This window comes from Suillus bovinus (genome assembly GCF_016758785.1).
Source record: "Suillus bovinus strain UH-Sbo-P2 chromosome Unknown EDB93scaffold_73, whole genome shotgun sequence".
Lineage (NCBI taxonomy): Eukaryota > Fungi > Basidiomycota > Agaricomycetes > Boletales > Suillaceae > Suillus > Suillus bovinus.
In genome coordinates, this window is record NW_024542129.1 from 1 (window position 1) to 127,468 (window position 127,468).

At 47.9% G+C, this 127,468-nt stretch overlaps 45 protein-coding genes and 1 non-coding gene across 46 annotated transcripts in view; 25 read left to right on the top strand and 21 right to left on the bottom strand.

Moving 5' to 3' along the window:
• The first annotated feature begins 485 nt into the window (after positions 1 to 485).
• On the top strand, positions 486 to 2,593 carry EDB93DRAFT_1171628 (uncharacterized protein). Its single transcript, XM_041450365.1, has 5 exons — positions 486 to 1,154; positions 1,202 to 1,847; positions 1,902 to 2,017; positions 2,065 to 2,159; positions 2,214 to 2,593. Exons 1-5 carry the CDS (start codon positions 544 to 546, stop codon positions 2,384 to 2,386), a joined length of 1,641 nt encoding a protein of 546 aa, XP_041303558.1. The 5' UTR covers positions 486 to 543; the 3' UTR covers positions 2,387 to 2,593.
• On the bottom strand, positions 2,594 to 5,973 carry EDB93DRAFT_1171630 (glycoside hydrolase family 92 protein). Its single transcript, XM_041450366.1, has 16 exons — positions 5,818 to 5,973; positions 5,404 to 5,759; positions 4,778 to 5,349; positions 4,632 to 4,724; positions 4,491 to 4,583; positions 4,404 to 4,437; positions 4,334 to 4,347; positions 4,147 to 4,277; positions 4,079 to 4,097; positions 3,917 to 4,025; positions 3,559 to 3,846; positions 3,477 to 3,499; positions 3,313 to 3,429; positions 3,166 to 3,260; positions 2,888 to 3,116; positions 2,594 to 2,830 (listed from the first exon to the last, which is right to left on the bottom strand). The coding sequence occupies exons 1-16, from the start codon at positions 5,943 to 5,945 to the stop codon at positions 2,768 to 2,770; spliced, it is 2,364 nt and encodes a 787-aa protein (XP_041303559.1). The 5' UTR covers positions 5,946 to 5,973; the 3' UTR covers positions 2,594 to 2,767.
• A 1,614-nt stretch (positions 5,974 to 7,587) lies between these two features.
• On the bottom strand, positions 7,588 to 8,414 carry EDB93DRAFT_1092507 (Chloroperoxidase; the record flags this gene model as incomplete). Its single annotated transcript, XM_041446437.1, has 2 exons — positions 7,588 to 8,182; positions 8,239 to 8,414. 2 exons carry the CDS (start codon positions 8,412 to 8,414, stop codon positions 7,588 to 7,590), a joined length of 771 nt encoding a protein of 256 aa, XP_041303560.1.
• Positions 8,415 to 9,840: 1,426 nt separating this feature from the next.
• On the bottom strand, positions 9,841 to 11,311 carry EDB93DRAFT_1107206 (uncharacterized protein; the record flags this gene model as incomplete). Its single annotated transcript, XM_041447695.1, has 4 exons — positions 9,841 to 10,222; positions 10,509 to 10,569; positions 10,628 to 10,692; positions 10,746 to 11,311. The coding sequence occupies 4 exons, from the start codon at positions 11,309 to 11,311 to the stop codon at positions 9,841 to 9,843; spliced, it is 1,074 nt and encodes a 357-aa protein (XP_041303561.1).
• A 61-nt stretch (positions 11,312 to 11,372) lies between these two features.
• EDB93DRAFT_1171653 (uncharacterized protein) lies at positions 11,373 to 12,979 on the top strand. Its single transcript, XM_041450367.1, has 7 exons — positions 11,373 to 11,564; positions 11,624 to 11,706; positions 11,764 to 11,897; positions 11,949 to 12,023; positions 12,074 to 12,264; positions 12,319 to 12,520; positions 12,570 to 12,979. The coding sequence occupies exons 1-7, from the start codon at positions 11,503 to 11,505 to the stop codon at positions 12,747 to 12,749; spliced, it is 927 nt and encodes a 308-aa protein (XP_041303562.1). The 5' UTR covers positions 11,373 to 11,502; the 3' UTR covers positions 12,750 to 12,979.
• Positions 12,980 to 14,159, top strand: EDB93DRAFT_1171655 (HAD-like domain-containing protein). Its single transcript, XM_041450368.1, has 3 exons — positions 12,980 to 13,307; positions 13,357 to 13,820; positions 13,870 to 14,159. Exons 1-3 carry the CDS (start codon positions 13,024 to 13,026, stop codon positions 14,010 to 14,012), a joined length of 891 nt encoding a protein of 296 aa, XP_041303563.1. The 5' UTR covers positions 12,980 to 13,023; the 3' UTR covers positions 14,013 to 14,159.
• A 453-nt stretch (positions 14,160 to 14,612) lies between these two features.
• On the top strand, positions 14,613 to 16,506 carry EDB93DRAFT_834794 (uncharacterized protein). Its single transcript, XM_041457642.1, has 4 exons — positions 14,613 to 14,862; positions 14,910 to 14,947; positions 15,000 to 15,711; positions 15,828 to 16,506. The coding sequence occupies exons 1-4, from the start codon at positions 14,814 to 14,816 to the stop codon at positions 16,388 to 16,390; spliced, it is 1,362 nt and encodes a 453-aa protein (XP_041303564.1). The 5' UTR covers positions 14,613 to 14,813; the 3' UTR covers positions 16,391 to 16,506.
• Positions 16,507 to 16,622: 116 nt separating this feature from the next.
• EDB93DRAFT_1092528 (uncharacterized protein) lies at positions 16,623 to 20,128 on the bottom strand (the record flags this gene model as incomplete). The annotated part of the gene is made up of 6 exons (XM_041446441.1): positions 16,623 to 17,436; positions 17,474 to 18,081; positions 18,137 to 19,231; positions 19,284 to 19,404; positions 19,463 to 19,664; positions 19,723 to 20,128. 6 exons carry the CDS (start codon positions 20,126 to 20,128, stop codon positions 16,623 to 16,625), a joined length of 3,246 nt encoding a protein of 1,081 aa, XP_041303565.1.
• A 950-nt stretch (positions 20,129 to 21,078) lies between these two features.
• EDB93DRAFT_1254382 (uncharacterized protein) lies at positions 21,079 to 22,902 on the top strand (the record flags this gene model as incomplete). Its single annotated transcript, XM_041453602.1, has 4 exons — positions 21,079 to 22,066; positions 22,119 to 22,250; positions 22,306 to 22,682; positions 22,741 to 22,902. The coding sequence occupies 4 exons, from the start codon at positions 21,079 to 21,081 to the stop codon at positions 22,900 to 22,902; spliced, it is 1,659 nt and encodes a 552-aa protein (XP_041303566.1).
• Positions 22,903 to 28,490: 5,588 nt separating this feature from the next.
• EDB93DRAFT_835200 (uncharacterized protein) lies at positions 28,491 to 30,653 on the top strand. The gene is made up of 3 exons (XM_041457643.1): positions 28,491 to 29,387; positions 29,488 to 29,824; positions 29,874 to 30,653. The coding sequence occupies exons 1-3, from the start codon at positions 28,668 to 28,670 to the stop codon at positions 30,434 to 30,436; spliced, it is 1,620 nt and encodes a 539-aa protein (XP_041303567.1). The 5' UTR covers positions 28,491 to 28,667; the 3' UTR covers positions 30,437 to 30,653.
• An 819-nt stretch (positions 30,654 to 31,472) lies between these two features.
• EDB93DRAFT_1107214 (uncharacterized protein) lies at positions 31,473 to 32,458 on the top strand (the record flags this gene model as incomplete). The annotated part of the gene is made up of 5 exons (XM_041447696.1): positions 31,473 to 31,665; positions 31,840 to 31,904; positions 31,938 to 32,025; positions 32,060 to 32,089; positions 32,250 to 32,458. The coding sequence occupies 5 exons, from the start codon at positions 31,473 to 31,475 to the stop codon at positions 32,456 to 32,458; spliced, it is 585 nt and encodes a 194-aa protein (XP_041303568.1).
• Positions 32,459 to 34,208: 1,750 nt separating this feature from the next.
• Positions 34,209 to 34,949, bottom strand: EDB93DRAFT_1254384 (uncharacterized protein; the record flags this gene model as incomplete). Its single annotated transcript, XM_041453603.1, has 5 exons — positions 34,209 to 34,261; positions 34,318 to 34,501; positions 34,549 to 34,592; positions 34,625 to 34,754; positions 34,806 to 34,949. 5 exons carry the CDS (start codon positions 34,947 to 34,949, stop codon positions 34,209 to 34,211), a joined length of 555 nt encoding a protein of 184 aa, XP_041303569.1.
• Positions 34,950 to 35,295: 346 nt separating this feature from the next.
• EDB93DRAFT_835296 (uncharacterized protein) lies at positions 35,296 to 38,302 on the bottom strand. The gene is made up of 6 exons (XM_041457644.1): positions 37,965 to 38,302; positions 37,691 to 37,915; positions 37,054 to 37,640; positions 36,794 to 37,000; positions 36,121 to 36,741; positions 35,296 to 36,070 (listed from the first exon to the last, which is right to left on the bottom strand). Exons 1-6 carry the CDS (start codon positions 38,105 to 38,107, stop codon positions 35,439 to 35,441), a joined length of 2,415 nt encoding a protein of 804 aa, XP_041303570.1. The 5' UTR covers positions 38,108 to 38,302; the 3' UTR covers positions 35,296 to 35,438.
• A 1,115-nt stretch (positions 38,303 to 39,417) lies between these two features.
• Positions 39,418 to 40,669, bottom strand: EDB93DRAFT_1254386 (uncharacterized protein; the record flags this gene model as incomplete). Its single annotated transcript, XM_041453604.1, has 3 exons — positions 39,418 to 39,792; positions 39,867 to 40,088; positions 40,130 to 40,669. 3 exons carry the CDS (start codon positions 40,667 to 40,669, stop codon positions 39,418 to 39,420), a joined length of 1,137 nt encoding a protein of 378 aa, XP_041303571.1.
• A 548-nt stretch (positions 40,670 to 41,217) lies between these two features.
• On the bottom strand, positions 41,218 to 43,099 carry EDB93DRAFT_1242610 (IMP dehydrogenase/GMP reductase; the record flags this gene model as incomplete). Its single annotated transcript, XM_041452038.1, has 4 exons — positions 41,218 to 41,242; positions 41,293 to 42,047; positions 42,085 to 42,416; positions 42,628 to 43,099. The coding sequence occupies 4 exons, from the start codon at positions 43,097 to 43,099 to the stop codon at positions 41,218 to 41,220; spliced, it is 1,584 nt and encodes a 527-aa protein (XP_041303572.1).
• Positions 43,100 to 43,173: 74 nt separating this feature from the next.
• EDB93DRAFT_1331178 (uncharacterized protein) lies at positions 43,174 to 47,767 on the top strand. Its single transcript, XM_041455193.1, has 9 exons — positions 43,174 to 44,248; positions 44,738 to 44,893; positions 44,942 to 45,046; positions 45,102 to 45,245; positions 45,306 to 45,468; positions 45,524 to 45,720; positions 45,775 to 45,919; positions 45,973 to 46,087; positions 46,126 to 47,767. The coding sequence occupies exons 1-9, from the start codon at positions 43,355 to 43,357 to the stop codon at positions 47,630 to 47,632; spliced, it is 3,426 nt and encodes a 1,141-aa protein (XP_041303573.1). The 5' UTR covers positions 43,174 to 43,354; the 3' UTR covers positions 47,633 to 47,767.
• A 790-nt stretch (positions 47,768 to 48,557) lies between these two features.
• EDB93DRAFT_835713 (uncharacterized protein) lies at positions 48,558 to 49,702 on the top strand. Its single transcript, XM_041457646.1, has one exon. It carries the CDS (start codon positions 48,697 to 48,699, stop codon positions 49,558 to 49,560), a length of 864 nt encoding a protein of 287 aa, XP_041303574.1. The 5' UTR covers positions 48,558 to 48,696; the 3' UTR covers positions 49,561 to 49,702.
• Positions 49,703 to 49,730: 28 nt separating this feature from the next.
• EDB93DRAFT_835445 (uncharacterized protein) lies at positions 49,731 to 51,271 on the top strand. The gene is made up of 2 exons (XM_041457645.1): positions 49,731 to 49,833; positions 49,888 to 51,271. Exons 1-2 carry the CDS (start codon positions 49,812 to 49,814, stop codon positions 51,174 to 51,176), a joined length of 1,311 nt encoding a protein of 436 aa, XP_041303575.1. The 5' UTR covers positions 49,731 to 49,811; the 3' UTR covers positions 51,177 to 51,271.
• Positions 51,272 to 51,365: 94 nt separating this feature from the next.
• EDB93DRAFT_1092595 (UbiE family methyltransferase) lies at positions 51,366 to 52,202 on the bottom strand (the record flags this gene model as incomplete). Its single annotated transcript, XM_041446444.1, has 1 exon — positions 51,366 to 52,202. One exon carries the CDS (start codon positions 52,200 to 52,202, stop codon positions 51,366 to 51,368), a length of 837 nt encoding a protein of 278 aa, XP_041303576.1.
• A 779-nt stretch (positions 52,203 to 52,981) lies between these two features.
• Positions 52,982 to 55,303, bottom strand: EDB93DRAFT_1254391 (uncharacterized protein; the record flags this gene model as incomplete). The annotated part of the gene is made up of 9 exons (XM_041453605.1): positions 52,982 to 53,117; positions 53,168 to 53,345; positions 53,419 to 53,719; positions 53,770 to 53,877; positions 53,927 to 54,058; positions 54,107 to 54,190; positions 54,243 to 54,362; positions 54,414 to 54,735; positions 55,260 to 55,303. 9 exons carry the CDS (start codon positions 55,301 to 55,303, stop codon positions 52,982 to 52,984), a joined length of 1,425 nt encoding a protein of 474 aa, XP_041303577.1.
• Positions 55,304 to 61,996: 6,693 nt separating this feature from the next.
• Positions 61,997 to 62,786, bottom strand: EDB93DRAFT_1254395 (uncharacterized protein; the record flags this gene model as incomplete). The annotated part of the gene is made up of 3 exons (XM_041453606.1): positions 61,997 to 62,304; positions 62,360 to 62,406; positions 62,467 to 62,786. 3 exons carry the CDS (start codon positions 62,784 to 62,786, stop codon positions 61,997 to 61,999), a joined length of 675 nt encoding a protein of 224 aa, XP_041303578.1.
• Positions 62,787 to 63,530: 744 nt separating this feature from the next.
• EDB93DRAFT_1092576 (uncharacterized protein) lies at positions 63,531 to 66,834 on the bottom strand (the record flags this gene model as incomplete). The annotated part of the gene is made up of 11 exons (XM_041446442.1): positions 63,531 to 63,806; positions 63,855 to 64,016; positions 64,069 to 64,266; positions 64,336 to 64,734; positions 64,790 to 65,290; positions 65,339 to 65,555; positions 65,607 to 65,874; positions 65,930 to 66,038; positions 66,093 to 66,401; positions 66,452 to 66,685; positions 66,733 to 66,834. Coding segments are annotated over 11 exons (2,775 nt in total), but the record flags the coding sequence as incomplete, so codon positions are not given.
• Positions 66,835 to 69,277: 2,443 nt separating this feature from the next.
• Positions 69,278 to 70,991, top strand: EDB93DRAFT_1107224 (uncharacterized protein; the record flags this gene model as incomplete). Its single annotated transcript, XM_041447697.1, has 7 exons — positions 69,278 to 69,375; positions 69,437 to 69,526; positions 69,588 to 69,649; positions 69,692 to 69,757; positions 69,800 to 70,125; positions 70,317 to 70,392; positions 70,672 to 70,991. 7 exons carry the CDS (start codon positions 69,278 to 69,280, stop codon positions 70,989 to 70,991), a joined length of 1,038 nt encoding a protein of 345 aa, XP_041303580.1.
• Positions 70,992 to 71,837: 846 nt separating this feature from the next.
• EDB93DRAFT_1107225 (uncharacterized protein) lies at positions 71,838 to 72,567 on the top strand (the record flags this gene model as incomplete). The annotated part of the gene is made up of 4 exons (XM_041447698.1): positions 71,838 to 71,860; positions 71,928 to 71,971; positions 72,018 to 72,190; positions 72,226 to 72,567. 4 exons carry the CDS (start codon positions 71,838 to 71,840, stop codon positions 72,565 to 72,567), a joined length of 582 nt encoding a protein of 193 aa, XP_041303581.1.
• A 6,132-nt stretch (positions 72,568 to 78,699) lies between these two features.
• EDB93DRAFT_1254401 (uncharacterized protein) lies at positions 78,700 to 79,161 on the top strand (the record flags this gene model as incomplete). Its single annotated transcript, XM_041453607.1, has 1 exon — positions 78,700 to 79,161. One exon carries the CDS (start codon positions 78,700 to 78,702, stop codon positions 79,159 to 79,161), a length of 462 nt encoding a protein of 153 aa, XP_041303582.1.
• A 486-nt stretch (positions 79,162 to 79,647) lies between these two features.
• Positions 79,648 to 82,538, top strand: EDB93DRAFT_1171754 (kinase-like domain-containing protein; the record flags this gene model as incomplete). Its single annotated transcript, XM_041450369.1, has 14 exons — positions 79,648 to 79,773; positions 79,833 to 80,054; positions 80,109 to 80,171; positions 80,232 to 80,411; positions 80,463 to 80,493; positions 80,549 to 80,586; positions 80,635 to 80,832; positions 80,880 to 81,227; positions 81,274 to 81,339; positions 81,405 to 81,590; positions 81,639 to 81,669; positions 81,719 to 81,756; positions 81,803 to 82,021; positions 82,071 to 82,538. The coding sequence occupies 14 exons, from the start codon at positions 79,651 to 79,653 to the stop codon at positions 82,239 to 82,241; spliced, it is 1,914 nt and encodes a 637-aa protein (XP_041303583.1). The 3' UTR covers positions 82,242 to 82,538.
• Positions 82,224 to 83,701, top strand: EDB93DRAFT_835967 (kinase-like domain-containing protein). The gene is made up of 7 exons (XM_041457647.1): positions 82,224 to 82,329; positions 82,455 to 82,640; positions 82,691 to 82,876; positions 82,928 to 82,958; positions 83,012 to 83,049; positions 83,099 to 83,317; positions 83,400 to 83,701. Exons 2-7 carry the CDS (start codon positions 82,608 to 82,610, stop codon positions 83,616 to 83,618), a joined length of 726 nt encoding a protein of 241 aa, XP_041303584.1. The 5' UTR covers positions 82,224 to 82,329; positions 82,455 to 82,607; the 3' UTR covers positions 83,619 to 83,701.
• Positions 83,702 to 84,738: 1,037 nt separating this feature from the next.
• On the top strand, positions 84,739 to 86,107 carry EDB93DRAFT_1171768 (nucleoside phosphorylase domain-containing protein). Its single transcript, XM_041450370.1, has 5 exons — positions 84,739 to 84,852; positions 84,906 to 84,963; positions 85,015 to 85,036; positions 85,099 to 85,634; positions 85,683 to 86,107. Exons 1-5 carry the CDS (start codon positions 84,837 to 84,839, stop codon positions 85,978 to 85,980), a joined length of 930 nt encoding a protein of 309 aa, XP_041303585.1. The 5' UTR covers positions 84,739 to 84,836; the 3' UTR covers positions 85,981 to 86,107.
• Positions 86,108 to 86,122: 15 nt separating this feature from the next.
• On the bottom strand, positions 86,123 to 87,254 carry EDB93DRAFT_836192 (uncharacterized protein). Its single transcript, XM_041457648.1, has 4 exons — positions 86,821 to 87,254; positions 86,692 to 86,773; positions 86,518 to 86,638; positions 86,123 to 86,469 (listed from the first exon to the last, which is right to left on the bottom strand). The coding sequence occupies exons 1-4, from the start codon at positions 87,156 to 87,158 to the stop codon at positions 86,417 to 86,419; spliced, it is 594 nt and encodes a 197-aa protein (XP_041303586.1). The 5' UTR covers positions 87,159 to 87,254; the 3' UTR covers positions 86,123 to 86,416.
• A 1,063-nt stretch (positions 87,255 to 88,317) lies between these two features.
• Positions 88,318 to 90,398, bottom strand: EDB93DRAFT_1171776 (TIP49 C-terminus-domain-containing protein). Its single transcript, XM_041450371.1, has 7 exons — positions 90,166 to 90,398; positions 89,896 to 90,115; positions 89,520 to 89,761; positions 89,162 to 89,467; positions 88,950 to 89,110; positions 88,759 to 88,899; positions 88,318 to 88,709 (listed from the first exon to the last, which is right to left on the bottom strand). Exons 1-7 carry the CDS (start codon positions 90,358 to 90,360, stop codon positions 88,541 to 88,543), a joined length of 1,434 nt encoding a protein of 477 aa, XP_041303587.1. The 5' UTR covers positions 90,361 to 90,398; the 3' UTR covers positions 88,318 to 88,540.
• Positions 90,399 to 90,674: 276 nt separating this feature from the next.
• EDB93DRAFT_1092518 (uncharacterized protein) lies at positions 90,675 to 91,931 on the bottom strand (the record flags this gene model as incomplete). The annotated part of the gene is made up of 4 exons (XM_041446439.1): positions 90,675 to 90,985; positions 91,042 to 91,672; positions 91,720 to 91,756; positions 91,804 to 91,931. The coding sequence occupies 4 exons, from the start codon at positions 91,929 to 91,931 to the stop codon at positions 90,675 to 90,677; spliced, it is 1,107 nt and encodes a 368-aa protein (XP_041303588.1).
• Positions 91,932 to 92,162: 231 nt separating this feature from the next.
• EDB93DRAFT_t97 lies at positions 92,163 to 92,267 on the top strand. The gene has a single exon. It is a non-coding gene; the product is annotated as a tRNA-Met (tRNA).
• A 118-nt stretch (positions 92,268 to 92,385) lies between these two features.
• EDB93DRAFT_1107231 (uncharacterized protein) lies at positions 92,386 to 94,160 on the top strand (the record flags this gene model as incomplete). The annotated part of the gene is made up of 6 exons (XM_041447699.1): positions 92,386 to 92,476; positions 92,669 to 92,754; positions 92,817 to 92,939; positions 92,989 to 93,055; positions 93,821 to 93,903; positions 94,002 to 94,160. 6 exons carry the CDS (start codon positions 92,386 to 92,388, stop codon positions 94,158 to 94,160), a joined length of 609 nt encoding a protein of 202 aa, XP_041303589.1.
• A 1,847-nt stretch (positions 94,161 to 96,007) lies between these two features.
• On the bottom strand, positions 96,008 to 96,928 carry EDB93DRAFT_1107232 (uncharacterized protein; the record flags this gene model as incomplete). Its single annotated transcript, XM_041447700.1, has 4 exons — positions 96,008 to 96,145; positions 96,168 to 96,314; positions 96,457 to 96,599; positions 96,865 to 96,928. The coding sequence occupies 4 exons, from the start codon at positions 96,926 to 96,928 to the stop codon at positions 96,008 to 96,010; spliced, it is 492 nt and encodes a 163-aa protein (XP_041303590.1).
• Positions 96,929 to 101,863: 4,935 nt separating this feature from the next.
• Positions 101,864 to 104,559, top strand: EDB93DRAFT_836606 (cytochrome P450). The gene is made up of 13 exons (XM_041457650.1): positions 101,864 to 102,424; positions 102,474 to 102,603; positions 102,652 to 102,840; positions 102,889 to 103,040; positions 103,102 to 103,217; positions 103,268 to 103,397; positions 103,455 to 103,468; positions 103,517 to 103,706; positions 103,757 to 103,813; positions 103,868 to 103,892; positions 103,939 to 104,075; positions 104,131 to 104,263; positions 104,323 to 104,559. The coding sequence occupies exons 1-13, from the start codon at positions 102,214 to 102,216 to the stop codon at positions 104,420 to 104,422; spliced, it is 1,584 nt and encodes a 527-aa protein (XP_041303591.1). The 5' UTR covers positions 101,864 to 102,213; the 3' UTR covers positions 104,423 to 104,559.
• Positions 104,560 to 105,440: 881 nt separating this feature from the next.
• Positions 105,441 to 106,219, top strand: EDB93DRAFT_837306 (uncharacterized protein). The gene is made up of 3 exons (XM_041457652.1): positions 105,441 to 105,586; positions 105,637 to 105,766; positions 105,816 to 106,219. Exons 2-3 carry the CDS (start codon positions 105,672 to 105,674, stop codon positions 106,108 to 106,110), a joined length of 390 nt encoding a protein of 129 aa, XP_041303592.1. The 5' UTR covers positions 105,441 to 105,586; positions 105,637 to 105,671; the 3' UTR covers positions 106,111 to 106,219.
• A 266-nt stretch (positions 106,220 to 106,485) lies between these two features.
• EDB93DRAFT_1171851 (cytochrome P450) lies at positions 106,486 to 107,782 on the top strand (the record flags this gene model as incomplete). Its single annotated transcript, XM_041450372.1, is given in 9 exon segments — positions 106,486 to 106,554; positions 106,682 to 106,871; positions 106,922 to 106,978; positions 107,033 to 107,057; positions 107,107 to 107,243; positions 107,301 to 107,433; positions 107,493 to 107,606; positions 107,617 to 107,673; positions 107,687 to 107,782. 7 exon segments carry the CDS (start codon positions 106,486 to 106,488, stop codon positions 107,578 to 107,580), a joined length of 699 nt encoding a protein of 232 aa, XP_041303593.1. The 3' UTR covers positions 107,581 to 107,606; positions 107,617 to 107,673; positions 107,687 to 107,782.
• Positions 107,783 to 108,367: 585 nt separating this feature from the next.
• On the top strand, positions 108,368 to 109,483 carry EDB93DRAFT_836923 (cytochrome P450). The gene is made up of 5 exons (XM_041457651.1): positions 108,368 to 108,498; positions 108,549 to 108,678; positions 108,731 to 108,919; positions 108,969 to 109,297; positions 109,349 to 109,483. Exons 2-4 carry the CDS (start codon positions 108,584 to 108,586, stop codon positions 109,195 to 109,197), a joined length of 513 nt encoding a protein of 170 aa, XP_041303594.1. The 5' UTR covers positions 108,368 to 108,498; positions 108,549 to 108,583; the 3' UTR covers positions 109,198 to 109,297; positions 109,349 to 109,483.
• Positions 109,197 to 110,697, top strand: EDB93DRAFT_1171861 (cytochrome P450). The gene is made up of 9 exons (XM_041450373.1): positions 109,197 to 109,297; positions 109,349 to 109,478; positions 109,648 to 109,788; positions 109,839 to 109,895; positions 109,953 to 109,977; positions 110,027 to 110,163; positions 110,221 to 110,353; positions 110,408 to 110,492; positions 110,602 to 110,697. Exons 1-8 carry the CDS (start codon positions 109,259 to 109,261, stop codon positions 110,490 to 110,492), a joined length of 747 nt encoding a protein of 248 aa, XP_041303595.1. The 5' UTR covers positions 109,197 to 109,258; the 3' UTR covers positions 110,602 to 110,697.
• Positions 110,698 to 110,705: 8 nt separating this feature from the next.
• EDB93DRAFT_836599 (uncharacterized protein) lies at positions 110,706 to 111,893 on the top strand. The gene is made up of 3 exons (XM_041457649.1): positions 110,706 to 111,254; positions 111,310 to 111,542; positions 111,593 to 111,893. The coding sequence occupies exons 1-3, from the start codon at positions 111,139 to 111,141 to the stop codon at positions 111,754 to 111,756; spliced, it is 513 nt and encodes a 170-aa protein (XP_041303596.1). The 5' UTR covers positions 110,706 to 111,138; the 3' UTR covers positions 111,757 to 111,893.
• A 2,324-nt stretch (positions 111,894 to 114,217) lies between these two features.
• Positions 114,218 to 115,090, top strand: EDB93DRAFT_1107237 (uncharacterized protein; the record flags this gene model as incomplete). Its single annotated transcript, XM_041447701.1, has 5 exons — positions 114,218 to 114,343; positions 114,396 to 114,614; positions 114,664 to 114,696; positions 114,745 to 114,827; positions 114,877 to 115,090. 5 exons carry the CDS (start codon positions 114,218 to 114,220, stop codon positions 115,088 to 115,090), a joined length of 675 nt encoding a protein of 224 aa, XP_041303597.1.
• A 600-nt stretch (positions 115,091 to 115,690) lies between these two features.
• EDB93DRAFT_1092510 (Endonuclease/exonuclease/phosphatase) lies at positions 115,691 to 118,286 on the bottom strand (the record flags this gene model as incomplete). Its single annotated transcript, XM_041446438.1, has 4 exons — positions 115,691 to 116,173; positions 116,230 to 116,448; positions 116,502 to 116,983; positions 117,032 to 118,286. The coding sequence occupies 4 exons, from the start codon at positions 118,284 to 118,286 to the stop codon at positions 115,691 to 115,693; spliced, it is 2,439 nt and encodes an 812-aa protein (XP_041303598.1).
• A 234-nt stretch (positions 118,287 to 118,520) lies between these two features.
• On the bottom strand, positions 118,521 to 119,804 carry EDB93DRAFT_837719 (uncharacterized protein). The gene is made up of 3 exons (XM_041457653.1): positions 119,188 to 119,804; positions 118,888 to 119,121; positions 118,521 to 118,762 (listed from the first exon to the last, which is right to left on the bottom strand). The coding sequence occupies exons 1-3, from the start codon at positions 119,628 to 119,630 to the stop codon at positions 118,756 to 118,758; spliced, it is 684 nt and encodes a 227-aa protein (XP_041303599.1). The 5' UTR covers positions 119,631 to 119,804; the 3' UTR covers positions 118,521 to 118,755.
• Positions 119,805 to 122,085: 2,281 nt separating this feature from the next.
• EDB93DRAFT_1305774 (amino acid transporter) lies at positions 122,086 to 124,721 on the bottom strand (the record flags this gene model as incomplete). The annotated part of the gene is made up of 18 exons (XM_041454749.1): positions 122,086 to 122,191; positions 122,271 to 122,409; positions 122,474 to 122,540; positions 122,598 to 122,642; positions 122,695 to 122,746; positions 122,798 to 122,896; positions 122,946 to 123,055; positions 123,107 to 123,134; positions 123,186 to 123,200; positions 123,252 to 123,261; positions 123,317 to 123,417; positions 123,472 to 123,651; positions 123,704 to 123,844; positions 123,898 to 123,959; positions 124,009 to 124,070; positions 124,118 to 124,131; positions 124,188 to 124,516; positions 124,565 to 124,721. The coding sequence occupies 18 exons, from the start codon at positions 124,719 to 124,721 to the stop codon at positions 122,168 to 122,170; spliced, it is 1,635 nt and encodes a 544-aa protein (XP_041303600.1). The 3' UTR covers positions 122,086 to 122,167.
• Positions 124,722 to 124,909: 188 nt separating this feature from the next.
• On the bottom strand, positions 124,910 to 126,209 carry EDB93DRAFT_1254416 (uncharacterized protein; the record flags this gene model as incomplete). Its single annotated transcript, XM_041453608.1, has 4 exons — positions 124,910 to 125,435; positions 125,488 to 125,750; positions 125,790 to 125,893; positions 125,954 to 126,209. 4 exons carry the CDS (start codon positions 126,207 to 126,209, stop codon positions 124,910 to 124,912), a joined length of 1,149 nt encoding a protein of 382 aa, XP_041303601.1.
• Positions 126,210 to 127,068: 859 nt separating this feature from the next.
• The window catches only part of EDB93DRAFT_1107241 (WD40-repeat-containing domain protein), a gene marked incomplete at both ends in the record, with an annotated part of 1,452 nt that continues 1,052 nt past the window's right edge, over positions 127,069 to 127,468 (bottom strand). The window contains 3 exons of the mRNA XM_041447702.1: positions 127,069 to 127,210; positions 127,312 to 127,362; positions 127,418 to 127,468. The exon at positions 127,418 to 127,468 is cut by the window's right edge and continues 1,052 nt beyond it. Coding sequence (XP_041303602.1) covers positions 127,069 to 127,210; positions 127,312 to 127,362; positions 127,418 to 127,468 — 244 coding nt within the window. The remainder of the gene's footprint in view (positions 127,211 to 127,311; positions 127,363 to 127,417) is intronic.

Consider the following 127,468-nt stretch of genomic DNA (forward strand, 5'->3'; position numbering starts at 1 on the left):
AGGGGTCAATTTTGCGCAAATCTGACATGTGCATATTTGCGCAATGTGGCTGTTTTAGATATACCATAACCCAGCCTTAACTCTAATGGACTTGCAAAATCATGGGTAGAATAGATAGTAATAAGTGGGGAGACGTACTAGCATAGTTGCGAACATTTTATCCCGCCATGAACTACTGACATCGCCATCATTGGTCCATCAAGGCAGCAACATATAAGACTAACACTAAAGTGAGTATCATCGAGCCTTATAAGCATAACATAGTGCGACTCACGCACTGTATCCTATGCCTAAACTACTTACAGAATACCTGCATGATGTAGTGGTGGTACTCAATAGAACTTTCAAGCTGTTTCAAGGAATTGTGAGTCATTGCCATTAATATTGTTCATGTGTGAGTGGATAAATATCAAATAATCATTAAATTTTACAATGCGTGACGTTCACGTGATAGCTGTACGTGGGATAGTGGGACGTGGAGGGAGGTTGAACCATGATTCAATCCAGACTTCATTGACTCGAATAAGTGTCCATCGTCTCGTTATGCGACTGCACTGTTTTGCTGGGCTACTATTATTGCTCGCTAAACCTGTTTTATCAGACACCTCGTCATCCGGGCTCGCTCCACCAGGGCTTCATCCTCTCATAGTCCGTGGTGATACCCTGCTTTCTGCTGGACAGTTTAACGATGCAGCGAAAGCATACACAGACGCCATCTCGCTCTCTCCTGCAGATTACTTATTATTCTATAAGCGAGCTACAGCTTACTTCTCGTTAAGCCGTCATGCGAGCGCGCTCGATGATTTCACCAAGGTTCTGGAATTGACAGGCGGAGAATTCGACCGTGCCATTATGATGATGGCGAAGATCCATACCAAGGAGGGAGAGTGGACTCGTGCCAAGGAGTTACTTGCAACGTATAATATGAATGTTGCTGGCGATCAATCTGCGAACGACATGCTAAGTGACATCAAGGAGGCTGAGGTAGCGGCCTCCAAGGCTGTTAAAGCCAGACGTGCCCAGCTATGGACCGTTTGCTCAGAAGCTGCAACTCAGGCTCTTCGAGTCGCCAGTCATAGTTCTGAGCTCAGGCAGACAAGAGCAGATTGTAATTTAGCTAGCGGTGACGTGCAAGGAGCTGTGCTCGACCTGACGTGAGTTCTTGTTATCCATACCTTTACACATACTTACAAGAACTCAGTCGATTGTCCTATTTATCCCACCCCACCACTATCTCTCTTATGCGTATTTTCCGCCTCTCGTACTTCCTGCTTCCACCTTCCCATTCGTCCTCGCATCTTTCGCCTCTCAAACAATGTCTTCATCTGGACCCCGACTCGTCTTTGTGTTTACCAGCCCATAGGCTCACGAAATCTCTCGACAAGGGTTTTGCCAAATTGACGAAGCTTTTAGAGGCCAGTGACTGGAAAGGTGTTTTAAAGCATGTCGTTGGCACTGCGAAAGACTTTCCTGGCAACGGCTTTGCCCGTACTTTCGAAGACGCGCTGCTTGCGAATGGAGATCCAGACATGTTGTCGCCACCTTCATCCAAGCTCCCACTACCTACTGTTCTTTCTTCAAGCCCGCGTCGCGCTCTTATCCTTCGTGGGGCATGTCGTGCTTACTTGAGGCTCAACAATGCAAAGAAGGGCGAACCTTGGTGCGACGCTCTCCTTGCGATGTCTGAAGATACCTTCCGGGCCCTGAATGATATGGGCGGCGATACCAATGTGGAAGTCGACGCGTGGGTGGTGAAGGGCGAGGCAATGCTGATTCGTGAAGAGTGGGAAGACGCAGTACGCTCTTTTGAACGGGCGTTTGAGAGTAGTGGTCGCAGCGACAGAGACGTAAGCTACCCCTCTAGATTTAAGCGTTCAGAACCCTGAATTGGCATTCAACAGGTGCTAGCGCGCTTACAGAAAGCCCAACGACTATTAAAGCAATCCAAGCAGAAAGACTACTACAAAGTTCTCGGCGTCTCTAGGGATGCAGACGCCAAAACTATCAAGAAGGCCTTGTAAGACTTGCGTTTCCTCTCGTGTTTCTTGTCAATGACTTTCCCAGCCGTAAAGCAGCCATGACAGCGCATCCTGACAAGGGAGGCACAGAGACGAAAATGGCAGAAGTGAATGAGGCATACGAGGTCCTGAGTAATCCAGGCAAGAACATGTATAATCAACATATTTGCGCATGTTACTCATCTCATCATGTAGAACTACGTCAACGCTTTGACAACGGGGATGACCCAAATGATTCTAGCTCTCATGGGGGCACCCCATTCACTGGATTCGCGAGTCCGTTCGGTGGTGGCGGTGGAGAGCATCCATTTTCGCACTTTTTCCAGCAAGCTGGACAGCGCGGTTTCTCGTTTGGGAGAGGGCATTGATATTGACTCTGATTCCCTACTATTGCAGAGTAAAGTAGCTCCTCTTGGGATTGTAGTAATATTATATCCATCAACGATTTTCATCTCTTTCATATTTGAGATACTCCACGGCGTACATTTGCTGATGCCGTGCTTATGAATGTTCCGCATGTTACGTACCCCCACCCCTCGAATGAATTCCATAGGTGCACTACAACACTTTGGATCTTCTGAAGCTATGATGAGTGGACATAATCGATTCCTCCATAATTGTCTGCTTAATTGTAACGACATCATACATGGGGCTCTGGTGCGGCTCGCCAGCGGAACAATTTCCCTTTGTCATTAATGACTATCAGACGACTCAACTCGTTGAAGTGCAATAAAGATGTATATATACCCTCAACGCAGCTCAAGGTGTGCCATGTAATATTGTGCGGTATTGTCTTGCTCCTTAGTAAAATCCTATTGCTAACTGCGTTAATAAACAAGAAAGATCGCGCACGGACTTTGGTCACCCACCGTATCGTTCAAAGTGCTACTCCCCCAGGCCTGTGGCCGGCTGGACATTATGAACTCAAACCTGCCCCCGTCGAGTAATTGGTTGTGCGAAATAATAGGGCTGAGTATATCCGCGCCATTGATGGTGAGCGAATTTACGAATGGATGTGATGGTGCGCCGTTTGAGATGATTCTCAGGCTGGTGGCGTTGGATGATGGGAATTGAATCTCCACTTCATCAAAAAATGGACTGAAGGTCCCAAATTAGCGGTGGAGTCTGAACGACACTACACACTTACGACCCGACCACGTACAACCCCGACACTGGGTTTACAGGGTAAAATCCCAATGCACTGAACAAATACCACGCGCTCATCTGGCCACAATCCTCATTCTGCAGTATATCAGTGAAATGGTCTGTCTGAACGTTCTACAGCTTGACATACCCCGGAGAGGCCATTAACGGAAGCGTTGTAGTTTGACACTGCAATCTGGCGGATACGTGATTGAGATTTTGACGCAGCTCCAGCTAGGGAATACAGGTAAGGAATATGATGGGATGGCTGCAAGAATGTGTTAGCAGCTTCAATACCGCATGCCAGGAACGAACCTCGTTGGTATGATCATTGTGACCTGAAGCAGACCGAAGGAATCAGTAAGAAATACCAATTCGGATCATAATTAGAATTGACCACCGTCAAAGTGTTCGTCCAGGAATTCCACAAACGTCGCATTGCCGCCTTTGTGAGCGATTAATCCTGGTGTATCGTGTACCACGTCAAATGTATAAGCCCATTTATCGCCTTCCGTCCACCCATTATCGGGACCCGCCCATGCACCACTTGCGTTGCGTGCTTCCATAAAACCAGTGACTGAGTTGAAGATAGTAAAGGGATTTCGCAGCGAGCGCTGTCGGAAAAACTGTTCCTCTTCACTTTTATTGAGGAGACCTGCGAGCACAGATACAGCAAAATCGTCATCTGAATGGATGTAATGAAACAAAGTGAGGTGGTAAGTGTTGGTCATATAAAGAGAGAACAAGAACGTCACAAGAATAATCTAAGGTTCGAGACGCTGATTCGGAATGGATGTCGTCTGCAACCCAGCCCTTCTCTTCATAGACCGAAGTCAAGCCAGCACGAACTTCATAATCGACATTCTGTGACCGTCAAAAGATCTGATGCTGCAGGGGTAGAAAAATCAAATTCTCACTTCCTGACGATCAAAGTATCTATAGAGATTCGACTTAGTCACCCATATAACAGAACTTTTAAACCCACGCAGTAGTTGTATCATTGACCGGAGGTGCTGTTGCGTCGCTATAAACAGCCTCCCATGCGGTCTCTAAATCGAACCCAGCCATGCCTTTCAAGACAGCCTCTGCAATGAGGGAATCTGCATGAGTTGCGACCTGTAGAGGCATGTTCACTGATCACGCGGAACGGCATATAGAAGAAAAGGAGGTACCATAATATTCGTCTCTGATGACAAAAAAAATTGATGAAAGTTCAGGATTAAAATAAGCACTTAAACCTACCAATGATGTTCTTCCACATTGGGAGCCGACCACCCTGTGAGTTGTGTATGAAACATCTTTCATTGAACAAGCCGCAATAGAGCCCACCTCTTTGTAGTCTTGCAACATACTCTGTACCATACCTGGTATCCTCTCGGGTGCAAATAAAATAAGCCACGCCCATTCGGCGCGATATGTGTCCTTTATGCAATACATTAGACCTCTATTATGCCTAGAGATTATGCTTACCCAGTTCGAGTATCCAGTGTATGACACTCCTTGGTGCACAGCATCATCGTATCCTGAGTAGTACTGACCATATTCGCTCTGCTCGTAAGGGTACTAGAAGGAGATATGAGCATCGTACTTCCGCGGCGAACAACAAAAAAAATTGCCTGCAATGTGTGAAAAAACGCGGTGTAGAAAGTCTGTAGTTCGTCCCTAGAAGCGCCTTTGATCTTGATTAAGTCCAATTTCTCGGCCCAAGCTGATCGAGTCGCCGTCGCTGTGTCTTCTAGTGTATTCCCGTCAGGTATCTCCATGTCCAAGTTCTTTCTAGCTTGCTCGACAGAAATGAACGAAACCCCGATCCTGATATTGACTTCCACCACTTCAGGCGAGAAGGACACATATCCTGATAGCAGTGTGCCATTGCCGTTTGTCTGACCATCAAAAAGGGTGTTATTTTTGGAAACGCCCCATGAGGCGAAAGGCTGGTCGAAGCGCGCGCAGAAATATCCACTCCAGTGTTTTGCAGGTGTCGAAACAGGCGCAATAATGAAGTCCTGGCGTTCAGGATTGCTGCCAGAAATTTCGCGAGTATCAGGATTAATGGATATGGAACCCTGAGGATAAGTCAGATTACGAGGGTCCGAAGACCCAAGAACGCTAGCCCGAGTAGCCTCGACGAGAACGTAAGGTTGACGGGTATCAGTGAATGTAAAACGGAGGTGTCCGACGCGAGAAGCTCGATAGAAGTCAGCAAATCGGAAGATCTGTCGATATAGAATAGATAACGTACTAGAGGATTGTTCGGCTAAAATTTGACCCCCTTCGATAGCATTCAAGTTCACGCTGTAGTAACTAGCAGTGATAACTTCGTTCTCGTGAGTGAACCTCATGCCTCGATCGTCGAATTTAGGTTGCACCTGGCCGGCGCCTGGACATATTACCACTTGACCGCTCTCACCCATCCAGATGGCTGGTTGGTGGGTTGCTTGAAAGCCATGGATTGATGTCGCAGTATAATTATATGGTGTGACAGATACGTAGTTCTCGGATGTTTGGGCAACCCATCGTGTCATGGCAAATGGAGGCGAAGCTGACGGAATCATTCCTCCGGACCCGTTTGGAGAGTCGCCGCCATTGCCAATAAGCCTATTGAAACAATATTGTGAGTTGTGCGTATGAATAATGTGCGAGTGGTGATGCTGACGGATTAACATTATCCACTGCTTCACTAGGCGGAAGTCTAAAGGCGTCTGGAACGTTCTTTTGAGTTGTAAGTGAAATTAGGCCACAGAGCAGAAGAAGTGATCGAATGCTATAGCTAGTACCCTTCATCTCTACATTCGAAAATGGCAACTTGTCTGTACTACAATATTCCTCCCGCTTGCAATTGGCAGGTCGGCAATAGCCGCATAATTACAATCACCGATCAGCGGCCCTAGTACTGGTCCTGCATAGTCACTGACTAGTTGCCGGTGACCAGCTGACCAGCAGTCTAATCTTTCGCTGCTCGTTTTCCCATGGAGGCCTCTGGAGGGCAACACGAGAGGCTGTTATAACTCGTCGGTATCTCAACAGGTCACCTCCCCAACGACAGATGCAGTTCTAAACTTACAACTCATCGTAGTAAGTGCCCTCGGAAAACGGATATCCTCGCACAACTATTCTTGGCAAAACCAAGCTCGCCGGCCCCTAGCGGCCCGCCGTGCCCTCAATAGTAAAAGCAAGTTACGGTCTTCACTCTCTGCACAGGTCTGACGATGACTTGTGCCAAGAATGGCCGTGTATGAGCTTAGCAAGGAGGGTAGTCCCTATCTGGCCGCACCATACTTGCTCTCTAATGCGCAGCTGCGTTTATTGTCACTACTTGGAATCCAGAGCGACATCTGTTTCTGTTTGTTTGATGAATTGGGGATGCCTAAACTACTATGCTGCAATATTTTGTATTGACCTTCATATCTTAATCGTGTGGGGGCAAAGATTACAAAGCTGGAACCCAACTGGAGCGGATATCTGGTACCACAAGGTACGATAGGGATCCCGAAATACCCTATGGAAAACGCGACTCTGCTATTATTATGCGTCCTGCAACTCCGTGGTGGATGGAGTTACCGGCCGTATCGAACCTCCGATGCATACGAGCTTTGTTGGTCTATCGATCGCACTTGTCAATATTTGTCCCTCGTGGGTGTATAGCCAGTTCAAGACGAAATGCGGAGTTGCGCACTTGCACTTCACATCCTGTAGGCCCCTGTCCAGACACCCTTCCACCTTATAGATGCAGACTGTAGAGAACTGACGGATAATAAAGCCATGGTTTAAAAAGCGATGTTCTTCCTCTGGTCAGTTCTCCCTTCGACAGAGTTTCTGTACGTGATAAGGTGCGACTCTAAAATTGATCACTGACGACCCGACTACGTATTTTAGACCCTTGAACGCACATCTCTAAACGAGGGTTTACAGAATTTTGAATTCCTTCCTCCGACGTTGTAGCTCAGGTATACGCATTACTATCCTTCATCGCCTGGTGCGAGGGGTGGACATGCTGGTATGGCTGAGACACGTAGCTAGCCTGATCAGTGATCATTTAAACCATGTCAGTGAAGTCGATGTCTGGAACGTCTTCATATTTGGGGTGGAAATGACTTCTCGGCAAGTCTTTTAGTACTTAGTGTTCGTGACTCGGGGTGCCAAGATCACCGGTAGAGTCACCCTCGACCCCACACGAGTTGACCGAGAATGCCAAGCAATAAATTAGAGATATTCGTCAATTATTGCAAGTTGCTACTAGTCCGTCGTGAAGGGATTGAATGAAGTACAAAATAATTAACAATGCTGTTGGTATGGCGTGATATAAGTAAATCTGTTGTACGAGGAGATACCGAGGGGTATAGAATATATACGAATAAAATCTGAACACGCTAGAAGACAAATCACATACAGGAAAACCAAGCCTAACTTGAATGCGACTCCGACTTCAAAGCTTCACTGGTGGTTTTTGTGCCTTGATCTCACCCATGCGATCTCTGACATACTTCGTCATCTTGTACGTCTGGTACAAGCCCTGAGTGTGATCCGGCTTCCAGCCGGCAGGCAGACGCTCGTGCTGCAACCATTCATGCAATGCGCTAATGGTGACACCGTTCTTCGCCGCGTCCTTGCCACCTAGGACTCCGATAGCAATGACTATTTCCCCTCGCGCAATCTCGGCATGTACACCGTCCAACTGCCCGCACTCCGCTTCTCTCTTGACACGGATGTGTGCGGCATCCTCGAGAGTCATTCTGTCTGGAAGTACCTTCCCTCCTTGTGCACAAAGGGCTTCCAATAGCCTCTTGTTCACCTTGGTTGGTGCATATTCTGCGCCGTTTCTGTCGTCCTTGTGCACGAGTGATGCATTATGCTCGATCAAGTTATGGCGAGCGAGATCTGAGAGTGACAAAGATCTATATTGGCCGAGTAGGAGCAAGCTGCCAAACGACAAGATGTAGGCCAGTACTGATGATATGTTGTATCCGCTTTTGAGTGCGCGAGCGAGGTCCAATGGGCCAATGTTCTTTCCATCTCGTGGACTAGATGAGTCATCGTCAGTTCTCGTGTGTCCCAATTTTGGAAAGTTGATACTTACAGATAACCATGGTTCGCGAGGGCATTTAGCGCTGGGCAGGGAGATCTTACGTCCCCAGCCTGTGCGGGGCAGAAGTTGTATGTCTTTCCTGTCACTGGACAGGAGCCCTGCGGGTGCTCATGTTCAGGTGTGGAAGTCTGGGTGGATGGATGTGAATTGGTAGAAGACGAAGACATGGTAAATGGTAGTATGAGGACCGGTCAATCTGAGGGCTGCTTGACTTTATAAAAAGACCAGAGGGGTCTGGAACGTCGGTATCGTAAGGGGGATGATAACGAAACTAGTTCCTAGTTTCAGCGGAGACAATGAAGTTGCGATGTGAATTGACGTTTATATGTATTTGAGAGGCAGGGGTGTTCCTGTAGTTCCTGTGTGATTTTGTGACTGAGTCTGAGCAGTGACGTACAAGCACAGATAAGCTGATTCTCGGTTGATATGACGATGCCATGCTGGCTGTGGTTTTGGACGAGATATGAAGAAAGCGAAAGATCCGAATGAGTATCAAACATCGACTCACGTTGTTCAAACTTCGGTGGGCGGTACTGCACTGCTCTATGACTTTGAAACCAGTACTGCCACTGTTGCGATGGGCTTGAATGCAAGTTTGAGCGCTCTGGCCTGGGGCTGTGAGTAAGGTTAAGGCGCCCATGTAGACTTGCCACAGCCTTGACTAATTTAGTCAGAATGATCGCGCGGCAAGCGGCCGGCAGACTTTCGGTTCCAGCCTTAGGCGGATATGACTCAACTTCGTACCCTTGAACGATGCGAAGTGCTCGGCCTTCTGCAACTTGCGCCAAAGGTATTTACTATTGTGAACTCGTACACTGACTGGTAATCGTAGAATGAAATGTTCAAATGATGCGGCGCCCAAGTCACTGCGAGGCACTGCTTTTAATGGTAGATCTTCAGCTATCATTAATCCCATCAAAGAGGCTGAAGCGGCAGAAAAATAACTTGCTAACTTGGGGCGGCCCTTGATTGTCCCAGACCGTCAATCGTGTCCATGCGCTCCCATCACCCAAGTACTATCAACTTACGTGCATAGCTTACCCGCCCCCGGAATCACTGCCCCTCCGACCCGATCTCGCAATTTATCTAGTTGTGAGCATGCCTTTTGAAGATAGACTGCCGTAATATTTACAAAAGTCCTGTGGGGTTTATTTCCACGTACCCTGGCACTTGACCTATTGTGGCTTTCTTTCGCCTACAGCCACTTCTCTCGCCAAAAGCACAGACGGTCTGCTGATATTGGAGCGGTCTATGGCCTCCCCTACCAGCGCAGAGTATCAGAAAAGGAAGAAGCTCTGCGTGTACACTTTTCCTGAACCCAAAAACACAGATATGGAATAGGACAGTATTGCAATTCACTCGGTGTCATGCGATGTCCTCCGAATGATCTTTTGACATGTGAGTCAGGTTCCAGCAACTTCAGGTACCGGTGTCATTGCCAAAGTTCGGTATTGATGTAGTCTGGGAAGAGGATATACCATTTGTCAGAACAACAACAATAACTCAGCACAAGATGAAGCACGAGTACTCGAATTTCAAGTCACTACGTGCCATCACATGATATGGATGATGAGGGCTTGCGGGCGGGTCCCATTAGTAGTAACGGGCGCAGATGACTTGTGCTCGCCTAAGTATAACTCGTGTGATAGCAATGCAGGCGTAGCCCATGTTCAGCGCTGGGTCATCAAATTCTCGGAAGATTCCTGATCGTTGTTTGGGATCCATGTTCTCATAGAGGTTTACTAGTGCGAGGAACGACGAGGGCGAGGTGGCTCGGATCTTGTATGACAGATATGAATTCGGCCAGGTAAAGTGCGGTTCTTGCCGGTGTGATCTGATCCCCGTCATATGAACTTCGGTTGAATCCGTTGCTCTTGTCCAGTATACCAAAAGCGGTGTAATTATAAAAGCGTGGTTAACAAGTACGTTGAACCCAATCTCGATGCTTGTTATGCTGAGAACTGAAACCATTGAGCTGTGAAACGTGTTAGAAAAGCGTAATGTATGTCAGCTGAGGCACCCACATATATAGTGAGCGTAGATGATGGCTATCGATCGGAGAAACACCAGGTCCGGCAGCATCCGCGGGAAAACATAACTACTCTGTATCAGTCTCAATGATCGCCTTGGTCATAACCCGTCGTTTTTTCTCTGGGAATGGGTATATGAAACAAGCCGTGGATATAAGAATAAAGGCGTTCTTACTTGGTGGTGGCCTCCGTGTACGCACGGTGGGTTGCTGAAGAAAGGCATCCTCGTACCTCTCTGAGAGTTCAGCAAACACAGATGTGCGAGATTTGATGTGCCCAATTCTCGACAAAGCTGAGGTGCAGTGGTTTATGTGAAACTAGAGAGAAACGTGCAACAAAAAATCAAATACCGATGTCAAGAGTCTTGGATGAACCGTATATTGAAGACAGGCGCTTCTTTGCTGCAAAGATCACGCTTGCGATTGATTGTCATATAAATGGACCTCATGAAAGACAATGACAACTTACGTTCTGTCTAGAGTCATACCCGAGATCAAGACTCTGAGAACACCCTCCCAGTTAAATGCCCACATCCTATTTTGCATGCTATCTGCTACCGCTGGGCGCTGTTCGAGAATGGAGTCCAAAATGCAGACCAGGATCTTGGTGGCTTGCCAGACCAGAGCTTGGAGAAGGCTTGGCGATAACGGTTCCAACTCGTCATCGTCGTGTTCTTCTACATCATTCTGAGATTCTGATGGGTGTCTTGTCGATAGATGTTTAGTTTTGAGCTGACGAGCCACCGCCTCAGCAAGAGTTTTGACTTCATCTTCAATCCGCCATTCCGGAATAAAGCAATCTATCAGAGGCCAAGTAGTCCAAGTATCTCTTGTTTTCAACTTTCCCTTGCCTTGACGAATATTTTCACGATCGACGACGCGTTGGGCACTAGCATGGCTGTATAGTTGATAAGTAAGATCAAGCAGGTGATTTGTCCGGATTGTCTTGATTAACATGGCGTGTTCTGTGAGTTCTGCATGGAGTGCAGCAGGGACTCGTACCCTCTTCCGCGAACGCTGTGATTTGTTCTGCATGTCGACAGTATATTTTTCTCTCAGGCTGGCACGAAAATCGAAGTTGTTTTCCTTTGTTTACCTAGCTAACGCTCTGGAGTCCATGACATCATTTTCGAGTTGAAATGTCGAGTCGCTGATCCATTGCGTAACTTGCCTCTTGCAATCATCTCCATCGTATTCATCAACATTTTGTGACGCTATCCTGGGCTATGGACTCATTACCAATTGATGTGTCTCATCCTGCAGTGCAGGACTACCTTTCCCTTGTTCGGTATGCAGTATAGCCCCTCTCAATCACCATCATCTTGCACCTATTGATTTCCTGCACAGGCTACAGGTCCTCACCCCTTTATCACTTTTGATTAACATTGCGACGCTACTTGTGTGCTCAATCATCGTCAAGCCCTCAGTGGGTGAGCATCATGCTTATGCTTCATCATTTCGTCTCTCATCCAGTTGGTGGTTGCTAGGGTCCATTATCAACTCGCACCCTACATCGATATCTCCTTCGCCAAACCTCATTGCTGCTTATGTGATCGCTATATTTCTTGGGCAAATAGGCTACTGCACATTACTGGTTGTAGCCAGGAAGCCGGAGACGAAGGTAAGCAACGCTTTGCCAGCGAACATTCAAAGTGTCCTTAGCACACCGCAGACAACGCTAGTGAGAGGAGTTGGTCTCTCCCTCGTTTTTGCAAACTGGTTGATGGCTCTTTGGGCCGTGTGTTGGGTATGTTGCATATCATAGACCTGTCGAACCTCACTGTCATGCGTTACCAGATTTTTGAGTTTTTCTTACTCTCGACGATACTCCTTGGACTCCTGGTTCTATGTTTGTTGTATTCGAACATCGCGCTTCTCACATACCATCCTCCCACATCCTCCCGTCCTCTCGACATGGCACTTATTCACGCTCCACTGCGTTTCTTCCTCGTTCTTCCTCTATCCTTGCTGTTTCCCTATTCACTCTTGTAGGATTTTTGACTTCGAGAAAGGTTGGTTAACTGATTGTGTCTTCCTTTCAGCCTCACTCTGGGGTTATCATACTCACCCGGTCACCCGGAACATTACGACCGTTTTGCCTGGCCTGGATTTGGGGTTACATTCGGCACAAATATAATTGGTCTGGTCGTGGTGCTAATGCGCTGTGATATCGTGTGGGCTGTTGCAGCTACTTGGATCTGTGCAAGTATATGGAGCGCGAGGCCAAAACCTGCTCCTGTTTATGTGAGTTAAATTTTATCACATTTGTACTTTCTACCTCACACTTTTATAGATCACTGTTATTTTGTTCACCGTACTTCACCCTTTGGCTCTCTTAGGAACGCTCCTCTATCGCCGACTTACCAATAGGGAAGGGAGAATTGCACTGCCCATTCATGAAGAACATGATACAGGAGCACCGAACGGGCGTGGTCCGCGAGAGGTGGATACTGCTCTCTGGGGCTCTGGCTGAGTAGTGAGCAGCACTCGGAGATTCTAAATCCCCTTGATCCTTCCCTCTCCGTTGGGACGTTACGTGAACGCTTTTTATGGTCTGATTCCCGTTGGTTACATACTACTATATGGATCCTTTCCTCTCCGTTAGGCTGTTACGTGAATGTTATATTTGGTCTGATTGTTACATACTACTGCACACAAAAGACGAAAAATAATATGGGTAAGTGGCTGCACGTGATGAGTGTATCAAGGTCCGGCAGTGACCATCATCGATAACGCCCACCTTCACCATGGCTGTAAGATCAAGACCAAAAATTCGTGCATTGCTTATAGATATTTCTGGTACTCTGATGATCGGCTCGACGCCCACACAACAAGCAACCCAAGCACTCGCTGAGCTGCGGCGCAGTAAATTCCCATACAGGTTTTGTAGCAACACCAGCAAGGAATCGACCTCGGTCCTTCAGAAGAGAATGATAGATGCTGGTTTTGACGTGCAAACCGGTGAATCGCCAGAACTATGGACGAGCCTCAAGGCTGTACGGAGTCTTATCCGGTCGAGGGGTCTCAAAAGGTATCGATGAAATCTCAAAACGTGTTAATCGAGCTTAAGCCGTTCCAAGGCCGTATTTCCTCTTGTCAGCGACCGCTAAAGATGAATGTATTTCCGAAGGACTGTACGATCCCAACGTCCCCTATGACGCGGTTATTGTCGGCTTGGCGCCTGCGCTGTTCGACTATGATCGGCTTAATTCTGCATTTCGGATTCTTGTTGGAGAGGATGATTCGCAGAAGGGGCGTCGTGAGGATCCGAAGGCATCGATCCCCCTCATTGCTTTACACAAGGCGAGATACGTTGAATCCTCGGGCCATGGACTTGTGCTTGGTCCAGGACCATTTGTCGCCGCTCTTGAAAATGCTGCTGAAAGGGAAGCGGAGGTGCTTGGAAAGCCGAGTAGAGCGTTCTTCGAGACGGTGATTGAGAGTCTGGATTGCGATGGTGAAGGGTGCATCGCCGTGATTGGCGATGATATCGAAATGGACCTTGGTGGGGGCGCCATAGACCTTGGTCTGTGGAGGATCTTAGGTATTGATGCAATTTGCGGTGCCCAGCGATTATTAACGTTAATTCTTAGTGAAGACAGGAAAATACCGAGCAGGGGATGAAAGCAAGGAAGGTGTGCAGGCTCCGGATGAGGTGTGTGATTCGTTTGCAGAGTTTGTGGAAAAGTTATTGTCTGGAGAAAGTAATTGTAGTGCTTTACCAAGGCGGCACTGATCTGAGGCTGAGATTTGGGAGCACATGCTTGAATGATACGTTTCCCATTGATCTCGGATGTGTTTGTGCATATCGGGGAAAGTTCATCGCTGGCTGTAGGAAATCGATAACGCAATTAACCGTGACGAAAATCCGGCCATCCAACCGGCGGCAACCATGTGCCCTGTCGATCTTAACGGCGATTTCCCACAATGGTAAGAGAGTGACCGCGCCAATCCGAAAATCAGTGTGGACAGTTAATTTTTGAACGTGTTAACCTCATGACCAAGAATCCGTTTAGAGCGCAGGTAGATCGGAAGGAGTCCGATGTATACGTAGTACCGCGGATGATCCTCAAACTGTGAAAAAGAGTGTCCACGGATGAGAAGCACGATATCACCTCGGATGGACGTAAGAACAGGCGCCCGAGCAAGGTGGATAGTTGTGTTACGGGGCGGAGATCACTTGGTCGAAAAGGGGAAAAGATCATCGTATTGTGCGGTAAGGCGGATTTACTTACGAAAAGGTTGACCGGCGGCCGATTTAATATAGAAGACTGAAAAAGTGAGATTTTCAGGAGTGGAATATATTATATTATATATAAAATATATTGGTTGGCTAATCTTCCCTGCCCATGCTGCGGCGGTCTCTGATGCACCTCGGTGCTCGCATCAAAGCGCCCTCGGTCCTTCTTTAGAACGCCGCATTTCATCATCCATTCCAGGTTCTATATAAATATCGCCTCATATCCTTTTAGCCCCCAAAGCCCACAGCAGGTTGCCACCAGGGTCCCTTGACTGCGCATCACGATTTAATCATATCATGTCTCACCAGAGCGTACCACTCCCCAGCATACGCGACATCTTTCCAGGTATAATACTTTCTTCAATTCTCAATTCTAGCTCACAATCCATCTAGAAATTTCAATTCGTACACAACAGGACACAGATCCCTCTGTGAGTTCATTCACACATCTTTACACCCGTTAATCCTCATCACTCTCACCAGGATCATATTCGCCCCACCAGCAGCACTTCTCGTCACCGCGGTCAAAAACCCTATCGCACGGGTGATTCCGCAACAGAGCATGCATCCACAATTCGCAGTCTCCCATCACCACCCCCATCCAGCACAAGCTCAGACTCCGCACCAAATCGCCCATTATCCCATCACCATTCAGACAATCTCCCAACTTATTCATTCAATGTCCTCCGTGCTGACCCTCTCGCTTCCTCTCTTCAGCATATCGCTTCTAGCACCAAGTTGCGTACTCGTGCAACAAATTCCTCTCAGGGAAAATCGGGCTCGGGAATCGCCAATGGATCGACACCGGTTTTCCGCGTTTCTATGGCTCCCTTCGTACTTCCTCGGCAGTCACAACAACGCCAAAAGCACAGGTCCCCGGCTCCTCTCTATAGTTCACAAATTCAACGCGACAATGCCTCTTTCACCCTACCCACCCCAATTCAACACGTTCAAGAATCAAGACCACAGCCTTCGTCTTCTGTATTGTCTTTTTCTGTATCAGACCCTCCTAATTCTGCTTCCACCGTCATGACAAATGATGGCAGGAGACCTTACCTAAAATCGTCGGATCATCTAACAACAATGCTGCATGGTGAAGGGCGCGGTAAGAAGCACCAGTGTCCTCATTGCGGCAAGCGATTCAATCGCCCCAGTAGCATGAAGATCCACGTAAACACGCACACGGGAGCAAAACGTACGTTTATATCTGATTATCTCGGACTCGTCCGTCTTGAACACAAATCGTGTTTGCCTCGTTGCATCATTTCTCAATTCGTATGCGAAGACACTAGCTGACTTTTCTACTTTTAGCATATCAATGCCCATATCCAGGATGTGGCCGTGAATTCAATGTCAACTCAAACATGCGTCGCCACTGGCGGAATCACACGAGATTGTCTGCGGGTCACTTGGCTGACATGGATGGGCATGTTGACCAATCCCCGTTCTCTCCGGACATGCTGGGCCACAGTCAGTCCCTGGTCTCGCCTCCCGCAACAGACTCGGAAGAATCAGAAGACGATATTTCTGATGATGATTCCCACTACGCAATGGATGTCTATGAGACCTGCGGTAAAGAACATAAGGAGGTTAATCATCCCAGTGGATCAGGGTCGCAGAGCAACTTGTTTTGGTCGCGATCGCCTTCCCCAACCCGGAAAACTACTACTTATAGTTATCCTCCACCCCGTCCGCTTTCTCATCTCGGCCCGTCGCCATCGCACCCGACGGAATACCTTTATAGACCATCAAACCCAGCCTACGTTCGCTCTTGCACAGATTCCCGGGTTTCCACAGCCCTACGACCTGCATTCCCCTGTGACACATCAGGTCGCGCAGCAAGGCAGAATGGACAAGTCTCAAGTCGTTCATAATGCACATATCCTTAATTTCATTTCTTGTCAATCTGACGTTGCTTATGTTCACTACATACCAACATGTGTATCTTGATATATCATACAAAGCATCTCACTTTTACATGTAGCATTTATCTTGGATCGCAAACAAAGTTTACTAATTTCATCAGACCGCGTGTTACATGTCAGATAATACACATTACAAACGTAGACAGTATACAGGAAGTGTAGCGCCGCAAACGCGTGATAACTACCAAAGCTGTTTCCTGTTCGCCCTCCTTTGTTCCGCTTGAATAGCCGGCGTTTGCTCCTCATCCAAAAATCCGACGACATCGTCAAACTGTTCTGCCTCGTCCACGGCGAGTTTATCCTCTTCTGTCCAACCATGCCATAATTCTGTGCCTTCGTCGCACAGCTCCGCATCGGTAGGTGGTGTGTCAATTGAAGGGTCCGTGACATCTTCGCCTCTGGACGTATTGTCATCCGCAACGTCATCGTCTCGTTCCATTCCCGGAAATACTAAATCCTCGTCATTCTCATCAAACTCGAGAGGAACGGACGCCGATAGACCCTCTAATCGTGACACAAGCTGGGGGGAACGAACTCGCTTGATCTCTCTTCTGATGCGACCAAAGCCTTCTCCGACACCTTCGGCGATATTCGACGTCATTGCGCGGATGGGGATGGGGTTCTTGAAGGACCGTGGCTTCAAACCAGCCCCGTTCGGGAGCATGGGGATGAGAGACCGAGATGAACGTGGGTACTCCATATCAGCAGATATGGCAGATGCCATTGGTTCGTCAAACGAAGATGCGACTCGTCCCATATCACGAGGCGAAAATCCCTCCACAAAAGATTCTCCAGTGCCTGCAGAATATGCACTAACTTCTACCTCCTTGCGCACGTCCATCTTGGTCCCTTTGATGTCTAGTTGATTGCGGCGAATGAGAGCGTGGTAATCTTCGCCCAGAGTGTAAAAGCTAAATTGGTGGGCGAGATAGATAAGGCGAGGAACCACATTCGGTGACCTGGAACATGTAGACAGTTCTGCTTGAGCAAGGAAGCTAAAGGTAATGCAATCTGCATCAGCACTAAAGTGACTTTGTTGACGGGAGCGCATACTTTACGATAGGCATTCGTCCAGGAGACCTTGCATTCAAACGTTGCACGTGCTTAACTTCGCCCCAATCTCTGTGTCGTCTAAGCTGCCAAGTAGCGATCATAGTGTCCCGTCCATGCAATTCGCTGGCAGTTTCCAACATCATTTGAGTAAGGCCAGAAGTCTTGGTCGACGCGACACCAACGCGATTGTGTGGCGATGTGCTGACACGACCAGTGGCGCTACCACCGGGAAGGGACATGCTCGTTGGCAAGTTGGCTAATGTGTATGAAAATGCGCCCGTATCACGAGGACGTTGTTCAAGCATGACACGTCGCAAAGACAGCACACCATCAGATGGATCAAAGAGAAGAAGATCCTGAAAGTTGGCAGTCTTCTTTGCCCGAATCGGAGAATGCAGATCAGAACGACTTGAGGACGTGCTAGGAGATGATGTTATGGCAGAGGGAGGAGGCTGGAGGCTGGCAGGCAACGGTGTATCGCTAGAAAGGAACGTAAAGGTAATTCCCGACCTGACGCCGTTATGAGCGGACGCCTTGACGGATCTGAGACGCACAAGCGATGATAATTCAACGGACAATGGGACATGCTAATACAGTCTGAGCACGGCTAAATGGACCAGGAAGATAACGTTTACTTACGACCTCGTTTGTATTCCGAACCCTGTTCTCCATATGGCTTCGCAAGTCTGGCTTTCCGCCATATGGATTGATAGCAAAGACGTGTACTGTCGCTTTCCTAGTCCCGAAAGCGACCCATCTCCCATCCGTCGACACTTCAATCCCATCAATGACGGCAGTTGTCCGACCTCTGCGTAGATTGTACATGTGCCACGGCGAACTTTGTTCGGCATTGAATTGGCGCCCGATGAGCGCGGCCTGATGCTCGCTAGCATACTTCTTGAGGTCGATGGGAAGTAAAACACTCGCCGTAGGCCGAATCTGGAAGGTGCGAACAGCTTGCCCATCCCTAGGAGATACTAGCAAGGAGGTCCCATCAGGAGTGAACTTAAGAGCGGACACGGGCTGGTGCTTGAATGCGACGAATTCGGAAATGATGCGTACGGACGGACTGTCTCTGGACAAAAGGGAAGCCAGGTCCAGTACTGTAATATGATAACCCGAAGATAGTGTCGAAGAATCCACCTCCTCTTGTCGGTCTTGGGTATTTGGAAATAGCGCCGATGATGGAGACGTAACTTCGATTGGGTCCGAATGGCCGCTACTCGCAGCAGGGGCGCTCCGTGAAAAGAAGAGGTTACTGACGCCACTCATCACTGATGACTGCCCTTGAACGGCGCGTGATTGATCTCCCGCGCCTGCGCGAGATTTCGCATACTCCGCAGCGGCGGAATATGCCATTCCACCAAGGGACCTTACCCCGCTGAGGACGGTTCCCCCGACCTTCAGAGCAGTAGCATGAGATATTCCGAGGGTGCTTGACGGGGAGTGTAGGCGCGTACGGGGTTGAGAAACGGCTCCAACATGAGAATCTGCTCTAGGAGGCGGGGAAGCATATGCCAAGATGCGATGAGAAAAAGCAAATATGGGGGCGGGGTAGTCATGAGAAGCGTGGTTGGTGTTAATGGAATCTATCTTTGTTAATGATACAATGTTGTTGGTATTGGCTTTATATGGAATTGTTGTGTAGGAAGGAAGAATGGCAAGGGAAGAAATAGTATGTATCTCTGTAAAGGATGCTGAAGAAAGAATGTGCAGAGTTGGTGGATTTGTAGTACTCTGTCGTTCATTAGTCAGCAACGTCCCATCAATGGATAAGCCAGGCACTTACAATAACAATGAAGTGTACACTCGAAGCAAAGGTCGTCACATTAACAAACGGAAGATGCTTGACGACCTTGTGGGCGCGCAATGAATAAATAGACATCGTTGACTTGTCTTTCGACCTAGAACTGCACATTCCGTTTATCAGAGATGGATGACATGTACCCAGCATGAAATTCAACGCACACTACACCAAGCAGAGGCCTGGAACTGTCATAATCACGCTCTCTAGAGGAGTACGGAGCTGCGAGTACACTGGCAAAGGTAACGGACCCAAAGGGATAATCAGTAAGATTCAGAATTTCGGACACTGATCCCAGGATTGTGCAATCCCAAATCTGAAGGCCAGTGGTGTAGCCAAGCAGCAGTATACGTCTAAATGACGAAACTTCTGTTATAAAAATGTCTTTGACCAATAGGTTATTTAGCTTACCGAGGTCTCGAACCGTTCTCAATAAGGGTGTCCCAACGGGACCACACGATAGAGTCGCCTTCTGCAGCGGTAGGGTAGGTTGCCAGGGGTTGATCTCCTGAAAACGAGCTTTCACAGTCCTCATCCTCAGAGCCGAAGATAGCAGGTTCATCGACCTCCACTGAGTTAAGTTGGGCGCCTGATCTCATTCTCCAAGTCTCCTGATTTCCAATTGGACCATCGCCAAGCAGCTTCCTGGTGGTTGGAGAGACAACGGGTATCTTTGGACCTGGTGGAGACAGACTTGAAGCGCCAGGAGGGGCCATGAAGCTACCAAAAGAAACAGGCCTCGATACCCGCGGCGGAGAGGGTGCGGAGGCAGGTACAGGAATGGAAGTCGGCACGTAGTTGCGCACAGCGCGAGAGAAGTTCTCAAGCATGGTTGGCTCGCTAAAGAGTGAAAGCTCAGCTATCTTGCCTTTTGTGTCTGATGAAGGAAAGAAATGGTGAAACGAACGAGAAAACGATGTATAGAATGCATGTGCACGTGGTGATTTACTATACTTGTCGATTGAATATGTCACGACACAGGAAAGCTGATGGGACGCATCAAGGCGAGGATATAATGTGCAGCGAAGGAAAACACCATGCTATGTAAATGCCCCTTGCATTTCCCTCAAGTATGAAAGAAGTGTGGCACCCCAAAAGTGGACTGGCAAAGACAAACAAAGTGAGATTACTCACCGGGCAAGCACAGGAGATCGTATGTGGCCAAGCGCTCCTGGTATGGACGTAAAATCATCTTCTGTTGGAGGAAGCTTGACCTCTGAGCACACAGGCGAACGACGAGACTCGGGGGTCGCCAGAAGAAGACCACCCTCGTGTTTGATAGGTGAACTTTCATCGTCCATTGCTACCACTGAAGGAAGTTCGAGATTGATTTGAATGATAGGCGAATCTGGAGGTCTGTCTGGCTCGAGAAGGGGGGACGGTTCCGTAGACCAAGGTGGGGAATTTGAGTCGACGGGAAGGATAGCAGGAGAGTAATTATTAACGGGAGTACGAGCTGATTGACGAGTTGCATTTCTGTTCTTCCTTGATGGCATTAAGAGATGTGAATGAAAGAAATAGTCCCAACTGTTTGGATAGATAAGAAATGAATTGGTAGATTCAGACGCTCGCAGGGATTTGTATGTTCTTGTAACTGAATGCAAGAACTGGACAATATATATAAGAGAAAGAGATGTGAAAGAATAAAAGATGCGAGTATTGTTCGAGAGACTGTTTCAAAGTGAGTTACGCTGGTGATGGCTTCTGACGAACAGGAGCGTCTGATCCCCAGTTCCTTCTCAAAGCCGAGTCACTAAACCTGACATTACCTTTTCCGATCATGACGCCACCAAAAGTCCAGAGGTCCACCCGGTCCATCACTCTAGTCCATCATGGTCCACCACTGTTTCTTTTTCAGTCGATGAGTACTCCTTCTGCCTTTTCTCATTTTTTGCGCTCATATGCTTATACCCCTCGGACCTCTCTTTCGCTGAAGAGGAAGCACTCGCCTGAAAATAATGATTGTCTTCCAGTGACTGCTCGAAAGCCTCGATTTTCAAAGAATACCTCACAGCATGGCTCTCGTGCCAAATCAAAGCGCAGGAGTGAATCAGTAATTACCAATCAGCAGCAAGTACTTACAGGAGAGTCTTCTATCTACTTTACGCCCTCAGGCAAGGGTGTTTCCACCGATAGTCGCAGGCGCAAAGGTCCTCGCAAACTACTTGACGCCGTAGAGATTGCTGTCAAGTCTGCGTCTACAGTTCCACCGCTGTCGACGCACGATGAATCACTAGAGGTATCAAAGAGGATGAAAAAGAAGCGCAAGCTCGAATCTGCTAATGCTCACCATCGTGAGCTACCCGCGAAGGACGAGGGTCCTATGGAACCATCGGAAGCGGAGATAAAGATTCCGCTCACCAAATGTTACCTGCCAACACCTACGCCTGATGAAGTTCGGTCCACACTCCAAACCCTTACGCTCCCCACTCCATCTTCCAGACCTCGAAAATGTTGCAAGGTCGTGCCTGCTACTGTATCACTCCACCAGTCTCAGACTGCTTTATCTAGTAAATCAAAGGCTACATCCAAGGTAGCAACGCAAAAAATGGACGTCATTCATAGAATCAGCCCAGATTCCACCACCCTGGTAACCTCGAAATATTTTTCCAATGAGACACGATCTGGCAAGTCATGGGTGCCTTCTTCTTTACCGTCGGAGGACCTCTTCGCACACAAGAATATGTCCGCGTTTCCGACATACCATCAAGACTTGTTCAACGATCTTATCGGATATATCGCGAACGCGAAGCCAATCTTGATACAGGGTACTTCTTCTCCTACGTGTCTTAACAGCATTTCTCATCTTTTGCATTTCAGCTGCTGTTTCTGATAATCCCTGGCAGCTCTTGATCGCCGTCAAACTGCTGAATGTGACTACTGGTCGATATGCTATCCCGGTCTTTTGGAAGCTCATGGACCGCTGGCCAACCCCTCGGGATATGATCGAGGGTAGGCTCCAACTTCTTGACCCTACCACGCACGTTGATGATGATCCCATAACAAGCTGATAATGATGAAGTCGTGAATATTCTGCGACCGCTCGGCCTCTACAACAAACGGGCAGCATGGTTAAAGGAGATCTCTCAACGCTACATAGACGATCCTCCTACTGACGTTCTTCGTCCATCTAAGTGCCGCTTAGAAATACCTGCAAGATTAAAAATCACTGCGCCAACTTATGTAAATCCAAGAAAACGCAAAAATCATGGGTCTCCTCAAACGGCCCGTAAAACGACTATATCATACCCGCCAACATCCGTCTCACACTATCCAGGCGTGGGCCGGTACGCCCTAGATTCGTACCGAATATTTTGTACGAGTCACGAGAGCGAGGAGTGGAAACAAGTTATGCCTGAAGACAAGGAACTGATCCGATATCTAGTGGGTTCTTCCTATCGCCACGTGGTCAACTTCAGCTCTGATCAGGTATTATCTGCAGCGATGGAAGTGGGCCTATGAGGAGAGGAAGATCTGGTATCCTGATGGTGTCGGCGTCGTTAAAGATGTCGACATCCCTTATCTGCTCATCCTGGTAGACGAGCTGATGGATCAACTTGAGCCTGATGAATTTTGGGGTCCGACCGATTTTATTAGCGGTTGAATGAGTGATGGCGTGATAAAGATGAGTCGATTATTGCTGTAAAATTTGCTTAATTCAGTGTACAGGTAAAAGGTACTTATTGTACATTCGCATAGTCTCCCGAACACGAACAGGGTCGATAAGGAATGATAACGAGCGAAAGTAGAACCCAATACAGCCGTAACGAATTTCTTCCGCTATGGCAGCGATGTCGTACCTGACCGAATCCTGACATTGACACGCCGCGCTGGCAAGGCCGACACTGTCAAGCTATTGCTAACAGATGCTACGCCGCTGCCAAAGCCTTGTGTAGCAAGCTGCTTTGTTCGATGAGCTCAGGGTTATTCAGGGACTTGTCCCACCACTTGTGAACGGCACTGCTTCGCCGAGGACATAGACAAGCGAGAAAGATTTTCAATTACAAAGTCAGCAGATAAGAAAGAAATGAAAATCTATGACGTCCCAATTAATCAAGGAACTATCATTAATTTTTCAATGAACAAGTGATTGGATCCAGCTCCCCCCTAATCCAACCGTGAGTCAAAGTCGAAACTCGGAAGACCGTGCACACAGGCAATTCTGCGCTTTTCGCTATAAGATCGCCTGCCTGCAAGGGTTTCGTCGCCGCGATCCCATTGGACATCTCAATTTAGGACCCAGGTTTCCCGCGAGCTCTGTTTTAGGAGTCCTTGGCGAGGAAAGGGGTAAACGACGCTGCCCGGGATGTTCAGGGCCTGGACACGAGGTAATAGTCCTGGGACGTGGCGTATGATCTTGCGAAACACGCGCAAAACACGAGGCTCGTCGACGTAGATTTATCCCAGAGTGCGTGTAAGATCCAGAACATGCACGACATGCGAGACTGGTGGGTGGAGCGCCCAGGACCGCAGTCTCATCACGCAAACCTATCGCGGGAGGCCGGGGGCTTTATTCTTGGGCGCACCGTACTAGCATGTGTTGGCGCAAAACACCATTGAACCGATTTATCGCTGTTTACTTTGTTCAGCGGCGCATGTCTCGTCATGTGAATCAAACATTCAAGGGGTGACAAGGAGCGGACTCGGAAATGGGTATCCGTAACTGTAGACTTTCCATGATCATCGGTGTGTGTTGAAACTTGATGATTTCAAGTTGCTTTGGAATCCATCTGCCTTCGATAATCTTTTCAGCTGTTTCATTGCTATGTTCAGAAATGCATCGCTTGCCAGATCATGATTTCATCGGATGGGTCGGATGAACAAAGAACAGACACTGGTATCTGCCGATCTTCTGATCACCATCTATCGCATAACCAGGGAGCCTGTGACCAAAAAAAATGGTCTAACACGAAAATCAATCACCGCGCCTTAGACCTGGGATTATGAAAATTCAGCGACCGCAGAATAATCAAGCAACCGAACCGAACATAACAAAACAAGAAATACCCGCCTTATGATTACGCCCTCCCGTACTTGATTGCTGCGTTGGCCCAAAATGGTCGTACATCCAACCGGCGGACATTCAGCGGCCGAATTGTGAATCATGAGAACAAGAACAAAGGCGCACAAAAGCCCCATCGAGGACAACAATTAGTCAAGTTAGCAAGAAGCAAAGAAGCAAAAGGAATAAATGAAACGACCTATCAGGTTTCCCTGGAGCATTGTAGCCGAGTAAGGAAGGCGAAGGCGGGGTCGATGGCTCAAGATGGCTCATCGCTAGTACTGCCATCACGAATCTCCGTCACTTGGCATGGTTTGCGGCTGCCAAAGCCCCTTTTGTCTTTACAGGGGGATGTGTCTCCTTACGGCGTATACATGGCAGCTGAGATGTCCAGAAGTAATCTCTGGGAAAGCGAGTGACAAGATGCCAGCAAATACGATGATGTTAGGGCGGGATACGGCACGCATTCCCGCCGAGGACTATCATCCACTGGCAGCTATCTTTCCCATTCCACCATAGTTTGTCACGAGAATTAACGGATGGCGTCCCGTCAGCCTCGAGAACTTGACGTGATAAAGTTAGCAAGTGAACGTACACATCTCGATCGGGCAGAACTGGTCTTCAGCCGAGCTTCTTCATTCGGTCATATCGTGTTAGAAAAACTATCGGGAAGACGGGTTCTTGGACATCCGAAGGTCACTTGATGAGAGCTGTATTACTCGTCGATTCGATTCCTCCGGAAGTGTTCTTCGTTTATTTGGATCTGGGGTGAGACAAGCGGACATCGTGAACTTTGAATAAATTTTATGATAGAAATAAGATCGTAGGAAAGCTCTTAATACCATGTTTTTTAAACAAATTGCCTTTCCGCAAATCGTCCAGGCTACGCCAGGGCCCAGGATCCGACCGTGAATCGCCCAGCACCAACGCACAACGCATGCAGCAACAGCCGATCAGATAACGCAGAAGCAAATGAGCGGTGGGAAGGAACACCGCCATCTAACGCATGAGCGCCCATCACCCACGGGCCACGGCCCAGTTCGCGTACATGCGCCGAACACGAGGCAAACGACGTCACATTCGGGGCCCCAGTCTAGAAACAAAACTCGCATGCACGTTGGCACGTATGGGATTCGTGAAAATTAAAACCGAAAAGAAACACTCGATGGCACGGGTTGATAACGAGGCCTTCCTGAACAAGCAATGAACCATTCTGAGCGTTGAGTTATGAGAAGTCGCGGGATGGAACGTGATACATGCGGCTTCTGAAATATGAACTCATTTATGTCATCAGCAGTGATGCCGGAGCGTGAGTTAAGATGAAGGCTCTGAGTGATTGTATATGGATTGGGCTCCACGGCGCGCCAAAAGCGGGAAAGTGTTGTCGTTGCGTTATATTACTTGCGTGCAATGCGCATGCGGCGATGCAGCGTTCATATTGATGTGCATGGCTACGTAGGGTTTGCCAAGATGAGGGGAAACGGGTTTACTACAGGAACCAAGAAGGCAAGCCTGCGGTGTTGTCGCATACATTGGATAAGTTCATGCTGTATATGGATAGAAGGCACAGCAAATGCGGGTGGGGGCAAGTAGATGGATTTAGCAGAGCTGTGATCCTCGATCGAGCTCAGGGGTCATGTGCCGTGCCATACTGGGCGAAAATGTTCGCGGCTAAGATTGTCGTTTTTGAGATGTGTGTATTAGAGTGGGTGGAATGTACGTACACAGGGAGGGATGTATTCAATGCCATTTCAACGTCATCTGAATCAATCATTCCCCACAAAATTTAAGCCTAAACGAGATCAAAAACATTGATTATGTAAAGTTCAAAATTTGTTCGAGCGGGGCGCGCGTTACATCGAGCTCTATCTAGAGAAGCTCGCACGAAAAAGAATCGATGTGGGGTAATATGTCGAAACGATCTGTCTGCTACTCGCGCGTGACCCCAAGGCGACTGCGCAGGTCCCAATCTAGGGACATGAAACTATAAAATCTCGTAATTCCTCCGAGGGTTGAATAAAGGTAGCAAAAATCAGAGAAGTAGCGACGATGTCGGAGACTTGGTAACGTGTGTGCATTAGAATGGCTTTTCGCTCGGGGTGCACCAGATCCTGCTGAATCCAAAATAATCTAAGTCAGCTGAGATGCGCCTGTTTAAGTTAGATTGACATGTGCTCACGTCGTGATCAATATGAAGCATCTTCATGGGAGGTGAGGCGTCAAGATCGGCAAAGACATCAATATCATCAAAATGGGAAAATCATAGGCAAGAGATTGGATACCGGTTGGCACTGTGCGTGTTGGTATTCATCAGCTGGTGGATAGCGTTCATGGCCGCGGTGCCGATGAGGTTGTGCTTCGACTTCGTCAAGAGTATATCGGTGGCGTGAAAGATAGGAAAAGGATCACGTCAAGTAATACAATTGTCAGCAAAACTCTCTGCGTTCGCATGCAGCACACGGATAAAAAGATAGGTATCTGAAAATTTAAGGATTGTCGTATGTTTCTGAGTGGCGTGTAACTTGTCAGCCATTAGAGCTAGTAGCTCTTAGTGTCCCCTGGCATCAGTAGAATGACGGTAGAAGCGGTGAGTCGAAGTACAGTAGAAAAAAAAACGGAGAACCGAGATGAATTGGTGATCCAGATCCCCGTGCATTATCAGCGATAGATGTCATCACGCCAGATTCTTTTGCTGCTTGCGGACGCCGCTACTTAGCTCCCTATGCACTAGACTTGAGCTTGAAAGTCTACTAGAATAGACATAGAAGCTGCAAGTGCATTGGCACATAATGAGAAGCAGAGTATCAAGACGAATTGGTCTAAAAATCCGTGCACCGCTGAGTTTGTCCCCTGCGGCGGCGGCCGCTAACCTGCCACAGATTGGGTGTAGCCATGAATACATAGCACGTACGGCATTTCATATCTTGAACGGAACCCACATCGAAGGGCGACTATCGAGATTCTATTGCTTATGGTGAACGGCGTGGACCACGGAGCCTCAAGAAGACAACGTCACCGGTGGTAGGATTCAGTGCAAGGTAACTTTCCGGAACCGTTTCGAGGCTAACCATTCTCGATGGCAGCGTAACCGATTGAATGCGTCGGGGATGTAACAACCCAAGGTTTGAGGGTGACATTCCCAAGAGGATGGCGTTACCTCGAGTAAAAACACTGGATGCTGATATTATCGCCGACGAGCGCATGATGGAAGCTAGTGTATTACGAATTTTGAGAAATTACTTGCGTTATACCTGTGACAATATAATTACACAGCAGCCGATAAGTCAATAATGGCACTCTGGTCAGGCAGGGGATGTCGAGTCGAGAATTTGGTAGTTCACGGGACCTCGAGGAGGACACGAGCTACAAAGAAAAATCGGATTAGACATGTAGTAGTTCCTGGCGTCAGTCTTTGGGTGGCAACATGCTGTGCCGGTTAGAAAAAAAATGAAGATGCCGGATACAGGTCTGGATATGAATGATGTCAAGATATGTCATTAAAGAGTAGAAATCGAGGCGTGATGAGCTAAAATGAGGATGAGCATGTGGTACATACACTGGTATGGACATGAACGGACCGCTGGGGGTAGTGACGGAGGTAACGCTGGGGACGAGAGGACGAAAGAATATTTGAAAAGGATATTATCAGGCACGATTAGACGAATTTGGAAGAAAAAACGAGGCAAAGAGGTGAAAAACAAAGTTTAAGTTGATTGAATTCTTGAATTCGTCGGGCATGCTGTAGGGGTGCGGTATGGTTCTCGGGTGGAATAAAATTTGGAAGATACGGACCGGGGTGATCAAGGGCGGGTGTAAACATAGAACATACGTGGAAGCGGGATGGGCGGTGCGGGGCCTCGTGTTTGCCTCGTGTGCTACTGCCGAGGAGAGAAGTTGGCTTGGCCGAAGAGACAGATGAGAGACCGACGGGTTAGGGCGGGAATAATCGGGAGTATCCGCTACACGAGGCGGGGAGAATAATAAAAAATATAATATATAAAAATTATTATAATTGACAGGATTGGAGATACGGGGGGGCCGCGGTGAGCGCCGACACGAGGCAAGACCCCAAAGGCGGGCGGGATGAAATGAGTGACCGGGGTCTGAGGCGTTAAAGCCGAATTAGGGAAATGGGTTTTACTTAATTAAGAAATGATGTGCGTCGGCAACGTTTGTTCTGGGAGTTGAGCGGGGCATGATGTTTTACACCCGGCCGAGACTGCCACCGGGGAAAAGGTGACAAGTGACCAACAAATAATGTGACAGGGAAGGCGTGTTCACCGACAGGGAAACAACTCTTATCAACCCACATTCCAATAATAATGAAACCCATCATGGACCTCCTCTTCCCCCTCTAACGCGATACCATGTCTGCAGAACCTCCCATGACTTCCCCTCCTCTCACTTCACCAAATGGCATAATAAATAATCATTCCAACGCCCAGCTCGCACATCTACTTCATAACAGCTACTGCGACAATGACAAACTCACAAAAGAACTCGGAAACACAAAGAAACGATTAGAAAAAGCAGAGCGTCTACTAGCAGAATTTCAAGCCGCAACCGTCAATGGTGCTCCCCTCTCAGGCGAGGCTCGTCGAGTCATCGAAGAAGCTGAGGCACGTGTAGCCCATGCCGATAGACAAAGAGACGAAGCAGAAGCACGTAGACGCGTTGTTCTCGAATCTTACGAAGAACTCAATAAATACCTCGCCGCCATCGAATCTCGTGCTGCAGACGCACGTGCTGGCTTTCAGCGCATCCTTAGAGATGCAGGCGGTCATCTTGTTTTGACCCCCATCCCAAATCAAAATCAGCATGAACATAGCCCTTATTCTGCCAATCCTAGCATCACTGTGGAACCTCCACCGCGTTCATACAACAGATCTCATCATCGTTACACTTCTTCCTCGCTTAGCTCTTCTGCCCTCCCTCCAGGCCCACTCCCTCCTCCACCATCCACTCGTGGCGTCCGTCCTCGCTCAGGCAGCTTCGATGACCCTTCTTATCTTATCTCACAACCCCAGCCTCCTTCCAAACGACCACGTAACGAACGTGCAGAATATGACCATCGGCCTCCCCTCTCGGTAAGTTCCCTCTCATATCGCCTTTCTATCTCCTCATATCCCCTAGGCTACCTCCATGTCACGCGGACGCATCCATGACATCGATCACCACTCTCAACAGCTTCCCCAGATTCAACATCTCAACCATCACCTTACCATTCAGCCTACTCATAAATCACATTCTCGCTCCAGCAGCCATTCTAGTGTCCGTGCTACTTCGCAGGACATCGAGGATCTTCTCCTTGATGCTGCCACTGATGAAAGGAGCGCTTTGAATGCTCGTGAACAACAGCCACAGTCTCCTCGTGCCGTCTTGGCTGCACACCAGTCGAGGAATATTCCCGTAGGTCCGTTAGATCAGCCTGGAGAGCTCAGGACCTATCAAACCCATATTTTTGCTCCTCCCGTTACCGGCGCCCCCCAAAAGAAGGGCAAACCAGGGTCAAGCGCAAATATCAGTGCGTCCCTTTTTAATAAACGGATCTCGAGTTGATGACGTAGTGCCAGCTCACAATGGCTCCCCACTAACACCTCCTAACGCCATTGTCACCCCCATCGCACCAGTTCCTCCACCTGCTATTCCCCCCACCGCTTCGTTCCCCCCCACTAACTCTGTCGGTCAGCGCATCTGCCGTCAATGTGGCTTGCCAGGGCGCTACAAAGATAACAAATGTGTCGAAAAATGGGGCCCTGGGCCAGAAGGGCCTGGCACTGTGTGCGACCGCTGCAGAAAAAAAATGAAGCGTGTAGAACGGCGGGGAACGACCGACGCAAATGTGGCTGGCGGTAGCAACGCCAGTGCGGCTCGATTGCACCGTACGGATACAATTCCCGTCGGTGCGATTATTGGGACGCAGAGACAATCGCAATCGCAAGTCTTTCCAAGCTCAGCGTCTTTCGTGGCACCTGTGCCTTTACAGGACAAGAAACGCAGTGGTGGGTCTGCAAAGGACCGCGAGAGAGATCGGAACCGTGACCCTCCCTCCCCGCCTGCAATCGCTACTTTACAGACCACAGACGACGAAGACCCTGGACGAAGACGACGGGGTGCGGTGTCCTCTGGTGGGTGAAACGTCCTCCATTCTATCACCCCTAGTTGACACACACCTCTCAGCGCAACATCTTCCTTCTCCTCACTCCGACCCCAACACAGATCCAGACGCAGACGGCGAAGGTGATGCGGATGTAGACGCGGAGTTAAGAGAAGCTGCTGATGCTGCTGCTGACCACCGCAGTGCGTCTTCGACTGGCATGAAGGAGGAAGACATGGAAGTTGGGGAGTAAGCACATGTCCATTACAGCGGAGGCCAACAGAGCTCGAAAAAATTCCTGAATGCTCTAGGCGGCAAGAAGATAAATGCTGATATTCCTGCGCGTTCGTGTGGCTTGCGCTTCCTTAATTGGCATCATCGCTCCCTGGACTCTGTCTTGCAATTTCTCGTCCTAGATCTCCGGTAATCTCGCTATTGACTATCGTCCAGTCGAATCTCTTTCTATCATCTAATGCAAACCATCCAATCGGATTACCTCACACCACCCCAATCATATGTTTTTGTCCACGCTCGTCTCGCTATCTGCCACTGTCGTCCCCGTGCTCTTTTTTGTTTCATTTTTTGTATTTTTCTCCTCCCTCTGTTTCATTCGGTTCATCGTCCATCATTTCATGCTATCTGTATCAATTCAACTAGTCCGTGTCGAGTCGATCAGTCCGCGTTCAACGGGTCTGTGCTTTGTCGACGCCGTGCATCACGCATACCCTTGACTACCACTTACTTGCTGTATCACAAACTTTATGAGCCGATCAGCACTTACTACACCCCCCAACCAACGTTGCGGCAGTCAGGATACAAATGTTTTACGCGATGCTCGCCTGAATTTGATGTGCGTTCATATGACGAGGGTCTGAGGATTAAGCCTTCAGCCTGGTGGTGTTCACACGTTCGGCTGCAAGGTGCGCGCTTGAAAGCCTCATGTGTCATCCTCTAAGTTGAACAAATATGTGTATTAATAGCATAGCATGACTTTAAATGAATCTGACTATAATCCCGTGACGGGCTGTTGTGCAATGAAAGTATTTCGCTTATTTGAGTCGGCGGATGTACTTCGATGACTGTGAGCAAGTTCAGAAAATGCCGCTTCGGCGGGCTTGTAGAATCAGCTCGGATGCCATCAATTGATGCAGCATCGTTTGCACGCTTGCAGGCGGATAAGAAGCTGGCACCGGTCTTCAAACTGAAACGTGTGAGATATGTAATGGAAGCTGCAGAAGTTCTCACTCGAACAAGCGATCTCTGGCTGAGTGAGTTGGCAGCCGCATTAAACGTTCGAAGTCACTTCATATCATCCGAGTCGTGGTGTAGGGCGACTGCATGACGGTGGTGGACAAATATAAAACCTCTCAACTCACCTGGAATTGCTCACGTGGCAACTTACATAATCCACCTGGGCTGAACAACCCTAGTGAACAGATTAGCTCCCAAGTTTCTATCCAATATTCTTGAACTCCTACATATTCGTGATGAATCTGGTATGCAAATCGTGTGTTTGCTCTCACTAATTGGTTTATCACAGGTTGTGTACCCTTTATTATATTTCGTTCTTTGCGGTCTCGTCCCTTCTTATGTTATTATGTTCAATCCACCACGGGTACAAGCAGATGGTGAATAATAGTTTATCATGGCTATGGTGTGCAGTTGTAGGATGGGCGAAATTGTGCAGCTCCAGTGAGTTCCTCTCTTGCCTGACTGTCATTCTTCATACCAATCCGCTTTAGCATTTTCGCTTATCATCACTAGCTCTATCTAGCCCTCGTGTTGCTTTCGCCTGCTTCAATAATGACATAACCTTGAGAAAAGATATACCCCTCATGAAAATTTCTCAAAGACCCTCCCAGCCTTTCATATCTCGCCGATGCAGGCTCCATTGTTGTCGGCGTCATCATTCCCGCGTACAACGAGACATACCGTCTCCCGTACATGCTCGAAACCATACTTGATTACCTTAACTCTCTCCTTCCATCCCCTAGACACACATATAGGGGCTCATCATTAGCGACGACGACTCAAAAGATCACTCATTCGCGCTTGCACTAAAACCGGCCCAGCAACACCTCAATAGCGATATTCGGGTTGTCGCCCTTGAAAATATGGGATGCTACATGCACGCGTAATCAAGCTGTTGATGGTGGATGCGGACGGTGCAAGTCACTTTGGGGACTTTGAGCTACTGTAAAAAAATTGGCCGAAGAACGAGCTAACAGTGGTCCTCGGCAGTCGAGTACGTCTCGTCAAGACCGAAGCTGTGATCAAGGTGCGCGCTACTAGCTCTACATGTTAGCTGATCTTTTTTTCTCTTACGTTTTAGTATATCAGCTTTCCTTTAGTAACACTTTGTAACGATACAGACTCGAGGAATCTATTTCAAGGGTAAAGAAAACACAGGTGCAGATGCCTTGTTTGCGCATAGTAAACTTGGAGGGAACAGCAACTTAGTCACCTGTTGTATCGGCTCATGCAATTGCAATTGGGTTAACGCATGATGGACTTGACACAGACACCGCCATGTCAGCTAATGCCTTGCACATTGAACATGACAAGTCATTCCTCAAGGGCATCATTATTGATTACGTGGATGACCCTCTCTGTATAAGGCTGATGTCCTTGATAGGTTCCTTGCCCAGACTCACGTAGCGAGATGAACTACTGTATATTACAGATCGTCTTGTGGTGCCTCGTGTCAACCCACTGCGAGAACGATTGTTCCACCTTGCCCACGACATTTTGGGTCATTTCGGCAGTGACAAGACCCGTGCAGCCCTCCGCAGATCATACTATTGGCCAAACATGAGAAAAGATCCTATCAACTTCTACATCGCTGGTTGTGTTGAATGCATGCGTAACAAGTCCTCCACTACATTGGTCGCAGGAGCCCTACATCCTCTCCCTGTCCCAGACTCTCACGGAGACTCGGTTGCTATTGAATTGATAGGTCCTCTACCCGAAGATGAAAGTTACAATATGATTGCGGCAAACACGAACAGACTCAACCTGTCGAGACGACATTACCGCTGATCAGTTCAAAACGAGCCAAAATATTAATGTCTGGGTATACCTCAAAGTGTGGTTCACCTCTGTATTTCTGTGACTCAGCGCGGCTGTCGTGGGTTTGATGCAGTGAGCACCTTCATGCGCGGAGTCTCATTACTGATTACTTGCCAAATATATGATCGTATCGCTAGAACCCCTCTAGCATACTATGAACTTATTCAGATCCTAACAAATTCGTTCGCGAAATTAATGATCTTGTCGAGAAGAAGCTGGGGAGTTTGGCAAGTAAAATTCATCATGGCTCGTGTTCAATTCGCGGCAATAAACACAACATGTTACAAGTATACAACCACTCCTAGTTCCTGACAATTCTCGGAACGATTCGACCGACCTTGGTACCAAGTACAAGTAGCCACTACGAAGAATTAACAACGGCTCTGCATACCAGTCTTTAATTGATCTCGAAAATTTCTGCTCATACTCCCTTGCATCTTCCACCTGTCAAAAGATCATCAGATTGTCTAAAATCGATCAAAATACCATTTGCACGCAAAGTCCCAGAAGAAGGGGTAGCTCCTCAAGATTGGATCCTAATGCTATCTCTCGTGAGAGTGCCTCTTCACCCTGGTCCGAAGCGTCAGCCTTATAGATGAAGACTTGGTGAACATAACCACAGTAAAGCTAGAAACTGACTTGTGTTCTTTACAATACGAAGCAGCCGCCACAACAGCTTGCGGGAAAGCCACTTCCACATTGTCCCATGTCGCCTCAAATATATTGCACGTTACATGTTTTGCTACGTGAAGTTATGAGATGTGAGTGCAGCGACAGGAGTATCGAGCAGCAAGTCTTTTGTAACAAATTTTCAGCCAGGGTCGTCAAATTTATCTGTTGAGTAAACGCACCAGTGTATTCCGAATGGGCCGGGATCGCCAAAAAGTCGACAACGCTGTCAAAAGAATGTCCTTGAAATGTAGTTTTTGAGATCGGAAAGTCTGGGATGATGTTGACCTCTGTCTCTTCATTGCGTATAACGGAAGCCAAGCGTAGTAAGAACATGTTCATTAATATGCGAGAGGCAGCTTCATTCTGAGGATACAATCATGAGCTGTTGAACAAGAACTAAAGAGCAGTACGAGCTCACCACTTTGGAGACACAGTTGCGAATCAAGCGTAGGAACTGTCTGGTGAGATCGATAGAGAATCAATTACCCTCAGTTTGTGCGAGACCAAGAGAGTCTATCTCCCTGCGCTTGTCAACACGCAGGACCAAAGGTTTTGACCGAATACCAAGTTGGTTGAAAATGACTTGATCAGGAAAATATATATGCTGCGTGCGCCTCTAAGGATGCGGTCAATTATGATTTGTTTGACTTGATCCACTTATTGGAACAGTTTGCAGCTTTTCTGCAAGCTTCTTCAGGGAAGGGAGAAGTTCCGTTTCGTCCAAATTGTCCTGAAAAGTATTCAAGGCAAGGAATAACCTACTCGTGTCTTCGATTGTGAGGTCTGATATCTTTCGCTTCTTGGAAGGCATGTTGATGCGTTACACATAGTCTGTCACTGTGTACAAAGAGGGTGGTAGCTTGATCCTGTCGTTCTCCCTGGCGTCTTTCTCTTGAACTCGATGCAAGCTAAAACATCTTTCAAGGAGAACGGCGCTGGAGGCTTTTCCATTGCATTCTTGACCATGTGAGCCTTGCGCTTCTGGCCGTCCTTTGTTGCGTACTTCTGAAAACATTACGAAGTTTAGAGCGAATTTCGAGAAATCGTTGTCGCATTTTCAAAATTCCCGTGGGAGCTTTTCCTTGATGAACCTCAGGTCTGGCCAGCAAGATAGCTTGCTGAAATATCAATGGCTGAGGATGGCATGGAGAAAAATGCAAGGTATTCCTTGGTATGAGGAATGAGTCCCTGCCGGTGAAAGTTTGAGACGATGACTAAAAATAATACGATCTATTTCATGGGTAACTAACGCAGGCAGAGAAACACAGAAAGCAGTATGTAGTGTAACAACTAAACAAAATCACCGTGAACGGAAAGCGTTGTTGAGCTCAACCCAGGCTGTGGAGTTTGTGAATTTTCCCAGTAAATTATCCATATCTGATACTGATTCCTCTTCGATAGTCTCCCCGTATGAGCCACCTGCCTTTATAAGCGATACTCGTCGACGTACACGTCGGTTGCAGCCTTCCATGTCAAGCTCATTGAAACAAGCTACAATGAAACACCAAGTCGATGACTTCACATGAGAGGGTCTGAAATCTTCGATATAATTGAGAAATGATTGCTTCTTCTCGCCACATGTCACAGCGTCGAAAGTTGCCCATGCATCGATGGGACGCGATCCAGCCGATAGAAGGGCTCCGTTATCGTAGCGCAAGGAAATCCAGGTAAAAACCCACATAAATGACTCAAGATCGTGGCGATATAGGTGTTTGACTTCACCTCGTTGAGCCCTTGCGGTGAGCAGATCGACAGCCATGAATGGTACCGTGCCCGTACGCTCGTTGCCCCGCGGACCCAGGTCATTCGCCAACGAAGAGAGATCGTAGTCGTTTAAGACACCGATCAGCTTCCCATCTTTCTGGTACCACATCAAGTTTCCAGGGCTAACATCACGATGATAGACCCCTTCTTTCCACAGAGTAAGGTGGCCTGCACGCCATGTAAACGAAGAGTCTCGTAAGTGCGTTCAAAATACGTACATAAAATACACTGGTACCACAGGTTGTCGTAGAGCTCCGTGATTGGCTTGAGCTTGGGGAATACAAGAATGTAGAGCACGCGACTGCCCCTGGTGGGTTCCGGAACACCGAGCGCGTCTCGGATGGCGGACGTGGGATTCGCGAACGCGTGGTGCCAAAGGAGCTCGGGAACATGGCCTTGGACAGTTGTGTGCCTCTCGGCAATCTCCTCAACCCTTCTCAGGATCTCCGGCTCGCTAGTCCGATCTGACTCTCCCCAAAATATCTTGGCCACCATTCCATCCTGGAAGTTGGCGTATTTCTTCGCAAGCGCTTCACTAGTGACAGGGACCACATTGGTGGCCCGTCCTTGCAGTCCGTAGTGCGTCACTCTGTCGTCGTGGCTGGTGTGGAGCAACAAATCCACCGTTCCAAGATCTTCATCCTCGATTTTGAATTCATGGCATCGCTTCCCCTCAACTTGAACTGGCAGGAAGTCCTTGTTTCGGCCCCAATCGTGAATCTCGAAGCGTTGCAACGCGTACAACAGTACCATGTATCGCGGGAGATCTTGAATGAAGTTGATGCCCGAGCATTGAACGGTGCCCTGGCGATCATAATACCAGATCCAGATCACATCGTCTAAAAAGCCGTGGTAAGAGCGCGACCAATCTGGATAAACCAACGAACCCACCGACGACGATGAAATTAATCAGATAATAGACGGCAAGATTGGCCGCGAACATTTCGGCAGCGTACAGACCCGTCTGGACGGTCACATCAAGCTCGTCAGAGTTAGCCTTGAATTTTTTCGCAGCTGATTGTAAAGTGTCTGCAGCCTTGCGCTTGGAGCTGGACCCACCCTTGGAGGGCTGTGCAGCAGTAAGACCGCAAGATTGAACTGCTGACACGCCGGTTTAGTTCGATTTTAGGATCAAAAATAAAATCACTTACATGCACTGTCGGACGCAGTTTGTATTGCTGGGGTATGCGAAGGGTCTGGTGACGGCTCTTTAGCTTTCAGATGACCCACCGGCAGATATTCTGGTTTTGTAGGAATATAGTCTGTCACTGTATATGAAGAGGGCGGTGGCTTAATCCCTTTCGTTCTCCCTGGCGTCTTTCTCTTGAACTCGATGCAAGCTAGAACATCTTCCCAAAGAAGTGGCGCTGGCGGTTTTTCCTTGGCATTCTTCACCATATGATTCTTGCGCTTCATGTCGTGCTTCTCGTTATCCTTCGCGTTGTCTTTCTCGTCGTCTTTCTGTCTGCCTTTCTGTTTACCCTTCTTGCTGCCTTTTTCATCCTCCAAAGGAGCGCATGCGCTATTCAAGGGTAGGATGACGATATCGGGCTTCCGAATTGATGTCACCGTCTGGTGGGTTTGGTACATGGGCATATCGTTCTGCTGGCAGATCATGTCCACCGCGGATACAGGAGCACGCATCCCGTCAACCTTGATCTCTTCAAGACAAGCGAGCGTGATATTCGTGGCCTCAATAAAAGGGCTGTAGAATTTGTTTTCTACTCCTGGACGTATGCTTGCCATCATTATAAGCGGGGAAACGTCCGATCGTGAAGGAGCACTCACTATTCATTCAGGGCTGTCTCGATGCCCGAGGAGGACATGCCTCCAGCAGAGACATCACCGTTACAGACCGGTAGAACTGCCTTGAGACACTTTTGCAGAAGCTCGGGTTGCTTCGTCTCCGGCGCACAAGACGCGCGCTGTAGGAGGGCTTGCAGCATGGCATCTGCCTTGCACTGCTTGGCCTGCTCGATGTCCCGCTGAATCCATGGTCGGACCTCCTTGACCCTTCATGGAATGTTAGGTGCTACTCAATAAGAATAAGAAAGGTGCGTACTGGACACCGACCAAGCCGATGTTCTCGCTGATGACCGAAGCCCCACGACTGTTTGGGGTGGACTCTAATTTACGATCACCTTCAGCTGGTGCATTGGCGCGTGGTGGAGTAGACGATGTGGCAGTCTCTCCAGCAGGGGACATGACGATAGGTGTTCAATGATAACTGTGGTGAGCAGAACTACCGTGACTGAGGTGGAAAAAAGTGTGCGGACAAGAAAGACGAATACTTCCTGCCTGCCTTATATCCGGTCGACCAATGTGGCGCAAATGGAGTGGTCCATCGATCAATCTGATGTGTCGGATGTGGATTGATGTGGCACAGTGGCGGTTGTAAACCTCTACAATTTAATTCGTGACTCCGACGCGTTCCCATCAACTCGCGCACGTGACCTTGACTGATTTCTCTGCACATTCGATTTCAGTCTCGTCCGTACCAATATATATCAGAGATCCAATACGCTATACTCTCAGTTCCTCAGAAATAAGAAATAATATCTATTGCAGCGCGCCAGGTAGTACGTATACTAGCACTTCATGGTGAATCTAAAGTAATTCCGCTATCTCAGGCTGGTGGCACGTCTCCTTCTCGGTTATGATCAACAAGAAGTTCTTCTAAGAATCTTGATTTTGGGATTTATGTTCTCAGAGTAGAATTCAGTCCGATCCTCGCGCCATGCTCAACAGAAAGAAGCCCGTCAAACCTATGACTCAGTCGCAGTTTTCTTGTATTCTTTTGTTCTTCAATAGTCACGCAATCGTTACTCCCCGCTTAAATCCCTGTGTTACATCGGCCTGCATGACATCACTGTTAATAGTCATTGCTGTGTATCTTGGGTGATGTCGGATAATCAATATATTTGATCCCTTGCAGGGGGGACCCTTCTTGTCTCATGCCCCCGCTCATATATTCCCAGTCGATCGATCTCGTGGCCTTGAGAAAGAGCAATCCATCTGGCGCTTGTGCGCCCTTCATTCCCGGACTCTTGAAGTAGCCTTTTGCGCTGTGTGTCATAAAGTGAGAGAAACAAAAGCGCACGGAGTCTTCGACACAGGATCGTTTTTAGATTAAACATGCGCAGGGCGTGAGTGGGATGTCTATCGGGCACGCGTGGCGTGGGGTAGGGACGTGCTCCCGCTTGGCTGAAGAGCTGATTTGGCACGTGAAGACTGCTGTGGTGCGGTCTCTTGCTTTGCGGTGATCTCAAGAACCGTGTCTATGATTTCTGGCCTGAGAACACATCGATACGATGGGTAGTGTGAACCACAAATCATGGACACAGCAGGTCTTTTGACGTCATGGCAAGTTGGCAACTATGATACCAGCGTATGTACAGCAACCTCAAAGTCCCTGTGACAGCCAGTCAGTGAAGATTTGGCAAGTATCTATATATTTGACCGTTTTGTAGCAGCAAAACACAGAAAACAGTATGTACCGTAACAACGAAAGAAAATCACTGTGGAGCTGAAAGGTTGCTGAGCTTTACCCAGGCCATACTCCCTGTGAATTTGCCTAGCATATGATCCATATCTGCTATCGTTTCCTTGGCGTCTAGCTGCTCACCTGATCCTTCCATCAATCGCTGCTGAACACGGCGAAGATGGCGAATGCGACTACGGCGATTGTAGGCATCTGTATCGAGCACTTTGAAACAATCCATAAGAAGATCCCATAAGGACCAACCTATGTCCGATTGAGAAGTTTGGAGGTCTGGGGGTTGATAACTGAAACAATCGAACAGAAAGAACAACTTTTCCTTGCCATATGGAATGGCGTCTAAAGTCGCCCACTCGTCAAGAAGGCGTGATTTCCCTGGTAGAAGGACTCCCTGCCTGTAACGCAAGTAAATCCAAGTAAAAACCCATATAAACGACTCTAGATCATGGCGGTATAGGTTTTAACTTCGCCTCGTTGAGCCTTTGCAGTGAGAAGATCGAGGGCCATGAATGGTACCGTGCCCGTACGTTCATTTCCCCGAAGACCCGGGTCATCCGCCAATGAAGATAGATCATAGTCATTTAAGACACCAATCAGTTTTCCGGTTTTCCTATACCACATCAAGTTTCTAGGGGTGATATCTCGATTATAGACCCCTTCCTTCCATAGAGTGAGGTGACTTGTATGCTACGTCACAAAGGGTTAAATAAATTGAATAAAACACATACATAGGATACATTGACGCCAGACATCAAAAAGCTCTTCGCCGTAAAGCTTCGTGATGGAATAGAGCTTCCTGAATACAAGGATGTAGAGCACGCGACTGCCCGTGGTGGGTTCTGGGACACCGAGTACTTTGTATGGCGGACGTGGGATTCGTCAACCCAGTGGTGCCAGGGCAGCTCAGGAATGTGCCCTTGGACGGTCGGGTGCACATTAGCGATCTGCTCAACTTTGTCGAAGATTTTTGGCTCGCTATTACGACCCTCCTCTCCCCAAAAGATCTTGGCCACCATGCCATCCTGAGGGTTTGGGTATTTTTTGGCGAGCGCCTCGCTAGTGACGGAGACCACATTGATGGCCCGTCCTTGTAGTCCGTAGTCTGTCACCCTTTCGTCGTGACTGGTGTGAAGCAACAGATCCACCGTTTCAAGATCATTATCCCGGATTTTGGATTCGTGGCATTGTTTCCCCTCAACTTGAACTGGAAGGAAGTCCTTGTTTCGGTCCCAATCGTGAACCTTGAAGCGTTGTAACGCGTGCAACATCACCATGAATCACGAGAGATCTTGAATGAAGTTGATGCCCAAGCATTGAACAGTCCCCTGGCGATCATAATACCAGTGTGACACAGGTAATCGAACCACTGTCATGGAGCTTGGTATCCTATGCACTTGCAGAATGTCAGTCGGAAAGAACCCAAATGTAGTGCCTTATGTGGCAATATTGACCTAGCCTTCTGCCTGACAAGCTATCCATGGTGGACTGACCAGTGGACTTGCCAGTAAATTTCAATGCTGAGCAGATTATCAAAACTTTCAATCCCGCGTTCGCCAACCATCAACAGGGATTGCTCCGTAGACCGATGGCCATCGCCGTCGGTCAAGCAAGCGTGCTGTGTCTGTTCCGTCTTTATCAGCGAAGGTCTGGGATGTAGTCTATAAGTGAGTCGTTGAACTTATATCGTGCGCCATGGTCACAGTTCCCCCTGATCAACAATGATGTACATACAATTTTCGACTGTTTTTATGCGTAGAGAGCAGGAACCTCGATGTACGGATACTGGTTATATGGGGTAATAACGCAAACCGTCGTATCAGGCATACAATCTCTTGGTATACCTGCAGAAAAAATTAGCGACACATCGCAACGGAAACTCATCATCACTCACGAATGCAACCCATGAACACCCCCCTCCACCTGAGCACTCGGCGTCCTTACCTCGAATCTTACACAACCATCCTTCACGCCTGCCTGCAGCTCTGAAACACTGCGCACGCCAATGTCCTGTAGACTGTGCTGAACACCGACGTGTAGGTATGGAATGAATGCCTTGACGCTGCCCTTGTCTTGGACGTCACCCGACACACCTTGAGCGACTTTGACAGCGGAGGCCTCGGAGAAATAGCGCGACATGGCGGCGTTCTCATGTGGCTTGCTCGAAAGGTGCGGAGCATGCTTCGTGGAACCGGGCTTGCCATTGACCTGACCAGACGCGCCAGGTCTACCCTGCTCCATAGCTTCAAGACTACCCATGCCTCGGTAGGACTTCACACGCTTCCCATCGTGGTAGAAGTACTCTCCCGGGGCTTCTGTGGTGCCTGCAAGAAGCCCTCCCATCATCACCGCACTTGCACCAAGAGAAAGTGCCTTGACAATGTGCCCGACATTGCTGATACCACCATCTGCGATCACCGGAATACCAAACTTGGATGCAAACTCGGCAACAGCAAACACAGCTGTGGCCTGTGGACGACCAACAGCCATGATCTCCTGCGTGATACAGATGGAGCCACTACCCATGCCGACGCGGAGAGCGTCTGCCCCGGCAGCAATGAGATTGGCAGCTTGCTCACGCGTGACGACATTGCCTGCGATGACCTCAAGCTTGGGGAATGTCTGCTTGATCCATTGGATCATATCGATCTGGAAGATAGAAGTTGCCCTGCGATGAGTCAAGTACGACAATATCGAGACCAGCTTCGACAAGAAGCTTGAGGCGCTCTTTGTCACTGGGTCGCGTGCCAACTGCAGCTGCGGCATATAGCTGCTTGCTGTTGGGGTCCTTGCTAGCAAGTGGGTAGTTTTGGTTTTTGAGGAGATCAGAGCGGGCGAGGAGAGATGTGAGACAACCGTGGTCATCGACAATTGGGAGTTTGCCCTTTTTGGAAGAACGGAGGATCTGATTGGCCTCTGCGAGCGTGACACCCTGAGGAGCGGTGACAAGAGACGTAGTCATGATCTCGCTGAGGAGTGTCTCAGGCGACTCAAATTGCACGTCGCGTGAGGTAACAACTACCAACGAGCTTAGCTCCCAAGCATCCCGTTTCTGAAAAATAAGTATTAGTTTTTCGATCACACGAACACGATGTGCGAAAAGAAAGATCAGATGGCCAAAATGAAAATGACATCCGCAAATCACAGGTAAAACCCGTTACTCGGAAGAACGAAGGTTATTGGTAAAAAGGTGTTCATCAAGGAGACGCATGTGAAATGCATAACGCACCTGTTATAGGAATACCACAGAAACCAAGACGTGCCTTGATGTCAAGGACATCTGCAACCGTACGAGTTGGAGAAAAGACGACGGGATCCGCGATGAAACCGTTCTCGTGCCTTTTGACGGCTCGGACCATACCCGCTTGAGATTCGGGAGACTGGTTGTGATGAATGACACCAATACCACCAAGCAACGCGAGACTAATGGCCATGTCGGCCTCGGTAACGGTATCCATAGGACTACTCATGAATGGGGTTCTGAGAACGACATTACGAGTGATTCTGGTATCGGTGATCACATCAGAAGCAGGGAAATCGATCTTTCCGGGAAGCATAAGAAAGTCGTTATAAGTGAGACCACCATGGACGCGAGAGTCCATCAGATCCTTGACGGAGAGACCATCTAAGCATTGGTAAGATGCCAGATGGGCGACAGCGTCTGAGGAGGATAGGAGAGTTGCTTTCGATGGGGCGGGCATTTTAGCCAAATTGACTATAAAATTTTACGATTCGTTATCACTGAGTATTTCTATCGGAGCTTGAAAATACCCTTGCATTCGATGGAGGCGTGGACACAAGGCAGCCTCAAGTGTCCTGGGCGTCTATTGAAATGACGCGGATATGATTGTGGAGCACCATAAAATGCACAATACACGCACCTCTGTGTCTTAGAGAAAGACAATCTCTCTAAAGTTTAAACTCGATCGCATTTAATACCATCAATCTCCAGTAAAATGTCGGAGCTCATTCCAATCACCACGCCCCTACGAGAGTTCAAAGGTCATGAAGGATGTATAGAGGCAGTCGCAGTTTTCCCCGATAACCGATGGATGGTCACGGGCTCGGAGGACAAGATGCTTCGTCTGTGGAACTTGGAGACAGGTCTTGTGTTGAAGAATATGGAAGGACATTTGGGTTGTGTGCGGAGCTTGGCAGTATCACGAAATGGACAACTGATAGCAAGCGGTGATACATACGAAGTCATCATCTGGCACGGAGAAACTGGCGAATTATTCACCCGCCTCAAAACCCATTCCAATTGTATTATGTCGCTTGACTTTTCTCGCGATGGAACAGTGCTGGCCACTGGTTCATATGACTTGACGACGATACTATGGAATACCAAAACCTGGGAGCAGCAAGGAGATTCAATCAATTGTCATATTTTTGTCAACTGCGTACGGTATTCGCCCTCTGGGGAACAACTTGCCATCGCAACATGCAACGATATTCAAATATACAATTTAGACACAAGAAAACGCGTCGCATCCTTCAAGGCTCACACAGAATGGAACTGCTCACTCGTGTGGACGCCCGATGGCACATGCCTCCTCACAGGCGGCAATAGTGTCGATCCTAGCATACGCGAATGGGACACAACAACCTGGAAGCAGACTGGTAATCCTTGGACGGGCCACACCGACCAAATCAATGACATTGCCATTCATCCTACTGGCACACTCGTCGCCTCCGCATCTGATGACAGCTATGTCCGTCTCTGGTGGCTCTCAGATGGACAAAATGTTGCCACCTTCAAGCACAGATTCAACATGAAATGCGTCACTTTCTCCGTGAACGGCAAACACCTCCTCAGTGGAGGTTACGATAGCATGATCTCAGAATGGGCAGTACCTCAGAGTATTCATTCAAAGGCAGGTTTCTGTCTCTGACTCATATACCACAACTTAAGCATACTTTCTGAAGATCCTAGCCACTACGACGGTCGATGATGCATACATAGATAGGGACTTATCTACTGCTGAAGATCTACTCACGCAAGATATCAACACCGATGCGAACAACCATACTTCCTGCGCCCATCGCTTAAAGGCATGTTTCCGTCCTCGATTCATATACTACAATTCGAGCATCTTTCGTGCAGATCCTAGCTATCACCGCAGCCCGCGATGCATGCATAGATGGTGACTTATCCACTGCCGAAGAACTACTCACTCAAGATATCAATATCAATCCGAACAACCATAATTCCTACGCCCATCGTTCATTCGTTATGGCGCGACAACTTAATTGGTACCAAGCCCTTCAGGATGCAATCAAGGCGAGACTCACTGACCCATCATCGCCCCTTACGACAGACTAACTCAAGGGTGATATAGTCCATCAGCATTCAGCCCTCATTGACAGGCTATATCTCCAAGGGTATTGCCCTCTGCGGAAATGGTCATGTCTTGGATGCGAGGGCAGCACTTGATGTTGCATCCATGTATACAAATCAAGATCCAGAAATCTTGTTTTTTCTGCTATTGATCAAGGTATGTTACAGTCGCCTTGCATACTCTCTGTCTCATTTCATATCTCAGGCAGTCGCCCTCTTCAATGCAGATCAATATGACGAGGCAAACCTGCTCCTCAAAGAACTCGCCAGTTGTCCGAATGCCGACACTCTCGCGTGTTGTGTCGTGCAAGTAAGTGTCATCTATGCTTGGTCATCAACACTCATCTTCACAACTCGCACATTAGGCATATCTACGCGTTCAACTCGGAATAAAAGCCTTGGATGGCGCACGTCACGATGAAGCCGTTGACCATCTCACTGCCGCTCTCGACTGCCGCGATTCATTATCGAAATCGAACATTCATGAAATATATGAGGATTTGGTGGTGGTGCGTTAAGATGATGCATATATGATGCTTCTCCGAGTCATAACCGAGTCCCTTGTCCAGTTCTTTGGCTGGGACCTGAAGTGCTTGTGGCAAAAGGCAAACCAAAAACGGTGTGATGCACTTCTTCGGGCGGGTAAGCTACAAGATGCCCTGAAATCATACCAACACGTGATGGCTTCGAGCGACGAAACTACAAATGCCGACTGTTTTGACTGGTCCAATGGTAGGTCTAGAGTTTTTAATGTTGCTCAGGCTACAATCACATATATTTCTCTCAGATTTCAAGCAAGAATGCAGTGCATTCTGCGCTGTCAACGGAGATGCCGCTTTCGCTGCAAACGATTACGACAAGGCTATTGACTTATACTCTACGGCAATTGACCTGAATTCTACATCCGATGTCGCCTTTGCAAATCGGAGTAAGGCAAAGTTGGGGAAAATGCTATGGGAGGATGCGCTCCTTGACGCGCAAAAGGTGTGATGGCATCTACGTTTTCATACCCCATGTTGACTTCGGCGATGGCCATAGGTCACTGAACTCAATCCTTCGTCTCATATTGGATACCAGTTGGCACACACAGCACTGCGTGGTGCGCAACGCTACGATGAAGCCATCGAGGCCTTCACAATCATGTTGTCGAAGTTGGATGATGCTCCCGAAGCTCAGATACGAGGTAAGCCATAGAACATTTCTGCGTCGTCTCGAAACCCCTATCTCGTTCTGCAGATCTACGTCAACAGTACGTCTGTCCATCGGAAGCAGAGGACGCTATTCGAAGAGTAGTTTGGATTGAACTCAACAATGCCCCCCTTCGTCTGCTCAATACCTCTACGGGTCTTTTGTGCGACCGAGCGGCACAGCTAAACTCTTCAAAACAAGTCCAGAGTACAAGGAGCTTTTGTCATTCACAACGAATTGCTCGGATCTCCAAATGGAACGCATCAAGGAAGTGGTGGCGATGCACTTCCGTTGCGTCCTACTATCACACAGGTGGGAAGAGATGGAGGTGCTGCTGCACGATATCCAGGACAAAGCCGTGTATGAGCTGAATGGACTTAGTGGCATCGCGAAACTGCAATCGTTCTGCAAAATTGCTCGTGATGCGGGGTATTTCTGGGCGTGGATGGATACATGCTGCATCGATAAGACCAACAACGTCGAGCTTCAAGAATCAGTCAACTCCATGTTTGTCTGGTACCGCCACTCAGCGCTTACCATAGTCTACCTATCCGATATCCCTCCTTCATCCCCACCAGGCGCATTGGCGAGGAGTGTTTGGATCGAGCGAGGATGGACTTTTCAAGAGTTCGTCGCTCCGAAAGTTAGATTTTATCAGAAGGATTGGTCATTATATCTCGAGGATCGCTCTCCCAACCACAAAGAGTCCCCAGCAATTATGAAGGAGTTGGAGGGTGCGACGGGAATAGATGCACAGGCCCTGATCTCCTTCCGTCCAGGGATGAAAGATGCTCGAGAGAAACTGAAATGGGCATCAAAACGTGTCACCACCATGCAGGAAGACATCGCATACTCGTTGTTTGGTATCTTCGGCGTTTATCTGCCTGTAATCTATGGTGAGAAGAAGCAAAATGCGCTCGGGCGGCTCCTGCAGGAGATCGTGGCCAGATCGGGCGACATCACTTCCCTGGACTGGGTCGGAGAATCGTCTGAGTTCAATAGTTGCCTTCCAGCCGATATCATTTCATATGCAACTCCGCCATGCTCCTTACTATCATTGTCTGAAGATGGCATTCAGACGGCGGTCTCTTCGTTGCGAAACATCGTGACTGTGGATTTGGCTTCGAAACTGTATAACCTGCTCGAGAACATGAATGTTCCCCTCTTCGGAAACTGCAGACTTCGTCTACCTTGCATCGCATTTCGTGTCACGGAAGTCAGACGGAGGCGCGGTGATACTGTTCATTCCATGTATGGAGTTAAAGCAGATGGGCTTCGGGACTTGCTGATCACCACGGACGAGATACTAATTCAGTTCTCGCGCGCAAGGCCCACTCAGCAGACATTCTTTCTTGTCCGTCCATGGGATCGTCGTCTCCTTGGGCTGCCTGACTTTGCAGAACAGCTGACCTTTGTAGATGAAGGGGAGAGCGTAGGAAATTGGTCCGAGTCCGAGTCTGCATTAGACGACACTGACGAATCGTCTAGCGATTCACCTGGAGAAGAGGGCTTGTCAGTTGACTCGGATGCTTACTCGCGATCATTGCGTTTGATGGTTCACCTTGGGCAGCCTTTCAGCGCACTCTTGGTAGCGCAGCAACGCGTTGGAGAATATAAGAGGGTTGCGTCGGACCATGATATCATTGCGCAGGTCAAAGACACGGCTTCGATTGACATTATGAACATCAGGACCCTAGACATATTGTAACTATAATACTGATCTCCGAGCAGTTTACGTGTGTACCTTGAGTCGACGATCACATTTTCATAGCATATACATACACTGTAAATAACATCGTGTAATGCCACTCACAAATACAAAATCTCAAAATTTGACATACAGAGTTATGTAAGTGCCTGCGAACGTACTAGGCTACACAAAGCGCAGAGAGCAATTATTAAATCTAACATATATAAGCACGGAGCGTTTAATCCCGCGACTTTCGAAAATGATGCGATGCTGTTTGCAACAGAGAATGAAGAGGAAAAGACAACGGAGAACGTAGTGTAGGCATCTCTTATTTTAATTCACGGTAGAAAACATCTGAGGGTGAACGGACTGATTGTTTCTTATATGATACAGATGATCCATCTAAGTGCTGTTTCAACCGGAGCTTGAACTACTCTTGCGCTTCCACTGTCACGTTAGCCCTCCGCCATCATCGAGATGACGGGTTATACAACAAGCAAGGCTCCTTGACTTCCATCCCTCTCAGCTTAGCTGCCTTTTTTCTTGCCATCTCTGGACAACCGAAACTTCATGAATACTTGTAAGCTACTTATTCAAGTTGTTGACAACGGGTGGTGTGTATATGATACGCAGACAACCCACAATATTCACAGTTATGCCTTTGCAATGCTCGTTATGCAATCGTTCTCGGTTCCCTTCGAATAGATTTTAGAATGATGTCAAACTCTCGAACCAGGTTGCGTCATGACCCACTTGCAGTTTTGTTTGCTGTTAGTGCGTATGACGAGCACGCAACGCGCATCGGTTGTTGTATTCGCGATTGGCACGAGTATAGCAACTATTGCATGTTGCTTGCAGACGTGTCATGAGTGCATGACCTGCAGTACTAGTGCGTCTTGATCAGAGATTTTGCTCACGTGATCTAAACACACTTCCTAGTCAGCCCTCAGGAGTCTGGATCATCGACTATGTCAGCCTTGCACCATTGGCTGGTCAGCCCACCCCGTCAGCCATGCACGCGTGGCCATACAAAAGACCTGGGCGTCTGTTCATGACACTACATCTTCTGGATTCTGCATCTTATGTTCTCCCCCCGATCTTCTATCGCCGCACTTAAAGCCTTCGCCACCGTTCTCCTTCTACCTCAGTTTCACTACCCATCAACCATGCACGCATATAACCATTCCGGATCCACATCGAGCTCCCTCTTGGCTCCACCGAACGCTTCTTTTATCGAAGAAGATATCCTATCAGCTGGAAAGGCGCGTATGCCAGGGCGGAAAGCTACACCTCGCCTGCGCACATCGAAGACAAACATACCTTTGCTTCCTAAACCTCACTACAGAGAAATTCCGAAAGCACCCAGACCCGACGTCCACGTCTTCCTCCCTCCACCATATAGCGAGTCTACATCCTTCCTCACCGTTCCAAATAACACACCTGCGACCACGCCACCTCTGCCTCCACTCAGTAGCAGTAGCAGCTCAGATGATTCTGTTATACTCAGTACTCCCAACATTTTTTCTGGCGGTCGATCAGGACTAGTGGGCCTCGGTCTCGAAGGTCTCGAGGAAGGGGGAGGCGGGGTATTCAACGGGCTCGGAAGATTCAGCGAAGGCTTTAGGACATCCGAATCTTCGCCTGGAGAAGAGAGATCCAGCCAGGTTCGGTCGAAAGAGGTTGTACGGCCCAAAAAGAGACATGACGTGTTTTTCCCGTGCCAGCACCATTCTAGGTCGCTTTCGCCTGTGTCGTTCTTAGCACGTGCGCTTCCCAACACTGCGCTGATGCAGCTCCGGATTCATTGTCGGAATGATAGCGGATCACCTACGCCTCATATGAAGAATGATCCTAGTAGGAGCACGGTGTCGACTGAGTTGAAGCGATCTGCTGGGATTGAGCGTCGGGCATCGTTGAGTCGGTGTGGTGGTAGTGGATGGCGGTAGTATAGTAAATATGGACAAATAAGTTACTTTCGGTTGTCAAGGAGATGAATGCACGTTGGGTGCGTCCTTGGAGAGTACTCATTCAAAAAGTCATTTTGACTTTTCTTTCTTTCTTTTTTTGTATTTTTTTTGCCTTTCTTTCGAGCAGACATAACAGACGAAGCCGGTCTTTTGTCTAAAAGGAAAGGACAAGCGAAGTTGACGAGGTACTTATATAAGTATACTGCCACGACTAAACCACGACCGTCCAAATGACTAGTAGTACGCAAAAAGGTATGTAGACGATGATGACCACGACGAGGACAAGGAGGCTAAATAATAGTTTAGATCAAGCTGCTCTACGTTCTTCTCCTCCATTTCCATCTCCAGGTTCTTCATTTCTACCACCTCCAACACCTGGACCACATGAATTCGCTCGTAGGAAATCATCAAAGAAAGATCTTGAAGACGTTACTACCGCTGCCAATGGCCTCAACAGCGGCCAGGCCACACCAAACGGCGCGGTAAGTCCCCAACGAGCGTCTCTGGCTTTCTTCCGCTCCTTCCTTCCACGCTTTATCATTTCCATGCTGAACGTTCCTCGTTCTCTCTTCCACCTACTACCCTTCCAGGAATCAACTCCAACAACAGAATCTCCGAATACATCTTTTCTAGATCCTCCTCGTCGACTATTCGACTCCCACGATACAGAAGATCACAGCCACCGTCTAAGCACTCATTCCGTCACTTCTCTTACCTCGTCCCGTCCTGCGCCACCATCACCAGCAATCTCCCGTCGTGCATCAGGCCTATCCCGCACTTCATCGAAATCTCGCTCTCGCCCAGTCTCAGACGCCAATTCTCGCTCACAACGTCCCGTATCCGCAGCACTCTCCCCCAATGCAGCACTTTCTCGCACTCCCAGTGGACGTCGTACGAAAGATATCCTCAGCATGTCAGCAGTAACAGAGATTAAAGGCAAAGAACCTGAAACAACACCCACCGAGACCAAAATTCTCATTATAATCCGTGACTATGCGTTTGCGCCTTCAGATCCGCGATTCTCTGGTGAAGGATCGAACGTACCCCGTCCAAATCGTCCAAACGTTCTTGCCCGCCGTTTACGCGGGTCGTCCTCGTCGACGTCCTCTTTGACTTCCACGTCGTCGACAGAAGAGGATGACGAGCAGTGGGAGGATGAGAATGATAACAATGGTTGGGGAGGTTTCAAGTGGGGGTTTCAGAAATTACAATCTGGGTGGGGCCTTGACTCGCATTCCTCCTCTTCTGAGGACTTTCCTTCGAGAACTGACTTTGCCCGTAACTTTGGAGACGGCAGTGGCGATGATGAGAGTGAGGTGTATGAGGAGCCAGATGAATTCCCGCAAAATCAAGACGATGATGAGGAGATGGAGGGAGAGCCCATGTTATACCCTGGCCTTTACCGCGCATTGTATTCCTTCGAGCCAGAAGGAACTGCAGAGATGAGGCTTGATGAAGACCAGATTGTTCATGTTGTCGGACGAGGAGGTGGAGTTGGATGGGCGGTGGTTGTGAAAGAGGACACTGGTTCGCATGCCCTCGTACCAGAGAGTTATCTAGAGGTCGTCAAACTCGATGCAGACGATCAAGACTGAGAGTTCGTGCAGGCACGGGCCACGTGGTTTGTATCTTCTATCCATCCTCGTTCTTGCGATCACTTTCTTACGCTTACTATTTCTCTTGTGTGTGGAACCTTGTCATTTATCTGCTGCATCGTTTGTTTGCATTACATTTTCCCGATATTTCTGATAATAACAATCAAATACATGTATATCAACTGCCCATCAGTCGACGCGACATATGATTTCACCGTGTAGGATTGCGAACCAGCCATCCTCTGATTTACCCCATTCCGTCCATTTATCTGCTATTCTATTCAACTTCTCCTCGTCCACAAGCCCACTCTTGAGTGCCGTCGTCTTGAAATTTGACGAAAGCGTCCTATCAGCCCAAATCCGACTCCACCACTCCCGCTCGTCAGGGGTACTGAAACACCACGTGCCAGCTGAAGTCGTGATCTTGTCTCTCGCGAACCCCGCTCCCAACGCCCAAGCCACCAACCTCCTCCCCGCATTAGGTTCTCCCCCATTAGCACGTGCCACAAGCTGATACGTATCCACCCACTCCGTCATCCCAGCAGAATCAGGAAACCAAGTCATCCCAGCAAAATCCGTCTCTCTAACAGCAACGATCCCCCCAGGCTTCGTAACAGCCCTCATCTGCATCAAAGCCTCCGATACCCTCTCCCGATCGATATGTTGCAACACCTGATGCACATGCACGATGTCAAATTTACGGTTGTCAAATATCCCTTCTAGTTCAAATATATCCCCGATTTTGAACTCTACGTTCGTGATCCCTCGCGATGTGGCTGTTTCTTGGGCTTGAGCGAGGATGTCGCCTGGGGAAGGTTCAATGCCTGTGATGTGTCCTGTGGGCCCGACGAGGGTGGCGAAATCGAGGGTGATGGTGCCCGGCCCACAGCCTATGTCGAGGATGTGCATGTTTGGTTGGATGTATGGCAGGAGGTAGGATGCAGAGTTTTGGGCGGTGCGCCAGTTGTGGGAGCGTAGGACAGATTCATGGTGTCCGTGTGTGTAGACCACGGTGGTTTCTGGCATACTAGGGTTCGGCGTTGCCGAATCTGACCTTGCTTGCCTGCGTGGACCCGGATTTTTTCGTTGCGTCGCAGTGATATTCATGTCAGAATAAGATAGACCTCATTCAAACACCACTAACATCGCATATGATGTTGTCTCGTATTCCAAGTAACTGCACTGAGCCTATGATCAGCCGCTCTGATAATTTATTGATATTTATTATTGTTTATTATTGGCACATAGTCCGTCAGATTTCGTCGGATCTATGAAGTACACCGCCAACTGCCGAAAACCTCTCACACAGGTTGAAAAGTGGTACCCCGTAGATGACCTAATAACAGCCCCGGTCCAATGGTGTTCTCGGCACCTCTTACTGAGCAATATGATATATATGTAAGGAAGTACGGGAGTGAAGGGACCGAGAGACCTGCTTATGGCCTACCAAAAGAGGTATCAGAGGTGCCGGGGATACCCTGGCGACCAGACCTATCACATAGGTTGGTTTCCATAGGTTGTACATAGCTCTCCCTGGTATCAGACATACATAGAGTCACAGGTGTCTGTGATGTCTGCTCGACATTTTGTGCATCATCCTGACCTTGCAAGCAATTATTACTGCAATTAATTATGCATATTTTTATTTGTGCTACCACCATCACATTGAACATCCAAGCAAATGAAGCAGGCCACGAAAAACATTCCATTATGACGAATTGGATACAGATGTGATTAGTAGGTGGAAACGAGTGTGGTATGTATGTATATGTGCACGGATAGGTGAATAAGCAGCGGCGACAGAATCACTGATCCTCGTTCCACAGAAGCTTATTCTGGATGGTAGTCTGCCACTGAGGGGTGTTGCTTGCGAGAAGTTTAGGAATAACCATGTTGCCAGGAAATTCAGCAAGGTCCTGCTGGAAATATTCCACCTGGATTCTTGGTAATAATGAGTGACCGTTTGCAAGGTATGATAATAAAACACCTACTGCTGAAATGCGGTTTCGTATCCTGTATTTCCACTCTGATCAGCCGCCGCCTCCTCCTTGGCAATTTTGCGAACATTTTCGAGTGAAATGTCGACAAAGTCCCAAAATTTTCCCGTGCTGAAAATGATAGGCCTACCGTTGTCCCCAAAGCCAGAGTTGTCTGGGTGAAGCGGCCGGCCTGTTTAACATGGTGGTATCAATGCCTTCATTATCTTCAAGCTCATAGTCCTGGTCTGCATCTCCATTCCCACCCAAGTGCTCATCCAAGCTGTCAGTCCCAGCGAAATCACCATTGTCATCTGTAGCACATGTACCTTGGGTTTCCCCATGTTCATTGGTCACCGATGTGCTATCCAGTGGTATACCATCATGATCCGCCTCATCACCATACAACTCACGCTCGATGCTGTTGATGTCAATGCCGAGCTGTGGTCCGATTCTAGCACGGATAGCTGAGTGGAGAGATGGTATGAGTGAGTCCGAGTAGAGAGCCTTGAGCGAAAGAGTCTTGTGGTCACTGATACCAATCATGAAGACATGCAAGCAGCACCGCTAATGTTGAATGTGATCATCCTATAATATCTGATACAATGAAAACATACCAAAAAAGCGACCCTATTCCAATGAGCGGCGTCAACCTCTATACAGCCGTGAGCAAGCGATTTTGATGTGTCCATTATGCTCAGGTGTTTTTGGATAGATGAGAGCAACTGAGTGATAATTTGAGAATTTTCTAGCACAAGGTACTAAGGCACATACCTTGGACTTCATTCCACCTCGGATTGATGAAAGAAGATCGCTAACGGTTGTTGCGAATATTGCGCTGAGCTCTACATCCTCGAATAGTGATGAAGGAACCTTGAAGATGCTGCTGTTTTCCTTAATAAAGGTCTGTTACAGCGTCAGTCTCATGAGATAGTCGATACCAAAGGAGGTTACCGAGATGTTTGGGAGCGCGTCCGTCTTATATGCAGTCAGGTTGGGTGACAGGAGACATGCAGTCAGACGATTTTGGAGGCCAGACTGCATAACATTAAATTAGCCTGGCGACTTGTAGTGTAGAAATTTAAAATACCTTGAAGTCCTTCGAGTTTAACAACTCTTTGACATCAGCAAGCATAGCAGCCTTTCGAGTCGAGTCCATTTTCATCATGCATACTTTAAGATCAATAAGCATATAATATATTCCACTGGTCTAAAAAATTAAAATCAGAGAAGAGTATGCACATCAAGCAAAGCGACTCACATCAATGAAGTCAAAAAGACCCCGTTCTGGAACATCATTCTCCTCAGCCACTTTCTTTGCATATGTCTTGAGTCGTTTTGCACGTGAGGGTGTCAGCACAGTTGGATCGCCCAGGCCAGCATCAGAGTATGTCCTTTGGCGACGTACACCAGCACTAATAGGCTCCTCGAGTGAGTCATCAGACAATTCAGGAGAGCGTCGAATGCTGCCACAATGTCCAATGCCAGTCTGGCCTTGTGAAGCAGATGTTTTGAATGTGCCGAGTGGCGATCGTGCTCGACCAATATCTCCTGCTGCTGCAGAGCCGCATGCAGAAGAAGGTCTAGTTCGATCAACTCGAAGCCTGCCTGACGTTGAGGTGCTCCTTCCTCGAGATCTCAACAAATTAATGTCTGGTGTTAGCAGAGAACTACTACCACCTGTTACAATAACATTTACCTCTATTATATTTTTCTTTTCTTGTAACCATGCCGCCGACTCTAGACTCACCTAGACTCGGCTATTCTCTTATCAAGCGGGCTGTCCGCACTTCTCTTCTTTCTGATTGTAACATAGATACTATCTTGCGCCGCATGGCAGTTTCACCTATCTTTACTATCTTGATAGGTTGTACTCTTTTTCCTATCTCTGTTACCTTTCTTGTCGCAGGCTACGCCGCTTCCTTTTACCTATATAAACCCTCTGTACCATAGATGTATTCCTTAACTTAATCTACTGGGTTTTCCCCCTTGAATCCTGATCTACTAAGGTCCCCACCCTTAGTAGCCTGAACTCTGATTCTAAGGCAGTCACTCACTGTCTTAGCCTGAAACCTTTGATTGCGGTAGAAGTGCTAAAACCACTCACCGCTTAGGCAGAAGTGCTAAAACCACTCGCCGCTGATCCTGCATAGAAGCCGCGGCTCGTGCAGTAGGAACCACCAGAAACCTTCCTTGTATTAGGAAGGCCGACGAACTGTTCGCCCGACAGGTCTATCTTGACCGGCAACAGCAGAACTATCCCAGTCGTAACAAAAGATTAAGTTTCTCACCCAGTACTTGTTTCCCAACAGTACTTCGACACCATTGATTCGATAACCGCGAACATCCTTGCCGCCGCATTTGGAAACATGTCGGGACCCTCCGCTTCATCCAGTGCCACCGCCGCAGCAGTAGCTGCATCCGCTTATAACAAGCCAGTTGAAATCAAAATCGGAACGCCACCGATCTTTGATGGCAACGAGAAAAACGCAAAAAGCTTTTTGCTCTCGGTTGCCGCCTACCTTGATATTAACAGTGAAATCTACAACACTGACAAGAAATGCATCATCTTCGCCACTTCTTTCATGAATGAAAAGTCGGCATTAACCTGGAAGGAGGACTTCTTGACTCTAGCTCAAGACACTACTAGGCTAGACAGAAACAAGCAACCCATCGGGTATGGAACGTGGGAAGAATTCAAAAAAGCTTTCCTTAAAGCATTCACCACGGGAGAAGCAGCCACCGAAGCGTGGATCAAGCTTAGGACCTTCAAGCAAGAAGGGTCCTTAGAAGAATACATCACAGAGATAAGACATCTCTTCCAGTTGACCGGCCTGCAGGAAGAAGGACCGAGGGTCCACTTCTTTACCGCCGGATTGAAGTTTGGAATTGCCAATGCTATTTACAGAGCAGGCAATATCGCATTAGACTTTGAAGGAATGGTCGAGTCCACTAGAGAAATGGACAACGCCTACCAGCAGATCCTAGCGCTGAGGCCCAAAACCCAGCACCAGACTCAGAAGAAGAAGAACCGATTCGGACCTGAAAGGTACCAACCGCGAGGAGACAGAGACTCTATGGAGGTCGACCGCCTCTCAGAGAAAGAAAGGGCCGAACATATGAGAGACAGGCAAATGCTTCATATGCCACCAGACTGGCCACAGAGCCAATGATAGGGAACACCACCCAAAGGAAAGGAAACCGGCCCGTGAGGCCAAGCATAAGGAAGAAGAATCTGACGATGAAACTATGGATACCCGTAGGATGACTAAGAAGGGGGATTTTTAGAATGGAGGTCTGTATCGACGCCAGTCCCTCCCATTCCAGTTCGCACTGTACATCATGTTGGTAATAAAGAAGAGTTACGTGTCCCTGCCACTCTCCTCCCAACTAAACGTGCGAAACCAGTCGAAACCACCGTAGTCATCGATTCCGGCGCCGCCGGATCATTCATCAGTACCGAATTCATCGACTATCACGGAATTCGGACCAAGAAACTCTCGAAACCCTTTACCATGGTCACCGCTGACGGTAGTGACTGCCGTGGCGGGAAGATTAGAGAATATGTCGAACTCGGCATCAAGATTGACAAGCGGGTCATGTATGGAAAATTCAACGTGACCAAGCTTCGAACCAAGGACAACATTCCTCCTTGGATTCCCCTGGCTGAAAGCCATGAACCCAGACATCAACTGGGCAGAAAACTGTCTCACCCTCAACGAGACCCCAAGATCCTAGAGAAGTAGAACTCTGGATAGATCAAGAAAGGAAGGACGCAGGCTTCAAGCCGCTCTTCAAACCAAAGCCTTACCCCAGGAAGGCCCCCAAGAATATCTTGCACCCCAAGAAGGTGCCTATCAAAGAACCAGCGACCCCCAAGAAGGCGCTGAATCCCGAAACCCCGACTTCGAAGAAAGTCCCCATTACTTCTGAGCCTACCCGCCAGAAGAAGGAAGAATTCCGTGCCTCCATCGAGGAGATCCCCGATGAAGATGAACCTATCCCGCACCTGAACCCTGATCCAGACGAAGAAGATGAGGGATTAGAAATCCCGAACTTTGATCAGAAGCATGACGCTTGGATAAAGGATAACTTCGCACCAAAAGTCGAAGAATTGGCCTCCTTTCCCCTTCACCGACGATGAATTCCTCATTGAATACTCCCAGGACGCCACCGCAGTACGCCTGATAGAGAATTTGGATTTGGACACTCCCCTTACCCGCGACGGTACATCGGCCTTTGAAACCAAGAAAATGGCAAAACCCCCCTCACTTCCTGAATACCTGAAGACTAGCAATAAGTCCCAGGAATTAGCCATGGAAGGTGAGATCGAGAAAAAGAAGAAGACTTTCGAAGAATTAGTCCCTTCTTACCTTCACGACTTCGCCGACCTTTTTGCCAAAGACGGTCTTAACTCTATGCCACCTCACCGACCCGGTATTGACCACAGGATTGAAACCAAACCCGGATATATTCCCAAATCCTCCAAACTCTACCCCTTATCTGAGAAAGAAAGGGTCGCGGTCAAAGCATTTATTGATGAACACGTGAAAAAGGAATTCATCTCTCCCTCGAAATCCCCTCAGTCAAGCGGCTTCTTCTTCGTTGGAAAGAAAGACGGATCTCTACGGCCTTGTCAAGACTACCGGTATATTAATGAATGGACGATAAAGAACGCGTATCCCCTTCCCCTCATTCCACCACTCTTAGCGAAACTTCGCGACGCAAAGTACTTCACCAAGATGGACGTCCGATCCGGATATAACAACATTCGGATTCACCCTGAAGACAGATGGAAGGCAGCATTTACGACTGAATTCGGACTCTTTGAGCCGAATGTCATGTTCTTTGGTCTTTGCAATTCCCCCGGTACTTTCCAGGCCTATATGAACCAGACGTTCCAACAGGAACTGAACGAAGGATGGCTCATCGTTTATATGGATGACATCCTGATATTTTCAAGAACCTCGAAGAACACCATGAACGGACACGCCGGATACTTGACATCCTCAGAAAAGAGAAATTATTCTTGAAAGCAGAAAAATGCCTATTCGACGTACAAGAAGTCGACTACCTCGGAATGATCATCAGACCCGGACAAATCGCAATGGACCCTACCAAACTCAAGGGCATCGCAGATTGGCCGACACCGAAAACCGTCACTGATGTACGATCTTTCCTCGGATTCTGCAACTTCTATCGGCATTTCATCCCGCACTTTTCTGACATCGCGAAACCCCTGAACAACCTGACGAAGAAGACCCAGCCATTCTGCTGGACTGAAGAAGAAGAAAACAGCTTCCAAGCACTTAGAAAGTGCTTTATGACGGAACCTGTCTTGAAGAACCCCTGATCCCTGCAAAGCAATTCGCTATTGCAACTGACGCCTCCCTAGTAGCAACTGGAGCAGTGCTACTACAGACCGACTGAAAACGGCGCTTACCATCCCTGCGCCTATCTTTCTGCATCTCTCAATGCAGCAGAACGGAACTATCAGATTTATGACAGAGAACTACTGGCCGTCATCCGTGCTTTAGCAGCATGGAGACATTATCTCGAAGGACACGGACACCCGGTAATCGTATTCACGGACCACATGAACCTCCTCTACTTCAGATCCGCTCAACAGTTGACACGTCGCCAAGCACGCTGGCAGCTCACCTGAATGAATTCGACCTCGAATTTCATCATGTAGCTGGAACAAACTCGCTGCCCCCTGACGCCTTATCACGCCGTCCTGATCACCATCCCACCGAGACCGATAACCAGGACGTTATCCTATTACCTGATGATATGTTTGTTCGACTCATCGACATCGAACTAGAAACGGCTCTGAAAGCCGATGATCCTACGGCGGATCCCATCATCAAGACCGCCAGTGACGCATTAGATGGGCTATGCTTGCCCCCCATGAAGTCGGCATTATCCGACTGGAAATTCGATAACGGTATCTTGAAGTACAAGAACCGTGCCTACGCACCCCCCGCTACCCGAAGCCGCATCCTGCAGCTTCACCATGATCACCCGACCGCCGGACACCCCGGCAGATTCAAAACAGAAGAATTAGTCAAACGTGACTATTGGTGGCCCCAGATGGGCACCTTTATTAGGAAATATGTCGAAGGATGTGCCACGTGTCAGCAGATGAAATCTGACACTCACCCCACTACTCCTCCCCTGAAACCGATTAGCTCTTCCGGTGTACGCCCCTTTTCCCAGCTCTCCGTTGATCTAATCACCGACCTCCCCGAGAGCGGTGGTTATGATTCTATGATGGTCGTGGTAGACCACGGACTTACAAAGGGGGTAATTATTTCACCTTGCAAGAAGAACATCACCTCCGAAGGAGTAGCGCAACTATTTTTCAAGAAAGTTTTCCTACGCTTTGGGCTCCACGACAAGCTCATTTCAGATCGCGGACCGCAGTTCGCATCGAAGTTCTCCAAAGAACTCGGAAGATTACTAGACTATGAAGTTGCCCTATCTACCGCATATCACCCTCAGACCGACGGACAGACAGAAAGATTGAACCAGGAGATCGAGACCTACCTTCGGATCTACTGCCGATCGAACCCTGAAACCTGGGTACAGCATCTACCTATGGCAGAATTCGTGCATAACCACCGAAAGCACGATGCACGGAACGCATCACCGTTCTTCCTGATGATGGGCTATGAGCCTAGAGGTATACCCTACGCCTTTCCCCCTACCGACATCCCCGCGGCCGAGGACCGCGTCACCAACCTCCAGAAAATGAGAGAAGAAGCGGTGTCTTGCCACAACATCGCTATGCAACGAATGGCCGAAAGGACGCACAGGAAGAAGTATGAACCATGGAAGATTGGAGATAAGGTCTGGTTGTCAGCGGAGCACTTATTGACGCACCTACCCTCGAAGAAGCTGGCGCCAAAGCGGCACGGCCCCTTTACCATTACCAAGGTGCTATCTCCCATCACCTTCACACTCCAGCTCCCGGAACAATGGAAAGTCCACCCCACGTTCCATGCATCTGAAGCTATCCTCCTATCGGGAGACAGAAGGTCCACGGCCCGAATTTCATCGAACCCTCACCTGACATTATCAATGGGGTTGAGGAGTACGAAGTAGAAGCGATCCTCGCACACAAAGGAACAGCGGCACGCCGTCGCTATCTAGTATCCTGGAAAGGATACTCATCTGCCAGCAACGAATGGGTCAAAGAAGATGACCTAGAAAATTCCCAGACGCTTCTCAAAGCGTATAAGAAGAGAACGAAATTGGCTTGAAGGACAGCAAACCCAAGCAACCCCAGTCAAAGAAAACATGTCCACTGCCCCTCCACTCTTACCCTCGACTCCGCCGAACTCCAGGAACCAATTTCGTCCCTATCTCCCAGACCTGAACGATTCGTGCTTAGATGAAGCACTCCTCCCTTGCATCCTCCGTCTCCGACCCCTCATCGTCAGAGGATACCGACGTATCACTTTCGTCCTCTCTTTATTTCACCGTCATTGATCGTATTGAGGGAGACGCCCTCTTTGAAGCAACGATTCTATCAGAGCAACACGCACTCGAGCTGGAGAGAAAGCTCGCCGAACGCCCAGCAAGAAGCGCAGCAATAATTGCTGCCATCATTAACATCATCAGGACCACCCGCCTGATTGAACTATCCGCAAACCGAATTCCCCTCGCTTCTGCACAAGAAGCACATGAAGTCATCCAGTGCCAGAGGCGCATCAGATCGATTGCGCTTCAGCTTCTCCCTGATAGCCTTAAGCCTGACTTGCTATCAGTTGTACACCTCATTGCCAACCGAACCGCGACTGAAGTCGCTCGTCCGCCTTCTCCTCCTCGTCCTCTCTCCCGTCATCAGTCACCAGATCGTAACTCGCTCTCCACTTCCGGTCAGAGCACCGCAACCACAGGTTGCTTCCAGAGGAAGAAGACCTACCGGATACCAGATCGCTCGAAGGCGCTGTATGAGAGAAGATAAGAAGAAAGAAAGAGAGGTCATCGACCTTACATCCCCCTCCCCACCTCCTCGCATCTCCGCAAAGAAGCCAGGCTTTGACAACGTCAAATGCCGCATATGTAAAGAATACGGGCATCGTCACAAGAACTGCCCTCAGTACTCCTGCGTGGTATGCCATGCCATCGCCCCCGGACACCTCTCGGTCTATTGTAAAGACCTTAGAGGAACCTACCCACTTCCGATCGTCTATACAGATGACGGATTCTATGAAGCCCTCCGCAATTGGGAGGCAGACCAGAAAGCATTCTATGAGCAAGAATGCGAACAAGCCGATGAAGACTATCGCAACCAGCCAAGCTCCTCTACGGACCTTGATGACTTTAACAACGCCGAAGCAGACCCCGTCTACTATGACGACGCTAGGATGGATTGAAGTCGGAGACTTCAACGGTTACACCGGGGTAATGTTACAATAACATTTACTCCTATTTCATTTTTCTTTTCTTGTAACCATGCCGCCGACTCTAGACTCATCTAGACTCGGCTATTCTCTTATCAAGCGGGCTGTCCGCACTTCTCTTCTTTCTGATTGTAACATAGATACTATCTTGCGCCGCATGGCGGTTTCACCTATCTTTGCTATCTTGATAGGTTGTACTCTTTTTCCTATCTCTGTTACCTTTCTTGTCGCGGCTACGCCGCTTCCTTTTACCTATATAAACCCTCATGTACCATAGATGTATTCCTTAACTTAATCTACTGGGTTTTCCCCTTGAAACCTGATCTACTAAGGTCTCCACCCTTAGTAGCCTGAACTCTGATTCTAAGGCAGTCACTCACTGTCTTAGCCTGAAACCCTTGATTGCGGTAGAAGTGCTAAAACCACTCACCGCCTAGGCAGAAGTGCTAAAACCACTCGCCGCTGATCCTGCATAGAAGCCGCGGCTCGTGCAGTAGGAACCACCAGAAACCTTCCTTGTATTAGGAAGGCCGACGAACTGTTCGCCCGACAGGTCTATCTTGACCGGCAACAGCAGAACTATCCCAGTCGTAACACCACCCACCAAACCTCTGTTCTGTGTACCAGCCAAAGGTTTGGAACCGCGAGGATGCACAGGATAGCGAGAGATCATTGATGAGGAAAATGCAGTGGATTCTGCCTGGTGCTGCACGAGTGATGGTGAATGAACATCAAAGCACCCTGAAAATTTGGTTCAAATTAATCATAACATAACTTCGTAACTTTGAGGGCGCACAAGGGAGGGTTGAAATCCAGGGAGCCGAGCACAACAAAAGCAGAGCACTTGGAAACAAAGGAGAGCGTGAATTGAGTATACAAGTAGTACTTTTCTCGACAGCACACTTTGTCCATGAGTTAGAATATGAGTATGGAAGATTGAAGTTTCGTGCGGTGAAGAGCATAGGCAATGAAATGGGGGAGCTTTGCGGTATAGATAATGAAGTTTTGTGCGGTGAAGGGCATGGGTAATGGAATGGGGGAGCTTTGCGGTATATAGAATGAAGTTTTGTGCGGTGAAGGGCATAGGCAATGAAATGGGGAAGCTTTGCTAGAAGGGCGGTATGGGTCATGGAAGAATGAAGTTTTGTGCGGTGAAGGGCATAGGCAATGAAATGGGGGAGCTTTGTGGTATAGATAATGAAGTTTTGTGTGGTGAAGGGCATAGGTAATGGAATGGGGGAGCTTTGTGGTATATGGAATGAAGTTTTGTGCGGTGAAGGACATAGGCAATGAAATGGGGAGCTTGACTTTCAAGACAATGACTTATCCTTATTCTTCGGTCCTCATCATCTCTAACCATAGCCAGGCGGCTGAAAGTAGGGGTTTGGAAGACCTTGGAACTGCAGTTCGTGAGGCGGTGTCATATGAAAGTTTGATCCTGAGGCTGTAGGAACCGACCGTGCATTGGCAGGGTGAGTGTCTGTACTTTGGCGATAACTTGAGTGAATATATGGAGCTGGTGGTGGTGGATGAGGGTAGTGCATTTGAGGGTATGGTTGAGGTGCAGAAAGGTATGGCTGCACCGGAGGAAAGTGTGATTGTAGCGGATGGTGCAAATGGGGTATAGGGGGGTGGAAGGATTGCAGTGGAGGGAATGCATTTGTTGGCAGCGTAAATTGGCCCTGAGCATGTTGGACCAAAGAAGTGGATTGAACCAGGGGATTTTGCTGAGTGGATGGTGCCTCAAGTCCAGAGGATCCAGCAACAACTTGGCCAGCATGAGATGACGCCGTAGCCCTCCTTCCTCGTGTGCTGGAGCCAGCACCTGCCTTTGCTTTTGACTTTGCAGCAGTCTTTGGTCTGGCAGGAGGTTTATCAAATGCAGGTGCTGGCATCAAGGGGCCCTGGATATCGTTTTCTGTTCTTTCAGCTTCTTGCAACGTGTCGCCAGCTTTCTTCAAAGCCTTCTTCTCCTTCATGTGCTGTACAGCGGTTGCCCGAACTTCTGCGATGTTAGTAACTCTTAGCGGTGTTTCACGAAGCGTCTCCGGAATGATAAGATGGATATAACTGTAGTTATGAATGGAGTAGGCATTGAGAAAATAGTTTGGAGTGGACTTATGGTGGATGGTAGGTATCGTTCGCAAAGTTTCGATCTGTTCTTGATGCATGGCCATCTGGAGGGTGTCTGTGCACTGCGAATCGATACAATTATGCTGGAGATTGATCACACATTTGATATCCTGTGTGACAGTAGTCAGTATAGCTCATGCATTTGTAGAATGACTCACTGCTGCTGTAATGACCACTTCGTCATCCAAAAGGTTGAGACATGGGAGATGGACGGAGGGATGTAGCGTATCGGCAAATGCAAAAAGCTGCAGCGCAATGTGTGACACGTTGTCAGGATCACCGGATGACATCAGAATCTCCAGAATTCGTCCAATTGCCATCTAGTGATATCTTGTGAACTAACAGTCGTGAACATGATCAGAAACCACTCACCTGCCCATTTGTCATTTGACGGAAGCCAACATGACTGTTTAAATGCGCAACATCTCCCTTGCTTGCTACAAGCGATTTTCCGTGAAAATAACTAGTGCTGGGCTTCGCAGTCTTCAAGATCTTCGCACAACGAGTGTTCTTCCAGGCCACTGCACCCTTTCTGGTTGTTTTTCTGTTGGTGCCAATAGTAGATTCAGCCTTTCCGGAACCTATGTAAATCATTAGCGAAAATAAAGCAAGGCGTGATACACTTGATTTACCAGGTACAGGAGGGTTACAAACAAGGTGCGACAATCCAAGCAATTGCGCCTGTTCTGGGTGATCGTATATATATCCAAGAACCTCTTGACTTCCTTGAACCCATTTTGAGGTCTTGGAGTCATACCAAAATCCACCTGTAGCGATATGTTTGACAATATCTTGATGAGCAAATATCCTGCAGCTGTCACAGCTCGAAGCTTGACAGTTGCTGTATATACACGTCAAATGGAAAACGTGATTGAATGATTCATAGCGTTCGGTTGGAAATATAATCGCAGGTCCAAAACGACGGATGTATGCTGGGAGGTGGATCAAGAAGTGGAATTTCGGTTTGCTGATGATGATGCTGGGGGAACACTGTGCTGTGACATTAAGAAAGTCTTCGATCGTCCGAGATAGGTTTGCCTAGAAGACGCAGAGGATAAGAACTACAACTTCGAATATATGTGAATTAACCTACAAGATAGGCTTCAGTATTTAGAATCTTCGTGCGCCAGATGAGTACAACGAGTTTGCCCATTATTGTCCAGGCATTGAGGACTGTTGAAGGGACGAGGTCGTAGATTATGAATGGCATCACCTGCGACAGGCTCTTGAAGTGCTTTCCAATCAGACTACCCTTGTAATGGCAGATATATCCTGCATTCAAGCATGGAGCGTTCATTCCCAATAACGGGTTGAGGGTGTCTTCGAGCTTGTCACCTTGTAGAAGCTCTTCAAATTCTCTCTCCAGCGCAGCTGTGACTTCAGCCTCGGACTTTGCTTGAGTGCCAACTGTACATTTTCGAAGCTTCTTTCCAAGTTCTACAAGAGTGTTAATGATGGAATTCGAGGCTGTATCACGAACGCCTGTCGTCGATACCAAATTCTTGATTTTCTCAGTAGCGCCAGGCTTCAGCGCCATCTCAAACTGTTCCTGGATGTTTGCAGCAGTGCCTTCTGGTGTTCGAAGATTGCCTGACTGAATCACATCATCAGTAGTTGAAATACAATCAAACTATGTTCTTACCGCAAACAGGCTGTTATAGCCATCCTTAGAAGCTTTGTACTCCTTTGTTCCACCAATGTCGCATGTCCGGCAGAAGTAGTTGCAGTTCAATCCTGCATGACTACATTCTTCTGCTTGCATCGGGTTGTCGCCAGCAATGAAAAGCCCGCATGGGGTCAATAACACTTCTTCGTTGTCTTTGCAATCCAATGCAGCGACCCCAGATGTAGCTGCATCACTGTAAATCTAGTTAGGGCATCAATCTGAGCGAGTGAATAAAACAATGAACCAAATGGACTGTTTCATTGCCCGCATAAGTTCCATGGGAGCGGCATGCGGTGAGGACGTAATGAAGCGCACAAAGAATTCTTTCTCCAGCATTTCATGTGGGAGGTTCGCGTTTGACATGTAGATTGCGTGGTGCTTGTTCCATTGTTTTGATATGTTGCCGGAAACGTCGTCCATGAAGATGATGAGGGGGACCGTATATACCATGCGACCGTTTGCCTTTGCATGCAGTGGATTTAGTGAAAGCATTGCATATTTAGTTGACGAGGCTGTTTATCTCATGTTAATCTTGCAGTTACCGAGACAAGTAAATGTAAAACGTACCAGTAAGGCCACAATCAAGTTCACCCTGAGTCACAGCAATGTCTTCAAAGGACCGCATGAAGGCAGATGCGGGTATGATCTCCTGTTCCTCGTTAACAATAAATCCAGCCTAGTAGTGCAGTTAGAACATATACATCATAGTAGGTGCACAATGACGATGTACCTCTGTTCGTTTGACCGCACGACCAAGCGCATATAAGGGCTTTGTGACTGAATTCTCGTGGGATTCGCCATTGTCATCATCTGAGTCTACAGGCGGAGAGGCATAGAAAAAATGTTCTGGGATGAAGTAATCTCCAGGAGTATCTTGTAACAGTTCATGTGTGAAGTACACGGTTCCGTCCACTCGAGCTGCCGGTGGTGACAGAAGATCGAATAACATCTTCTGGCCATTAAAGACCTGCGACATCCCCTCGCCACCGTCCTCGGGATAATCGCGCATCACAAAACGTGTAAGTGGATTCGCATAATCCTGAATGTAATGTCACTGTTGAATGGACACGAAAGACATGCTAGACGTACCTTTGCGATTGCTTCCGCAACGTTATTGATATAGAATACATCACCAGCACACGATGTCATCTTCTGAGTTGGATTGCTGACAAGCTCATCCAGGTAATTATGGCACTTCTTCATCGCACCGAGTGACGGGACATTGGTGGTGCCGAGCCCTTTGGCCCAGTTGAGCACAGCTCTCTTCTGGGAGTCAGAAAACAGGATGCATGGAGAGCTGAAAAGAAGCGATGTTATAAAATGCTTGATGAAAGGTAAGAATTAATTTTCTGACAAGATGAGAGACTTACTGCTTTTGACGGCCATGGATAAGTTGGGTTATCTACTGAGACACTCTCGAAGTTCGTGGACACCTTGTCAAGGATTCCATCTGGTAGCATTGTGAGATACATAGCCCCATAGAAGGAATGACGAGGCACTTACCAGGAAGCTCAACCCCAAAATCAGGTTCGGCTTCGTCGATGAGCTGATGCTCCTCATTGGCGGAAGATCAGAAAAGTCGTGTCGAGAATGGTATTTCGCCCATAGCGAGGCTTGTTTGAAGCTCAGCAAATAAGTCTGGACACTTTTTGTCGAGCTCAAGAGTCCGATGGCCTATTATGCCTTTCACGAGCTCCGATAACCTGAGGTCGAGGTCGCCGCCCTCCGGCACGGGTGCTGCAGGAAGTGGTACACCAGGCTGCATGTCAACAAGCGGCGGGTCCGAGTCACATACAGTAACCTCCATGAAGGAGTCATCAGCCTCAAGGAGAATCCGATATCAGTGGCAGTAGTGGGCTCCATGGTTGTCGTGTCAGTGTCCTTATCATCCAGCGAGGCCTCAGGCTCAACTTGGACTGGACGCTGAAGCCTCATTAGTCGCTGCTTGAGATAATTAGCATGATGGATGTGGATTGCCTGCATAATGTGCTTCTTGGCATGACACAGCTCCATTACATGATAATGGCCATTTTTCTTTGGGCATGCCTTGCATAGGACCTGACCTTGATTGTTATCACATAACTGCAGAACTGCAACTACCAGGTCAGTACATATAGAAACTTCAAATACATGAGGAAAATACACACCGACACCATCAACGATATCAGTGTTGCAAGTCATGCTGGAGCGAAGCATTGTCACATGATTCTTGATGGTCGAAATCAACAAGTCCAATACTCTCTCACATTGTCTGCCTCGTTCAACACTTCAAGCTCCCAACTCCCAATCAATGGCAACTGGACTACTTTCCAATATAATTGTTTATCCCGATATCGAATTTCAGGGCATCAACCAAGGCCCAGTACAGTCGGTGCTCCTCACAATCTATTTTTCAGGCAAACTTCCAACACAAGTTATCAAAAGGAATGCCGTGAGTAGTTGCAACCAATCAAACATCAGAACTGGTTCCTCACTATTGGTTTGCATGACAGCCTGTTCAGATTTCAATTTCTTTTGGAGAAGAATATGTGTCCTTTACCTCACCAGCTGTAGAAGCGGTATCAATGGATCTATGCTCCAGTTCTGGAGAATCAATGCATCCAGATGGCGCTGTGAGTCCTTATATTTCACGATTTTTTTCCAAACTTACGCAGTACAGTCTCTTTGCAGTCAGGGTGACACTAATTCCCCTGCACACCAAGATGTATCAGATGACATCCAAATCCCGTTCCTGCCACTTCGACACTTCGACAATTCTGACTGAAACACATGGGCAATGCTATTGAAGAATATCGAAAGTTGGTTGGTTGACGTTGGTTCTGAGACACAACTGTGGACGTGGGGGTGCGACACATTCTAGCTTGCCTTCATTGCGGCTTATCCATTGTTTCCAAGGGGCTCATGGCCAAAGTGGGATTCCTGTATCCCTTTGGAAGGTCCATTCATCGAGCGGTGGCTAGAACAGTCGGGTGATCCTACCGTGATCGCACAGGAACAAGACTCTATCAGGGTGGACATCTGGGCCGAGTTTTGCAAACATGCTGCCCTGTTCTTTCCTCATTCTCTTGTTGTTTCAGACTGAGTCTATGATGTACCTTCTGCATTAGCAAATATTTTGTCTGTTTAAATTTGCCTACTGGTGTATACCAGTATAACTGTACTATCTGTGATTCATATAAATGTTGTACCATTTTGATTAATAGCTTGATCTCATTGCCAGTATGCTTCAAAGAGTGTAATAATTTAATGTTAAAATTTGGTGTTGTAGTAGCGGTGCGCAAATGTAATGTTATTCTAGGCCACTCAGATGTTGATATAAGCTCTATCTCAGGTCTGCCACAGGTCTGCTGCTCGACCTGGGCTACAGGACTTCTTCCGATATGCCTGACATGTTCATTCCCAGGCCTGGGCTAAGGCCCAGTCTGGGCAAAAATATAGCAATAACGAAGGTGTTGCCAAGGATCGGGACAAAATCTTCAATAAGGACCAGATGTGTGGGCTTTACACTATAAATTTATCATTTATAGGCCAAGTCTGTATTCATTCTCGTATCATGCTGGTTGCCAGGTGTTTTAAATCATTTTCTCACAAGCTTAGTTTGACTGAAAACAGCAGTTGGCGGTGTAAGGGAGAACAGTTGTGGGAAGCACCGAGTGCTTGCATGAAGCTCGCATGGAGGCCACATTTGCTCGCGTGGGTGCCATGCATGCTCACATGGATGCCATGTGGTTTTTGCTTACCTCGCTTAGTTCTCTTTTTGGCAACTTGCGTGGCTTTTTTGAGTGCTGCCCGCGCTCGACACCGCAACCCAACGCTGCAAACACCAATGCACCAGCGCTGCCACAACCTCGCCCTTCACCTGCCGAAATTTCCCATCGCTTTCAAATACCTCCAGTTGTGTCCTGCTGCCCTCACATGACAATTCCTACTAGCACTCAGCCTGCCCCTGCCAGTACTGTCGACATGGGCGCATTTTTTACTGTGTCACGTGACACGGAGCCAGCCGCCTCCAGGTGAGTTCTTTTCCTTTGTCTTCATCTGATTTGGAAAATTTACAGCAGCTGCTATCCCCAGTGCTTCCCCAGCACCTTCAGCAGCATCTTTTGCTGTGGCCTGTGGTGACTCCAATGTTGCACTCCCCATCGTGCCAGGCCATGTTGCCAGGTGAGTTCTGTTGTTTCTGTCTGTCTGATTTGTCATTTATGGTGGCTACGAGGTACACCAGCTTTCTCGAGCCGACCCCTGCTGTTGACTGGAATACCAGGGTTCTGCAGGGTCTGGACACAAGTTATGCTGCCTGACTGCAGCGGCATGCTCAATGCCATGTAGTTATTCCACCTGTTGCGACACCCACCCCGCCTGTTGCTGCATCCACTGCTCCATCAGTACCCTCAGGTACGACTGACTGGGCATCTGAACTCCATCTCCGCTTTTCAGAGAGTCACTTGAGGCGTCTTGAACGAAGACAGCTCACTAACCCATACAGCAAGATCTCCACTCGGCAAGAGGGTCTCCATGCAGCACAGCAGCGATTTCATGACCTTCGACAAGAAAACCCAAAGATGGCCAAGAGAATGATCAGGGCAGATGAGGAATTCAAGCATGTCCGCAAGTGCGATGACATGGACTGGGATGTTAATTGTGCATGCTTGGATGAGGCAATTGAACATAGAAAGCAGCGCAAGGTTGCAGATGCTTGGCATGAACACATCTTTGAGGAGAGGAAGGGGAAAACTTGGGAGGAGTGGCGTCATTTGGACCAGGTACTCAAGGAGGGTCCTCCCCCTGGCTGGAAGCCTTCTTGACATTCACATTCACATTTGTTTTATAGTTAGTCTTAATTTATGAAATGCCAAGTGTAATTAAATTTGGACTTAACCTTGACTCAACAAATACAATATATATAATTTATTTCAAAACCTATAATAATTATTATTGAAACACCCAAAGGTAGGATGTAGCCAAAGGCCAGGAAGCCAAAAAAGAGCGTGAAGCGCTCTTTTTTGCTTCCTGTGCCGAAGGCACAATGGGTGTGTGCTAGTCTATAAAGTAAGGGAGGATGGGGGAGGGAAGTACTGGACGCTCGCGTGGTTTTCACGTAGGGCCATGTGCGTTTCGCTAAAGGTCATGCGTTTTTCGCTAAACGCCATGTGCGAAGCACATGGTTTCACTTACCTCGCTTAATCTTACTTTTGGAAATCTCGCGTGGCTATCACGTGCTTTCGAGGGTCCGCTGCCCGTTAGGGCAGCACGCATGTAAAAGCATTTATTATTTATGAAATTCAACATAAATTCAACTACATATTAAGAAAAGACAATTGAGAAATGGGAAATGGGAAAGGAGAATAGGAGAATGAGGGAAATGGGAAAACAGAGAAAATGGGAAAAACAGGAGAATGGGAGAATGAGAGAAGGGGGAAGGGGGAGGACAACAGGAAAGGGGAGGAGGACAACAGGACGGGAGGAGGACAACAGAACGGGAGGAGGACAACAGGACGGGAGGAGGACAACAGGACGGGAGGAGGACAACAGGACGGGAGGAGGACAACAGGACGGGAGGAGGACAACAGGACGGGAGGAGGACAACAGGATGGGAGGAGGGGGGACAGAACACCAGACACAACAGTAAATGAGAAAATACATATATTCAATTGTACTTTTACTTTTGTCAAAATACTGCTCAAAGTATGTAACTTATTTTGAAATTTTGATCACAACTCAGTGAATAAAATATAATTTATTTCAAAACCTGCAATAATTATTAAGTCACCCAAAGTAGGATGAAGCCAAAGGCCAGGAAGCCAACAAAGAGCGCGAAGCACTCTCTTTGCTTCCTGTGCCGAAGGCACAACGGGTGTGTGCTAGTCTATAAAGTAAGGGAGAACGGTTGCGGGAAGGGACGGATGCTCGCGTGGTTTCCGCTTGCACCACATAGATACACTTAGATATGCTTAGATTCACTAAACGCCATGTGGTTTCGCTTACCTCGCTTAATCCTTACTTTGGAAATCTCATGTGGTTTTCTCGCTTGAGTTTGCTAATGGTGACTACGAAAAAATCTTAATTCAGAATTTCGAGAGGTAAATTTCCACGGTGTCCAAAAATGCTGCCAAACATGATATAGTGGACAGTGTTCTGCACGCCTACTGCGCCGAGCCCATAATACGGACAAACAACTCACTTTTCCTACTATAAGGGAGCGAGCATCGAGAATAGCAAAAGCATAACGGATTTGGGTTACACAATTTGTTACACAATTTGTTACATAATTTGGTGACACAAATCATTACACAATTGGCTGCTGCTTTTGTATAGAATTCTTGAATTAAATTGCCCTCCCCCGCAGCCAAGTGTAACAAAGTGTGATACACTTTTTGTGGGTTTTGATTATTATCAACAAAGATATAAATGACTTATTGATGGGCTCAGGCTACTCAAATTTTACACTTGCTAAACAACCATTTAAATATCAAACATGGACGGAAATATGCCCATTCCGTGAGTTGCTGACTATATATTGCTACATGCAAGGTGCATGATGCTAATGTCTGCACATGCTATTTAGATATCATGAACATATTACCCCGGAGCGCGAGCGTCACTCCCAACGTGAACACGATAGAGTCAATCGACTCCAGATGATGTCCCCTACCAGGCGCAATCGTTGACATGCTGCTCATGATAGGCCTGCCCCTCATGTACCACAGCCAAATTTTATGCCAGCTAATGAACCTCAAGCAGGGCCTGTTCCACGACCTTTTGCATGGCAGCCTCCTCCTCACTTTCCATATGAACCGCTACCAGTTGGGCAATATCCTGGCTTGCCATGTAATGCCATTGCACATGTGCAACGTGCTCATCAGCACCCTCCTGTTGATTATAATGCACGCCTGAATGAGCAGATGAATGCAGCTCATAATGATAGACGCCGCCAGCGCAACCATCGTAGGCAACAGGACAGAGAGGAGATAAGAGAGCAGGCACAGGCAGAGCTAATGGCAGCTGGGATGCAGCCCATGCAGGTACCTCAGGTCCATAATCAACCTGCTCAACCTGCTCCTGCTCCTCCTGTATATGGTGCTATTCATTATGAGGGTGCAGTTGGTCCTCGCAACTTTGACAATCCTCTTCATTACTTTGCACCTAATCCTGCTCCACCTTTGCATGGGCCACCTGAACCCGATTATGATCAATTTAATATTTAGTTTTAACACCATTTACAGGCAGAGCAAATGGACAATGAGCACATTAGAAATGACTTGCTTCAAAGGCAAGCACAGGAGAAATTTTGACGACGTCAAATTCAGTTACAATTGCAACAACAAGAAGCTGAGAGGATCAATAGAGAGGCTCAATGGCAGCATGAGGAGGCTCTTCACTTGCAGCAAGAAGCTGAGAGGATCCAAAGACAGGCTCAATTGCAGTATCAAGAGGCTCTTCACCTGCAGCAGCAAGAAGCTAAAAGGTTTCAAAGACAGGCTCAATTGCAGCAGCAGAAGGATCTTCGTTTGCAGCAAGAAGAAGCTAAGAGGATCCAGAGACAGGCTCATTTGCAGGAGCAGGAAGAGGGGCAGCAGAATAGGCTAACTCAGGATCATGTGCAAGCAGGTTGACAGGAAGAGAAGCAGCACAATAGATGAACTCAGGATCATATGCGAGCAGGTCAAGAGGAAGAGGAGATCCAACACCAGAGGCAACAAAGGATTCATGAGCAGGCAGAGCACTTAGAAGAGGTGCTGCATGAATATAATGATCCTGCTTCTCAAGAAAATCATGCTGCTGATGAAGAAAGGAGAAGAGCTCAAGAGATTCAGCAGCATGAGGAGCGTGAGGCAGAGGACCAAGTACTTATCAACCGCATTGTTCCTATCCCTGATGGAGCTCAACCATACAGGGAGCCTATAAACATTCATAGTCTTGGTCCTCTTAATGTAGAGTGCACCAAGTGCCATGCATTGCACTTTGCATCCGAAAGACTCTCAAATCCTCCCTACGGAATCCAAAATTCGGTACATGCTGCTTGGAGGGTAAAGTTGTCCTCCCGCCCTTTCCACCATGGCCGCCAGAACTGCAGCGCGCTTATACTGACAGGACATTTGTCTCCAAGATTCGGCAGTACAACAGCGCTCTTGCATTCACGTCGGTCGGTGTCGATATCGAGGATAGAGCCCTCCAAGGCTCTGGCCCCAATGCTTTTCATATTCATGGATCTCTGCATCACCTCATGGGTAGTCTCATACCTCCAGAAGGCATTCAGCCTTCATATGTGCAACTTTATATCTACAATCCCGAGGAAGCCACCAACATTTGTGCCACCCGACCTGGAAATGAAGGTCTTGATCGCGGCATTCTCAGGGAGCTCCATGACATGCTGTATTGAATCAATCCCTATGCCAGCTCTTTACAAGCAGGCCTATCAGGTCATGCGAGAGAAGCCTCCAGAGCAGCACACGGATGTTCGTGCATGCATTCACTTCCAGCAAGGCACAGATGGTCGAAGATATAATGTTCCCACTGCCTGATGAAATTGCTGTGATCATTCCTGGAGATGGATCTGAGCAGGTATCCTGAAAAACAGGACATCGTCTTGCAGCTTCAAGGAGGTCGACTCCAGCATATAAGTCAGCTCAGCCATGCATACTCCCCACTTCACTATGTCCTTCTCTTTCCATCTGGAGAGGAGGGCTGGCACCTTGGAATACCTCTGATTCTCCCCCCAAATACCCAGCACAGGTCGCAAAGAATGTCACTCAGCTGTTGTACTATGCCTATCGACTTCATCCACGCCCTGTTTCCCATCTATCACAACAACATCTTTCGTGGTGGAAGATTGTTCCAGCAGTATATCGTCGACGCTTGGGCCTCCATCGAACAGAGCAATTTGAACTGGATCAGAAGCAACCAAGAGCAGCTGCAGGGCGGACTGCTATCAAGGCTTAGCAGATAATGTTTGCAACTGAGGGCATAGATGATCTGGCTCAGACAGGTCGCTCCATTATTCTTCCCTCCTCTCACACAGGGAGCCCTCGATATATGCACCAGCTGCTTCAAGATTCTTTAGCCATTTGCCAGTGCCTGCAAAAAGCCGGATCTCTTCCTGACGATGACCGCCAATGGAAGTTGGCCTGAAATCACAGAGAATCTCCTTCCTGGTAATGATTCTTATTTGATGCTGTTGTGTATGACTTTGTGCTGACAATTTCTTATATAGGTCAGAGCGCTGTGGACTGCCCAGACTTGGTGGCTCGGGTTTTCTACCAGAAGCAGCAAGCGCTGCTGAAGAAGGTTCGCAAGGGCTACTATGGGAAGGTTGCTGGATTGGTGTACACCATCGAATATCAAAAGCGGGGCCTGCCTCACATGCTGTCACGAGTACCTTTAACAAACCACTATTCTTTCTTGAATCTTCCTAAGCGCCAATACACAGTGCTTAAGTCAAACCCTAACCCTACCCCGAAAATGTCTACCAGTTCAGAGATTCCATTAGCACCCACAACATGTGTCTTCGATGTGACTGATGAAGAAGACAAGTTCTTTGATTGTGAATAGATTAGATTAAATACGATAAGATAAGATATGGTCACATGATACTTCTTTAATATTCTATGACGTTCTATGGTACGATTCCCTTTTCTATTTTATGATTGGCTAGTAGTTGTAACTCAGTTTCAATCTCCGTCTCAATAGTTGTATATAGGTAGCAGGTCTTGGTCGATAGTTCTTTAGTTCAAACCTCTTGTATCTACACCGTAGCAATCCAAGACGTACTTGCTCAATCCTTTTCTTGTTGTGATAACCTTAGTCTGAGTCCTAGTCTCCGCCCAGCGTTAATTTGTTATTGGGTTGTGACACATGCACCTTCTCATCTTCCTGGAGCCAGATTATAAGATCCGTACCACTGAGCAAATCGACTCCTTCATCTCCGCTCAGATTCCTGACAGGAACATCCATCCTCAGCTCTATCAGGTTGTGGAAAAATACATGCTGCATGGCCCTTGCAGTCCGCAGCGTTGCATAGAGAATTCATGGTGCAAAAAGCACTTTCCAAAATCATTCTGTCCCCAGACCCTGATGAAGGATGATGGCTATCCCGAGTATGCGAGACCTGACAATGGTCGCACCATCCAAAAGAACGACATCATCTTCACCAACAAGGATGTTGTTCCACATCCCCCCGAACTGCTGGTGGAATTCAACTGCCACATCAACCTCGAGGTCTGCGCCTCTATCAAATCTGTCAAATACATCCACAAATACATTTATAAGGGAAATGACCGTGCTACGTTGGAGATGAGAGGAGCGGTGGATGAGGTCAAATCATATCTGGACTCGAGATATATCAGCTCTACCGAGGCTGCATGGCGCATCTTCAAATTTTCTATGCATCTCGAATGGCCCTCTGTCTACCATTTGCTGGTCCATCTCAAAAATGAACAGATGGTGTTCTATGACCCCGAGGATGATGCTGAGGAAGTCCTTGAGCGCACAGAAGTGAAAGATACTTGCCTCACTGGATGGTTCAAAGCCAATGCCAATGAGAACTTGGTGGCAGCTGGAGCCCACGACAGCCTCTATCAGGATTTCCCCTCAAAATTCATTTGGAGCAAAGGTGCATGGAAGATACGGGAGCGAGGAATGGTGATTGGAAGAATGTACACTGCTGCGCCCAGCTCCGGAGAGCGCTTCTATATGAGATTGCTTTTGACTGTAGTGAAAGGTATGATGTCTAAGACAATTTTTATCAATCAAGCTCACCATAATTTCAAGGGGCTACCTCCTTTGAACACCTTCGGACACATGATGGGACTCTCTATGAGACTTTCAAGGAAGCATGTCGGCACAGGGGTCTGCTTGATGACGATTATGAATGGATCCAGTGCTTGCGGGATGCCTCTCATATGTACACAGGAAATTGCATGCGCAATCTCTTTGCCATCATCCTGCTGCACTGCAACCCTACCAGCCCTGATGATCTTTGGAACTGCTTCAAGGAAAATCTCTGTGATGATCTGCGTCACCGCCTCACTCATGCACCGTTCAACATGCCTGACCCCACGGAGGAACAGGTACACGACTATGGTCTTCATCTCATTGATGGCGTGCTCTGCAAAAATAGCAAGTCTTTGGAAGCAATTTCTCAAATGCCAGTAGCTCGAATGGCAGAAAGATGGGGGGCCATGGAGGGCAACCAGCTCATCACTGAGCAGTGTCAGTATGACCCGCAGGAGCTTCAGCAGATAGTGGATGAAGGAGTCCCTTTGCTTAATGTCGAGCAGAGGGTGGTCTATAATGCTGTGGTCGAGGATGCCATGAATCGTAATCAGCAAAGACCCGGACGCGCATACTTTGTCCATAGCGCAGGGGGATGCGGCAAGACGTATCTCTGCAAACTCATCGCTTCAAAACTCTGTGCTGAAGGAAAGATTGTCCTCTGTGTGGCCTCCTCTGGAATTGCTTCCCTCCTCCTACCAGGCGGACGTACGGCTCATTCATGATTCAAAATCCCCATTCCCATTAACGAGGACAGCACGTGCAACATCAAAAAAGGAGATGTCGTCCACAAGCTTCTCAAGGAGACCTCCCTCATCATCTGCGATGAAATTCCGATGCTCCATCGTCATATTCTGGAGTGCCTTGACCGCACGTTGCGTGATCTTCTAAACAAAGAGGCTGATTTTGGGGGAATAACCATGCTCTTCGGCAGGTACTTTAGACAGACCCTGCCGGTGGTGACCCATGGATCCAGGGAGCAGATAGTGAGCGCTACCCTTTGCAGATCTCAACTCTGGCGAAAGCTTCGTATCTTCCACCTCAAGAGAAATATGCGGCTTGGTCAAGACCCCGCCTCTGATGAATTTGCAAGGTGGCTCCTTGAGATTGGAGCTGGCAAGGGCACAAATGAAGACGGAACTGTGACCTTCCCTATTTATATGCGCTGCCCCAACAATGATGTCCAGTCTCTCATCAACGCCCTATACTCTCCAGTTCTGCTCCCTGGGCAGCCTGCAGTGGATGATTCCTTCTTCCTGGAACGCACCATCCTCTCCGCAAAGAACACTGATGTGGATGAGATCAACACCACCATTCTTGAATCATTCCCTGGAGATAAAGCGGTCTTCACCAGTGCAGACTCAGTCAGCGAGAGGGAATACGATTACATCCCCACAGAGTTCCTTCATACCCTCACCCCATCAGGCTTCCCTTTGCACAAATTGGAGGTCAAAAAAGGTGTTCCCCTGATGCTGTTGCGCAACTTGAACCCCTCCGAGGGCCTCTATAATGGAACTCGCATGATCCTGCTGTCTTGGACTGTTCGTGTCCTCAAGTGTCGCATTCTTAGAGATGGAGTCAATGAAGCTTGCCAAGATGATCAGGACACTGGTCCTAATCCCTTGCATGACCCTGGATGCCACATCTGAAGATAACCCTATTCCTCTCAAGCGTCGCCAATTCCCCGTTCGTGTCGCATTTGCTATGACCATCAACAAGGCGCAAGGTCAAAGCGTCAAGTGGGTTGGGCTTAATTTGCGGACTCCCATGGACAGCCATGGACAGCTCTATGTTGCATTATCTCGCTGCACTCACCCAGATAGAGTGTTTGCTATCTTTCCTGAGAATAAAGAGGGCTCAAAGACGATGAATGTAGTGTATACAGAAGTGCTTAGAAGAATTACGATTCCTGTTGGATGATTGATGTACATATGATGTACTTTTATATAGAGAACCGACTTGGATGTGATGTATCATGTAGTTTTAGTTGTGTCGAAATGCTGCTCAAAAATGTAATTGTTTTCAAAATGCACTATGATCATTAGTAAGGCAAAGTGCCGCAGGCACCTCGCAAAGGAGCGCGAAGCACTCCTTTGCCTTGCTGTGCCAATTGGCACAGCAAGTATTCAAGGTCAAGACTTAAGACACCCAAAGTAGGATGAAGCCGAAGGCACAACGGGTGTGTGCTAGTCTATAAAGTAAGGGAGAACGGTGGCGGGAGAGAACAGTCGCTCGCGTGGTTTTCGCTTGGGTCGCTTGGGCCGCTAAGATACACTTAGATTCGCTAAACGCCATGTGGTTTTCGCTTACCTCGCTTAAAGCTCGATTTGGAAACTTGCGTGGTTGTCACGTGATTTCGAGCGTCCGCTGCCCATTAGGGCAGCACGCATTTAAAAACATTTATTATTCATGAAATTCAAATTATATACAATAATTTGACTACTATAAGAAAAGAAAATTGAGAAATGGGAAATGAGAATAGGAGAATGGGGGAGATGGGAGAACAAGAAAAGAGAGGAAATTGGAGAACAAGAGAACAGAGAACAAGAAAACAGGAGAAACAGAAAATGGAAGAATGGGAAAAATGGGAGAACAGGACAACAGGACGGGAGGAGGACAACAGGACGGAGGAGGACAACAGGACGGGAGGAGGACAACAGGACGGGGGAGGACAACGGACGGGAGGAGGACAACAGGACGGGAGGAGGACAACAGGACGGGAGGAGGACAACAGGACGGGAGGACAACAGGACGGGAGGAGGACAACAGGACGGGAGGAGGACAACAGGACGGGAGGAGGACAACAGGACGGGAGGAGGACAACAGGAAGGAGGAGGACAACAGGACGGGAGGAGGACAACAGGACGGGAGGAGGACAACAGACGGGAGGAGGACAACAGGACGGGAGGAGGACAACAGGACGGGAGGAGGACAACAGGACGGGAGGAGGACCAACAGGACGGGAGGAGGACAACAGGACGGGAGGAGGACAACAGGACGGGGGGACAACAGGACAGGAGGACAAGTGAGATGGGATCAACACATTCAATTTTACTTTTACTTTTCTCATTTGCACAGAGAACAGGGAAACAGGAGAATGGGAAAATCAGAGAACTTATGAGGGGAACATAATTTGCTACAAAGTGCTTTGTAGCACTGTAGCGCAGTATGTCCTGCTGAGAACAGGAGGGTTCAATATATCTGAATGTAATATATCATGCTCAACTTGATGAATACAATATAATTTATTTCAAGACCTAAAATAATTATTAAAATACCCAAAGTAGGATGAAGCCGAAGGCCAGGAAGCCAACAAAGAGCGCGAAGCGCTCTTTTTGCTTCCTGTGCCGAAGGCACAACGGGTGTGTGCTAGTACCATATGACCTTGCAAGCAAGGTGATGACTAGACAGGGGTTGTATATGTCTGTTTGTGCGAACTGATAGGTTATACCCGAGTAAGGTTAAAAATAGCCACGCCGCATCCGCGTTCCCATCACACAAATACAAAGTTGGGCTGGATGCGGTCCTTCACCACTGTTCACACACCTTCCAAACCAGCTACAACCCATCATCTTTGCAATCAGTTCTGCATTTTTTATATCAGTATGCCAAGTCTTGTAAACTGGAAGTTTCCTGAGCTTGTACTTCGAGTCTAATTCAATATACGTTCGTTGAATCAACTCACCATTACTAATAACAGATTCGGCGCCTACGGCGCCGTGGCCAACCGTTTGCTGCTGGTGCTCCAGTCGAGCAACCCTCCGCAATTGAGGTTCAGGAGATGTCTCTTAAGCCACCAATCGACGGTCTTTTCGAAATCGACCCAAGCATGATCATCAGGGGAAGCAATTACCCGACCGCTTCGGGTGGTCTTGGAGAAGTTTGGAAATGTATTTTGAATAGGGGCGCAAGCCAGGAAGAAGTACTTCATACTCATCCGCCTTCTCTATAGATATACTCAATGTATAATGTTTAGGTTGCAGTCAAATCTCTACGGTTCACAAGTTTAACTGACGCTGAAGTCGACAGGATCAACCGTGTATGTTTGGGTAGCTTCTGAAATTGCCACGTATCTGGATTTAATGTTCTTCGAACGCAGAAACTTGACCGGGAACTCAGGATCTGGACCATATTAAAGCACCGGTATGTAATACCCCTGTATGGCACTGTAAAAGATTTCGGTTCATTCCGTGCTGTCGTCACCCCCTGGATGTCAAACGGGGCTTTGATATCCTACCTTGATCATGCTGATCTAACGGCAATGGATAACCTTACCCTGGTGAGCTTGTTTTCAAGGCCTGTGATAATAATTTATCGCTCTTCTTAACAGCTCAAGCAAATTGTGGAAGGTCTCAAGTATCGTGAGCAGGAATGAATTAACCGTGGAGGTAAACGACGTAACTGATTGTGGACCAGTTCACGACCATGACGTGATTCATGGTGACTTAACTAGTGTAAGTTTACTCTTCTATGTATCCCTGATCGTCTTATCATGATTGTAGAATAATATCCTAGTTGCTGTCGATGGATCCCCGCGCATTGCAGACTTCGGTATCTCGAATATCATGTTGGAGTCTAACCCGGCATTCTCCTATCATACCGGTTCAGTTCGCTGGGCTGCTCCAGAGCTCATACATGGCACCGTGCCGTGCGCCGCCAAGTCGAGTGATATATATTCTCTTGGGTGTCTCATGCTTCAGGTAAGTCTCTTATTTCGCTTGTCTGTGTTACTGATATGGCAATGCAGGTGTTATACGGGAAACTACCTTACTGGTGGATCAAAACTGCCCTGCAAGTTATTGCATGCAAGTTCAAATACCAAGAGCCCATTAACAACACCTTGCAAATTCAAGCACATCATCTTGCTTACATGCGGCGGTGTTGGTTAATCGATCCCGAATCTCGCCCATCAGTAGAGGAGACTCTAGAGTTCATTGCTGGGATGTTTCCACTTGTTCATGACTGGCCTTTGTTCTACAACCTCCGAGAACTACCTAATCAGGTTATCACAACATACGAGCATCGCGGCACCGTGACAGGGGGTCTGGGCGATATCTGGAAATGCAGTTGGCGCAAGAACTCGCAGGAAACTGAAGTCAGTGTATTCTTGTGTGTACAAAGCCATAATTTATTTGTTTCAGGTTGCGGTCAAATCAGTTAGGGTTCCTCTTACGGGCAATAAAGATGAAGTCAAACAAATAATCGAGGTTAGTGTCAAGTTTTGGCGTGTTGCGCTAGTGTGACAGAATTTACCATGCCTCCTATCTAATAGATGATTAATCAGGAGGCTGCTGCCTGGGCCAAGTCGTCACACCATAACATCCTGCCCCTGTATGGCACAATCCCTTACTTCAACCCTCTTCCTGCTTTTATGTCTCCATGGATGGCCAACGGCTCGCTGACGGACTATCTACAACGGGAATTCTCCTGTTTGTCAGCAACCAGGAAAACTGACATTGTAAGCCCATTACTCGAGCAGCATGATTGTGTCTGAGCTGGATGACAGTTAAACCAAGTGGTTTCTGCGCTTAAGCACTGTTAGTGTCATTCTTGAATGTCAGCCATGGACTTACGGCTAGTTTCAAGTGCACGATTATGGCATCGCTCATGGTTCTTTGACAAGTGTAAATTGTGTGGACGCCAATTATCATGCGCTGACGACATTCCCAGGATAACGTGTTCCTTGACGGCTCTGGCAAGGTCTACCTTGCTCACTTTGGTCGTCTCTCCCAGATTTTTGCACGAGGACAAACCTCTATGTCTGGTTTAGCAAATACATTTGAACTGAGGTACATTGCGCCTGAATTCCTCACTCATATCGTAGATGCAGGAGCCTTGAAATCGAGCAAGGCTGGAGATATTTACTCGTTTGGCTGTCTCATGATCCAGGTGTGTTCTCGAACTACTCTAAGCACCCATATCACCTAATATTCTCTAGGTGCTGTTAGGAAAGATACCTTATTCGTGGATTCGCGATGCCAGCAAAGTTTTTCCAGAAAGAGTCAAAGGTGTACTGCCCTTCCACATGGAACAGGTATGTTTAAGCCACGTGCTCAGAGCTGGAGGGTTGAAATTACTGATAAATCGGAGGTCAATGAAATGTATTTGACCTTTGGGCAACAATGTCTGTCAGTTGAAAGCGAGGCCCGTCCGGCGATCGAGGATGTTTTTTGCTTTTTTGTAGTCCAAAGCATTGGGTAGATTCTCGCTCGTGCACGCCTGTCTCCGTACTTACCGACCATAGTGCGGCTGATTTAACAAATTCTATCCGTCGGATCAATAAATACCCCACGAACTCTGGTGGATATGCGGATGTCCACAGATGCCAGCTTGTCTTGGACTCGACGACCGTGCTCGTACAGCAAGCTGTTTCCCATTACCAGGTCCCTCGTGGATGCGTTGATGTGAGTGTTAAATAGGCGATTCCTGTCACTTTTCCAACAGTGTCTAGGTCGCAGTCAAGGTGTCTAGGCCAATGGGAGGGATCGAGATACCTAGATTGACCAATGTTGGTAGAAATGTCTTGTATCCTCATTCCACTGACTAGTTACTTGCCAGCGCTTTTTTCGGGAAATCAAGATATCGTCGACACTCAATCATGAGAATATTGTACCTCTCTGGGGAGTTGCATGTCAATTCGGGGTTCTTCCCGCCCTGGTTTCGCCGTGGCTAAAGAATGGCACCCTGACAGAATATCTGCAGAATCGACACAAGGAACTTCCTCGTGGCCAACAGTATGCACTGGTGCGTTGAAGTCGTTGCCTCATAACGGCTACGGTACCAAAGACGCTTTAGCTTAGGGATGTAGCTCGCGGCCTTGAATATCGTTGGTCCAATGTTTGCAATTCACATGAAACATAGCTGACGCAGATCCGGTAGTCCATTCGCAGCTGATTGTCCATGGAGACTTGAGTGGCGTACGTACGCCTTCACCGAGTTTGTGACTGCTCAACTTAAACCCTTTAGTTCAACGTCCTTGTCGATGACGATGGAAAAGCACGCATCACCGATTTTGGTTTATCTGCTCTCGTTCCAGCGAGAATAAGCCAAGCCTTATTACCTACCGCTCCTGGAGGCACTCTGCACTGGATAGCACCCGAATACCTGAGGGCGGATGCCAGCGACGTGCCATCCATGCTCTCTCAGGCAAGCGATGTATACTCTTTCGGAGGAATCATGCTTCAGGTATGTGCGTGTTTGAATCCACGCTCCCAATGTTCGATGGCACAAACATACTAATGCCCAATGTGCTCATTCACTGTTTCAGGTACTGGAAGGAAAGATCCCATACCACTACATCCCCCATACTGCTGCTCTAGTTGGTCAAGTATTACAAGGGATCACGCCTCGAAGGCCGGTTGTACCCGTTATCATCGACGAGGACTGGGACTTTATGCAGAAATGCTGGTTACCACATGCAGCGTCTCGGCCGTCTGCCACAGACATTGTTACGATTATGGAAGCACGGGCTATGATTGTCGTGTAAATAGGACGACCGTATTCACTCTATCGATGTAGATCATAGTGAACTAACAACGAATGATATCTTTCACGCTACATCTAGCATAAGATTCGAACCACTACTGACGACGATGTTGCAACGTATTTCTAAGCAAATCCAAATCCTTCTTTCGTTCGTTCGTCCGAGTCCTTCGTCGACTGCGGAGTGGAAAAAATAATTTGGTGATTATGGGTATTGATTGGGTGATATGTAGATATAAAAACAGCCATAATCGGAGTCTTAGAGTAGTAGACGAACCGATACACCCACTCGTTTGTGAAATTATGATGGGCGGGACTCAAAGCTTGATGCTATGATGGCATCATGGTAGTGAATCTGATGGTATTTAGATTCGACTCTGTTGTCCCTTGGTTGTCCCAATTCACAGTTGGTTCCATGGGCTGAAGGGAAAAATAAGGTCGTGATTATGCTCGATGGAGAAAAGAATCGCGACTGGCTATGGTGAACGACGCCGACGGCTGTCAGATGAATGATGGCCTGATGGAATCTGGAAAGATCTGGGCTATGTCACAGCTGGTATTGCGTCGAAGAACAGAACTTTGTGGGCGTTCTTGTGTAATTGTGTAAGTCATGAGAATGAGAAAAATGTCTGCTCTGATGCAAGTGAATACTTTTGGGTGGAAGTTCTGGAGGGGCAACCTGACCCCGATAGTGACCCCTACCTGTACAAAAGTGAGTCAAGATGAGCTGCGATTCTAACATTAGTAGGAGGGAATGCGACTCGGGGAAGTAAACCTCACCCGGGCTTGGATCTCTCTTCTTGTCACGAGGACCACCTGCTGCGCAAGGGCAGGCCGCTCTATTAATGACTGAGAGTGGATGCTATCCAGTGCAGGAAGGAAGAGGAACGGGTCGTAAGGTGGAACCCTCACGAGTCATCATGAGTGGTAGCTGGAAAGTTGTGCAATCTTGCCTTGATACTGTCCTCCATCACTACGCGGTGTGTGTTCTAGTATGGGATTTGCGCTAGAGGATCACGTCGTATTTGGCTTGAAAGTTGAGAATAATATGCAGAAACTGTCATGGGAGCTTGACTCTCTACTATACTTACGCGTGTAATAATTCGAAGTTACATAATTTGGTACTTGTCCTTATCTCACTACGATTGTTCGAACGTTTTCACTTGCCAAAAAAAATGTCTCCAATATCGCAGATTGAAATTTCCGTGCTTTTTCTGATACCATGACTTCCAAGGATGGTTAGCATTATTGTCTTCCACCGCATATTCAACTCCTCATGATAACTTCACAGTGCTCGTCGGTGTTATCGGTGGTAGTGGACTATACCACCTTGATAACCTGACTTTCGTGTGAGTTGCAACATGAAAGCTATGTTCTGTAGCTTATGACAAACACCTCAGGGAGAAAGTTAACCCAGAGACTGTTCGTTTTCATCCTCTAAGAATCTTCATGATCCTGACCGATCTGCATTGCTGTCTTTTCAGCCTTGGGGACACCCATCTTCGCCCATCACCATTTGTTCACTACCTTCAGGCTCAAAGATCGCCTTCCTGGCCCGTCACGGGCATCACCATTCGATTGCACCGTCAGCAGTCCCTTCTCGCGCCAACATCGCAGCGTTGAAGTCCTTGGGAGTTCGAGTTATTCTTGCATTCAGTGCTGTTGGCTCGCTCCGCGAAGAGATCGCCCCAGGATCTTTTGCTATTCCTACTCAGATCATCGATCGCACAAAGGGCATACGTCCAGCCAGCTTCTTCGAGGGCACGAAGATAGTCGCTCATGCTGCATTTGGTGATCCCTATAGCGTGAAGTTGATTCGCTGGCTGGAGGTAAGAGTAGAGAAGGCTCTTGCAGACGAAGGCAGGGGAGTGGTTCTCCACAAGAACAAGTGCATCGTTTGCATGGAAGGTCCCCAGTTCTCTACCAGGGCGGAGAGCGTCATGTATCGAGCGTGGGGTGGGGATCTCATCAACATGAGCGCTTTGCCTGAGGCCAAGTTAGCTCGTGAGGCGGAACTAAGGTGACTTGACCGCTCGATTTGCTTCGACTTGACTGAGGAACTATCTAGCTATGCGTTGATAGCAACTGCCACAGACTATGATTCGTGGCGCCCCCATTCGGAGGCAGTCACTGCCGCAGAAGTATTCAAGACCCTGCAGGATAACGCTAACACATCGAGGCATGTTGCGGCTACCGTTCTCGAAGATCTTCACGCTGCCGCGTTAGATGGGGATATTCTGACTGAAGAAAAGGGCAGCATGCGTTTCTCTATCATGCCGAGAACTGGCGAACAGGACCAAGAGGATATCAAGAAGCTGGCCTTCATATTACCTGAATACTTTACACCAGGCAATGTCGCTAACTAGATGCTGTCATCTTCAGGTTAGTGTTGATCTAGAGTGGCCCAGGTGTGTAGGTTCACCTACGATCTGGGTTCTAGTCGATACCATATGTAACTTCCCTTAAAAATCAATCATTTCACCGCCTGGCAATCTGGTTTGTGGGAAAAGCTCTTTGTCATTTTAAATGGTTTGTTCCGCCGAGTTCACTCCCCTCGGTATTACGCGAATGTAAGGATAACAGATCAATTAGGCAGGACGGAAATAAGGGGACGGGGGGTCATCAAATCTTGTTCATTGCAAGAAAGAAAAGGGTGTAAAGAAGATCCTGCCTGATCATTGAGTATTCGTTGTCCATGACAATGGGATATGTTACAGCATGAAGTAATTAGCATGACTGCGAAGTTTGCCTTGGAGGTGGGCAATTTTGAGGTAAGTATGAAATGTGGTACGGTCTGTGTATCTACAGGTTGTGCTCTGCAATGTAGCGCATGATGAGGAGCGAAGCCATAATGTCTGATGGTAGAGTCAGTCACTGGGCAAGGCTAGACAATAACAACCTACCTATGGAAAGGTGACAACATGATTCGTGAACGGTCAGAGTGTTTCCGGAGACGCCATAAGCTGGCATGTGCGGTTGACGAAGATCATAATGAGCGACAAGGTAATTTTCTTCTGAAATGCACTATAGAAAAGACGGATCTAGGTTTGTTGGTGGACAAAGCATGTTCAACGTACCGACCACTCGTGGCCATCTGCGCTTTGGTGTTCCCATCTGTATTCCCGGCCGTCACCCGCCCGGAATTTTCTGGAGAGAGATCTGTGGTAGATTAGGTTTGGCTGCGGCAATACAGGAGAACAGCATACCCTCCGAAAAAGGCCGTTCTTCGTAGGTATCTGTTCATCGGAATCGTCATGCTGGGCGCAGGAGGGTAGAAAAAGGAAATATTTCCTAGTCCTCCTGCAGCACCCTCTGCAAACTCAAGTACCACTGAAGGCTGTCTCTCCAGATGCCGCGTGTCTCCGTGTCGGGTTGAACGGCGTCCCATGTTATAGATAGCCAAAACGGCGTCGTCTCTGGCAGGAGAACGTGGATGAGGCACGACACGTATGAACATGCGGTCGTAGATGTCATCATAATCCGAGCCAGTTACACGGGCTGTCCGATCCTCGAAAATGTAGGGCATTTGCAGAGGTCTTGGCATGATGATCGTCGAGGTGCCAAATGATACAGTGGTCGGGATGCAAATGCGAGGCTAAAAAAGTTGTCTTGACCGAAACCTCTTATATACAGTTCCGCGCGTTTCATGACCTGTGCGGTTGCTTCCTCGGGTTAATAAGGTCCAAAAAGGGAGCCAAGTTAAACTCCGGATAGGTTGCGTCGTAAGTTGACGCGCATGGGGTATTCTGGTCTTCGCGGGGTTGCAATTTTCCCTGGCAAAGTAGCACTGGGTTATCTGGAGAACAGAAAAGGGCACCTGCCTTGGAGTGCTGGTCGCGTCATTGACTCGGAAACAAAATCCCCAGTTCGCGAGGCACGAGCCCCGTCCTCAGCGGATAATGAAATATCGAATACAACGATTTGAACATGGGGCTACCGAGCCGAAAAATGAAGCTTAAGCATGGGATCTAAACCTTTACTGTGTACAAAGTTGAGCCCAATGCCAATCCTTACGTGATTGCCCTGGATGGTAACGCGAGAAATGGAAGACCGCAAAGTCAATTGTAGTATTCAGCCAATTGGGTGTGTGAGACGTCCCACCTGTGCTCTTGCTCCACTCCCGACGTGCGAAACCTGTTCGACATGTGATGCATAAGACATATCACGAGCTCATGCTGACATGACTTGTGCCTGGTAAAAGGCAGGACTGGAAAACCAGCGCAGTGGCACCTGTGGCTGCGGTCTGTGAGAACACCGGATCCGGGCGCCAGACTGTCCAAGCTCTTGCACTTGATCACCACGTTCGTTAAGTTCGATTAACGCAGCTGCATGGGAAACGTGCCCAAAAAAGTGACGAGCTTAAATGCATCACTTACGGGAATGTCGAGCACGAGGATAGAGAGTCGATGAAGTCGTGAGAAATACAAGGCTTCCCTCTAAAAATATGATCAACCGTAAACATAGTTTGGTGACAGAGTATTTGTTCTTCCCGGAGAAGTATTTTAAACGTGGAAGTGCAGGTCATCAGTCAAAAACCGAGCACGTTATGGTAAATACGCCCTACGGTTATGGAGCACAAGGGACTGCCGTCGGAAGAATTTCAAGCAAGAAGGCGATGCCTCAAGTGTGAAAAAAGAGTCCAGGGCATCGATGGGTTTCCCCATTGATTTCCCCACTGGATGCCCCAAAAAAACGATGAAACAGAAGCAGATTATAGTTGTTCGAGACTCACAGTTTTAGCGCAGGGCTGAATTACTGACTTCCTTAAGGTACATACTCTTGGCCACTCGAGACAAAATGATAAGCACCAGAAAAGGCATTCTCAGACGAGAGGCAGCTTAGGTAATCTGAGCACACCAAAACCATGAACAAGATGAACGAGATAATATAAAGCGTACGAGAGAAGCCGTCAGTACGGAACGATATTCACCACATCTTTCCCCCATCAAAACCACCGTCCGCGCCAATATTAGTTGCAGAAGTTTTCGCATCTAAGAACAACTCATTCATCTCCCCAATATCCTCAACTTCTATCTGGTTTCTTCCAGAAAGACCGGCGAGAATGGAAGCTGGCGTAAGAAGCTGGAGTGCATATCTGTAAAGGCGGTCACGAGAGGTTCACTGTTAACTGAGATGTCTCATACCGCATCGATCCCCGTTCACCCTCCTCAGCTATTCGCTCCAGAACCCCAGAACCCAATTTGAGACCTTCCACATTCGCACGTAACTGTACTACCTTGCCAATCTGCTCGCGATTATATCCATCAGTCTTCACAATAAGACACCTTGACGAGACAAATCAGTCAAAAGTCTGCTATGAGGTTTGCAGACCAACCTATCCAACAGATCCACAGGGATACCATGAGGTGAAACGACATCGGTTGTCCCTCGTACTAGTGCATTTCCACGATTGGTAGCGAGTATTACAGTAGGCGCCATGGGTGATTCGAGGAGGGCATTCAGATAGGTGAAGCACTCGATATCTAACATATGCACCTAAGGGGAATGGTCAGCCTCACTCCTACAGAAACGTGAGAAGATAGATACCTCATCAATGAAAACTACGCCCGGAACAACCTCCGCAACGCCCTGGTCTACGTAGCCTTTGACCACCTTGTTGACTTCTCTTCGAAGTTTGTCTGTCACCTCCGTCCTTCCGCTTTTCACGAGGCTACCCATGACGCTCATGATGTCTTGGCCACCTTGCGGACGCGCATTGGCGGCATCGAGATCACCGAGAGTAACGTCTTGGACAAGCTCTTTGCGCTTATGAACGTCGCCCTTCGGTAATGGCACGTATGTCTCAGATTCGAGGTCGTAGGAGGAGGCATATGCATCAGATCGTCCAACTCTCTGCATGAAAAGAAATTAACTGTGTACGCTGGATCAAACAATATCAACGCACCTTGACTGCACCGGTGTTGGCTTCTACATAAATAACATCACCGACCACGATTTTTTCCTTTAGGATTGCTTCATAGATGGTGGGATCTAGTCGCAACTGCTTGGTACCTTTGACAGTTTTGAGACCAACGATAACATGCGAAACTGTCTTTCCGTATCCGCTCAATGGGTTCTCAGATTCTGCAGGCGTAAGTTCGGTAACCTCTCCTTCGTAAACCTCCTTGGTTTCTTTTATCCGCAGACCTGTCGGAAAAGAATGCATTGAGTGCGAATTCGTAGATCCGAGCCCAGACACAGGCAATGCCATCTACAGCACAACATAAAATGCGTATTCACAAGAAACCCGATAAAGAACTCCAAACATCTAAGGTACTCACCAATTGCTCTCCTGAACGATTCTGCAAGTACCTCCGTCTTCTTCACCTCTGTGCTGTACACCTCAGATCCAACCATCGGGCAAAATGGTACCTTGGTACCAAGCTCGTGCGATACTGCTAGAGCAAGGGCTGTTTTTCCTGTCCCCGGCGCGCCTACGAGAAGGAGCGCGCGTCCCGAAAATTTGCGGGATTTTACGAGATCCACCACCACTCCACATGCCTATGAGCTTGGTCACTTCCAGGACAAATATATAGAGACGTTATAATGACCTCTCGAGCATTAGTTTGGCCTATGAATCCTGCACCATCAGGTGCTGCGAGACCATCTGCCGTGAGCCCCAATCCTTTTATGTGCGAGTGAGGAGCGATTCTAGAAGAGCGAGCATTAGATGTTGCGGATGGTGGTGGTAGAGCGTTGTGAGCGACAGGTGCTGATGTAGATGGTGTTGCGCTTGTTGCTTTCATGATGGCTTTTCCCTAGAACGCGTTGAAACGCGACAATCGTGACTGTCACGATATTATGTCAGCAGAAGGTTGTTTATTTCTAAAGCTGTTACCAAACAAACTCCAACTCCATATGTACTAGTACACCTTCGAGAAATTGGATTTGGGATTTGGCCCAATGGATATGATTCGAACGTTTTACATAGATTGTCGACCGGCCAAGGATTAGCTTCATAGCACGGCAGTACAATTCACTAGCAGATAATTATCCTGCAGGCCACAAGCGTCGCAACCAGTACCATCTGATCAAATCGTCTGAAGATTATGTTCGAATGTCACCAATCCGAAAATCCAACAAGCCTCCCGTCCCATGTCCACCAAATCATCTCATCCTCCTCTGAAATTTCTTGGCTCGATATTATTTCGGAATCTTCGGTTAATCGCTGTCGGCTGCGAATCCATACACCTTCGACTTTTCCACCTTTCTTTCTTTTCTTAACATCATCTCTCGTTTGACGTTCCCCAGATTCCTCAAGAAACTGATCTAGCAGCGCGTCAAAAGCACCGCTGAGTGTTTGCCTAGGCACCCACGCTGGGTGCATAAATTTTCGCGGAGCACGCAGCACTATGTGTGTCTGAGTCGGAGCTATTCCCGGACCAGCGTTAGGGCGTAGATGAAGCTTTAAGATGGTTACTACTGACACATTTCGCTAGCCATTCCCTGTCCGTCATTTTCTCCGCACGCGCTTGCTAGTGTGCGAGAGAGCAGGCGTTCAGCGGCGCGGAGGGCTTCGAGTTCTTGAGCATAAGTCGGAGGTGGTAGGGGTGGTGGAGGAGGGGGAGAAGAGGAGGGCGAAGGTGTCCTAGATAGCGGTGGGGAAGGTGCTTGAGAAGATCCTTCGGTTTCCGTTTCCGAAATTGCTTCTTCATCGCCCAAACTATCACTGCTATCGCCGTCATTGCATTCGAGTGAGGCAGCATCGCCATCACTGTCATTGTCCGAGTCAGACTCGTCTTCAATGTCACTTTTGTCGTTGTCATCCTCCGCTCCCTCACCCTCATGTCCAGATGGGACATTCAAGCAATCATCTCGTTTTCCCCAGACCTTTGCTTCCAGAGCATCCACACCAACCATTACCCTGCATTTGGCAGATCCAGGTGTAGAACCGAGAACAACTGCAAGGTAGGCACGACCAGAACTTCGAGCATCTTTCGTCCCGCTGTGGGAAGCAAACGCCGTAGAGAGTGCTGTAAATGTCGTATTGAGGTGTGACGCGAGGGTATCAAATGAATTGAGAAGCTCCTGACGCTTCTTCGCAGCTCTAGACGTTGTCTTTGGTTCGTCAGCGCTAAAGTCAGATAAATTGGCAGGGCACCTACATCGCCACCAGGCATCCGTGCCATCTGTATAACAGGACTATATAAAAATCAGCAGACGATTTGATTGCCAGTGCTTAAGCTTACAAAGGAACCTGACTCTTCAGAAACAGAACATGACCAACCAGGCTAATGCACAACCTGGCGGCCATAGAATCCGTCACAAGGTCGGCGTCGAGTGTGATGAATGGAATCTTCGTAGGAGGAGCAGGCATTGGAGCAAGCAGGATATTCGTATGAATATCTCCGATTTCTTCAGGAGGCATGTTCCTTTCTAGTTTGCAGTCAGAGAGTGCGAGGATACGCATGATTTGAGATCGGAGGATTGCAGCTGGTGGGAGGTGACACAGTATATGTGACGTCACGCGCTCAACGCGTTTTCGTCACGTGCTAGAGAATATTTTCAGCCCCAACCTCAGTAGTGTTATCACGCCGGCTCATCATAAGCCCTGATGGCTCAGTTGGTTAGAGCGCAGGTCTCATACTGTTCGTGTGACCGGCATCGCTACCGGGTAATCCTGAGGTCGCAAGTTCGAACCTTGCTCAGGGCATCATATTTTCTCTTGGTGTACTTTTTTGGTTTCGCTCCCTTCAAGATCCAGGATGTCCAAGGAATAAAACCTTAGCATTAAACTATGGTGTCACCATACTCGCGTGTTTCCCCTGAACATGCTCACGGTCTCGACCAAGCCACTAGTATCCAATGTTAGTGCTCGTTTTCTCATCGCCCAGCTTGCAAACTTGTGCAACCGTGACCTAGGTATTTTTTTTTCATTGGTTCATGTGCACCGATCACTCGCAAGTACTTACATTTTTGAATCATTGCTGCTTGTTCAAAGGAGCCATTGAACACGACCGAAAAAAATCATCCATGATACTGGCTGACTAAATCCCTCAGATCGACGAGGGTTTTGTTGAAGATGGCCTTGATACCGATCTTCAACGTGACAAGAATGCCCGGTTGTGCAATTGCACCAACTCTTCGATGAACTGACACCATCGGTGCCTGTCTTCAAACTTGATGCTTGCGATCAACTGGTCGGTTCAATTAAACTCCATGTTGTATAGTTTGATGCATCTGTAGATCGATATCGTGACAGAACACAGATTTGCTCGTGCATGTGGTGGTTTCACATGGTATGCTAGCGATTTTGAAGGTACTGGAAAACAACTTAGGCAAGTGCCCCGGGGACGTTTTCATGAAGCTTCACATCATCAACTTGGTAAGTCAGCGACCTGATTTGCATTCATGCACTTAACGTTGTTGGCTAGTTGGTCACGAGTGGTCTTGGGCTCTTGGAACGCCCCCGTCTCATCTGTGGAATCATGGTCATGATGGGTATGTGTCGTAACCCCAGGGAGGTTGATAATGAAAGATTGACGCTGCAGGTTTTCCTGAAGAGAAATACCCTTCTGAGCTTCATGTGGAGGCGTCCAATTCTATCAGGCCGCTCTGCCATACATGCGCATCGACCTTTTAGATATTCCTTTAATGCATGTTTACTACCTGATTTTTGCATCAACCAACCGGCGAATGAACACACCCATGATCATCCCTCGATCCGTGTCAGCGATGAGCTTTGCTGAATAAGAGAAAGTGGCTTGTCACCCCCTCCGCTGGTGGACATCGATCCAGAGCCTAGCATCGAGTCCGTATCGCATACTAGTCACAGATCCTAGGCTAATCAATCACAGGGACGGCCTTCGTCGTGAGTACTAAGTTTGAACTCTATCGACGTGGCTGAATTTCGGTCGCGAATTGATGTACCACTCGGATCATAAAGTGAAGCACTGACATGCGATCCCGTTCGCTATCGGGTCATCGAACTGTAATCCCGACCGGGAGATGCTCGCTTCAGCATTATTGTGGCTAGCAACCGGACGCCAAATCGGCTCGGAAGCTACTCGCTTCGCGTATTACTACTAATGTGTTGGTCGGAAAAACGTTCTGCTATGTCAGAATTCATCAAGACTTAACTTTTAAAGTGTAGCCGGTTAGATGATCTCATAATTTTGCCGGCGATAGCCCTCATGCTCGGACTCAGTGCTCACAAGCTCAATTTCTTCTATTTTAACAGTCATGCTGGTGTATTTTTTTTCGTAGTCTGCTCTGTGATGAGCACATATTGCAGTATCACGATTTTTGTCAAGCAGATCTATTGGATTCAACAAAAAAACATGACTTCAGTAAGGTCTGAGAATGCTGGCAACCTTCAGTTCGAGAACAACTACAGCACAATAACAATATTTTATAATGCTGAATATAATTCTTCGTATATGTTTAGTTTGCGAAACGGAGAAGGCAAAGCCCCGGAAAAGTCGTATACGTGCAAAAAGGAGGAAAGTCATCTGCAAAGCGAGAGGATAGTGTTGAACCGGTGTTGAAGCTTAAGGGTAGAGCTCGGACGATGGCAGGGAGGGAAAAACTTGAATTCGGAGAGTGATTGACACATGCTGCAAGCTTGGCACCCAGGCTCGTCAGCACGAGCAAGCACAATTTAGATTTAAATTAGCAACTGAGGACGCTGAAGAGACCATGACACCATACCTTCACTGGTCTACTGTCCTCCCGATGGCTGTAGTAGCATGGATCTACAAAAAAAAACTCTGAGTAGTACTTTTGTGCGGGGAAAACTGAGTACATTCGCTGTCGATATCAGAGTGCATGTGCTGTATACAAATGAGAAACGGTAAGGGTCCTCAGGTGCGGTCAGGCCGAAAATTAGGTGAAACGGAGGCAGAAAGTGAGTGGCTTTGAACCTGACAGGGTGGGCTAGTGCGAAATGATAGGGTCTAAGGATCGATAATGGCGAGGGTTTGGTGTAAGTAGCGATTGTAACGGTTTGAGAGTTGAAAACGATGATGGAGTCGCGTGGACGTCGGCGCTAGATCCGTGCGTTTCGTTTTGAAGTTGTGATCGGGGCGTAGAGGATATGCGATCCTTATGTGTTAAGGAAGAGTAATAGAAGAAACATGCATCAAGGAGCAACTGCAGCTTGCCAGATGTCCCGCCCCCTTTGCGGTATTACTGACACTCGCCAGCAGTAGTGTGTCTGCGTCGGCATGTATTCGTCATTGACTTAAGTAAGCGGGAGGCCTTCGTGACGAGCAGTTGCCTTTTCGAGCAGAGTTCGGTGCCGAAACCCGCATACAGGCCGCATTATTGCCTACGGAAGTCGACTAGTCATCGACATCCATCGTTGTGATGCTCTACTAGTATATATTACTCTAATAATCTTCTCATTCGTTCATTATCTGGTGGCCTGACTTGTGTTCCATTCCACCATTCCACCTGATGCGCCTTTCACTCATTGAGACTAGTGGATGAAATATAACGAGATTCCACGTAGCCTGCGGCCGCCCTGCGCCACACAAGGCATAGTTTCAATGACCCATATCGTGAGTCCTCATCATGTTATATCACGGCGTGCTTATCGGTGGAACGTTTCAAGACCTCAAATTGAGTATTGAATGGTGACAAGATTTGATACATTATTTGCGCGGTGGCATGTTATACATTCAATACAAATCTATGGTATAATCCGTTCGAAAATCTAACCCAGTCAATGTCCTTCAGGTACCGTGCTTCAAATCACTTAACAACCATACTGCTAACCTGACGCAGTCGCGTTGCAGTAATAATAGTCCTGTTAAAGATCGAGATTGACCGAGCTGTTGAGTTGAGTGGTGATGCTCACCACCGTGTTTACGACGTAGCAACAAGATGGTAAATAGCCACTTGAGCAATCCCCTGAGCAGCTGTCGCACTGCTCATCATTAACATTCCCCGGTTGCGAAGCATCCTTTTGCAACACAGGTAAGCACAGGTGTCTTTCTACGTTTATGAATCTCTCTTACCTCCATGCAGCAAAGAAGCTTGCCATCACCACAAGTATTTGAATTAGATGAGGTCGTGTTAGCAGCAGCAATGGCAGCAGCCATAACATAGCCAGCTTGTGAAAGGAGAAGGGAGATAACGAAAATCGTGAAGACTCGAGCGATCATGTCGATGTGTATCGAGGTCTAGGCAAGTGCTGTTCCATGTGCAGATTAGCAGCCTTTTAACTCTATCGGAAAGCGTCCTTTCCGAGTCACCATGGAGGCTACACTGAATCGGGCACTAGGTTTAGTAAAGTGAGTGGAACGTCGAACAAACTTTGAATGACATCATCCTTGATATCACTAGGCTCAAAATTGAGGCAGCCATTATTAGTGCTTCTGCCGTTCATATTGACATCGGACTCGACCGAACTTCTAGATACAAGATTTCGTTAATGGGGCCGCTGTTTGGTCAGAGGTTCGAAACATAATGCAGGAAGGTTTGCTGTTTTATCGCATCGTTACCCTGCTCATACAGGCACTGGTTTGGACGCTTTGTGATAAGCCGAATATCTGAGCTTGACACTCGCCACAGGAAATAGGTGCCTCCCTATGTTTCAACATCAACGTACGACGAACAACTGACGTTTGATGCGAAAGTTCTCTCGAACAACTTCCATTTTCCAGCCCTGTCTTCTGTGTTTGTACGTCTCGTTGGATGGCAACCATCTCAGAATGTGGAGGAAGCTGCGCACGGCGAGTTGCAGGTGCGCTCTTACCTTTCCGAAATACTTCGGCTCCAAAATGACAAAAATGAGGTATGTGCGTTACGTCACTTGAAACAAAAGTCAAAACTTCCAACGGCGTCCGGTGAGGTATTTTCCACTGTTAAATGAATGAGGTGTGTGTGACGTCACTTACGGCAGAGATGAAGACCTCCAACACCACGCGGTATTTCCTGCTTGAAGGTGAAGCAAGTGACTTGTCATCGTGCGTCTGACCACACCTAACCTCCAACCTGCGTCCTCCTGCATCACGCGCTAGGCCCAGTTGCATGTTGCTCGCTAAATAAAGTATTTTGAATGTTACGAATTAGAAGCATGTTAAATGCGTGTTGTCCCCCTTATACTTTACATTAGTTGTATTCACCAACACTGTCACGCGTTCTCATTCATTATGTAGAAGGTCTACAATCAAACGTATGAACTACCCACGGATGCGCAGATAGAATAAAATTAAAGCAATGAAAAAGTATTATCCGCACACCACCCAACATCGAGCAAACTTCGTGCGGAGAGCGAGAAAGATTGTTGGTTAGCACATGCTTACGTCCCACGAGATACGACCAAATTAAGATATGGATGCCGCGCATGGAAGTACGCACGGCAGACATGAGAATGAAGCGTTAGTAAAAAAAAAAAATCGGCTGTTAGAACCTAGCAATGTACGCATGTCGGATTTAGAAGGTGGCGAGGTGCTGAGAGGTAGGGTATAGCACGGGTATGGGGGCCACGGGCATGTTCACGGGTAACTGCACCATCCCCGAATCGTCTCCGCGGTGTTATACGTTGGAGTCCGGTTGGACGTGACAAGGATCCACGATCCTTATTTTTCGGAGGTCATTGACTGCAACGGTGACCCATTGCTTCGATCCTATTGTTCGCTTACCAGTTCATATTCTTCCATCTCGAGAACACAGTGGTCATAAATCAGACTCCACAATGGCCCGGTCACAGCTTTTGAAAGTGGAATGAGTGATTTCGGGCTCTACACTAAATTTTCCAACGAAGCCTAAGCTAAATTTAGCTTGAACGCTTTTGGAGATTGGGATTAGTCCTGGCAAGTCCCGCAGGGTAAACTTTCTCGGCACTAAGTTGGACGAGCTGGTGTCCTTTCTGATAACGCACATGTCTCTTAGGTTCTTCCAGGCAATTATTAAAGTTCGCTTTGTAGCATCATGCCGAACAGGATGATAAAGCTCATCTAAGTGTGTGAACTTATTGCTCGCGTTTGCGTGGACCTTGATTGATTTTCACTCACAGAAGAAAACTTGGCATTCAGCAATCTATTCAGTTTTTAAACTTGACGCTGTAACTGTTGAGTATAACAATGGTCGTCTGGTCCACTTGCTCCCTTGCAGGGCACATAAATGTGAACTCACTTCTGGAGGTGTCCGCCGCTTCCAGGACCAAGGGTTATCAGACCTACATATTGTTGCTATTTGTTGTAACTTATGTGTACCGGAAGGTAAATGCGATACTGCGGGTAAGTTGCTATACCGTGGGTGAATACGGATATACCCGTGCTATACCCTGCAGTGAGAGGTGTTGGAGGTTGTGGAGAACTCCGGAAGGGCCAAAATGGTGTATGTAGTATGGTATGGGAAGGCGGACATCACGTGAAGGTACGGTCGAGGTTGTGTGCAAAGCACTTATTGAGGCCACGTTGTGTCTTGAAGAGCAAGTTGTGCTGTGCGCCTTGAGAGAAAGTAACTTAAACCATAGTGCTGACCGCTCAAAGAGGAACTGCTCATTATTGTGGTGTGGTAAGGGCGGGGATCGCAGCAGACAATAGCGACCTTCAGCCGCGGTCGTACGCGAAGGACAGAAGAGATTATCATGACACTGGCTTCACTTCTCCGCGTATGTTTCGATCGTGCTAGAAGTGACATAGAGATGCGATTTAGGCCGCATTTCTTTCTTTTTTGTTTCTAAGAAAAAAGAACACAAAGAAGAGCGCACCTGCGTTAATAGAGATGTCGATGTTAAATAACACAGTGACGGCGTGTCAGCGGAATGAGTTTGGCGAAGGGAAGGCGGGCTTTGGCGGAGGCTGGGCGGGCTTAAGCAGAGGGAAGGCAGTGGCGGAGTGAAGGCGGGCTTTGGGCGGGTTTTGGCAAAGGACAATGGTCATATGAAGGCGCGTGTGCCAAAAGCGTACCTTCAACCGCCGGAAAAGGACGAGGGCAGCGAAGTGATGGATGAGCGGAGCCTGGTGTGGCGGAGGGCGCGTGCCGCAGTGCGCTGATGAAACTCGACTTCGGAGTTTGATGAGCGCGGATGGCAGGTATTCCTGACAAGCAAAGAGATATCGGAGGCGCTAACTTTTGTGCAGACAAATCGTCGTTGGCGTTCACGTTGGCATTGGCGAGGACCAAGAAGTTTTTGACTCCGCTGTTCATCATGTTGAGTGACGAGGTCTTGTCATTACGTTATTATGTTGCACGTGCCACAGGGTGAATTGTGCGTGGTACACCGCTACCACAGTTGCAAAGTTAACAACCACCTCGTCCGATTGGATTGTTATACATCCGAACAAGATATATACATAGGAATTAATGATATCATCTCCGAACAAGATTAATATTGATCAATCAGTGGCCCATCACATTAAATGTCAATGTCATGCCCGAGGTGCCAGGGTAGCATAATTCTGAGTTTCACACTAGCTCAAACTTGGGTTCAAATTTAAGCTTATGGCCGCGAATAGATTTTTTACTTGCCAGTAGTAGCATGACGGGGTTGACCGGCGTGGCCTGGTTGCAGCAGGGAAGGTTTCACTGATATCGCGGAAAAGTGTTACCTCTGAATCCGTTTGACACCTTTCTGGATTTAGACTTTGCGAGCTTCGTTGCGAATAAATTATAGAACGTCTAACATCAGTAATGCGGTCTTTGGAATAATCATATGATCTGGCCTGAACCTCGCTTGTTCTCAAACGTCCTGTCGGAAAAAGTACATCTTTACGAGTCAGTGATGAACAACCATTTGATAGTAACATACACGGAGGTGTGGCAATGATGTCAGGTCCAGGTATTGAAGGGATCCATCAGCCTGTCGTGATCATCGAAAGATATAGAAATAATAAAATCAATGGGTGAAAGCACTGTTCGCATGTATGCGTTCGCCAACGAGATAGGAAACGGTATCCCGATGACAATGACAAGACCCGTAAGGAGGAACTGCCTCGACCGTAAGCAAGTAGAGCCAACATTTTTGTCCAAAGGGAGGGAATACAAATGCGAAAAATTGAACGGGACATCTGATAGTCACGGTGTGTTCAGAGAACGCCGATAATATCAAGGGTAGGGCTAGGTCAAAGAAGCAGCTGCGCTTGCAGCATGGGTAAATGTGTATATGAGGTATAATTGAATGGGAAGGCTTGAAGGAGGTTAGTCTTGTACGCTGCTAAGGGAACTCACAAAGTTGACATCAAACCGAACCCAAAGATAGCAGCACCGATGATAAGCATTATGAAATGGCAGTTGGCTTGGGCGAACATACTAACTGACGCAGGTCAGATGTGCCATGACCTGTCTGAGCCAATGGAGCACACGTGAGTCGAAAACATAAAGTTATATCAGTGCGATACGACCATGACAGCTACCTGGAGTTGATCAACATGGACCAGGGTGGTCATACTAATCATTTGCGGTAGCTACCTTGTTGATTGTAAATATTTGATTGGGCGATAGTACATGATAATCAAAGTATGGGTTAACGAATCGCAATAAGGGACTTTGGATTAATGGATCTGACTCGCCAACTCGTTGGGGAAACGACGGCGGGGGCAACATTAAAACTTGGCTTGATGTATGATGCGGCATCATCATCATGGGGGTTATTTTGAACTTTCGATGTTTCAAATTTGACAGACCGTTATCGCAGTCCACAGTTGTGTCTACGTACTGAACGACAAAGCAAGATCGTGAGCTGTATGATGAATCTGGAGAGGTCTTGGCCATGGATGACATTGTCATGACTGGCAGTGGCATTGTGCGTTTAATAACAAAACTAGTAGTTGTTGACTGTCAACTTGACCGGTCAGTTCCGAGTCGGCGTTCGGCGCTCAGCATTAGCTCCGAATAGTACTTACTCATCGACATCTTCCAGCCTATGTTCAATAATGCAGGAGCTGGAGTCTTGTCATTTCAGTTCAGTTCACTTTTTTTATCTTCATCATGTCCAATGCTACTACTACTTGGACTCGGTATTAGACGCCAGGCTGGTCACGAGCCTAACTACTAGTGTCATTGCGCCAAAGACGCCACTCCACGATGTTGATACTGGGCCCGAGCTCAACTCCACCCCGCTTGCAGTCAGCTCTACCGCTGTCTGGCCAGAAGAAGTGCGCGAGGGTGAGACTGCAATACCTCGGAAAGTGTATGAGTTTGCAAAGGGCGAAAAGGAAGAGAAGTTGAATGTGTCTTTTGCTCTGGTATTGTTCGACCCCTTATTCAACCTTGCTCATGCGTGACATCCGCCTGACACCCAACAATAATCTCAGCCCTACAGTATCCTGCAGCCCACGTACCCAACCTCCAACTGCACTCACACCTCATAACTTTGCGCTGGCGCTGGAACCCCATTCCAATACATGATGTATGGCTTCCCGCAACTTTCGTGTAGCCCGTCTGCGACCTGCCTCTGCTATCTCTCGGAGTCCGACCTTGACTGCATCACCAAACGCTAACCATCTTTGAGACGCAAGATGTCTGCATTCGCGTCACCGGCTGTTTTACTGGTGGTAAGTAGTCATTGTTGTATTTTTCCTGTCGCCTACTTGCGCCTTTATTTGCGCCTGTCTCGATGATAATGCTAACATATTCGCGTCTCAATAAACAGTCTGTACTTTATCCAGACGCCAATCGATTGAGGTGAAAGGTAGAAGACGGAAAAAACTTCGTGATTCAGAGCACGGAAGAGAGAACTTGCCTTGCTTGACAAGACAAAGATTGCGAGAAGAGGATGGAAGAAGCGCTAGGGTAAAGGGATGCGAAGATGATCGAGCTGGGAAGCCTGCTTGGCATGGACAACGGACGGAAAGAAGCATAACATGCCCCGGTGACTAATACGATCCCGAATATCATAAACTAACCCCTTCAAATTGCAGGTTTCCATTAACTGAAAGGCCATCGATGAATGTGTGATGATTTTCCTTGATGTTTTCAACCGCTTTAACACCGACATTCTAGAGTGACGCTACACGGTTGAGCCAAGCTCAAGGATAGCTGTCGAGTACTGCAAGGTCGGTAAGATGAGTCGTCTGCATTTTTTTGACCAGTTTTTGTGACTATCTCAAAAGATAGGCGTGTAGATTCAATAGCAATCCCCGCCAGAGGAACTCTCATTCAACTATTTTTGTGGGTTTCGTTCGCATACGTGGTCAAGATCTACTGTAGTCATCGAACGCCAATCATGTCCTCCCTGACCAGTAAGGAGCAAGGGTCGGTATCATCCACCTGCCTAGGTGGACGGCGCATAAAATGATTTCTTCCGGAATGTGGGATGTAAAGAGATGACCCTAAAGATGTCTGCATGGGCGGTAATCTATTCATCCGACAACATCAAATTTGCGATGGGCGGACACTTTGTGGACGTAGCAAAATCTGAAATGCGAACTCATTCGAACACGATGCCCCGCGATGCATTGCACCGATCTTACACCCTTTTCAGATTTTGTGCATGTCTTCTCCTTTTCACACATCCTCTATGATTATCGGATCTTGCCAGATCATCCGCTGCCCACGCAGAAGTCGATGTGATTTGTGCAAGAAGCAACATTTATATATAGCGATAGGACATTACCGAGTTGCATAATCGCTGTCCATTATACTACTTCCCTATGGTTATAAGGATGGTTGCGTTATATGCAGCTTGCTAACCCACTGCTTGAATCATGGCCCCTGCAGTTGATCGTCGCCTTGCGATCCTCGCTAGCATTTCTCTTTCCTTTGTCGCCGTCAAGGCACTTGGGTGGTTCATCAAGAAGCGACGGCATAACTCTCCTCTTCCTCCTGGTCCAGTGCCACTCCCACTGTTAGGGAGCGTCCTATCTATTGACGCTAAGGAACCTTGGCTGACTTACACCGAATGGAGTGCTGCGTATGGTATGTGAACAGATAGTATATGACATCCGTGGTGCAATCATTATATCAGGCGACCTGGTCTTCCTGCGAAGCCTAGATGAGGAAATGATCGTCGTCAATTCTCAGAAAATCGCAGAAGCCTTATTGGACAAGCGTTCTCGGATTTATTCCGATCGACCATACCTGGCCACACTCGAGCCGTGCGTTCTTTCAATATTCTTCTACTTAGCAGTCTGAGGTTCTTGCAGATATGGATTATCGGTCAACTTTGCATTCATAGGTTACGGCGATGAATGGCGTCTCTGCCGACGACTCTTCCACCAAACCTTCCGTTCTGAGTCTGCAGCGAAATTTCGTTCAATGCAGATCAGGCGGGCTCTTGAGATTGTCATCAACCTAGTCGATGACCCTCAAAATTACTATGACCACTTCGCAACGTTAGCAAAGGATTTTTACAAACTGAACGACTATTTACCTGTTCACAGATTCTCGTTATCTGTTGTGATGTCAACAGTATATGACTACAATATCAGTGCCCGTGATGATCCTATGGTGCAGATTGTGATAAAGGCGCTGATTCCGGGCTTGACTTTGATAACCCCAGAGAGAGCATTAATGCTCAAGACGTTCCCCTTCTGTGAGCTCAATCCTCCTCGATGAGATAGCGTTAATATGACACGCACTTTTGTGGAATGTAGTACTAAAGATACCTGACTGGTGCTGGGGATCCTCGATCAAGCGTGATGCTCGAGCTTCAACTGAGCGCGTTAATGAAATGGTCAACGTGCCATTTCGATATGTGCAACAACACATGGTGGGCATTCGTTTTCTCTTAGTTCTCGACATTAATTCGACTTTGTCAAGGCCGACAGCTCATTTTCCGCTCGATCTTCAATGGTTGCAGAAAATTTACGACGGATGGAGATGCAAGAGGACGTATTCAAACCTGCATTTGAGAATGCCTTGAAAAAGGCAGCCAGTACTGCTATTATAGGTAAGTAAGCTATTCACAAGCAACGTCGTGCTCTCGACATATACCAATATCACACAGCTTCATATGAAACGGTGAGTGGATAACGCCATCATGTTGTCCGCTGCTTATCCCCGTTACAGTCTGCAGCAACTTTGATGGTTTTCGCTTTGGCCATGGTGTTATATCCAGACGTTCAGAAACGTGCACAAGCGGAAATCGACTCTGTGGTTGGAAGAGAACGGCTGCCGACGTTCGAGGACAGAGCATCCCTACCCTACATTGAAGCAGTTGTGCGAGAGACTTGGCGATGGGAGCCCGTTGTACCCCTTGGTATTCTTCCATGCCAAGTGATATGGCCTGTGCTAAAGATGATATCATAGGCGTACCACATGCCGCTTCGAGTGATGACGTATATGATGGTTATTTTATTCCAAAAGGTTCGCTGTTTTTGTCCATTCAGCACAATGATTATTCAACGTATCGTCCATCAGGCACAATCATCACATACAACACATGGTTCGATATGTTTCTCCCAGTTTTCGTGACGCTGACTTGATTGTAGGGGCATCACACGGGATGAAAAGCGGTACCCCGATGCATCTCGTTTCATCCCAGAGAGGTTCATCGGCAATGATGGCGCATTGACAGATGATGACCCTGCACAATACATTTTTGGCCTTGGCCGGCGCATATGTCCAGGTTCGTCAAGTTATTTTAATACTAGAAGATTCGCTGACAGGTAGGCTTTAATCAGGACGGTATACTGCTGATTCCTCCGCGTGGGCTGCCATTGCGACCATGTTGGCCACGTTGGATATTTCTCCTGCAAAGGATGACCAGGGCAAAGTGATCAGCTTTACTCCCGAATTCATCACGGGAGTGGTTCGGTACTTGACTTTCCTCATGTCATTCTATCCTCTCGTCACTAACAGTTTCGTCACTTCAGCTGCCCTGAGATATTCCCTTGCAGCATTTCGAGACGTTCTCACATTCATCCAGACCTTGTGGACAGTTGGCGAACTACCGAGTTCGGAAAGAATGAATGACAGTTTGTCACATCCGAGGATACAGCTAAAGGGGATGTAATCGACCAAGTACTTCTTGCTAGTGTACAAAAGATAAACGGTATGGGCTTCGAGTGGATAGCTATTGTGTCAAGAGCTCCGTAACGTCTGGTAATATTTGCCATTTGCAATATTAATGTTCAAGCTCAAGTCGCGTGAAGGTCAAGTTTTGCGATCATTAGGGCTGGATGCATCCGCAGCCTAGGACATGCTATGGAATGGACAGGACATCCGCTCCGTTACATGGTGTGAGCACCTCCATACTAGGCAGGTGTGGTGACACTAGTGCACTCACCACGGATTTTGTCCCTGTTTCCTCATTGATTTGTTACGGGCATTCCGGATCGCTCATGTGAGTCCGAGTCATGTTCAAGTTAGAGTGCCGGGAACTCGTAGAGTCGTAATGCTTAACCTTACAACACTTTACCGATATCACGTGATGTTTGTAGAACGTCTTTCGCTCTAAATACCTGTAAGCTATGTTTGTATACCCCATTTCTGTAATCAACTCCAATTTGTTCTTGTAAACAACTCGAACCCCGGCATAGGCGTTCAAACTTCAAACTGTATCTATATATTCAAGCATTCTTGGTTGTAAGTTTGCCTGAAGTTGAAGATAATTATCACTCATTTAGCATGCACAAACAATTCCTCGTGTGGCAGTAAAAAAAAGTCTCTCCAAACCGCTAAGTTGTCTATTTTATCACAGATTGGAGAAGTTTGATATACTTAATCTAAATTTGTAGCAGAGAGTTTTCCTGATGACTGCCGCCCCTGCAGAAGTCGATGAGATTTGCGCCAGAAGTAATACGTATGTATGGTGGCGATAGGACATCGCCGAGTTGCATAATCGCCGTCGATTATTCTACTTCTCTGTACGTGTGGATAAAAGGACGGTTGCGTTATATGCAGTTGGCTAACACACTGCTCGAATCATGGCCCATACAGTCGATCATCGCCTTATTCTCCTCGCTGGCATTGCTGTTTCCTTTGTCGCCGTCAAAGCATTTAAGCGCTTCATCAAGGAGCGGCAGGATAACCCTCCTCTTCCTCCTGGCCCAGTACCGCTCCCACTATTAGGGAACATCTTATCTATCGACGCTAAGGAGCCTTGGCTGACTTATACAGAATGGAGCGCTGTGTATGGTACGTGAACAGTTAGTGGAGGGCGTACATGATGCAAACTATTGTATCAGGAGATTTGGTTTTTGTGCGAAGTCTAGACGGGGAAATGGTTGTGGTCAATTCTCAGCACATCGCAGAAGCCTTATTGGACAAGCGTTCTCGTATTTACTCCGATCGACCATACGTAGCCACAGTCAAGCCGTGCGTCCTTTCAGTATCCTTCTGTTTACGAACTCTGAGGTTCTTGTAGATATGGCTTGTCGGTCAATTTTTCATTCATAGGTTACGGCGATGAATGGCGCCTCTGCCGACGACTCTTCCATCAAACTTTCCGTCCTGGATCTGCAGTAAAATTCCGCCCAATGCAGATCAGGCGGGCTCTTGAGATTGTCGTCAACCTAATCGATGACCCTCAACATTATCATGATCACCTCGCAACGTCAACAAATTATTTTTTACAAATTAAACAATCATTGACTCGTTCACAGATTCTCGTTATCTGTTGTGATGTCAACTATATATGGCTACGATATCAGTGCTCGTGATGACCCTATGGTGCAGATTGTGATGAGGGCACTGATTCCGGGCTTGATTTCCTCAGAGAGAGCATTAATGCTCAAGACATTCCCCTTCTGTAAGCTCAACTTTCTTAGATGTGATAGCATTAACACGACGCGCACTTTTGTGGAATGTAGTACTAAAGTTACCTGACTGGTGCTGGGGATCCTCGATCAAGCGTAGTGCTCGATCCTCGACCGAGCGCATGAATGAAATGGCCGACGTGCCGCTTCAATATGCGCAAAAGCACATGGTGGGTATTGATTTATTTTCACCTAGTCCCAGACATTGATTCGATCCTTCCCAAGGCCTACAGCTCGTTCCTTGCTCAATCTTCAATGATCACAGAAAATTTGCGACGGATGGAGACGCAAGAAGAGTCATTCAAATCTGCATTTGAGAATGCCTTAAAGAAAGCGGCTACTACTGCTGTTATGGGTAAGTAATTTTTTCTACAGGCAACGTTGTGCTCTCGACATACACCAATATCACACAGCTTCATATCAGACAGTGAGTGGAAAACACCATCATGTTGTCCGCTGCTTATCCCCGCTACAGACTGCGGCGACTTTAATGGTTTTCGTTTTGGCCATGGTATTATATCCAGACGTTCAGAAACGCGCACAAGCGGAGATCAACTCAGTAGTTGGAAGAGAACGACTGCCGACGTTCGAGGACAAGGCATCACTACCCTACATTGAAGCAGTTGTGCGAGAGACTTTGCGATGGGAGCCCATTGTACCCCTTGGTATTCTTCCCCGCCAAGTGATCTGACCTGTGCTGAAGATGATCTCATAGGCGTACCACATGCCACTTCGAGTGATGACGTATATGACGGCTATTTTATCCCAAAAGGTTCGCTGTTTTTGTCCATCCAACACAATGATTGTTCAATTTATCGCCCATCAGGCACAATCATCACATATAACACATGGTTCGATATGTTTCTCCCAGTTTTTGTGACACTGACATGAAAGTTGTAGGGGCATTACACGGGATGAAAAGCGGTACCCCGATGCATCTCGTTTCATCCCAGAGAGGTTCATCGACAATGATGGCACATTAACAAATGATGACCCTGCACAATACATTTTTGGCTTTGGCCGGCGCATATGTCCAGGTTCGTCAAGTTATTTTAATACTATAAAAGATTCGCTGACGAGTAGGCTTTAATCAGGGCGGTATACTGCTGATTCCTCCGCGTGGGCTGCCATTGCGACCATGTTGGCCACGTTGGATATTTCTCCTGCAAAGGATGACCAGGGCAAAGTGATCAGCTTTACTCCCAAATTCATCACGGGAATGGTTCAGTACTTAACTTTCCTCGTATCATTCTATCCTCTCGTCACTAACAGTTTCGCCACTTCAGCTCCCCTGAGATGTTCCCTTGCAGCATTTCGAGACGTTCTCACATTCATCCAGACCTTGTGGACAGTTGGCGAACTGCCGAGTTTTGAGAGAATGATTGACAGTTTGTCACATCAGTGACTCAACGGTTTAGGATACAGCTAAAGGTGATGTAATTGACCAAGTACTTCCTGCTAGTGTACACCAGGTCGGCAGAAGAGATAAACGGTATGGGCTTCGCGTGTATAGCTATTGTATTAAGAGTTCCATAACATCTGGTAATATTAGCCATTTGCAATATTAATGTTCAAGTCGCGTGAAGGTCACATCCGCTCCGTTACAGTCACTCAATGTGATACTTTATCACGTGATGGTTGTCAATGTATACCCTATTTTTGTAATCAACTCTAATTCGTTCATGTAAACAACTCGAACCCCGGCATAAGCGTTCAGACTGTATCTAAACATTCTTGGTTGTAAGTTTGTCTGAAGTTGAAGATAATTATCACACATTTAGCATGCACAAACAATTCCTCGTGTGGCAGTAAAAAAAAGTCTCTCCAAACCGCTAAGTTGTCTATTTTATCACAGATTGGAGAAGTTTGATATACTTAATCTAAATTTGTAGCGGAGGGTTTTCCTGATGACTGCCGCCCCTGCAGAAGTCGATGAGATTCGCGCCAGAAGTAATATGTATGTATGGTGGCGATAGGACGTTGCCAAGTTGCATAATCGCCGTCGATTATACTACTCCGTACGCGTGGATAGTAAAAGGACAATTGTGTAATATGCAATTGGCTAACCCACTGCTCGAATCATAGCCTCTGCAGTCGATCGTCGCCTTATTCTCCTCGCTGGCATTTCTTTTTCCTTTGTCGCCGTCAAGGCATTTAGGCGCTTCAACAAGAAACGACAGGATAACCCTCCTCTTCCTCCTGGCCCAGTACCACTCCCACTATTAGGGAACGTCTTATCTATCGACGCTAAGGAGCCTTGGCTGACTTATACAGAATGGAGCGCTGTGTATGGTACGTGAACAGTCAGTAGTGGGCGTACATGATGCAAACTATTGTATCAGGAGATTTGGTCTTCGTGCGAAGTTTAGACGAGGAAATGGTCGTGGTCAATTCTCAGGACATCGCAGAAGCCTTATTGGACAAGCGTTCTCGTATCTACTCCGATCGACCATACGTAGCCACAGTCAAGCCGTGCGTTCTTTCAGTATTCTTCTGTTTAAGTGCTCTGAGGTTCTTGTACTAGATATGGCTTGTCGGTCAATTTTGCATTTATAGGTTACGGCGATGAATGGCGTCTCTGCCGACGGCTCTTCCATCAAACTTTCCGTCCCGAGTCTGCAGTAAAATTTCGCCCAATGCAGATCAGGCGGGCTCTTGAGATTGTCGTCAACCTAATCGATGACCCTCAACATTATCATGACCACTTCGCAACGTCAGCAAATTATTTTTTACAAATTGGATGATCATTGATTCGTTCACAGATTCTCGTTGTCTGTTGTGATGTCGACTGTATATGACTACAATATTAGTGCTCGTGATGATCCTATGGTGCAGATTGTGATAAAGGCGCTGATTCCAGGCTTGACCTTGATCACCTCGGAGAGAGTATTGATGCTCAAGACATTCCCCTTCTGTGAGCTCAACTTTCTTAGATGTGACAGCATTAACACGACACGCACTTTTGTGAAATGTAGTACTAAAGTTACCTGACTGGTGCTGGGGATCCTCGATCAAGCGTGGTGCTCGAGCCTCGACCGAGCGCATGAATGAAATGGCCAACGTGCCATTTCGATACGTGCAACAGCACATGGTGGGTATTTATTTTCACCTAGTCCCAGACACTGATTCGATCCTTTCCAAGGCCGACAGCTCATTCCTCGCTCAATCTTCAATGGTCGCTGAAAATTTGCGACGGATGGAGACGCAAGAAGAGGCATTCAAACCTGCATTCTCGAATGCCTTAAAGAAAGCAGCTACTACTGCTATTATAGGTAAGTAAGTTTTTCTACAGGCAACGCTGTGCTCTCGACATACACTAATATCACACAGCTTCATACGAGACAGTGAGTAGATAACCCCATCATGTCGTCCGCTGTTTATCCCCGTTACAGACTGCGGCGACTTTGATGGTTTTTGTTTTGGCCATGGTATTATATCCAGATGTTCAGAAACGCGCACAAGCAGAAATCGACTCAGTGGTCGGAAGAGAACGACTGCCGACGTTCGAGGACAAGGCATCACTACCCTACATTGAAGCAATTGTGCGAGAGACTTTACGATGGGAGCCCGTTGTACCCCTCGGTATTCTTCCTCGTCAAGTGATCTTACCTGTGCTGAAGATGATCTCATAGGCGTTCCGCACGCCGCTTCGAGTGATGATGTATACAATGGCTATTTTATTCCAAAAGGTTCGCTGTTTTTTTTGTCCCGTCAACACAATGATTGTTCACTATATCGTTCATCAGGCACAATCATCACATACAACACATGGTTCGATATGTATCTCCCAGTTTTCGTAACGCTGACATGAAAGTTGTAGGGGCATTACACGGGATGAAAAGCGGTACTCCGATGCATCTCGTTTCATCCCAGAGAGGTTCATCAACAACGATGGCGGGTTGACAGATGATGACCCTGCACAATACATTTTTGGCCTTGGCCGGCGTAGATGTCCAGGTTCGTTAAGTCATTTCAATACTATAGAAGATTCACTGACAAGTAGGCTTTAATCAGGACGGTATACCGCTGATTCCTCCACGTGGTCTGCTATTGTCACTATGTTGGCCACATTGGATATTTCTTCGGCCAAAGATGATCAGGGCAAAGCAATCAGCTTTGCTCCCACATTCATAGCGGGAGTGATTCGGTACTGACTTCCTTGTGACATTCTATCTTGTCACTAACAGTTTCGTTGCTCCAGCTGTCCTGAGATCTTCCCTTGCAGTATTTCGAAACGGTCTCACATTCATACAGACATTGTGGACAGTTGGCGAACTGCCGAGTAACCAAAGGATCGAGAGTTTATCGCATTCGTGGTCTGATTGTGAAACGGCTAGAGAAAAGGTAATCGATCAAGTACTCTCTTCTACTGCATACCAAATCAGCGGACGCGATGGTATGGGCTTCGGTCATTCAGCGTGTCTAATTATTGTGTCAAGAGTTCTGTGACGTTTGATATAATATTTGCCATTTGCAATATCAATGTTCAAGTTGCGTGAAGAGTCAGGTTTTGCCATCAGCAGGGCTGGATGGGCAGACTCGGAGGCCATGGCCCGCGCGGCCCTTGGGACATATCACATGGTAGCCGAATGATCCGAGGGTATCTTGTTTTCGTCAACTTCGGAACGCTCAAGACCAGTCTACCTCAAAATGCAAATAGCGAATAGGATATATACGACACACCCCCAAAATGTCGTGCTTGGTACTTTCCTGCGTCTTCCTCTCCGTCATTGGAGTGATTCAAGCTGCACCTATCACAGATACAACAAATGTTACTACTAACCACAGTTCTAAAGCCCCATCATTCACGGCCAGAGCCATACGGACCGTCATCTCTAGCTCTATTTGCGTGCATATATAGTTTCAACCATTCACCCCAATATCCCGAGTCTCAAGCATAGCCCCCTTCGTATCCTACTGCGGCGACTTGGCATGATGATAATGGCACTAATCGCTCCTGAAATCATCACATGGGCTATGCGCCAGCGGCTTAGCGCTCGCCAAGTTACAAGATTCGAGAAATTGGGGTATGCCATGTTTGCCTGGAGGTAAGTCGTGCTTTTGGAAACTTTGCGTCTCACAACTCACTATATTGATCCTTAGAAAGGACAAGAGCAAAGGCAATGCGATATCAAAAGGATTGGTCATGCTTCAGGTGGCCTGGTTTGTTATGCAGCTCATCACCCGTGTCATCTATCGCCTCGAAACCACGCAGCTCGAAGTGGGAACACCCGCTTTGGTGGTTCTACCTAATAGGACAAGCTTCTTAATGTGCAATGCCCACATCCAGTGTACTGGAAGTCAAACGAGTCCGAGAGGCCAGACGATCACATCAAGTATGTATGTGCCTCAACAACTATACCATTGCTGATTCTGTTGGCCTTAGTGTCCACTGTCAATGACAGAGACGAATTTGCTCGGCTTCAGATCTTGCATCGAGTCTTCTGCTCAACTATAGAGCTGATAGGCTGGGCTGAAAATCGCACATTTCGAAAGCTCCGAGTTCCTACATTCAAACTCGAAGCGACGGACATATTTTCGGCTTGCTGAATTGCCTATAGCCGCCATCTTTGGCATTTTTGATCTTTCTCACATACAAGGAACAGGCGCTATGGCGCATCAGTGCCATCACACATTCTAGCTTAGCATCGTCACGGTATTGTTCTTGAGCGTCTTGGACACACTAGATGCGGTGTTCGACACGATATATGCGTTATTTTTCATGTTATACATCACAGCTCGTGCCATCCTCTTGGTACTTGTGTTCACTACTTTACACAATCCTCCTCGTCGCAAAAAGTTGGTACGTCTTGATACGTTATAATCAGCAGGCCCAATTCCACAAAGCCAAAAAGTCCTGACTGCAATAGGGCGACATCACCACTGAATGTAGTCGAACGCGTTCGAGGTTGTCCATTTCACGTTTGTACCCGGGCCAGGTTCGAAATTCGAATGCAGAACCTCTCCTTGGAGAACGAGTTAATGGTGAGAGGTATGAAAAGGAGGTATGAAAAGGAGGAGTCGTATTGATGTCACAGTGGTTCATGGATTCCGTATACTCAGCTTCGCCGGCACTTCTGAGGTGTCTCTCGCGGAGCTGATAGTTAGATGTGACCGATCCGCCTCGAGAACAGGAAGCGTGTATTGCGCGATCACATGACCTGCACGCAAAATTAAGCGGAGTTCAAATGCCTTTATGGATAGAACGCTTACAGTCCTCTAGAATAAATCATCTGCCCTATCTGATAGATCCTCATATGCAGCAAGAAAAGCCGAATACGTCAGGCCATTGCGGAGGTTTATACTGATAGAATCACATCGAAAGGAGTCACACTCACATTACGGGCCGAACATGTATAAGCTAGGCAGGCAAGGTAAGAAAAACCTTCTTTATTTCGCAGAGTCGGGGAACACTAATTCATACCTCATCGTGACCGATACTCACTCAGGCCGGAGATGCCCTGGTGAAGTAATGTTTCAGCAATAATCCTTCGTTGCAAAAATCCATTTACGTCGAAAACAGCACGGTGCTAGACATGGAGGACGCTCAATGGGCCCGAGTCAGCCGCGTCACATACTCTATCGTATCCGTAAATCCTCTTCCAATTATAAAGCTGAATTGGACGAGTTTCTCGGCGCATGATGCCAAAATGTCGTCTGTATGTCGTTCTTCCTTGCGCTCTTTACTGTGTATCATTATCATTATGACAATAGGCTATCGTACCCTCTGGAAAAACGATGTCCATGACAGCAATGTTAACCTTAACGATCAACAGTACATCGGACCTCAGACGGTTGAGGGACTGATGTCTTCAACGACTTTGGCTTATCATCGACTCGAGATACTTCCAAAAACCAGGAGTGTACAGGGACGCGATTGGTCCTCTCAGTGGCATCCAGGAACTTGAAGACAGTCATCGAAAGCAAATTCAAGCACTTTTATCATCACAACACTGAATCATTCATAGAGGTCCTCGCCTGGGTCTCTTCGTGACAAAGCTCCTGACAAAGTGCAGGTCGCCCGATAGATGGCTGAAGGGGGGTGCTATTCAAAAACCAGCTTCTTAAAAACACATCGTCATAACATGGAACCTTCGCAATCTCACAAATAGGATTTGCGATATCGATGATGCATTATCGGGGACGCTCATACTTGGGAGCTTACAATTTATGCTTATCTGTGCTCATGCTTACACCCAATATTATTATCCCTCTGCCAGTAGACCATTGATCATTCCGAGTCTCATTAATTCTGTGAGAGAGAAGTATCTGCCGCCCCCTCCCATTTCTGATGTCCACTGGTCCCTGGATATGACATGGACTTTGCTGTCAGACTCGTTAAGAAAGACGAGAATAGGCCTGTTTTACTCAAGGAGTGGGACAATTGAAGTAAGTACGATCCGTGTTCATTTCTGACCATGCTACATCCGGTGATAAAAATGTTGTATTTCTGCTGAAGCGCTCAAAGTATCTTGGGAATGCTTTCTTTTACAGTATTTTTTTATTTTGGAATTGATTCTTCAAGTCGATGGGGTTGTCGCGTTCTTTCCGTCTTGTCTAAATTTAACTTCCATTGCCATCACCACGGGTCCGCGTGACAAGAAGACTTGATGGACTTGGGGAAAAAAGATGCAGACTGCTAACTTTTGAGCACCGGTATTCGTCTAGTAAATAGTGTATTTATCGAATCATGATAATACAGGAGTTTATCACAATTGAGGAGCACAGCAACCTCTTTTGGTTTCGAGGATACTGGGTACGGAGCCGGGAGAACAATGTATTATATAATCCGCTGTCAAAGATAAACCATAAGGGAGTACTAAGGGCTATTAAGCTCCCAGGTGTGAGCATCCCTATTCTATCAATGGTTGGGCAACAGGCCTGGGGCGTCAGCCGACTTCTTGGCGGCTGACTTCCTAGAACCACTGACATGGTTGAGGCTGACGGCCCTAGCCACATATAAGTTCCTCTTATCAGTGGCCCCTCCTGAATTCCTCGAACGACGAGACAAATGGCTGTCGCTGAAGATGCATTCAAACTCCTTGGTAGAGTTGCTGATGCTTTTGACAATCCTTCCTCCCGGGAGTCACGAAAAGACTTGCGCGTAAACACCATCGAGATACACAAGCCCCAGACAGTATGCAGTCTCACCATGCGCCTCGGGGGCTAACATCATACCTACTCATCAGAGTCGCTCAAGTCAGGAAAGTCAAGTTCAGCATGCTCGCTATGCCCGCCGCGAGCCCTCTTTATTCGACGTCAGCTACATCTACGATGATGACGAACTCGCCGATGCCTCATCGATGATCGGAGACCCTTCATGCACTTCATCCGAGACAATCAAGAGGCTCAGCAGAATTGCCTCATATGACGATGCGTTCTATACCTGCGATGATACGGCTTCCTTGGTATGTCCATATCTATTCGGCATAAATCGAGTTTAACAGATACCAATAGGATGAATCATCATGCGGCGAAATGACCAAGATGGTCTGTGAAATTTGTTCAGCGTCTCAATATTTAACCAACGCCTAGTAGTTTTTCTCCAACAGTAGTCCACTTGACAGACTCAACAACCTTGCCCGTGCCGAACTCAAAAAGACCGGCTGGTTTGAACGACCGTACGTACATAAAAAATATTCCAGGCCTCACTTGTTCATCTTCCTTTAGTGACCAATGGTCTATCGTCAACATGGGACTATCAAGCTCAATGACGCACACATCTGGACCTATCTCTCCCCCCAAAACCCCTCCAGCCGTTCTCTCCCCAGTTCTTCCCTCCACATCCGCCATCACCGCCGTCCCACCTCCATCCTTCATCCAAATCACACCGTCCCCGCATTCACCCACTCCAACTCATTTCCACACCTCTTTCAAAACCTAGCACCTCAAACGGAAAATACAGCTCGAGCTCGCATGATAGTTTTCCTGACTTCAGCACGCTGTCGTACGCCCCGCGCGGCGAACCCGAGCTGCCGAAACGTTTTGGTGTCAGTAGCCGCGTCAAGCAGCTCATGAAGCGCGTATTGCACGTGAACGTCGGCGTGCATTCAAGTAGGAGATCAAGACAATCTTTGCTTGTGGGAGTGGGCCTGCGGCCTGCTTCTATGGCTGGAGGGTCGGGTACATGGGCATTTACTAGTATGGGATCTACCCATACTCAGGCGGGGAACCGATGGAGCGGCCTTTGGCATTGATGAATTTCGACACAAATTCGTTCATAATTTATTTGTTGTATCCTTCTTTGAATTACTGTATCCAAAATCTTTCTGTTCACTGCAGGATATTTACGATCAACTAGCTTCCACAACGGTACATGTGCTGGAGATCAACTCTAATTAAGTAGACAACTCCTCCCTAACAGTACCATTACAAATTACATCTCGAAATGATGGCATGTACGATAGTCCAAGTCCATGTGTGAAGTCATACAAAAATCATATAGCCATGCCACAAACCCGACTTTCCAACCACCCACTCCATTCTACATCAAAGCCTGCTCGACATAGAACTCCCTCGCATCAGCCAACAGCTCAACCAACGTCCCCAACCAAAGTTCTTCCACAGCCAACTTCTCCTTCGCCCACGCATCCAACCTCACGCTCTTAACAGTCATGGCAAACGCAGCGCTCACAGGTCGGTGATCGCTCACATTCGCCTCGTATCGTTTATAATGCAGCTGCTTCACACGTTCCGGGTCTCTTGAACGCCAAAGAACACGATCGCACCACGCTGGCACCCGTTTCTTCTCGCTCGTGTCAAATTCGTTCGAGCGGCGGTCATATTTATAAGTGGGGGGAAAGGTGAGAGGTCCTTCGTGGAAGGAGCGAAGCCGGAATCCGCGGTTGTGCTTCATTTCTTTGAGGAGTTGGTCGTGCGTGTGCAGGGCTTCGAGGTCGCCGGATTGGATCGAGGAGATGACGGCGTCACGACGTTGGTCGATACGATAGTTTAGGTCGCCGTTGAGCTAGGACAAGATCGATCAGGGTACGGATTCAAAGAAAAAAAATGAATTAAACGCACGAAAACGATCTCGTGATCTAGAACCATAGACCCATCTCCCCCACCGACGTACGCAAGAGACTCCTCGATAGCATCTGACGACGGAAACACTGACTTTTCTTCCAACATCGCGGCTACATCTGCATTGCGCTGTCGTACGTGATGCTGCCCAGCAGCAAGATGACAATTGATGAAACAAATCGACGAATCACCGATCACGAATCGCGCAACAATACCTCCCTGGATACATATCATCAGCATGCGCACTTCGACAAAGACAAAAACAAGCATACCTTATTGCCATACCTCCCACCCATCCCCCGCTTGATCGTCGTTATCGCTACATTCTTGAGCGCAGTCTTCTCCGAGTTCTTCACGAACATGCACGTAAAAAGCCCGACAAGACTCTCGGTATGTATTACCGTATAGCCCTCCGCAAGCGCGCGAACCTCTTTCACAAGCCGATCATGCCATCGCTTATAACTTGAAGTCACTTTCTCGGATATCTTGCCCTCCTCACCTTTTTTCTTTCCACCTAGTAATACAGTCTTTGCAGCCATCTTGCGGCTTTCGAGGTCGATTAGCTCCTGGAATCCAAAAGAGATGATGTCAGGTGCGGGTGAGACGGATGTGAGAGCGTCGTTTAGGAAGGTAAGGTTTGCTGCATCGTCGGTGAGTGCATCGGGTTTGGCGGCGTCTACATTCCAGGAAACGACGAGGACGTTGATGGTGCGGAAAGAGCTAAATTCGCGCTCGCGCTTCAAGAGCTCGTTACCTGCCCCGAATCGTCAGCCCACATCCGTAAAAAGAACACAGCACGCACCAATCCAATCAACTCCCAACAACCCATCCCAAAATCTCACCTGCTCATCCCTACCAACACTCACCACACTCAACTTCTCTTCTTTCTCAATCGACCACGGATCTACAAATATGCGCATAACTGGTAATCCAGAGTGCGCGTTCCATGCGTTTGTCACGACCCAAGGGCGGGACGACACGTCATACGCGCATATGACACCTGTGCGTCCACCAGCCCACAAACGCATCCCGACGCCTTCGAGACTCAGAACGTCCGATGAGCTCACTTTTACTACGTCCGTGCACTCGGGTCCTGCGGGTAAACTCCAGATACTGATAAATCCACCCTCGTGCCCGAGATAGGCGAACCCCGGATGTGATTGGAGGAGCGTGCCGCTTGTTACTGCGCCGACGTGATGGGTAGTGTTCGGGAGGACGCTCGCGGGACGTGCGATGCTGCCTGGGGTGAAAACATCGTAGATCCTGACTATGGGTACTGAAGTGGGTCCAGAGCCGTTGACGTCACTGCGTACGCTCGTCCAGAGAAGACCCCCAAGCAACTTTACGAATTCTTGTTTTTCTGCGATGCGGTACACCCGTGGGGCGGTATATGTGAGACTTGGGACTTCGGAGCCGGATGCAGCTGTCGGTTCGAATACGAGCACTTTCCCGCTTTCATCGACGCTGACCATCGCGTTGCAGTGTCGGAATATATGCGTCACAACACCCGCATGGACACCGAACTTCGAGCCTGTCACTTCTCCTGAATCCATACTCAGCTCGATGAGATGCCCTTCCTTCGTCCCAGCCCATACCACACTACCCGCACTCCCAGCCCGAAACTCAAGCGCAGTCACTTTCGCATCGCGCACTCCCATGTCCTTCGTGTCCCCTACCCATATCGGTATATCAGCGTGCCGTGCAAGATCGAAGCAGCGCAAGTGGTGGTGAGTAGCGACGAGCACGCGCGTACCGGCTACTAGCACTTGGGCTGCGTATGCAGGAACGTGCATCTTGGGCGTGCGCAGGGTGGGTGGACGACGGGATGCACGACTCGCGTCTGGAAGAAGCATGCGTGGGTCATCGCCTCCCTCTTCTGCACCAGATTCTTCGTCTGATGAAGGGGCGTGTGTGCGTCGTGCGGGAGGGAGTTTATCGCCTGGTGCGATCGTACGCGTTGGTGGGGGTGGGAGCTTACTGCTTCCGAGGGCTTTGCTGCTTCCGAGGGGTTTGCGGTCGGAGATGAAGTCGGTAGGTGAGGGTGTGCCTATGTTCATGCTATGGCGTGCGGGGAGGGAAGGAGGGGGTAATGTGACGTCTGGGATATCTTCAGGGGTGGGTCGACGTGAGGGGAGGGGAGGGGGACTACTGGGGGTAGGAGTTGAGCTAGCCGAGGAGTTGCGACTGTTCTCGTTTCCGGCCCGTCGTGGAGGGGGAGGAGGGGGGACGGTCAGACTTGGCCGTGAAAGAGGTTTGTGTGGGGGAGAGATGCTTGCTACACTGTCACTTGAACTGCTGATGCTGTCTGAGTGTCCGCGGGAACGGCTTCCACGAAAGGTTATTGCCGGTGGCAGTGATATCTCAGAAGTGTCGCATTCGTCATCAGAGAAGGGACTGTGTCTTGATGAGTTGGAGCTGGTATTATCAAATAAATCATCGCCGTTGTCAAAGAGAGCAGAGCGATGGGGCGGTGGTGGTGGAGGACGGCGGAGGGTCCCAGTCGTTGGTGGACTAGGTGCAAGAATGTTAGGTTCTGAATGGGATGCAAGATTGTCATTATGCGGAAGGGGTTTAGGTGCGGAGTGAGGTGTATGGGAAATTAATGTGCTTCAATAATGTTAGCGCTTCCGTTTCGAATGCGAAGCTGGCAATACTCACGAGAAACGATTTCTAAGAGAGGCGACACCAGTCATGCGGGGTGATTCGGGCGCGTCAAAATATTCGTCAGACGGAGTGTCTTCCGGGCTTAAGACTGACTGAGGGGATAATAAAGCAGGTCGGTGCAGGAGTGGAGGGGTGGAGTCGAGGACGTTTGGTTCGCTTTGAGTCAGTAAAAGGGAAAGCCGTGGAGCCGGTTTTATTGTAGCTCGATGTGGAGTAGCAGCTGCGGTCCTAACAAGGGTAGCATAGGGAAAGATTTATGGGATTGGCGGGCGATGACATGACTGAAGCACTTACGTGAAACGTTCTCTCAATGATGCCACTCCACCGCCACGAGGAGTATCGTCATCGTACGTGTTGTCCTGGCCAGACACTAACAAGTGTTCTGGACTTGCGCGTGGTGATCTGAGAGCAGGTGGTACAGGTACAGGTCTCAACAATGGGGACGCAGCAGGTGATTGAAGTGGTTTTTTGGCTGAGCGGGAAGGGGGAGGCGGTGGTGGTGCACGCTTTTGGCCTGGACTCACATCAGAGTTGGGCAAAACGTTGCGCAGCTCACGTTGTTGTACGCGAGAGTCCGAATCCCTACACTGCCGGCGAGGGGATGTAGTAATAATTGGGTTGTTTAATTTGAGTGGCTTGCTAGCTGTGTTATCCTGAGCAAGCTGTTCGAATCTGCTCTTTAAGCTCTTGATGGAGGGAGTAGGTGCAGACTCGATTCCAAGTTGATCCTCGGCCATGACGGATCACCTGAAATGAATGAATCTTCTTGACGTCCGAGTCCACCACTCTTCGGAACCTTGTTGAGCGTCGTCTTCAAACGATTGATGAGAACTACTACTAGCAGTTCGTCGCAGCTGTCGGCGTCGTCGAACTCAGTTCGCGAGTGGGACCACCTTCATGAAAGTAATTAGGTAGCTGCCAACAATATTACTACCATTTTTAGCCGCTCACACCTAATTTTGATTTATCCAGGGAACATCTTCCTTGCGGCGGACCTTGCCTCACACATGTCTGACAAAGGCTACATACACGAAGACTACCCCGGTCATTTTTTCTCTTCCGGAAGGTCAAGACAGGTATTAGGATTTACAGTAGTAGTACACCATATAAGTCGTTGGACTTGGAACCATCTCCCGCTAAGGTCCATATACCCACTGGTAACACAGGACCCCGGCCCACGTCACTCGTGGCCCGTAGGTTCAGGCACGAATTGAGAGGCACGTTCCACACATACAGACATTGCGCCTTCTTCAGGACATTGGTGGTCGCTGTCGTCCAGGTCGGGACCTCGTGGTGGCTCGGGACATGGAACATTGGCCCTGTTTTTCAGGCCTTGCTAGCGTTCCATCCTTTTCGTTCCTCAATGCTCGCCGGGTCCGGAGTGGTATCGTCACAAAACGGTCAGCTTCCTCGACCAAGAGGCTCAAAGAGCCGGGGTCGCGAGCACGAGTAAGTCCGCCCCAGTAAGTCCGCCCTAGTTTAACAAAACAAACCTAATACAGTGGCGACGAAAATGCATTCGTGACAAGGGAAAGAACTGTCACGACCCAGCTCATGGGAAAATCTGAGAAATTCCATTTCTTCACACCTATGGTTGCCCCCAAGAGTGTTAGCATCAGCTCGAGACGCCATGCGTCGCTGTTTTGAATGCGCTCATCATTCGATGATATCACATAGAGCCTCGATGAGTTTATCTGACGCTCGACGGTTTGTTCCTTTGGAGTGTTCCAAGACTTGCAGCTACCGCAACTACAGAGCACGCTGTGATCACCAAAACAAAGGCATTGCGAAGGGAAGCAGCAGCGAATCTGCATGCAGAAAACGCGTGGGGCTTATGATTCCACTTCCACGAAGAGCATCGACCTCGTTGTTTCGGAACGCTAAGTTGAGCAGGATGGCGGTGGCGGTAAAGGTGCATGCTTGTGGCCAGGACAAGTGTGATGAGACGATCAATTCTTTGCTGTCAGAAGTGCAAGCTGGTGTTCTCCTAGGCAAGCAGCTCGAATAGAAAGAGCAAGAACAGACTCGATTGCAGGCTGAAGCCATGACAAAGAAGTGACCCTTCCTGACGTCCACCACTCCTACTATCCGATGAACCTGTTTGAATGCAGTACTCACTTCAAGTGTCATCGTTGCACCCACGTATGTGGATTAAACCGATGTGCAAATTCCACGGGAAAATATTGTGGATGAAGTTGAGGCGAGAAAAAGAAGATACTAGTTCAGGGCATGCTGCAAGGCCCCTGGCACGTGTGTTGTCGACAGCACGAAAACAGTTGCGGACAATTGTTGCACCCAAATCTTAATGCATGATGCGTGGGCCACGAATGCAAGTACGTGGCTTCAACGTTTCAACCTGTAGGAACCGGACGTCCCTGACTCCCAATACATGCCATTCGCCGAGTCCGAGTTACTTTAATTACTTAAAAATTGGACCGCACACTGCAAGTGATACAATCATTCACTCACAATTCATGCTGACGTCCTAGCCCCCACCAGCTATAGTTCACAAACGCCTTTCGATCAATGGCAATCATCGATCTCTTCAACGCCGAAATCGCCCAACAAGTGATACACAGCTTGGGCGGGAAGCAGCTCGTAGACTCTCTGATCACCACCATCGAGCGTCTCGCGCAGACGACGGACAACCTCTCCTCAGACGCTAGTACAACCATCACATCTACTACCCTGCTCGTACAAAACCTGACCACCACCATCGAGCGCCTCACGGAGAAAACCGACGCTCTCTCCTCCGATGTTGGTGCATCTTTGATGCTGCTTGCAGAAAACCTGATTGCGACGACGAATGCTCTGGCGCTGGACATGCATTACCTGCTGCAAGGCTGCATCGCTCTTGTTGCGTTGCTGTGCTTGTTGGCGGTACTTGGCATCGTGCGCTGGTGCTATGCATTTAGTAGAGAGCTTGGGGGTGTTAAGCATCTCAAGACCGCGTAGACTCTTTTGCATCGGGTCGAGTCCTTGGGGCCAGTGACCCCATGTTGGATATGTTTCGTCATATGCGTCTTTCCTTCGTATGCAGGTGATGTGGTGCGCTGGCATATTATGATTCGGACACGTACCATACCACGTAGACTTACACATATTATCCATTCAGTTTCACCACTAACAACACTATCATGATTGCGTTCGTCGATTCAAGCAGAAAAACTCATGTTACACGAATACCACCTCAATAACACCGCTACAACAACATCGCACTAAACTAATGCAAATATTAATACCAGCTTATCAGCACTTCCAATCAATCCCCAAATCACTGAGTTTTCTTATTCGAAAACTTGAAATAAGATCCGTGAGCAAAACCAGGAGACACTGAATGAAAACAAGCAAATATAGAATAAAAAGACAACACTCACTACAGTGACAAAAGTTCCATCGTCCAATCGTTCCTTCCTCGGTACAAGCTCATAGCCAAATACTTTGGGCAGTATGATTCGCCATGCAGCCCAGTACAGCACGCCTACGAACATGACAGCAATTCCGACAAGGCAGTACCTGTATGACAAGCGAGGAATAAGAATAAGTGACGAGTGGATAAGTGCTGGTGGAAGAAGCATACAGGTAATATGGTAGCGGTGGGGTGTCACCGACGCCATTGGCTGGTTCCTGGAAGGGAGCAACGAGGACTGCGTGGAAATTTGGTCAGGGAAAGAAAGTGTTGGAGTTGTAGATGAATAACTCACGGAAGGAAGCAGCAGCCAAGAAGAATACAGCGAGAGGCCACCATACTACATCATACGCATTAACGTATCACACAGAAAGAGCGACATATTTGCTCACCTTTGGATGGTCGAACAGCATCCGGTTTCTTCCATCTCAGATAGAACAAAGCCTGGTAGCATCAATTGGAAGGAAACACTCGAGAAAGAGATGAAAGAGTTACGATGACAATAAAGAAATTGATAATCTGCTGTGGGTACCCTTCGACGTCCAAAATGAAGGGGTAAGCAATGTTCGGGGGAGGCGCGATGATGACGATAACCTACAAAACCAATCTCAGATTGATATTACAGTTCTAGGGTAGCACTTACAGAGGGTATCAAGTGGATTATCAATCCCGGAAGTGGGGACTTCCCGGTGGGCCAATTTGAAGCCCAGAATTTGTTTCCGAATGGTAAGGGTATCCCTTCCTTTGCGAGCTCTGCGATGGGGGCATGAGCTAGGTAGAATTACGATGCCTGGTAAGACGAACCTTGGTTTACTCGTGCTGCCGCAAAAGTCTACATGACAAGTCCTTGAGCCACATATTTCCATAGCATCCCACAACTTACCGAAGTGATGACATTCTATGGCCCATTATCAAACAGGGATCATGATACGAAATGTATAGGACTCACTCCAATAGCGCTGTCATGAAGACATCGAGTCAGAAAACCCTCGAACTCACGACTGTCGAGCTCACCTGAGGGCAATGAAAACCGATAGTGCGCGCTCCGCAACGGAACCAAAGACATTCCCGAAAAACAAAGCAGCGACAGTAACGCCAGACTCATCAATCTCAGTCTATCGATACTATTCAGTATTTCGTTCATGATGGAAATAAAAAGAAGTTCTCACCTTGGTCGCAGCCGAGAAATAAGCCACATTTGCAAGCAAGTACAAAATGGTGCATATACCAAGACCGAGCGGACCCGCGATCTTGAGCGTCCTCACTGGTTTACGGACGTCGTTCATCACGTAGTTCACGTTTGACCATCCTTCATATGCATACAGAACTTTAAAGGTAGCGGTTGCATACTGTCAAGACCATAGTCAGCACATATGCGTTTAGGAATATCATTGAACATACGTCGTTGCTACTCGTGGAGCTACCCGCGAACGCGTTTCTGAAATTATAGTATGGATCCGCGACGCGGGTTTTACCAGAGAGAACTACCCAGCCTGTGACCACAACGAATACCAGAATTACGATCTTGAATATCGAGAGGAACTGAAAGGAAGGTGTGGATTATCATGATGGCGCAGAAATAAAAGTTTGCATACGTTCATTACCAGTACGCCGGTCTTAGGGGTCAATCCATGTAGAAGGGTTACGAAGAATATGACTAGAAGCCATGAAACGACCGTAGTATGTCAGTGGGGTGGTAGACACACCTCCAAGTGCAATTCCACGCTCATTCCAACGACCTGCAGATTGACCAGCGGCAACCAAGATACTACACAATATCAGTCAAGTCGATTCATCGAGATCCAAGATACGCACTTGCTAGCGAAAACCTTGACGAAGCAGTTAAGTTCCAATACTGAATACATACACCAAACAAGAGACTGACAATACAATTGCTCGCACTAAATCCGAGTAATATAGCGTTGGCAGCAAATATTATTGTGGCGAGGTACTTGGGTTTTTTGTAGACGGCCTCGAGGTATACCTTCTCTCCGCCACTTCGAGGGAACATGGTGCCAAACTCGAGCCATATAAAGAGTCCACAGAAGCTAAGCAAGAAACCGAGGACCCAAAGCATGAGGGAAGCGCCGACCGAACCCACGCTGGAGAGGATGGAGGATGGAGTTGAGAATATACCGGTGCCGATGATCTTTCCAACGATAAGGAGAGTGCAAGATGTTATACCAAGATGACGACCCATGCCTCCGGCAGCATCTGAATCATGTCAGACGCGCAGGTTGAAGGAATAGTGAGCAACTGCACCTTCTTCAAAGGTGAGTTCTCCAGGACTCAGGTCAGGATCGTCGTTGGGTAGTTTCTGAATGTCCTGATCATTTTCGCCGAGCTGTGACTTGGAAGCACGGTCATCCTGGTCCTCTTCCTGCTGCTTGCTTAATTGCGACCACCAAGTAGTGGACATTCCTGTGGATGGAGTTGGCTATGAAATACATGATATCAGAGAGATAAAAGGGCGCAAGAATTGCGCAAGAAGGTGCTCACATGTTGTAGATACCCATGTGGTATCAAAATTTCAAATTAGAATTCCTATCCTGGCATTACATGAAGGCGTCTTCGGTTCGAAGACGGGTACCTCGGTGAGCGTATCTGCTAAAAGTCACGAGACTTGGTGGAATTGGTCCACGCCACTGTATCGTATGCGCTAGGGGGCAGTGATCGTAAGCTTGACATTACAAGTACGATTATTGTAATGCGTGTAGCAATGTATAAGAAAGCGGTGATCACTACAGCTAATCTCACAACCCAAACATCATGGGCGAATTCAAACAATATGACCGCACCAAATGTCAGAAGAAGAGGTACTGATGCGGACGCTATCACGATGGAAGCCACACGCCATAGCACCTGCTCTGTGTGCCCCCAAAACAAATAATGCCAGCCCAGACAATGCAGTCCGCCGTATATAATGGCACTGAAGCACCCAAGGAAAAGTGTAATGACATGATTACGATCATGACGATTATCATCAGCATAGCCACCTAAAGACGGGATCCGACGTGCTCGGACAGCCCAGGGAGAAATGATGACAGCAGTGCCCATAAGACTCCTCAAGGGATAGATGAGAAGGATAAGGTAATCATGCCAGGCATCCAAGGAGAAAGCTGGATTTATGTTTCTAGAATGTGAGAGAATAAGAATGACTTCAGAGGAGAATATCGACCACGTACTCATAGGTTAATACTGTCGGAGGCGCTTTTGTTTTATTTTTCCAATGGATGAAAGAAGGACGCCGTACGTCCTTAGGCTTCTTCCACCATAGGCAAAAGACCATGCAGGCGAGAGAAACTATAGCCAGAGTGTCGATCTCGAGAAGGGTTATGGGAAGGTGCTGGATGTAACGAGCGACAAGCTGGAGGACGAACCACCCCAGCTGCAGAATAGCAATTCCTTTGGATAATGCGTCACCTTTACTGCGACCTTCTATGTCTGCCTACACGATGTCAGGTATATCCACGTGTCCCTCGCGAACGAAGTACTCAAGTTCCTTGGGTGTGAGAGTAGCTCGTGGCTTGTTATCGCAGCAAAGTATGAATCCACCCATCCACGAGAAAAACCCATGCGTCACCGTCCACTCTGTGAGACATCCGTTGAACCAAGTTAGTCATCGCACTGAAATGCCAAACAAGTACCAACTTCTAAAATCGCGGCCTGCAAGATGCGGAACATTCGGATGTGGACTGTTCCTCCCATCTGAATGTGATGTTAAGATTTCGCTAAGCAGCAGCGTAGTTGTGCTCTTTCCCATATCTGGATGCTTGCTGTGGGCCTGGTAAAGTTGTACGCCAAAGACATCACTTTCTTGGAAGGTCTTTGCAGTATCACGAGCACTTAGAAACTGTATTGTGGCCCAGGTGACCGTGAGTTCTGGGGCGATCAGCGCCAGAACCATGATGAATAGGCGACGAAAGAAAATACTTATCCTTTCCTCGTCCATACCTGGGATGTTTGGGTGAATCGCGGTCCAAGTGCATGCGAATAGAGTTGCAGCGCAGTTCCAAATGATGTCCCACAAGGTTCTGGTGTCACGGCTGTGTGGAGAGTCCGTTACATCGAGTGTAGGGGTACTAGTACAATTGAAAGGCGGTAATGCATAAACAAATGGAATGTATAACAGTAAGAGGATAGCAGCGGAAGTTAACTTGGGTAGGAGGGCCATGGTTCGGTTGAGAGCGCAATTCTATTCATTCCTCTCCTCTCTTAAAAGGCATCAGTGAACCAATGAACATATAAAAATATCATAGTTAACTATATATCAATGATCATCACAACAGTCTCCACAAATATGGCGATGGGGGATCATCAGCCAGGCAATGCAAGCGATGGCAAGAGATCTGATGTATGCAGAGAATGAAAGGTGATTAAACACGAACAAGGAAGAGTGGAGCTAACGAGACTGAGAAAATGAAACATACTTGGTAACGCAATATTACGAGGTAGCAGGCTGAGCAGCGGAGATGATGGGAAGAGAGCGGCGCGAGATCCGTCCAAATGCGAGGCAAAAGTTGCTCCAACAACCATGATCTTCTTGAGCAGGCTGTTGTATCGCTGCCTGTGCCTGAGGCCGAGGCATCGAGTGTGGCAGCGCTACAGGCTGTGTTATCGTTGAGGATGACCGACCAGCCAGAGCATTAGTGTTCACAGAGGGTCGCTTTATCCAGCGCCTCTGAAGAATCAGTTATGTATAAGTGCAGCAGTACGAAGGACAGCTAATAAATTGTTTACCTTTATTTTATGTGTGGCAGTGACTGTTACAGACTGTGATCCCGAGTGGCGCCCAAAGTAACTGCGTTTGGGGCGTTGATGCAGCTCAATGGACCCACTTTCTGTCGGACGACGTCGAGAAGGGATGAGAATATTCCAGAGGTGGCGAGCGGAACATATGTGAGCATTCTGGGAACGACGAGGTGAGCCAGGTGGTGCCGAAGGATGATGTGACTTTGAATCATCGTCGTCAATACTTGTACCGTCTACTTGGGAAATACGAGGCTTACCTGAAGAAAATTATCACTCTCTGACTGTGTAAAAGGAATTGTAGCATCGACCTGTAATATTTCCATGAGCATGAGAACCAAGATAGTCAGATGCAAGAGCACTAACTTCGAGACAAGATGACGGTGGCGACTAAGGACAAGTTTCCTGCTGTGTAGC

Bases quoted from the DNA above. Each gene is read 5' to 3' on its own strand.
- EDB93DRAFT_1171628 (XM_041450365.1), top strand. From the start codon at position 544: ATGCGACTGCACTGTTTTGCTGGGCTACTATTATTGCTCGCTAAACCT. The intron at 1,155-1,201 runs GTGAGTTCTTGT...ACAAGAACTCAG, and splicing joins GGAGCTGTGCTCGACCTGAC to TCGATTGTCCTATTTATCCC. The intron at 2,018-2,064 runs GTAAGACTTGCG...TGACTTTCCCAG, and splicing joins AAAACTATCAAGAAGGCCTT to CCGTAAAGCAGCCATGACAG.
- EDB93DRAFT_1171630 (XM_041450366.1), bottom strand. From the start codon at position 5,945: ATGAAGGGTACTAGCTATAGCATTCGATCACTTCTTCTGCTCTGTGGC. The intron at 4,584-4,631 runs GTAAGCATAATC...TATTGCATAAAG, and splicing joins ACACTGGATACTCGAACTGG to GACACATATCGCGCCGAATG. The intron at 3,847-3,916 runs GTGACGTTCTTG...ACATCCATTCAG, and splicing joins TCGAACCTTAGATTATTCTT to ATGACGATTTTGCTGTATCT.
- EDB93DRAFT_1171653 (XM_041450367.1), top strand. From the start codon at position 11,503: ATGGACTCATTACCAATTGATGTGTCTCATCCTGCAGTGCAGGACTAC. The intron at 11,565-11,623 runs GTATGCAGTATA...TTTCCTGCACAG, and splicing joins GACTACCTTTCCCTTGTTCG to GCTACAGGTCCTCACCCCTT. The intron at 12,265-12,318 runs GTAGGATTTTTG...TCTTCCTTTCAG, and splicing joins CTGTTTCCCTATTCACTCTT to CCTCACTCTGGGGTTATCAT.
- EDB93DRAFT_1171655 (XM_041450368.1), top strand. From the start codon at position 13,024: ATGGCTGTAAGATCAAGACCAAAAATTCGTGCATTGCTTATAGATATT. The intron at 13,308-13,356 runs GTATCGATGAAA...AGCCGTTCCAAG, and splicing joins CGGTCGAGGGGTCTCAAAAG to GCCGTATTTCCTCTTGTCAG. The intron at 13,821-13,869 runs GTATTGATGCAA...GTTAATTCTTAG, and splicing joins TGGTCTGTGGAGGATCTTAG to TGAAGACAGGAAAATACCGA.
- EDB93DRAFT_834794 (XM_041457642.1), top strand. From the start codon at position 14,814: ATGTCTCACCAGAGCGTACCACTCCCCAGCATACGCGACATCTTTCCA. The intron at 14,863-14,909 runs GTATAATACTTT...CAATCCATCTAG, and splicing joins CATACGCGACATCTTTCCAG to AAATTTCAATTCGTACACAA. The intron at 14,948-14,999 runs GTGAGTTCATTC...CACTCTCACCAG, and splicing joins AACAGGACACAGATCCCTCT to GATCATATTCGCCCCACCAG.
- EDB93DRAFT_835200 (XM_041457643.1), top strand. From the start codon at position 28,668: ATGTCTGCAGAACCTCCCATGACTTCCCCTCCTCTCACTTCACCAAAT. The intron at 29,388-29,487 runs GTAAGTTCCCTC...CACTCTCAACAG, and splicing joins ACCATCGGCCTCCCCTCTCG to CTTCCCCAGATTCAACATCT. The intron at 29,825-29,873 runs GTGCGTCCCTTT...ACGTAGTGCCAG, and splicing joins AGGGTCAAGCGCAAATATCA to CTCACAATGGCTCCCCACTA.
- EDB93DRAFT_835296 (XM_041457644.1), bottom strand. From the start codon at position 38,107: ATGTCCCCTGCTGGAGAGACTGCCACATCGTCTACTCCACCACGCGCC. The intron at 36,742-36,793 runs GTGGGTTCGTTG...ACGGCTTTTTAG, and splicing joins GATTAATTTCATCGTCGTCG to ACGATGTGATCTGGATCTGG. The intron at 36,071-36,120 runs GTACGTATTTTG...CATGGCGTGCAG, and splicing joins GTGGTACCAGTGTATTTTAT to GCCACCTTACTCTGTGGAAA.
- EDB93DRAFT_1331178 (XM_041455193.1), top strand. From the start codon at position 43,355: ATGTCGGAGCTCATTCCAATCACCACGCCCCTACGAGAGTTCAAAGGT. The intron at 45,047-45,101 runs GTAAGTGTCATC...CTCGCACATTAG, and splicing joins TCGCGTGTTGTGTCGTGCAA to GCATATCTACGCGTTCAACT. The intron at 45,721-45,774 runs GTGTGATGGCAT...CGATGGCCATAG, and splicing joins CGCTCCTTGACGCGCAAAAG to GTCACTGAACTCAATCCTTC.
- EDB93DRAFT_835713 (XM_041457646.1), top strand. From the start codon at position 48,697: ATGTTCTCCCCCCGATCTTCTATCGCCGCACTTAAAGCCTTCGCCACC.
- EDB93DRAFT_835445 (XM_041457645.1), top strand. From the start codon at position 49,812: ATGACTAGTAGTACGCAAAAAG. The intron at 49,834-49,887 runs GTATGTAGACGA...ATAATAGTTTAG, and splicing joins GACTAGTAGTACGCAAAAAG to ATCAAGCTGCTCTACGTTCT.
- EDB93DRAFT_835967 (XM_041457647.1), top strand. From the start codon at position 82,608: ATGGGAGGGATCGAGATACCTAGATTGACCAAT. The intron at 83,050-83,098 runs GTACGTACGCCT...TAAACCCTTTAG, and splicing joins TCCATGGAGACTTGAGTGGC to TTCAACGTCCTTGTCGATGA. The intron at 83,318-83,399 runs GTATGTGCGTGT...TCACTGTTTCAG, and splicing joins TCGGAGGAATCATGCTTCAG to GTACTGGAAGGAAAGATCCC.
- EDB93DRAFT_1171768 (XM_041450370.1), top strand. The intron at 85,037-85,098 runs GTTCGTTTTCAT...CTGTCTTTTCAG, and splicing joins AGAAAGTTAACCCAGAGACT to CCTTGGGGACACCCATCTTC. The intron at 85,635-85,682 runs GTGACTTGACCG...GGAACTATCTAG, and splicing joins GCTCGTGAGGCGGAACTAAG to CTATGCGTTGATAGCAACTG.
- EDB93DRAFT_836192 (XM_041457648.1), bottom strand. From the start codon at position 87,158: ATGCCAAGACCTCTGCAAATGCCCTACATTTTCGAGGATCGGACAGCC. The intron at 86,774-86,820 runs GTATGCTGTTCT...AATCTACCACAG, and splicing joins AGAACGGCCTTTTTCGGAGG to ATCTCTCTCCAGAAAATTCC. The intron at 86,470-86,517 runs GTAGGTTGTTAT...CTCTACCATCAG, and splicing joins ATGTTGTCACCTTTCCATAG to ACATTATGGCTTCGCTCCTC.
- EDB93DRAFT_1171776 (XM_041450371.1), bottom strand. From the start codon at position 90,360: ATGAAAGCAACAAGCGCAACACCATCTACATCAGCACCTGTCGCTCAC. The intron at 89,111-89,161 runs GTATCTATCTTC...CATTCCCCTTAG, and splicing joins GCGTAGTTTTCATTGATGAG to GTGCATATGTTAGATATCGA. The intron at 88,900-88,949 runs GTTGGTCTGCAA...TGTCTCGTCAAG, and splicing joins CCTGTGGATCTGTTGGATAG to GTGTCTTATTGTGAAGACTG.
- EDB93DRAFT_836606 (XM_041457650.1), top strand. From the start codon at position 102,214: ATGGCCCCTGCAGTTGATCGTCGCCTTGCGATCCTCGCTAGCATTTCT. The intron at 102,841-102,888 runs GTTAGCAAAGGA...ACCTGTTCACAG, and splicing joins TACTATGACCACTTCGCAAC to ATTCTCGTTATCTGTTGTGA. The intron at 103,893-103,938 runs GTTCGATATGTT...ACTTGATTGTAG, and splicing joins ATCATCACATACAACACATG to GGGCATCACACGGGATGAAA.
- EDB93DRAFT_837306 (XM_041457652.1), top strand. From the start codon at position 105,672: ATGGTTGTGGTCAATTCTCAGCACATCGCAGAAGCCTTATTGGACAAG. The intron at 105,767-105,815 runs GTGCGTCCTTTC...AGGTTCTTGTAG, and splicing joins TACGTAGCCACAGTCAAGCC to ATATGGCTTGTCGGTCAATT.
- EDB93DRAFT_836923 (XM_041457651.1), top strand. From the start codon at position 108,584: ATGGTCGTGGTCAATTCTCAGGACATCGCAGAAGCCTTATTGGACAAG. The intron at 108,679-108,730 runs GTGCGTTCTTTC...TTCTTGTACTAG, and splicing joins TACGTAGCCACAGTCAAGCC to ATATGGCTTGTCGGTCAATT. The intron at 108,920-108,968 runs GTCAGCAAATTA...ATTCGTTCACAG, and splicing joins TATCATGACCACTTCGCAAC to ATTCTCGTTGTCTGTTGTGA.
- EDB93DRAFT_1171861 (XM_041450373.1), top strand. From the start codon at position 109,259: ATGGCCAACGTGCCATTTCGATACGTGCAACAGCACATG. The intron at 109,789-109,838 runs GTATTCTTCCTC...ATGATCTCATAG, and splicing joins GGAGCCCGTTGTACCCCTCG to GCGTTCCGCACGCCGCTTCG. The intron at 110,354-110,407 runs GTACTGACTTCC...TCGTTGCTCCAG, and splicing joins TTCATAGCGGGAGTGATTCG to CTGTCCTGAGATCTTCCCTT.
- EDB93DRAFT_836599 (XM_041457649.1), top strand. From the start codon at position 111,139: ATGATGATAATGGCACTAATCGCTCCTGAAATCATCACATGGGCTATG. The intron at 111,255-111,309 runs GTAAGTCGTGCT...ATTGATCCTTAG, and splicing joins TATGCCATGTTTGCCTGGAG to AAAGGACAAGAGCAAAGGCA. The intron at 111,543-111,592 runs GTATGTATGTGC...TGTTGGCCTTAG, and splicing joins AGGCCAGACGATCACATCAA to TGTCCACTGTCAATGACAGA.
- EDB93DRAFT_837719 (XM_041457653.1), bottom strand. From the start codon at position 119,630: ATGGCCGAGGATCAACTTGGAATCGAGTCTGCACCTACTCCCTCCATC. The intron at 119,122-119,187 runs GTAAGTGCTTCA...TACCCTTGTTAG, and splicing joins TCATTGAGAGAACGTTTCAC to GACCGCAGCTGCTACTCCAC.